General features: G+C 35.8%; 13 protein-coding genes and 1 pseudogene across 28 annotated transcripts; 6 read left to right on the forward strand and 8 right to left on the reverse strand.

The window, feature by feature from the left end:
* Positions 1 to 11,395: 11,395 nt before the first annotated feature.
* LOC122278141 (mitochondrial acidic protein mam33) lies at positions 11,396 to 14,372 on the forward strand. The gene is made up of 3 exons (XM_043088242.1): positions 11,396 to 11,576; positions 12,177 to 12,508; positions 13,980 to 14,372. The coding sequence occupies exons 1-3, from the start codon at positions 11,463 to 11,465 to the stop codon at positions 14,143 to 14,145; spliced, it is 612 nt and encodes a 203-aa protein (XP_042944176.1). The 5' UTR covers positions 11,396 to 11,462; the 3' UTR covers positions 14,146 to 14,372.
* A 5,149-nt stretch (positions 14,373 to 19,521) lies between these two features.
* LOC122279524 lies at positions 19,522 to 21,584 on the forward strand (annotated as a pseudogene).
* Positions 21,585 to 21,872: 288 nt separating this feature from the next.
* On the reverse strand, positions 21,873 to 25,890 carry LOC122279739 (UDP-URONIC ACID TRANSPORTER 1). The gene is made up of 4 exons (XM_043090539.1): positions 25,236 to 25,890; positions 24,236 to 24,339; positions 22,762 to 22,990; positions 21,873 to 22,173 (listed from the first exon to the last, which is right to left on the reverse strand). Exons 1-4 carry the CDS (start codon positions 25,677 to 25,679, stop codon positions 22,027 to 22,029), a joined length of 924 nt encoding a protein of 307 aa, XP_042946473.1. The 5' UTR covers positions 25,680 to 25,890; the 3' UTR covers positions 21,873 to 22,026.
* A 2,988-nt stretch (positions 25,891 to 28,878) lies between these two features.
* Positions 28,879 to 31,021, reverse strand: LOC122278996. 2 transcript variants are annotated; one of them, XM_043089234.1, is made up of 6 exons: positions 30,928 to 31,021; positions 30,680 to 30,833; positions 30,073 to 30,115; positions 29,882 to 29,973; positions 29,701 to 29,801; positions 28,879 to 29,253 (listed from the first exon to the last, which is right to left on the reverse strand). In XM_043089234.1, the coding sequence occupies exons 2-6, from the start codon at positions 30,752 to 30,754 to the stop codon at positions 29,229 to 29,231; spliced, it is 336 nt and encodes a 111-aa protein (XP_042945168.1). In that variant the 5' UTR covers positions 30,755 to 30,833; positions 30,928 to 31,021; the 3' UTR covers positions 28,879 to 29,228. The 2 variants fall into 2 exon arrangements, with proteins under 2 accessions (XP_042945168.1, XP_042945169.1); XM_043089235.1 differs by lacking the exon at positions 30,928 to 31,021 and having other exon boundaries at positions 28,879 to 29,235; positions 30,680 to 30,906.
* Positions 31,022 to 31,960: 939 nt separating this feature from the next.
* Positions 31,961 to 37,160, reverse strand: LOC122278992 (glycerol-3-phosphate dehydrogenase [NAD(+)] GPDHC1, cytosolic). 2 transcript variants are annotated; one of them, XM_043089230.1, is made up of 5 exons: positions 35,464 to 37,157; positions 34,573 to 34,794; positions 34,200 to 34,447; positions 32,531 to 32,670; positions 31,961 to 32,220 (listed from the first exon to the last, which is right to left on the reverse strand). In XM_043089230.1, exons 1-5 carry the CDS (start codon positions 36,116 to 36,118, stop codon positions 32,097 to 32,099), a joined length of 1,389 nt encoding a protein of 462 aa, XP_042945164.1. In that variant the 5' UTR covers positions 36,119 to 37,157; the 3' UTR covers positions 31,961 to 32,096. The 2 variants fall into 2 exon arrangements, with proteins under 2 accessions (XP_042945164.1, XP_042945165.1); XM_043089231.1 differs by lacking the exon at positions 31,961 to 32,220 and having other exon boundaries at positions 32,602 to 33,909; positions 35,464 to 37,160.
* Positions 37,161 to 38,219: 1,059 nt separating this feature from the next.
* On the reverse strand, positions 38,220 to 51,128 carry LOC122278991 (chromatin-remodeling ATPase INO80). 2 transcript variants are annotated; one of them, XM_043089228.1, is made up of 23 exons: positions 50,704 to 51,128; positions 50,371 to 50,458; positions 49,833 to 50,226; positions 49,280 to 49,715; positions 48,939 to 49,139; positions 48,672 to 48,782; positions 47,902 to 48,329; positions 47,695 to 47,803; positions 47,454 to 47,534; positions 47,209 to 47,381; positions 46,423 to 46,548; positions 46,016 to 46,177; positions 45,857 to 45,914; positions 45,433 to 45,663; positions 45,115 to 45,261; positions 42,474 to 43,031; positions 42,106 to 42,366; positions 41,913 to 42,020; positions 40,999 to 41,093; positions 40,705 to 40,861; positions 40,257 to 40,454; positions 39,891 to 40,046; positions 38,220 to 38,831 (listed from the first exon to the last, which is right to left on the reverse strand). In XM_043089228.1, exons 1-23 carry the CDS (start codon positions 50,761 to 50,763, stop codon positions 38,598 to 38,600), a joined length of 4,572 nt encoding a protein of 1,523 aa, XP_042945162.1. In that variant the 5' UTR covers positions 50,764 to 51,128; the 3' UTR covers positions 38,220 to 38,597. The 2 variants fall into 2 exon arrangements, with proteins under 2 accessions (XP_042945162.1, XP_042945163.1); XM_043089229.1 differs by having other exon boundaries at positions 49,280 to 49,712; positions 50,704 to 51,126.
* A 2,498-nt stretch (positions 51,129 to 53,626) lies between these two features.
* Positions 53,627 to 56,841, forward strand: LOC122278993 (calcium-binding protein CBP-like). The gene is made up of 5 exons (XM_043089232.1): positions 53,627 to 54,268; positions 55,534 to 55,580; positions 55,680 to 55,855; positions 56,023 to 56,041; positions 56,535 to 56,841. Exons 1-5 carry the CDS (start codon positions 53,734 to 53,736, stop codon positions 56,637 to 56,639), a joined length of 882 nt encoding a protein of 293 aa, XP_042945166.1. The 5' UTR covers positions 53,627 to 53,733; the 3' UTR covers positions 56,640 to 56,841.
* On the reverse strand, positions 56,842 to 60,283 carry LOC122278994 (alpha carbonic anhydrase 4-like). Its single transcript, XM_043089233.1, has 7 exons — positions 60,063 to 60,283; positions 58,597 to 58,814; positions 58,206 to 58,312; positions 57,952 to 58,054; positions 57,389 to 57,547; positions 57,249 to 57,302; positions 56,842 to 57,149 (listed from the first exon to the last, which is right to left on the reverse strand). The coding sequence occupies exons 1-7, from the start codon at positions 60,160 to 60,162 to the stop codon at positions 57,060 to 57,062; spliced, it is 831 nt and encodes a 276-aa protein (XP_042945167.1). The 5' UTR covers positions 60,163 to 60,283; the 3' UTR covers positions 56,842 to 57,059.
* Positions 60,284 to 65,745: 5,462 nt separating this feature from the next.
* LOC122278907 (eukaryotic translation initiation factor 3 subunit E) lies at positions 65,746 to 69,736 on the forward strand. Its single transcript, XM_043089114.1, has 8 exons — positions 65,746 to 66,001; positions 66,103 to 66,257; positions 66,865 to 67,092; positions 67,181 to 67,302; positions 68,194 to 68,413; positions 68,684 to 68,826; positions 69,237 to 69,374; positions 69,462 to 69,736. Exons 1-8 carry the CDS (start codon positions 65,794 to 65,796, stop codon positions 69,559 to 69,561), a joined length of 1,314 nt encoding a protein of 437 aa, XP_042945048.1. The 5' UTR covers positions 65,746 to 65,793; the 3' UTR covers positions 69,562 to 69,736.
* A 97-nt stretch (positions 69,737 to 69,833) lies between these two features.
* LOC122278906 lies at positions 69,834 to 79,032 on the reverse strand. Its single transcript, XM_043089113.1, has 11 exons — positions 75,944 to 79,032; positions 75,601 to 75,840; positions 75,038 to 75,167; positions 74,133 to 74,285; positions 73,785 to 74,020; positions 73,603 to 73,672; positions 72,401 to 72,607; positions 71,951 to 72,186; positions 71,406 to 71,484; positions 71,148 to 71,288; positions 69,834 to 70,677 (listed from the first exon to the last, which is right to left on the reverse strand). The coding sequence occupies exons 1-11, from the start codon at positions 78,751 to 78,753 to the stop codon at positions 70,504 to 70,506; spliced, it is 4,476 nt and encodes a 1,491-aa protein (XP_042945047.1). The 5' UTR covers positions 78,754 to 79,032; the 3' UTR covers positions 69,834 to 70,503.
* Positions 79,033 to 79,750: 718 nt separating this feature from the next.
* Positions 79,751 to 86,620, forward strand: LOC122279127. Of its 10 annotated transcripts, XM_043089490.1 has the most exons (5): positions 79,751 to 79,936; positions 83,893 to 83,947; positions 84,144 to 84,276; positions 84,529 to 84,650; positions 85,961 to 86,620. In XM_043089490.1, exons 4-5 carry the CDS (start codon positions 84,620 to 84,622, stop codon positions 86,353 to 86,355), a joined length of 426 nt encoding a protein of 141 aa, XP_042945424.1. In that variant the 5' UTR covers positions 79,751 to 79,936; positions 83,893 to 83,947; positions 84,144 to 84,276; positions 84,529 to 84,619; the 3' UTR covers positions 86,356 to 86,620. The 10 variants fall into 10 exon arrangements, with proteins under 10 accessions (XP_042945424.1, XP_042945428.1, XP_042945425.1 ...); XM_043089494.1 differs by lacking the exon at positions 84,144 to 84,276; XM_043089491.1 differs by lacking the exon at positions 83,893 to 83,947.
* Positions 86,621 to 86,686: 66 nt separating this feature from the next.
* Positions 86,687 to 89,710, reverse strand: LOC122279126 (cytokinin dehydrogenase 1-like). The gene is made up of 5 exons (XM_043089484.1): positions 88,367 to 89,710; positions 87,921 to 88,048; positions 87,574 to 87,834; positions 87,230 to 87,492; positions 86,687 to 87,141 (listed from the first exon to the last, which is right to left on the reverse strand). Exons 1-5 carry the CDS (start codon positions 89,028 to 89,030, stop codon positions 86,820 to 86,822), a joined length of 1,638 nt encoding a protein of 545 aa, XP_042945418.1. The 5' UTR covers positions 89,031 to 89,710; the 3' UTR covers positions 86,687 to 86,819.
* Positions 89,711 to 92,646: 2,936 nt separating this feature from the next.
* Positions 92,647 to 96,846, reverse strand: LOC122279869 (protein FATTY ACID EXPORT 1, chloroplastic). 4 transcript variants are annotated; one of them, XM_043090753.1, is made up of 8 exons: positions 96,677 to 96,846; positions 96,411 to 96,510; positions 96,072 to 96,166; positions 95,041 to 95,281; positions 93,439 to 93,606; positions 93,254 to 93,300; positions 93,126 to 93,166; positions 92,647 to 93,009 (listed from the first exon to the last, which is right to left on the reverse strand). In XM_043090753.1, exons 1-8 carry the CDS (start codon positions 96,830 to 96,832, stop codon positions 92,916 to 92,918), a joined length of 942 nt encoding a protein of 313 aa, XP_042946687.1. In that variant the 5' UTR covers positions 96,833 to 96,846; the 3' UTR covers positions 92,647 to 92,915. The 4 variants fall into 4 exon arrangements, with proteins under 4 accessions (XP_042946687.1, XP_042946686.1, XP_042946689.1 ...); XM_043090752.1 differs by having other exon boundaries at positions 96,668 to 96,846; XM_043090755.1 differs by having other exon boundaries at positions 96,673 to 96,815.
* Positions 96,847 to 99,890: 3,044 nt separating this feature from the next.
* Positions 99,891 to 101,430, forward strand: LOC122279954 (glucan endo-1,3-beta-glucosidase). Its single transcript, XM_043090869.1, has 2 exons — positions 99,891 to 100,068; positions 100,471 to 101,430. The coding sequence occupies exons 1-2, from the start codon at positions 99,972 to 99,974 to the stop codon at positions 101,412 to 101,414; spliced, it is 1,041 nt and encodes a 346-aa protein (XP_042946803.1). The 5' UTR covers positions 99,891 to 99,971; the 3' UTR covers positions 101,415 to 101,430.
* The last annotated feature ends 11,898 nt before the right edge of the window (positions 101,431 to 113,328 follow it).

Genomic DNA, 113,328 nt, shown 5'->3' on the forward strand with positions numbered 1-113,328 from the left:
AAAAAAACAAAACAGCAAACACATGAAATATAAGAAGAATACATAGAAGAAAAAGCGTCTATTGTCGTCGTCGTTGGTAGGACCGAATTTGCACTAGTGGTTGTCGTCATGGGTAGCAAATATGTGTTTGTGGTTGTCATCATGAGTAGGACCGGAGCTGCATCTATGTTTGTCGTCGTGGGTTAAATCTGCGTCATCATTGTCGTGAGTAGGAAATTGAGCAGGAAAAAAATAGAGAGATTTTTTAAGAGCTTTCTTGGCTTTGTGGTCATAGACTGCACTTTGTATGAAGTTTCTGACTTAGGGTGGAGGGTTTCGGATGTGGGATTTTTTTTATTTATGGGTGTTTCTCACAGTTTGTCCATTTTTTAGGGTTTTTTTTCTTTTTCTTTTTTAATGTTCAGTTTGGATTTAAAGGTTTTGCAACTTGGTTTTCATGGAAAGGGTCTAGTGCAATTTTTGTGTAACTGTAGAGGGAAATCGAGTGGTCTAAGAGATGGGTTTTGTTTGAAAAATAGTTTTACTGACGGCATCATATAGGGAGCGAGATAAAGAGAGAGAGGAGGGATGTGCTTCACTTCATAGTATTTTCTGCATTTTTTCCTCCTCTTTTTCTAGCGTTTACCATTTTTTCAAAATTTTTTGATGAAAAACCTCTACTTCTGCTTCTACGATATCTAAAGACTAAATCCATCTATACTCAAAACCCAAGTTTTTGCTTCTATTTCTCATTTGATGGAACTCTTTGTTTAGAGAAAGAGAGAGAGTTTTTAGGCCTTGAAAATGGCACAGTTTTGACTCTGTAGTTTCAAGCATTCTTTGTTTGGAAGACAATAGCTTTTTATCATGCTATTGATAGATATTGTGTCTTTGATATTTCCTTATTCACTTCAAGACATTTCCTTTCTCCGTGGTATCTGTTTTGGACTAAAGTATGAAACGGTGGCGTTTCATTTATGCCATGAGGGCGGCGATTACACCACGGTTCCCTCAATCGGTTATGTTTAGCTTTCTTCAACTAAGTGATGTTGAGAATTAAAAAAAAAAAAAATGGTTTAAAAATATAAAAAATGAATGAAAAAATAAAAATAAAAAAATAATTTTTTTTTTTTTTTGGTTCTTCTAGGAACCATCTCGTGCTACATCCTCGATGGATGCATGTAGCACCGTTCATCTATTAATGCACAGTCGATCTAAATTTTGTGACCAAATTGATCGAAACGCAAGGAGTCAAATTCAATTTCTAACTGATTCAAGCTAAATATTCTTCCAAATCAAACCATTGTTTTCAAACCATTGTTCACAACTGAGCATTAATACTCAATTGATCTTCACGATTCATATATAAGAGTTTGAAAGTTATTACGAAACTATGCCTTTTGTTTATTAAAATTATTTTAAGTATTATATAAGAGACATATTTTAGCACAAAGATATTATATAAAAATAAATTTATAAAATAACATAATTTAATGTGATACGTTAGATTATAAAATTAATTTTATCGTGAAGTAAATCTAAGTACTGATCATATAGATAAGTAGCGTCAATTTATGAATTTATTTTCATATAATTCATTTATATATGTAATACTTCTATTTCTTTTTTCTTTTTTCTTTTTTTTCCCTTCTAATCAAGCATGTTATATATATATATATATATATATATATATATATATATATATATATAATGAAACTACAAACTACAAATACACTCAGATCAAGTTCAAGGTGGATCAAAAAGAAAGAAATTAAAAGAACTATCAAGGGGTATGCTATCAAAAAATAGATTGGTAGTTGCCCATTGCATTATAAAGTGTGCACATCAATTTGCAGATGGATGAATTTTGACAAGTTTCCAAAACCTATGAGTTGCAAATAGATGTTAAATGTCCTTGATGATAGGGGAGATAATCCAGTTTTGTGCATAGGATTGAATTGATATTGCTGATATATGTAATACTTCTCACTACATAATCATGTGTTAGACATATTATATATAGATATATATATATATATTTATAAAAGTTTGTGTTGTAAAATAACATTGTTGTAAAATAAATTGTATGACCACCTTGAGCTAGCCGTCAAATGCATAGTGCATAGTGCTAGCATAGTACTAGCATAGTGAGTTGGCCGACATATGCATAGTGCATAGTGCTAGCATAGTACGTACTAGCATAGTGAGTTGGCCGACATATGCATAGTGCATAGTGCTAGTATAGTGCAGCATAGTAAGCTAGCATAGTTCCCTTTGTACGCCTATATATATCGTCGAATTCTTTAATAAATTCATAAGTTTCATAACTTCTCTGAACTCTATCTCTCTCTCTCTCCTTTCAATAGTTTTATAATACGTTATCAGCACGAAAGTTCTGACGATCTTGAAGCTAATAGTCCTCTACTTCAAGTAAGTTTTTCAATATATTTTTGTAGTTTTCAAAATAAATATGAAATGTTAAACATACTTATATTCCTGATTTATATATGTAGAAAATGTCAAATCTTACAAAATTAGAATTCGTTGCTCTTGACATTTCTGGGAAAAATTATTTATCTTGGATCCTTGATTGAGATCCATCTGGATGCAATGAACCTGAGAGATACAATTAAAGAAGGAAATCAAAGGTCCCTGCAGGATCGTGCTAAGGCAATGATTTTTTTTCGGCACCATCTTCATAAAGAATTAAAAACTGAGTATCTAACGGTGAAAGATCCACTTATTTTGTGGAATGATTTAAGGGAAAGATATGAACACCAGAAAACTGTAATCCTCCCAAAAGCTCGTCATGATTGGATGCACCTGAGGTTGCAAGACTTCAAGAGTGTTAGTGAGTATAACTCTGCACTCTTTAAAATTAGCTCGCTATTGAAATTATGTGGTGAAAAAGTCACTGATGATGACTTGTTAGAGAAGACATATACTACTTTTCATGCCTCGAATGTGCTCCTGCAGCAGCAGTATCGAGAGCGAAAGTTCAAGAAATATTCTGAACTTATATCTTGTCTTCTATTAGCTGAGCAAAATAATGAGCTTTTATTAAGGAATCACCAGTCACGTCCTACTGGTTCTATATCATTCACTGAAATGAATGGTACTAGATTTACATCATTCTCAGAAGCGAATGGTGCATCTTTTCAAAGAAAAATGGGGCGTGGACGTGGTAAGAAAAACTATAGAAGTGGAGGTGTAACAGCCCGCTAGAAATTCAATTGTGAAATTTCTATTAACTTTAGGAACCTCGTGAAAACCTCATAAGTTTTCACGAATCCATTAATCGTATAGGTTTTTGTCTAACTATATAGTTAGTGTTATTATTTACTATGGTATCATAAGTGTATTTTTTATTATTGGAGATAGTTAGAAGTGTCAAAATGTATTATGGTTTGTGCCATTAGACTCGGAGGATTATTTAAAGTCTTATGGCGCAATAACATTTTTTCATATTTTCAGACAAAACGTCTGTTCAAAACTGTAGATATTATTGGATAAAAAGAAATATCTTGAGGTAAATTTCGTGAATATTATTGGGTAAAAATATTTTGAGTTGATAGATATTATTAGATAAAAATATCTTAAGTTGATTTTTTTTTTTAGATATTATTGGATAGAATATTATAAGATAATCATTTATAGATTTTTTTTGGGTAGGAGAAAACTACACTCAACTCTCAAGTCCAGCCTCATCTCTTCCATATCTCATCCATAAGTATCTCCAGCCACCTCTCCCCACGAAATTATCTTCATTTACACTTTCCATTAAAAGAATATCAAACCCTCTCTCTCGGATAGCTTTTAGGAGGTCTTTTGTACACCCATTTCGAAGCTTTTGTAAGTGTTTTATCATAAAGTCTCCTTCATATAAGTTGTTCCTTTTTTAGTCTAGTTTACATAGATATCTTATTTGCCCCATTTGAAGATCATTTGGTCAGTCAAATATTGTGTAAACTATAAAAAGGTCATTCTGGGAGATGAACTGGAGAATATGTTATAGTTTGGAGTTTTTGACCAAGCTAATGGATAGATATTGGTCCGAAATTTTTATGGAGTATTGTTAACATGTATATATGACTATTGGTTGAGGATTTTTGCATGATTAAAGGTTTTGATGAAAGATTTTCTTAGATTTAAAAACTTATAAACTGGAAGAGGAAAAACAGTTTCTGTTTTGAGAAAGTTTAACTCTTTGGTGGTCTAAACCTATTCTAATGACTTTGATAATTTTATTGGAGGATCCTAAACATCTTATATAAATGCTATATTATTATTTTGAAGATATTTGATGTTAGTTTCAAAGATATGAAATTTTATGCAAAGAGATATTCAGATAAGCCAAAGTGTGGATATTCTTGGCTAAATTTATGTTTTGGTTAATTTCTAACCATGTGATCTTGAATTAGAAGCTTGTATATGTTTTAGGATATCTTTTTAAACCATGTAATGGTTTGGTTTGAAGATCATATATTTATAAGTCATAGATCAAGAGATTTATCAAAACTAGTTGAGGAAAAAGTTTCTGTTTTTGGACTAAGTGTAAAACCAAAAACTCCAAATCTTATTTTGTGATTTTGGTGACTTTAGTTTGATGATTTAAAGCATGGTTGATGTTAGGATGATATTATGAATATATTAGAAGTAAGATTTGATTTTTGAAATTCTTGGAGATGTTTTGATTTAAGGTCAAAACTTGTGATTCAAGTGCTTGGATCTTTTTACAAAAAAGTTTGGTGTTGATTATTAGTTTTTTCTAAATGGATGTTTTAAGTATGGTTTTGAACTTAGGATTGGAAGATGTTTGTTACAAAATTTTGGTTTAAGCATGAGTTTTGAAGTTGGAAGGAATTGCAACAAAAATAAAGGGAAATGGCCTATGGATGTTTCGACCATAGTGTGTTCTTCATAGTTGTGTTTTGTTTTAAATTTTTCTGAGTTGATATTTAAATTTAGGACAAAATTTACATGAGAAATGTAAATTTTGGAAACTTTTGGAGTTAGTATGCAAAATCCTTAAGTTATGGGTAAAACGGTCATTTTCCCACATGTAGAGAGTAAAATAAAAATTTTACTCTTTAAGTTAGTATTTTTCATATTTCAAATTTTTAGTAATTTAGTTCTAACTTTTAGAATCACTAATTACAGTTCCTCGTGATCGCACTTGAAGTTTTATAAGAAACGCGGAGATCGAGGTAAGTTAGCTTTTAACTTACTAGCAGTCTACTGTGTATGTGTGCTAAGTAAAGGAACTACAGTGTATGTATGTATGTTATCATATATGTCATGTCATGTCAAGTTATCACGTAATTGTCTATTATACAGAATTTATTCTGTCATAAATTTTTATCTGTTACATAATATATTCTGTTATGTATTAATGTACCTTACAAGTACGTCATGCTAAGTATGCCATCTATTACATGTATGTCAAGTCATGTAATATTCACTGTTACAAGTATGTCATGTTAAATATGTTGTCTATTATATGTTATGCAATGTTACGAAATATTTCTATCTCAAGTTGGTCATGTATTTCAAGTTATGTTCAAATCACGTTATGTTACGTCAGGGCTCCAGTCCTTTCGTATTCCAGTCACGTTTCATCTTGATTACTTATGTATGGGGTCACAACAATTGTGACGCATACACTACGTGAGACACAGCAATTGTGTCACGTAGAATACATGGGGCCACAACAACTGTGGAGTATGTATTTAAGCAGTTAAAGAATAAGTTTGTGTAGAATACATGGGGCCACAACAACTGTGGAGTATGTATTTATACGTATAATACATGGGGCCACAACAACTGTGGAGTATGTATTTTTCATGTTAAGTCAAGTTTGCGTAGAATACATGGGCCACAACAACTGTGGAGTATGTATTTACACGTAGAATACATGGGGCCACAACAACTGTGGAGTATGTATTTTTCATGTTAAGTCAAGTTTGTGTAGAATACATGGGGCCACAACAACTGTGGAGTATGTATTTATACGTATAATACATGGGGCCACAACAACTGTGGAGTATGTATTTTTCATGTTAAGTCAAGTTTGCGTAGAATACATGGGGCCACAACAATTGTGGAATATGTATTTACACGTAAAATACATGGGGCCACAACAACTGTGGAGTATGTATTTTTCATGTTAATTCAAGTTTCAAAGCAAGTTCATGCTAAGTCAAGTTTCAGATCAAGTTCATGTCAAGTCAAGTTCAGTTCATGTTTCAATTTAAGTTATGTCAATTATGCTATGTTGTACTCCAAATTATGCTTTAATTACTTATGAATTTGATTATGCATTTATGCTTTTACTGTCATCCATGCATCATTTGCTTGTGTGAAAGTTTTTTGTTAACTTACTGAGCTTTGTAATCAAATCTCACTTTGGTAGTCCCAACTACCATTCCTCCCGAATGGTAGATCTTGTTACAGGACCTGAAGGAGAATCAGGAGCTGATCAACTAGACACAGTTGACTAAGTGACGGTGCGACATAAATGTTGATATAGTAATTAACGTAAATTACTATTTGTACGATTGAGTTGCATCTCTACTACTTTTTGGATCATAACCATTTTGGACTAGTGTTGTGATCTTAGTTGTTCAATGGATTTTTATGTATGAAGTATGTTTTAAGCATTTGGGATATTTTCAATTTGGTACATAGTATTGCTAAAGAAAAAATTTATCCGCTGCGAATATTGCATATTGTTAGATGCATGTTAGGAATATTGCATCTTATATGTCATGAACGGGGGCAGGTAACCTTGTGTTGCATGTCTCGACGCTTCAAATGTCCGTCCGATCCCAAACGGAATTTAGGGGCGTCACAGGAGGTCCCAGAAGTGACCACAAAAAAGGAAAAATAATAGATATACACTGTACCACCAGAAATGGTTCAACTTAGAGAATGACAAAGGTCCTCAAAATAAATTTGTAAAGAAATATGAAGATGGATGCCATAGATGTGGTATGACTGGACATTGGTCTCATACCTGTCGTACAGCTAAGCACTTGGTTGACTTATACCAATCTTCTATAAAAGAAAAAACAAAGAAATTTGAAACAAACTTTGCTGAACCATCATATGCTTTAGATTCTATAGATGGAGAAGATATTACAAGCCTTGATGTTTCTGATTTCTTTGAGGATTCTAGTGGTAAAGTTAATTATGGAAGTGTTTCTTTTTAATTAATGTATTTCCTTCATATTATTGTAAAATATTTTTATTCTACAATGTTTTGTAGTAATGAAAGTTTTATATATTTTGTAGAATCATGAGTCTTATTGATGAACTTTCTATCTCCGAGATGAATAATAAAGATGTATGTCTGGCTGACAGTGCTACAACTCACATAATTCTTAAGGATAAAAAATATTTTCAAAATCTAACATTGAGTAAAGCCTATGTTCATACCATTTCCGGTTCATCGAATCTAATTGAAGGCTCCAGAAGAGCTTATATGGTGTTGCCTAATGGCACCAAATTTTGTATTGATGATGCTCTATTTTCTTCACAATCCAGAAGAAATTTATTGAGTTTTAAAGATATACGTCGTAATGGTTGTCATATTGAAACCATTAACGAAGACAAGAAAGAGCATCTTCTCATTACTAAAATAATTTCGAACCAGAAGCTCGTATTAGAAAAACTGTCTGCCCTCTCATCTGGATTGTATCATACAGAAATGAGAACAATTGAATCACATGTTGTAATGCACCAGAAGTGCATTGATCCCAAAATATTTATGATTTGGCATGATCGCCTTGGACATCCGGGATCAATAATGATGAGACGAATAATTGATAATTCGTATGGGCATCCCCTAAAGAATCAGAAGATTATCTTACCCAATGAATATCCATGCTCTACATGTTCTCAAGGTAAATTAATTATCAAACCATCTATCTCAAAGGTTGTTTTTTAATCTCCATCTTTTTTATAAAGGATTCATGGAGATATATATGGGCCTATTCAACCATCAAGTGGACCGTTCAGATATTTTATGGTTTTAATTGATGCATCAAGTCGATGGTCACATATTTGTCTACTTTCCACTAGAAATGCTGCATTTACTAAACTTCTTGCACAAATAATTAAGCTACGAGCACAATTCCCTGACTATCCAATTAAAACTATTCGATTGGATAATGTAGGAGAATTTACATCTCAAGCTTTTGATAATTATTGCATGTCAATAGGAATAGATGTTGAACATCAAGTTGCCCACATACACACTCAAAATGGTTTAGCTGAATCAATGATTAAAAGGCTTCAGCTAATCGCTAGACCTTTACTCATGAAATCAAATCTTCATATTTCTGCTTGGGGACATGCTATAATTCATGCAGCATCATTAATTCGAGTTAGACCATCAGCATATCACAAATATTCACCATTACAGCTTGCATTTGGTCAGCAACCAAATATTTCTCATCTTCGTATTTTTAGATGTACTGTATATGTTCCAATTGCACCTCCACAACGTACAAAGATGGGCCCTCAACGTAGACTTGGGATATATGTTGGGTTTGATTCTGCATCTATCAGATACCTTGAGCCTCTTACAGGGGATATGTTTAAGGCACGTTTTGAGGATTGTCATTTTGACGAATCCATTTTTCCAATATTGGGTAATAAGAAGTCGGTACCTGAAGCACGACAGGAAATTACTTGGAAAAATAAAGCTCTTTTCCAATTTGATCCTCGTACAAAAGAATGTAATCTAGAGGTTCAAAAGATTATTCATTTGTAAAATGTTGCAAACCAATTACCGGATGTATTTACTGACACTAAAGGTGTGGTAAAATCATATATTCCTGCTGTTAATGTTCCAGCAAGGACTGCAGTCCCTAAGGACAAGTTGCCAAAATAGCAATAGGCGAGTCTAAGATACCCCTGAAGCGTAGACGGCCTATTGGTGCTAAGGACAAAATTCCTCGGAAGAGGAAAATACAAAATGAATTTGGTACTCCTAAAGAGTCCATACCAACACAGGCCATAAGAGTAATTGATGCTCATGAAGAGAGTAAATCTCCTGAGAAAGAACCTCCTGAAGAAGTATTTCATGAAATGTCTTCCCTTCAAGAGGGACAAGTACCTGAAAATAACGAGATCTCGATACATTTCATGAGTACAGGAGAAATTTTGAATAGAAATAAAACTGTTGTCGACAACATATTTTCATATAAAATGGCTCTTGACATTACAAGAAGTAATGAAGAAATTGAGCCAAGAACTGTCGAAAAATGTCGACGTAGAGATGACTGGCCAAAATGGAAATCAGCTATTGAAGCTGAATTAAACTCGCTAGCAAAGCGAGAGGTCTTTGGACCAATTATACAAATACCAAAGGGTGTAATGCCCGTTGGATATAAATGGGTATTTATACGTAAGCGTAATGAAAGCAATGAAATTGTGCGATATAAAGCACGACTTGTTGCACAAGATTTCCTGCAAAAACCGGGGATTGATTATGAGGAAACATACTCTCCTGTTATGGATGCAATCACATTCAGATATTTGATCAGTTTGGCAGTTATAAAAAAATTGAATATGCAATTGATGGATGTGGTCACTGCATATTTATATGGATCATTAGATCATGACATATATATGAAAATCCCTGAAGGATATAAAATGTCTGAAGCTTCTAATCTGAATACATCCAGAAGTATGTATTCTATTAAGCTTTAAAGATCTTTATATGGGTTAAAGCAATCCGGACGCATGTGGTATAAACGCCTTAGCGAATATCTATTGAAAGAAAGATTTAAGAATAATCCAATATGTCCATGTGTTTTTATTAAGAAATCAGACTCCGGATTTGTTATTATTGCGGTTTATGTTGATGATCTAAATCTTGTTGGAACTTCTGAAGAGATCAGAAGAACCGCTACATATTTAAAGAATGAATTTGAAATGAAGGATCTTGGCAAAACAAAATTTTGTCTCGGCCTGCAGCTCGAGCATTTGCCAAATGGAATTCTCATTCATCAGTCAAATTATACAGAAAAAGTCTTGAAACACTTTTACATGGACAAAGCTCATCCCTTGAGTACTCCAATGGTTGTTCGATCACTTGATGTGCAGAAGGATCCATTTCGTTTTTGTGAAGACAATGAAGAAATTCTTGGTTCTGAAATACCTTATCTCAGTGCAATTGGAGCCCTGATGTATCTTGCAAATTGCACTCGGCCTGATATTGCATTTTCAGTTAATTTACTTGCAAGATATAGTTCCACACCAACTCGAAGACATTGGAATGACATTAAACATATCCTTCGATACCTTCGAGGTACGGTTGATATAAGATTATTTTATCAACATGGTTCGAGTCCACAATTAGTTGGATATGCAGATGCAGGTTATCTTTCAGATCCACATAGAGGTAGATCTCAAATTGGATATGTATTTACTTATGGAAATTCTGCTATATCATGGAGATCTGTCAAACAAATACTATATGCTACATCTTCAAATCACTCAAAGATCATTGCAATTCATGAAGCAAGTCGAGAATGTATTTGGCTAATATCAATGATCCAACATATTCAAGAAAAGTGTGGTCTTCCAGTGATTAATGATAGTCCAACAATTTTATACGAAGATAATGCTGCTTGTATTACTCAAATTAGAGGAGGATATATCAAAGGTGATAGAACCAAACATATTTCACCTAAATTCTTTTATACTCATGAATTTCAAGAGAAATGTGAAATTAAAATCAAGCAGATACGATCAAGTGATAATCTGGCAGATTTATTCACAAAAGCATTACCAACTGCAACATTTAAGAAGATTGTGCAGAATATTGGAATGCGGAGACTTGAAGACCTTTTATCATGCACTTTTCAGGGGGAGTAATGTCTTGAAGATTTATACTGATTGTACTCTTTTTCCTTCGCTAAGGTTTTTTTCTACTGGGTTTTCCTTTGCAAGGTTTTAATGAGGCAATCTTAAAGCATTTTACGGTACACATGAATATTGTACTCTTTTTCCTTCGCTATTAGTTTTTTCCCACAGGGTTTTTTCTTGGCAATGTTTTAACGAGACATATTCATTATATGTGGTCATCCAAAGGGGGAGTGTTGTAAAATAACATTGTTGTAAAATAAATTATATGACTACCTTGAGTTAGTCGTCAAATGCATAATACATAGTGCTAGCATAGTACTAGCATAGTGAATTGGCCGACATATGCATAGTGAATAGTGTTAGCATAGTGCAGCATAGTAAGCTAGCATAATTCCCTTTGTACGCCTATATATATCGTCGAATTTTTTAAGAAATTCATAAATTTCATAACTTTTCTGAACTCTATCTCTCTCTCCTTTCGATAGTTTTATAACAGTTTGTAAATTATTATAAAATTTCATAATAATTAGAATAGCTTTTCGACCCCGAGTCTCCGGACACATCCATTTGTATTTTCCTTATCTCGTAGAAAGTCGAAGCGTAGGATGGCGAGGCTGACTCCTATCTTGCGAAAGGGTCGGAAAGCTCTTCCAGATTTGGACTTGCTCAAGGTCTTGCAGTCTGAGATCGCACACGAGCACTCCTTCAATCGCTTTCAGGTTCTATATCTCCTTCTACCCTCCCCGCTTTTCCTGTTAAGATTTTCGATTATTTCTTTTGCTTCGATTGTATCGTTATTGAAATGAATCTCGCGCTATTCATAGCTCAGCCTTCACTATCCATTTATTGAAATGAGTATCGCGCTATTCGAGCATTAGATGTGTGAAAGGTAAATGGGATTTATTAGAGATGCAAAAACGTCTTGTGCATGTGAAAAAAAGGTTCTTGAAACTTCCAGCCTCTTGAATGTCTGAATTTAAGAGATCTGAAATTTATTTGTTTGTTTTGGTGGTGGTGGTTGAGGGAGTGGGTGCATGAACTTTTCTTGTGAAGAAAATGACTCTCTATGTGAGCTCAAGTCAACAAACCTCTGTGCCTATTATTATAGGAAGGATAGGGCATCCTGTCCTGGCGTCCCACTCCGTTCCTAGATAGGGAACGAAGCTGATAAAAACAGAAAGCTGTTTTTCTCCATCGCAATATGTTTCTTATCTTGCAATTTAAAAATATTTGGGAATGTATTGACTTGTGTGCCTAGCCTTGTAAAATTAAGAGGATTCGACCCATCTTAACTTGTATGTGTGTTGATATGTAAACAGAATAACCAAAGTGGTTCCTTAGGGAATTTTTTGGTGGAATGGGATTCGCCCCAATCCCAAGATGTGGTTTTGCGGAAAACATGCGAGTCAGGGGAAGAGGTTGCTGTATCAGCTGTGCTTGGTCCAGCGACATATGGAAAAGAGAGTGCGTTCCCAAGGGAAGTTTTGATGAAAGTATGTTTAAAAAAGCCTGGCTTGAGCTCAATGTTGCAGTTTGATTGTGGAGTTTCTTACAGAGGCAATGATGTATCTGAGTTTGACATCCATAATGCCAACTATATCCCATCATCAATTCGTGTCAACTCTTCCCTCTACAGAGGCCCATTATTCAGGTGAAGTTTTGTAGTCATATGTGTGTACTAGTTATCAACCTTTACATATCCTTGGGGTAAAAGACTTTGCTTGCTTGACGATGGTATTGCTTGTAATCCTTCAAATCCACATAATCATGTGAGGCATGGTCTTTGGTCTAAATAGATAACATAAACAGCAACCACCAGATATAGTTGATTTGATGTGTCCAATTATCGTTTGAAGAGGAGAGAGTCCTGTTAAGAGAGTTGCATTACAGGTTTTGCTCTGAGCTGGTTTCTCTTAAGCAGACTACTAACTAAGATAGTGATGTGTTTTCACTTAGTAACCAAGATCCACCTGTAAGATTGATTGGTACTGTTGATTGGACTCTTTTAAATAGAATACCACTCGTGTCTACTTGGATTATGCCCGTCTTAATATCAATAAAATATCTTCTTACTCGTAATAAAAAATAAAAAATAGAATACCATGCATGTTTCCAGGAGGAAGCCTTGAGGTTAAACTCACTAATGATCCATCTGTTTCACAAAAAAGTAGATAAATAATAATAATTTTTTCTTTTATATTTTTGTCTGCATTTTCCTCACCCCTTACTTCATAGATGTGAGTTCCTCACCCTGAGTGTTAGCCAATAGCCATAGTGGAGCTGTATCATGGTTATACTGATCTAGATTAGCTCACATAGGTGTTAATTTGGTCCTTTATTAGGGATTCTGCTTGGTGTTAACTTCTTTTTATATTTCATGGATGGATCTCTATTTTTAGGAGCTGGGTTTTGGGATTATTGTAACCCCATGCCCCCTTTGTATATGTTAGTTATTCGCCATAAGGGAGAGTTAACAATAAAATAAAATTGGGGTACCGTCCTCTTCCTGAAAAAAAAAAAAAAAAAAAAAAAAAAAAAAGGATCTCTATTTTTAGATCATAGCCTACCTCATGGTTTTTCTCACAAAAGGTGCCACCCAAGTATAGTGGATGCATACAAGAGAGTCGCCAATTTAGAAGGAGAAATAGACTCCTCATAGTGAGAGTGCTATTTTGCACTTTGTTTCCTGGTTTCCTGAGCGCTCATGTTGGTTTTCTTGGTACTCATCTGAAGATTTTGTGATCCATACATTTCCAGCATAGTGCTGCACATTGACAAGATATAAGAATAATGGAAAGGGATGGTAAGGACAACCTAAAAACTCATATTTTGCTCAATTTTTAGTAAAGTTTGGAACATGAATGATGAAGACTGCTGTTATATCTCTTCTAGTTTAACCTTATAAGTGAGGATTCTCTATCTCAAGGAAATTCTGATTTTATTTTTTCTATTCAAATCCTACTTATTTTTGTTTTCAAATGCCTAAGCGCACATGCTATTTGTTCACATCAAATCCACCATGTTAATTTTTTAGTTTTTTTTTTTTTTTTTACCTCTTTGTTCTGGATTCTTTGTATTGTTTTCATCTATGTTATCATTCTTTCTTTTATGTCTATTTGCAGTTCTTTGGACCCTCAATTACAAGATGCTCTCAAGGAGTACTTAGTATCTAGGGGAATTGGAGAAAACCTAACCAACTTTCTCTTGCTTCACCTACATAAAAAGGAGCAAGTCCAATATGTGAACTGGTTACACAAACTCGAATCATCGGTAGCAAAAACCAAGTGACAACCAGTGGCAGATTTAACTCATACATACTTAATTCTTTCTCATCAATACCAAATCCATCATGTTGTATGCAAAATTGTCATTTAATATTGCATGCAGTTTGGACTCAACCGCAATAATCAGCGGGGATATTATTGTAGTTTTTCTCCTAGTTACAGTCTGGGTTCTCATTTTGATAACCTGGATGCGATCAATTGGAATAATTTCAAGATTGAAGGTGATGGCAATTAGTTTGTAGCTATCGGAATTGTTATGGTTTTTGCTGTTTTTACAGCTTGAGCACAAGTGAATTGACTTGGATAAACTGATAAAATTGGCTGCATAGCTGCAACTTTTTAGGGGCAATCCTTTCATGAAATATAAATATTCCACTGGTTCCAAACTCTGCTCCAGTAGGGGTTGGAGGTGCAGCATAATGCAAGAAAAAAACGAATGCATCAATGCAATGACAAAGGTTTTGACTGGGTCCATCGAACAAGTAAATCATTTGAAGGCATTGAAATATAACTACACATTTCAACTCTCACTAGAAGGCCTGTAACTGTAATAGAGACTGGGATTTGGGGTTTGGTTCTCCGGTGGCCTTTTCCTTGGGTTACCCGATAAAAGACATTGAATTGAGATCCCAATATGAGGGAGGCTCTCTTCTCGCTTTCAAATCCAAATGGGTGCACATTTTCGACCTTTGTGCAGCCGAACCTTGCAATTTCTCTCTCTTCAGCCTCATCCAAATGCTCCTCAAGCCGCTTACGGTTTAATCGTAAAGATTGAAGAACCATAGTCGTCCTATAGATATCTCGTGAAATCATATAATATCTATCTATTGCGTCATGTTAGGGAGCATCCATTTGACAACCATCAATAAAAATAAAAATGAACAAAACTTGTTTTTTTTTAAATTTTTTTTTTTTTTAATTTCTTATGTGAAAAAGACTTTTTCATTGAATTTTCACATTAAAAAAATCAGGAATTTGAAAAAGAAAAAGGAAAAAAAGGTTTTTTCATCAATGTTTGTCTAATAAGGTGCTAAGTAACACTTTTTCTATTCATTGTGACTTGTGAGAATTTGAGCTCCCCGGTCCTCAACTTTCTAGACTCGCAAAAGTTCTTAATTTTCTGGAATTTCTGGTTGGAAAGTTAATCTATAATTCAATGATTTGGATAGGGAGAAGAAAAAGATTTTTATCCAGGTAACTAGAGATGGGAGAAGAAAAAAGATTTCTACATATGACTTGGTTGTTGGAGGTATCGCACACTTGTCAATTGGGGATCAAGTTCCAGCAGATGGGATTTAGATATCAGGATACAGCTTGTTGACTGATGAACTAAGTTTGTTAGGTAAGAGGGAGCCAATGAATGTATATGAGGAGAAACCTTTTACACTGACAATTCTAAACTTCTTTGTCACTGCAGTGTATTGAAGCTATTGAAGTAATTGACTCTACTAAAGTATCTGATTCTACTCTACAAGCTATTAAAATAGCTGACTCTACACATCTTAGCCTTCTATTGTTGATTATGTGACTTTAATTGTAATTGTGTCAAATCTCACTAATTATAATATACTTATATGTAAATGTATACACAACCTTATAAATAAGATAAGAGACTAACTCTCACAGAGAGTGAAAGTGATTCACAAGAAACCTGTGTAAAGCTATCATTTTTCTATTTGGTATCAGAGCCACTGTGAAAAGTGAGCTCTCTTTTGTTTACTCTCTCATGGCTTCTGCTTCCTTGAATGTTGAGAATTTTTGTTACATTAAAACTCAAGCCTGATAACTATCCATTGTAGATAGAGCAAGTTCTTGGCTTGGCAGAAAGTCAAGACCTTGTTGGATATCTAACAGGGGAACTTTCAGTTCCTTCTCTTTTATTACCGGTTCCAAAAGGCTCCAGTGATGGTAAACATGACAAAACTTCTGAATATCAAAAATGAAAGAAAGCTGATCGACTTCTTCGTGGATGGATCATAGGGACTCTATCCGAAGAGGTGCTTGGATTAGTGATTAACTTACATGCGTAAGGATGCTTCCACATCTCTCAATGATTATCTCAAACAATCTAAAAATGTTTGTGATAGCCTAGCTGCCATTGGAAGTCCGGTAAGTGACAAGACTAAAGTTTTTTCTCTATTGAATAGTCTTGGTGGAAAATATGAACCCTTCACCACTTCTATGTTAAAACCTCCAATGCCCTCATATGGAGAGATCATACATTTTATTACAAAGTTGTGAGACTCGCATTACTCTACATGCCCATAACTCTAATAATTATATTGCATTTTTTTTTTGTCATAATAATCTCAAAAATCCATCCTCTCACAGTCTTAAAAATGGGCGTAACAATAATGGCTAGTTTACCTGTAAAGGCAAAGGTTTCCCCCAAACACCTCATACATCTTTTGCCTCTGGTCAAACTTTCTACTCTAATAGTTCTAAAGAACGAAATAAAGATGTTTACTGTCAAATCTGCAGCAAACGTGGCCATGATGCCCTCCATTGTTGAAATCGCTTCAATCATTATTATCAAGCCAATGATCTTCCTAGAGCTCTTGTTGCCATGACTATAGAAAATGGTGTTTCTAATGCAGAATGGACAACAAATTCAGGTGCTAGTGCTCATATGACATCTGATGTAGGTATTCTTACTAACTTGCATCCATATATTGGTGAGGATCATGTTCTTGTTGGTAATGGAGATATTTTGCCTATTACTCACATGGGTGATACGTCTATACAACTCAATTCCTCCAAAATACATTTAGATAATATTCTGCTTGTTCCTGAATTAGAACGCAATTTATTATCTGTTGGCCAACTCACATCTACTCACCCTATAAATTGTGAATTTGATCATACTGGTTTCAATATTCTCAACAAGAAGACAAGGCAAGTATGGATGCAAGGGAGAAAACGGAGTAATTTGTACGTGTTACCAACTGCTCCTACAGCACATTTCTCAGTTCGGCATAAGGTTGTTCCTTTTATCATTTGGCACCAAAGACTTGGACACCCATAGGAGGCCACTGTTTCTCAATAAAAATCCAAGAATTGATACAAGTCCTTAATAAAAGTAAAGATTATTCTCTGTGTGAGAGTTGTCAACTTGGGAAACAAAGTCGTCTTCCATTTTGTTCTTCTTCTAATAGATCATATAATCTTTTTTATAAGATACACTGTGATTTGTGGGGTCCAGCTCCCACCATTTCAGTTGATAAGTTTAAATATTATGCATGTCTCGTTGATGATTGTAGTCGCTTTATGTGGCCTATTCCACTAAGAAATAAATCAGATTTCTTCTCTCATTTTATTCGTTTTGAGAAATATATCAACAGGCAATTTGGAAAGAAAATTAAAATATTCCAATCGGATGGAGGAGGTGAATTTACTAGTGCCGAATTTAAACAACATCTTCAGCAAACTAGTATTATACACCAACTCAATTGTCCTCGCACTCCTCAGCAAAATGGAGTTGTAGACCATAGACATCGAACCATAAGCGAGTTAAGACTTACCATGATATACCACAATGGAGTTCGGTTCATGATTTTGATACAACAACTTTTCTAATTAATAGATTGCCTTCGATCTCCTTGGATAATGCATCCCCATACTTTAAGCTCTATGGTCGACAACCTGATTATTCATCTTTTAAAGTGTTTGGTTCAAAATATTTTCCTTACATTTGGGATGCCAAGAAAAAAAAAATTTGATCCAAAATCTATCTCATGTGTTTTTATGGGATACAGTGAGCATCATAAGGGCTATTGTTGTCTCCATCCTCCCACTCACAAGTTTTACATCTCAAGGCATGTAATCTTTTATGAGCATATTTTTGCCTTCAAAAATCCTACCAATCTCTACTCACTATCTTCTACTGCTGATGTATCCACTTTTCATGAATGGGTCAATCTCTAGCCACTCTCCACAGTTGCTGATCAATTTATTGAAGCTGGTACATCTGCTACGTCTCAGCCACTATCTATGCCTCCCACAAAACTGCATGAACTCCAAGCTGCCTTGATTGAACTTTCAATGCCTTCATCTTCCATCACAACAACAAATATCTTGGATTCTGAGGCAGATTTGTTGACTTCTTCACTGGTTTGTGAACCATCTTCCTCAACTGACTTAATTTGTGATCCTACCACGCCATCACCAGTGTTGCCTCCACTTGAAGATGTCACTTCCCCATCAACACTTGCTGTAGAGGACTCCACTTCTCCTACTATTGGCTCTTCACATCCTATGATTACTCGGGCATGTACTGGCATTCATAAACCCAATCCCTGCTATGCCAATCTTTACAGTTTTATTACCCCTCTTTCGGAACTAAAGACAATACGTTCAACTCTCAAACATGAAGGTTGGCGCCAGGCCATGTTTGACAAATTAGAAGCTATTAATGCTAACCATACTTGGGACTTAGTGCCTCACACCAATAATATGCATGTTATTAGATCGAAGTGGGTGTTTAAAACCAAGCTTAAAGCTGATGGCACAGTAGAAAGATTGAAGGTCAGGCTTGTTGCAAAAGGATATCACCAAGTGCATGGATTTGATTTCTCTGAAATTTTCTCACCATTGATTAAATTAGGGACCATTCGACTTGTGTTATCTCTCGCACTTGTCCAACATTGGTCTATTAAGCAATTGGATGTTAAGAATGCATTCTTGCATTATATCTGAAACTGTCTTTATGGATTAGCCTCCTGGGTTCTCTCATGATTTATTCCTGAATCATGTTTGCAAGTTGAACAAAGCATTGTATGGACTTAAACAAGCCCAAAGGGCTTGGTTTGATCGATTTAGCTCATTCCTTCTTATTTATGGTTTTAGTTGTAACTTGGCCGACCCTTCTTTGTTCACCTATCATCATGCTCATGGCATACTTGTTCTTCATCTATATGTTGATGACATAAATCTCACAGGATCAAGTGATGCTCTCCTCACTTAGTTTGTCGCCGTATTACATTCTAAATTTTCAATTAAAGACTTAGGTCCTCTTCATTTTTTCTTGGGCATTGAGGTCACTTATACAGTTGATGGTCTTATCCTTTCTCAGTCTAAATATGCCTTGGAAATTCTTGACCATGCTAATATGACGGAATGCAAACCCATTGCCACTCCATTATCCACCAAAGTCAAAGCTGTTCACTCTGCTACTCCATATTCAGACCCAGCTCAATTTCGAAACTTAGTGGGTGCTCTCTAATACCTTACCATCACTCGTCCAGATCTTACCTTTAGTGTCAACCATGTCTCTCAGTTTATGCAATCACCCACTGAAGGGCACTTCCAAATGGTTAAGAGGATACTTCGGTACATGCATGGCACTCTTAATTTTGGTATTCATCTCCACTCAACCAGTAGTATGGATCTTTATGCATTCTCAGATGCTGATTGGGCTAGCTGCTCTACTACTTGTCGTTCCATGACTGGATACTACACTTTCCTGGGAAGCACCCTTGTTTCGTGGTGTGCCAAGAAACAACTCATAGTTTCCAGGTCTAGCACTAAGGCTGAGTACCAGGCTATGGCTCACACAGCTGCTGAATTAACTTGGTTAAGTTTTCTTCTTTGTGATCTTCAGGTTATTGTTTCTTCTCCTCCACTTTTGTTTTGTGACAACTTAAGTGCTCTCTACATGACCATTAATCCTATTTTTCATGCTCAAAGTAAGCATATTGAACTTGATTATCATTACGTTCATGAGCGAGTTGCCCTTGGACTTTTAGAAACTCAGCATGTCTCCTCTTCCTCTCAACTTGCTGATATATTTACTAAGCCTTTGAGTAAGCCTTCATTGCTTCATCTGCGTGCCAAACTTAGTCTCGTGTCTCTGCTCAGTTTGAGGGGGCCTACTGAAGTTATTGAAGCAGCTGACTCTACTCTACAAGCTATTGAAATAGCTGACTTTACACATCTTAACCCTCCATTGTTGACTATGTGATTTTAATTGTAATTGTGTCAAATCCCACTAATTGTGATGTACTTATATGTAAGTGTATACACAACCTTATAAATAAGACAAGAAACTAACTCTCACGGAGAGTGAAAGTGATTCACAAGAAACCTGTGCAAAGCTATCATTTTTCTATTCAGTGGCCGTTATCATTGTTGCAGTCCCTGAAGGATTGCCATTAGTAGTGACTTTGAGCCTTGCTTTTGCAACGAAGAAATTAATGGATGAAAGGGTGCTTGTGAGGCATCTCTCTGCATGCGAGACAACGGGTTCCGCTAGTTGCATTTGCACTGATAAGACGGGGACATTGACCACAAATCATATGGCAGTTGATTAATTATGGATATCTGAAAATTCTGTAGAGGTAAAAGGTAGTGGGAATGAATGTGTTCTAAAATCAGTTATATCAGGAAGAGTTTTAGGCATCCTATTTCAAGCTATATTTCAAAATACTGGCTCTGAAGTGGATAAGGATGAAAGTGGAAAGAATATCATTTTGGGAACACCAACAGAATCAGCAATCTTAGAATTTGGCTTTCTTCTGGGTGGTGATTTTAATGCACAGCGCACAGAGTTTAAGATACTTAAGGTTCAGCCTTTCAATTCAGTTACAAAGAAGATGTCTGTGCTTGTAGCTCTTCCAGGTGGAGGGGTACGTGCATTTTTCAAAGGTGCATCTGAAATTATACTAGGAATGTGTGAAAATTTTGTTGATTGCAATGGAGAACCTGCTCATCTCCTGAAGAAGAGGTAAATAATATCACAAGTACCATAAATGGCTCTGCATCGGAATCTCTGAGAACTCTCTGCTTGGCCTTTAAAGATTTACAAGACACTTCCAATGAGAGCAGCATTCCCGATAATGGCTATACATTGATAGCAGCGGTTGGAATTAAGGATCCTGTAAGCCCTGGGGTCAAGGATGCAGTTCGAACTTGTTTAGCTGCTGGAATTACTGTCCGTATGGTTACTGGGGACAATATAAACACACAGCTAAGGCCATTGCTAGAGAGTGTGGAGGATTGAGTGGCAATAGAAGGACCAGAATTTCGTCGCATGTCTTTTGAACAGATGAAGGACACTATACCAAGGATTCAGGTTCTTAAAAGCTCGCTTTCATAAGTTTTGACTTCGAACTATTTCTCCCCTAAGATGATTGCAGATTCTTAATTGCTTAACTGTGGACAAAGGTTATGGCTCGATCTTTGCTATTGGACAAGCACACCTCGGTGTCCCATTTGAGAAGTTTGTTTGGTGAAGTTGTTTCTGTTACAGGTGATGGGACCAATGATGCTCCAGCTTTGCACGAAACAGACACTGGGACTTGCTATGGGCATAGCAGGAACAGAGGTTTTTGTCACTGCTTTTTCCGTTTTCTTTTTCCCTCCCCTTATCCGTGTAATATTGATGATTTCGAATGGTTAAGCCAGGCGGACTTGATATCGTTCTAATTCATAAGTCTCAGTTTTCTGTTTCCCATCATGGGTTCTCATTTTGAATGAAGGAATATGAAGATCCAACTCTTTTAGATCTTCATCTCTGGGCCTTTGCAAGGCCATTGGAAGACTAAATCATGCTCCTTCCTTTCTCTTTTCCATGGGTTGAGCACACTTGAAATCATATGGTACTTTTACCACTGAATCCAAAGACAACATTACCCTCTTCGTGTGTGTGTTTTTTAGCACACATGTGATACAAGATATTTAAGATCTCTCATCCATCATTATAAAAGAAAATATTTGAATAAAAAAGGATAAAAATGGCACAAACAAGAACGAGATGTCACTCACCAATAAATCAGAATAGGATGATTCGAAGAATATGTTAGTCTACACAATAATCAATAAATGAAAACAATATTCTACAAGAATCTACGCCCATGTAATTCCACTGCTCCGTTTAAAACTATTCCATTCATCTAAACCTCCGCTTTGCTTCTCCATAGGCAATCACCCCAAGCACAGTGATTGTGTACCCGCCAATGCCCAGAGCAGTAACCGGATTTCTGAACAAGAGTATTGAGATAACAACCGCAACGGCACCTTTAGCATTTCCTAATACCTGATCACAGCATAATTCCAAGGAGCCACAAAGAAAAGTTGAAAGATTTGAGGAATGGAAAGCAACCAACATAACACATAAGTATTAGGCTTAAATTTCTTGGCATCAAGGCAGGGGGTTTTGCTAATGCTAGATGATGAGAGTATTACATTCAAGGGTTGAAACCATATGATATGGTATAAATTTGGGAGAAACAGCCAGAAAACAATGAATTACATTAAAACTCAGAAAAAATAAAAAATAAAATAAAAATAAAAATAAAAAAAATTCTGCCTATTGCCTGAAGAATGTGGCTTCAACTTGGAGGGAACCAAAACTGTTCCATGAAAAGGAACACCCATAGCCATTCTTTCCATTTCATTCTAACGCAGTTTTGATATGAAGATAGAGAATATACATCATATAATTATCGTGATCAACAGAAAGTAGATGGGCTATGCCAGTAAACTGAGGGACTTCATTCGTGTATGACTTTAGTGAGATTCATGATGTTTGATAAACAGTCATATCTATATGCTGCAAATAAAAAAATTTAGTGGCTATATTTCCCCCCAAAAAAAGGATAATGAAGAATAAACTAGGTCAAACCTGAAGTGTCAATGCACTTGTATGTTTTGTCACCAAGAAGTTCGACAAGTTAGCAGAATAGGCCAATACTGAATTAATTAAAAGCAGCAGCCACATATATTTATGCTCTTTTCCAAGCGACACAGTAACTTCTAAGACATTGGGCTCCATTATAAGCGTTGCAGGCAATAAAACTAGAACTGCAATTGGTGACATGTATAGCAGCAAATTCATTGAGTTCAGCTTTTCCCTGTTAAGTACAAAACATAACAAGACTTTCTCAACAGAACAAAAAAGATTAATCATCGAATTCCAATATGAGCTCAAAAGACAGAAAAACTGACATCATTTATAAAATGCAATCATGACAATACAAATGAAATAATAACAGCCATTCTTCACACTACAATGAGTGTTCCTGACATTTGTTTACACTCTTAGCTCTTAGCTCTTATGGACTATTCATAATATCTTTCATAGTGGAAATGAAAAGCTTCAGGGTTTGCTTTTCGTCCTCCTTCAATACCATATGTTGCAGGCTATGAACAGGAATAGGCCAGTTAAAAGTAAGGGTTTGTAAAACCACGAGTATTAAAGTTGGAGTTCAAACACATCATTCAAGATTTCAAGCAATATAAACATGGTAATTCCCATCCTGATATGATGCAACATATCATGCCATGAAGAATAAGTATATCCTAACATAAAAACAAAGATGGTAAAAAGAAACCTGATGTTACATATATGTTACATCAATTAGAAGAGCAGAACCAAAATATGGCATTCCCACGCACAAAATAGATTACTTGAGTCATTGCAAGAAATGCTGCAACCTTTATTAACTTGTTCCAGATTACCTCAACATGAGTGGAGCAGTCTATCCAATTAACTAAATCCATCACCTCCTTACGACAGATCTACAGGACTGCTTGGAGTATCAATGATTAATTGGATTCCAAAAGAGTATGGTATTCGGTATAGTTGAATATCTTAGGTAGACTGATTCTAGACTCATATGAAATAACATGAATGGGAAAAAGAAAAAAAGAAAAAGATCGATACGTGCACCAAGCTAAATAAACATATTTGAAGAACAAACACATATGATGATTGCATGTACTTCTAGATACCAAAGAAAGCAAAATTATGAGGACTTGATCTTAGTTACATTATTTTGCTAAATTAGGCATAAGAGTTCCTTATCTATCTCGCTAACACTGCAGATCAGATTTTACTAGTCCTTTCATTCAGAACGGTTATGAATGTTGTGTTCTTCCATATTAGCACATGATATCCATAAAAGGAGATAAACTGGCATGCATTAGAATCTTAACACTACACACATTGACAACAAGACAAGGGAAAGCAGAAAAAAGGGAAAACGAGTCCATCCTTATGGAAGTGAAATAGTCGATGATAGTTATGAGATAAATTGTGGAAGAGAATCTACACCGAAAGATGAAATAATGATCAGATGATAGATCAAAACATTTACCCTTCGGAAGAAAGTAGGATACCCTGAAGAACAGACTTAAAGGCCCTTGCAGCAGTTGCACTTATGCACATAATGAATCCAAACAAATGGAAACCTGGCTCACCCTGCCACAAACCAAGAATTCTAATAACTTCACCAAAACAAGATGAAAATACAGTGGGAAAAAAATAGAAGGGACAAGGAGCTTCATTCTTTTGCAGTCAATTACAGGAATAACTGGAAAAGGAGAAATAGATGATGAAGAAGCAGTGTCCATTTCAAAATTGCGATCTAGTACATATCTCTTGAATGATTGCTAAAAGTTACACCGTATAGCTCAACAGTCACCAGTTCTTCACGTACTATTTTTTTTCTAATAAGTAGTTCTTCACGTGCTAATCCAGTCTGATCTTTCTGATATAAAATCTCCGCAGTCAATAAGAAACTCTGTTCGATATCAACTACAACACACTAAGATATATGTTAGTATACCCCTACTAAAACCCTTTTTTTTTTTTTCCATGTCAGAAATCGAATAAGTACATCATACACAAGCTTTGGAGCCGATAAACTTGCCATCCTTGGTGGCATCCCCACATCACTTACCCATTGCAACGTCATTACCCACATTCCAAAATCAGTTATTCTATTGCTTAATCAATAATATTTCTTTTTATCCGGAATCCTATCTATCAAAACTTCTCTCGTAAATGCTGAGATCTTCACCTCCATGTGCCGTATTACACTATGTAGGTCACAGAAAACGTCTTTAATCTTTAAGTAATTACAGATCCAGATCTGGATTGGCATTTATGGCATAATTGAGACCTTAAATTTTAAACTGCATTAATTAATAAAACAACCACAAAGTTAATACATTGACTTTTTAGTTTCAAAAACAATTACAAAATTTGTACACGGAACGAATTAAGATCATCTAGCCCAACAAATATTTAGCTAATAGTAATGAAATCAAACGAATCGCGAATAACAAAAAAGATCGAACAAACAAAAAACATACCCCACTAGCAATCACAACTCCAGCAACAACTGGAACAAGAGCAGCGTACGTGACCCAAGCCTCCCTCTTAAGGGTAACCATAAACGCAAACAGCGCCGTGAAAAACGGCGTCGTGGCTCCGACAGCCTGGTTAAATGACACCGCGAGGTACCTGAGGGAGATGTTCCCACCCACAACAGACCCACAAAACACAACGCTCAAAGTCGCAATCTTGAGGAACTGGGAGCGAGATTTAATGGCCTGGATGGGCACAAGCTTGAGGAAAACGATGGAAAAGTAGCTGAGTATGGCACAGGCCGACATGTGGCACATTGTGAGGAAAATTGGGAACCTGAAGCCATAATTTGAGAGCAAGAACTTGTTCAGGAGGAGGACACCGATGTTGGAGGAGTACCAGAGGATTACGAGGGAGGATATGAAAAGTGCTTGCTTTTTGGAAGACATTTTTACAGGTTTTGCCTCAAATGGTGCCTGGATTCGACGGGGAAACTCGCATTAGAGCTTCAATGGGATCCCATATGTTCTTAAAAATTTAAAAACAAAAAGACAACTAGCGTTGAGTTTGATTTTGAGAGGGGTGTTTTGGCTGTGAGGGGGAGAGGATTATAGCTGGGATGTATGATGTGTGCTCAGTATGAGGGAATAGAGGAAACGTCTGATTGCTGTCACTTTCGGATCCTCTTTTTACTGTAATAACTTTTCCTGCTCTTTTGAGTTTTGATTTTTACTTTTTATCAGGTGAATTTCTTATTAAATATATTTTTAATATAAATAAATTAAATATATCTTATTAAATATACCAATTATGATCGGTATATAAATGGCTCTCGTCTGTTTATTTCCTCAGCCAAAAATCTGTCATTAAAATGAATAACAGTCACCATTTTTCGTAGTAAATCAATCGTATTTTTTAATTTTAAACTGAAAATATATTTTAATCAATCAATGCGTGTGGTGTTACTTTTACTTTACTAAAGAAGAGAGCGAGCGAGGAATACGCTTTTTTATGGAGTCCCGGATTCGTAGGATCTATGAAACAGGGGTCAAAACTCAATCGTCGACTCCCGGAGCCAACCAAACGACACTCTTACTCGTGTCGGTGGCAATTCTACTTTTACCTCCTCGTACGTGAAAATAACTTCATTTCTTTATTCAATTACTTTACCGCTAACAAATCAATGTCAAGTTTCGACACGTGGACACTTCGTGTTCCAGATCTCAACACGTGTTTCGTTTTGTCGGATACTTAATTTGAAAAAACAATAAATAATGTTTGTAGTCATTGAATTTTACATTTTTTATTAAAATGAGTAAATATATAATTTATATAAAATAATTAATTTTTTAATAATAAATTCTATTTTTTTTTTAAAATGTCTGATACTTACATAACTAATGATTATATGTAACATTACTTGCTTCGTATTTTTTCTTAAATCAGTATGTGATCTATATAAAAAAATTAATTTTTAAAAATATAAGATACAATCACAAAATATATAAGAAGTACGCACTCCTATTAAAAAATTGAATAAATATGTAATACACGTAAAAAATAATCTTTTTTAATAATAAATTTTACTTTTTTCAAATAAAATATATAACATTTATACATTTTATAAATATATCTAATATTACTCATTGATTTTTTTATAATAAACTTTATTCATTTGGGCCCCTTAGAGTACTAGTAGTTGCTTAGTTAAAATTTGACTAGAATATTTATTTTTATAAATTTAGTTAGCTACTTTTCAATATCAAATAACAAATTCTCTAAATCTATCACTATTCTATAAAAATATTAATTATCTAATCCATTTTTATTATATATGATCTTCAAAACCCTAAAGTTTTAACTAAAGAAATCTTAATACAGAGACAAAATGAAAAGTGGAAGACAATAGAGAAAAAGAAAATCTACAAAACCTGCTTTGTTTAATTTCACAATTCAGAAAAATTAGAAAATGCTCATTAATTTATTGAAATGTTAAAAAAAAATCATGCAACTGGAAGAATTTGCCATGGCAATGAAAATCAAGTAATAGAAGCTTATCGAAAAAAAGAACACGGGTCCTTGAAAAGGAACCGAAAAAGTTTTGGGAGATTGCAACAATAATGATCGATATTTTATTTCTCTAAGTGTAGCGATTGATAAAGATATTAGCCAGAAAATTATTTTATGGCCAAAATATTATTTGGCAACAATTTGGGTTGGTTATATTTAGCTAGTAAAAATGGAATGGTGAAAACTAAAATAGATTTATTGAGTTTGGTGTAGAAAATTTTTAAACATCTTAATTATAATAAATTTAACCCACTACTAATTCTAAGAAAAATCTGATTATAAGCGATTTTGCGTATCAATAAATATACTCATCTAATGTGTTTGATCAGAAAATTAAACTTTAATAAGAATAGTGTCAATTTGAATATGAAATCAGCAATATTGATACGCAGATTGGTACGCAAATTCGTTTGTACATAACAAAATTCTTCTCTAAGATAAAAAAAAATTCTCTCTTATCATCTATGTTTTCTCAAACTTCAAGCTCGCAAAACCCTAGAAATTCATTTTTTTTTTTCTTGTACTCCAATTAGACAGCCGTTCAGACTTTAGCTCGATGTTCTCTGCATTCCCAGTGCCTCGGCTTTGTTTGTTTACCAAATCTAAACTATCTCATATTATCATTATAATTTTTTCAAATCTCTATATAAAATATAAAAAATAATTTTATTTTTTTAAATTTCAAAACAAAACTAATATTAAAAAATTATATTACAATAATATTGTATTCAACTTTTAACAAAATATCACATCTCTTCTCATTTGAATTGTATAACCAAACGAGCCTTAGGATTCCATCAGGGTCTTGGTAGTCATTTGGTTATAATAATACTGAGATAGTTTATTAATAATAGTAAAATAGTTTAAATTAAAATATTTTATGAGATTTAAAAAAAAATAATTAAAAAAATTATAATAATTACATGAAATTGCTTTTTGTGTTTTCTTTAAAAATTTAAGAAAGTATAATGATTAAATAAAAAAATTTAAAATTAAAAAATAAAAAAATATTTGTATTTGAATAGTGTTTAAATATTGAAATAAGATGAGATAAACTAAAACCATCTATGAAAATCAAACGGGTTGTTAGGATTTTTATGCATGTACATGTCTGTCTAACTCTGCCTTTGTCTCGCTCCTTCTCACACTCATCATGTTTTCTAAGAAGCCACAGCCTGTGATTTGTTTGTTCCCCGAGGATAAAAAACACATTTTTCAGTGGATTTTCTTGGTCCTTTTCAAGGGTTTCTACAACAAATTGTAGTTCTTTCTTTTTCCTTGGTTTACATGTTACAGAACGGCAAAAAGAAAAGCTACCTTTAGTTGAAGGTCGATACTTTGTAGAGGGCTCTGGTCATGTTGGAGATACACTCTGAACTGTTAATGTTTTTTTTAACCAGCTTTTGTGAATGTGCTTTCTTGCCAGTGTTAAATGATCGTAATAGGGAGTACAATTATCATGTTGATGCACATATAATAGCGTCCTAAACATATAATAATACCAGAGGATTAAATTCCCGGGGCCCGAGTGCCCGAGTGTCACACAAAAACAAGCACTTTATTGGTTAGCCATGTCAATTGAAAGAAATGCTAGAATGCTTCGATTTGGATTGAGATCAAGGACCATCCTTTAGATCAACAAATCTATGCAAGTGTTTGATCACAAGGACCATGTTCTATAAAAAGGCAATCCCCATGTGAACATGCATGACAGACAGCTTAACAAAAATATGACAGGGACAATCGGCATTGGCATTCTAAATTATGTATTTGGGTTCGGTGTTATGTTTCTTTTACCGATCAAAAAAAAATTATGTATTTGGGTTTCCTAGAGTTATTGACCTAGAGTAAGAGAAGTACCACAAATTGCTTTTCTCAGCTCAAGTGCCAGGATCCTTGGATTTCAAGGCATCCAGTCGCTTCCCCCATCAACGCCTAACAAAAGAAAAGTACCTACACTAAATCAATTTCGCAACATCTAATATCACATGTGAAGACAAACCAACAAAGAGTTTACAATAGGCTAAATTTTGTGCTATATCTGTATTTCTGTGTATTGTAGGCTGACAATAAATATGGAAAAAACCAAAATCAACAAAAATCATGCACTTGAAAGTTGAGAATAGTTTCCAAAAGTTTTACACTTCAAGCTCAACAACAATGGGCATCCCAATATCTTCTCTTATAAAGAAATTATCAATCTTTCTACTCCATATAAATTATCCAAATCCACTAAATGTATATATAAGACTGTCCCAAGCAATCCAGTTTTTTTGGGCGCACCAATACCAAAAGTACCTCATTATTTTCCAATAATGAGACACCAATATACAATCTATGGCTTTCAATAATTATCCCATTCAACATGTGAAAGGAGGTTAAGAAATCACTGCAACTCACTTCTCTATTTGCTCCAACTTGAGATCCGCCCCCTTTGCTGCCCTGACAAGATGAATTATACGATACTCAAGTTTTGCATTTTCCACAGCAAGCTTCTGTGCCTGTATGTCACAAGCACAAATACTTAGCTCTTCTCAATAATATCCAAATGTAAAGAGAACCAGATATAAACCGGGAGAACCTTCGTTCGTTCTGCAACCAGCTCTGCACCTGCCTCTTCTAGCCGTGACTGAAGTTCACTAATCAACTTTAAATGGTCTTCATGTTCAGAATCTGAACAAGTTTACATATGAAGTATAAATGTAAGAAAGTCGGGGCACAATTAGCTTGATAATACTGTTGGTTCAGTAGAGTGAGTGCCTTAGGACCTACCTTTCTTGGTTGCAAGGGCAGCTTCAAGTCTGGATAAGCGTTCCTATTACATAAACATCCATTGTTAGTATTTATACTTTATACTAATTAAATAAAAATCTTGCCCATTTCTAATTAGTATTCCAGGTTATTCGCATGAGAAACTTCCTTTTTTTCTTCTTTTGATAAGTAATACGAAACTTTATTTTTTTCCTAATAAGCAACTAAGAGATGACGCCCCAAAAAAAGTACAATAAAATCACGTTGTCCTTAATTGAATAAATTAGGATTTGATCTCGAAAACCAATGGGATTTCATCTTACAAGCAATCGAGAATGAAAAGGAAGAAACTTTGAATGAAAATGATTTCCATTCCAAAAATAAAAACCCACAGTATTCATAACCACTCCGCAACTGGCCAATCTCACTAATAGAAGACAACCCTCATCTTCACCAGCAGGCAGACATAAATCAATAGACATATATGAAAGCGGGTAATAAATTAACCCTAATCACGAAAGGTTACGGAGCCCTAGAAAAAAGTCACGTAATGAAAAAGCCGGAACCAAGAATATTTCAGGGAAATCAAGTAGGTGAAAAAAAGGAATGGGAAACAATAAAAAGAAACCTCGGCTTCAGAAGCACGTTGGTAGAATGGCTTCAGGGTTTCTTCCAGGTCGCTCCGTTTCTCAGATTCCCCCATTTTCTTTCTCACTCTTTCCTTCCTGTTTGCGAACGCACGAGCTATGCTCAGAACGACGACTCCCAACTGTCAACTGCGTCTGCGCACTGCTTCGGTTATGTATAATATATACGCGAATAATTCTAAAGCTCTACACAGTATACACACAAGGGATTAGAAGGAACAGTACTTACAATGCACGGACACAACTTCTGTCCAATCCGCATAAGGATGGATAATGGTCCAAACGGCCAAAAAGTTTAAGGAAAATGCTAAATTTATTTTTTATTTACAATTGGTATACAACTACGTAGAAAAATAATATTATTTTAAATTTTATTTTGATTTTATTAATGATTTGATGTGTTTAAATATAATATAAAATTATTATTATATTTAAAATTATTTATAAATTATAAATAAATTAGTGATGTATCATTACCCTTCTCGAAAGATTGTCTAATATTTATTATGTATAATTAGTATTGGTTGCACTTAAAAAGGTTGTTTAGATATCCTACTAGGCTAGGCCTAACTTGCCTTAGGATGCCCAACAATCAAAGCGTAGTCAACCCATGAGTCAAGGCAATTTAGAATGATCGGATGTCAACATTTTTTATATGACCTTGCACACACATGTAGTGTCAAGGCCACATTCTTGATAGAATGCATGGCAAGATGGCCGCACTCACCAACCTGCCATGAGAGACACAATCTGGGAGAGCTATGCCACATTTAAGGTAACAATGTGGTACCCTGTATGTCCACCTCTGATACATATACAAAAAGTTTGGGGTATAAAAGTCAAATTTCATGTTAGAATAGCTCTCATTTACGTTCTTTTACATACAGAATTTCTTCTAAGGATCCGAAAACTGACTTGGGCATTGGAGGTGTTTCATCAACATCGAGCCTTCATCTTCCTTGTGTGGTTGGTAGGTGATCAAACCTGATGACCGGTGTGCAAAACACGACATTAACAGCACCCTTTCTATATGGCATGTTTGTTTATGAATTATGCCTAAACTCACCAGATGGTTGACACAGTTATACAGGTCAGCCAAAAAAGAAACGATAAGAGCAGAGCTGGAATGTATTGCGGGCTGATATCCTTTGAAGTCTGAACCTTTTTCAAATGATTACAGTGACATTACGCTCTTTGAAACCATACCATTTTGTTTAGTGTTCTCATCACTCAGTACTTTCACCCTTTTCACTTTTGGAACATGCAGATAAATCCAATTACTTAGATAAAATAGGTATTAAATCAATCTATTACAATAGACAAAATATATATGTTTCTGTTCATCACGTCTTTTTATATATAACACATGCTTCTTTCACTATGGGAGACCTGTAATATTCAAGGTTGTCCAAGAAGTGAAGGCTTGTAGAAAGCATGGGTCTGCGCAATCTCAATGCGTTCCCGGGGATCGTTCAAGTTTTCGTCCCTCAGTGCTTTCAGAATAGCTTGTGATGACTGTTCCCTGAAGATCCAACAAAAAACACAAATAATGAATTGAATTGAATTCGCAATTTCCAACAAAGTCTAGGCCTACTTCACATGTGAGCCAACATAATAATATGGTTAGTGTGGCTCTTATTCATGGTAGAAATTTTATTTGAAGTGTTCAGTTTAGTGTAAAGTGAACAGAAGAAACAGGACCCTGTTTTGTTATTGCTCATGCCTAGTTTGCTTTCATGTGCCATCTGCGACAACTCGGGTTCAATGATTAGTAACATGCCAATTGAAGGTTAAGATCACGAACGAGATTTTAAGAGTTGCAGGAAATTTACCTTGAGATCAGTATTTTATAGAGTGTCTTTAAGATGGGGCAAAGCTCTACAGGAGCTACAGGCTTGTTTTCTTCAGGATGCAGCACATTTAGGCTAGACTGACTCAGAAGCTCATAAAAGGCTTCCACCGCAGAGACACCCTGGAACATAATAGGGCAGATTGGGAATTATTGTGTCTTAAGATGCAAGAAAAACAAAAAATAAAAAGGAAAGGAAAATGTTAATAATTATGAATTTGAAAAGGGAAAAAAGTTTTTTCTAGTCAAAATCCAGAACCATTGTCCAACTGATGCAGCCGAGGCCAACAGAATCTATGGCATAGGTCTTAAAAAAACTCATAATATTTTGCTTTAATTTGCTATAATCGATACATCTCAATAATAATAAACAATGTCTCTTCTGCAATTTCATACTCCCATCTGTTTCTGAGAGTTTATGTTTTACCAAGTAGAAAGCAAGCCACCAGTCTCTGATCATAGGTGGTATTTCTTGCACTTCACCTAGCTAGAATGGATGATGATACAGATGAATGTAATAAAGAAATTTCTTTGCTTTATGATTTCCATTGTGGATGCATATAGTGGGAAATGTCCTACATTTGTGGAGAAGCAAGGTCCTTCAAAAGGTCCAGAATGTTAATAATTTGCCTTGGCATGACAATGTAGAAATAATGCAAGAACATTGTTATAAAGTTATATCAATGGTTCCTTCAAAAGAAACTTTAAGGACACGTCAGTTTCATTGCCTCGCTACAAAAAATGGAGTGAGACATACCAGGGTTGCTGTTTTGGTGACTGTACAGGGGGAAAAAAAAAAAAATTCTGGTGGGCATGGTAGATAACCAGCCCGTGGGGAGAGTACACATTGACATTTTTTTTTTTTTCTCAAAAAGGAGGACAGCACCTCCATTTATTAATAAAAAAACCCTCACTCCAGTGGAGGAACAAACATAATTACATCAAAAAATCCCCATCAAAGCCCCAACATAACTTAATGTCTAACATAAGGAATACCCAACCTATCCGTTCAACAAGTCCCCTAAGTTGCCCCAACCCGCACTCCTCACCCAAGAAATCCCAATTCCTTCCATTTGCACCATATTTTGCCAAAAAATCTGCCACCATATTTGCTTCCCTAAAGACGTGCAAACTGAATGTTAAGAGTAGAAATAATAGACTGAGCTTCCTCCCAAAAATCCCATAAATACCAATTATTACAAAACCCTGAAATAAACCAACCAATCACAACACTAGAATCCGACTCAACCACTAAATCCCTCAACCCCAGCTGCTGACAAAGACATAAACCATTTGGAAGGCACGACACTCAGCAATGGTGTTGGTAGCATGACCATAGCAATGGGCAAATCCCCCAAGTACCTGACATGACTTTCATGTTAGTACCTGACATCAAAATTTCTGTTCATTTTGATGGTTTTGCTTTAAGTATATCCTGTTGGGGTGTGGGGAGTCTGCATTAACATTACTTTTTTAAAATTATGTCTTGCTTCTTGTAAGATCATACATTCATTAAACCTGGAAAACAATTAGTCATGCCTCAGGTTACTCCCAAACTCACACTAAAGTGTGCGACATACTAAATGGTCTAGAGTTTGTAGTGAAAGGATCTTATATGGGTTCAGAAGAAAGTAATAAATCATAACCCATACCTGAATCATTCCTTTGCCACTGATGCTATCACCCATATCCAGGCTAAGCTCACCCTTGGCTAACATTTGGCCATACCATGCGTTGCGACCTTTTAACAAGGTTACATAAGTATCAGCCAGCAAAGGCCCTGCAAGCTTCTCTGGTTCTTCAGCCAACAAATGGGTAATGAATATCATCTCCGATGTACAATGTGCAAAATATACAGATTTGCTAGTAGCACTCTCATTGGTAAGCGCTGCTACCATCCCTAAAGAAACAAAGACGGATCACTTAAAGTTCCCAGAAAAGGGGGAAAAATCAGGCGTTTGCAATAATTCAAAAAGGAATGGGCATGCAAATTCTAGTTTAGCCCAACAAGAAACTGAAACTTACCAGCTCCAATAGCATAGACATTCTTCAGGCCACCCATGACTTCATGTGTGACAAGGTCACTGTTGTCCCAGACAATAAAATGAGGTTGTCTCAAAAATTTTGCAAGAGGTTTCCTCCATTTCTCAGCTCCACAAATTCGAGCATTAGCATATTCCTTGTTGTAAATTTCTGATGCAATATTTGGTCCGCCAAGATAAAGTATTTTCTCCATAGGTACTCCAGCTGTCATGCACACATACTGAATTTAGAGAATGAGGGAAAACATTTGCTAACAGAGTCAAATGAAAAGAAGTAAAGATAACCAGCAAAGTAGAGAAAGAACAAAAACAAGATTCAAAAGGGAAAGAAAGGTCAGTGGTAAGAGAGAATTAGCATCATGACCAATTATAAAACAATTTAAATTAGAACCATCCTATAACAGTACACCCACCATCGCCTATGTCTACCCCACCCAAAAAACAAGAAAAATAGTAAAATACCAGAGCAAGAGGCTAAAATTGTGCGGTTATTAAGCAGAAAGTGAATTCTATGAGTTTTTGCACGAGTTTGTTCCACCAAAGTCTTCATATTTTCAACATGGGAATTACACTGCTCTACATGCACTAGAGTTCTCACTGCTTTTTCATTGCGTCTATGTAGTCTCTCTGGAACTAACTTCCTGCCAAAACTAAGAGATCCTGATTCCACTCCCAAAATGACCACCAAACCTACAATAACTGAAGCTCCCATCACCGCTAAACAGTGCCGAAGCCCCTATCATAAGCTATAATTGATTCTATCATTTTCTTTGCTTTAACCAAAAAAGTATGTTCATCTTTACCTGTAGTAAGCAAATAAAGGCAAGAAGTATTTGAACAAGTGGCTTGCAAAGCAAAAGAAAGGAACTCTTACTTGCTCGGTTAATCATTTGTGTGGGAGTTATTATATGGGGAACAGGATCCAATGCAGCCTCAATGCCCTTTGCCAAAGAGATGATGATAGGAACTGTGATTCTCTCTTTCCAATAATGACTGATCTCTTCAAACACCTCACGAGTTTCTGTGGAAGGCAAGCCATTGACCACAATATCGGCATCCCAAACAGCCTCCTGCAAATTAGTCACAACCTTCAAAGGACAAAGGGGTGTATTAATCATGTTCAAGCAAAAGCCATCTTTCAGAATCTCATCTGCATATAGAGTCCGGTCACCTAGTCTGGCCTCAACATACTTCAAGTACGCACAGCGCCGAATTAACCTCCTCAACACATCCTCCCTCGAATTGATAACTTCAAAAAGATGTTCAGCCGTGGTTCTATCGACAGCTCTTCCGGGCCTTCTCCATATTCTGATTTGGACCTTCTCTCTATATTGTCCGTAATTATCTTGCAGCAAAGCTGCAAAAACGCTTCCCCAAGCACCTGCCCCAACACCAACAATCCTCAGAGGATCACCATCAGCCTTGCCAAGAAGGCAACGGAACTCGTCAAGCTTCTCTTCCAAACCATTACAGTTCTGAATAGACCCATTTGAGTAATTACGACCCATTTCCTCAATGCTACCAACCATTTTCTTTCACAGTAAACTCAACAGTACTAGTAGATCAGTAATCAACACCAGTAAAGAAGACTAAAGTCTTCAACTTAGCAATCGAGTGGGCCTTTTTCGTTGATTTGAAGGTATGAGTTTCAATCGATGTTAAAACTTTCTGCTCTGTACCAGAATTCAAAGGACAACCCAACGCAAATTTTGATATGGTTTTGCCGTGCCAACTGCCAACCCCACACTATTCAAATCCCTGCCTGAAACGACAAATCCCACTTCTCAAGCTGCAGGATGCATTGAAAGAACTAAATCTTATTGGCTGATTTCTTTCACCAATACCAAAACTACTCTTTGATGATTCCGCTCAGATGTTCAGACCTACCAATCGTGATATTTTCTTCTAACCCAGAATGCAACAGAAATAGAATAACACAAGATGGGATCTCATTCATACGAGTCTATTTATTTCCTCAGAATTCCTAAGCAGCACATATATACTTGAAAAGAAAGGACACAAATAGTATTCAAATGCAACATTGTTTTCTCCGTCCGAATTTGTTCATCTACCAAAACTAAAAGCCAAGAAGGAAAGGAAAAAAAAGAAAAAAGAAAAGAAGGAAGGCTTTTAAAGTCCGAAGTCAAGAAGGAACAGCCCTGTGGGTAACTACAAAGCTTTGGCTTCAACTTGACCGGGTCACTGGAGTGGAATTCTCTCAGTCTAGACCCACCGCAGACTCCAAGACTGTTTTAACTCATAAATCAGCCGGCATTGTTGGAGGAAAAGCTTAGAAAACCAAAACAAAACCAAAGATTAATGCATGAAAAGGGCATGGGATGGAAACGCGGAAACGGTGAATTACACCAGCTAGCTGTCTGTGTTCACATTTGACTGTGCTTGATAAAGAGTACGAGAGAGAGATGTATTGATTGATGAACAGTTAGAGATCGAGTTGGTGTCGTACGCATTAATAGTTTTTGGGTGTTGCCAACCTCCCCAACGGTCCCTAAGGATAATATCGGACGACTTTCTTTAGGGCCCCCTCCCCCCGTGGTGAGCCATCTCTCTCTCTCTCTCTCTCTCTCTCTCTCTCTCTCTCTGTGTTACACGCCCCTTAACATATAGCTATGTAATATATTTAAAATTAACCTGCTGTTTAATGTGATTTGAAAAACAATAAATACCTGTGATTTTTTTTAGGTGACAACATAAATGCATGTATCAAAGATTAAGCAATGTGGTTTAACTCGATTGAGGAGTTTTTTTTTTTTTTTTTAATTCTATGTTAATCTTGAGTTTCATAATCTACATATATAATGCTCTAATATGAATCAATAAGTATTCACCTCTCAAAAAATAAACAAAAAAAAAAGACAATCTTTATAATTTTTCTTTCGAAATTGAGCTTATTGCAGTAATCATCTCCTTCCGCAGGGCATCCATCTCCATTTCTCTCAACTTGTAACAGAAACACAGCTCCAAAGCTTTGTACTTCACATACTTACACGGTGGATCTACATCCTCCTCACCACCTTTCTTGGACGTAAGCTATAGTTGGATCAAGATTATTTTCCCTTTATTTTCTTGTGTTTATTTATTATTACTCAGCTCCTTCATCTCTACTGGTTTTTAGGCTATATCCGAACACCATTGATTGCTAGATCCAATAATCTAAAATCAACAATTGAGATGGGAATCAAGGACATGAAGATTAACAATTTAACATTTCATGTGGTAGTAATCAATAATAATATTAAATTTTCATCAAACGGTATGGCAATTGAGGACAACGTAGGGTTTTCTGATTATTGCCCAACAATTAAGTAGCCTTTTAGCTTCCAACAGAATGTCTAAGAGGTTGGTCGACTGACTGCGATCATCGATCATCATCTCTGTTCCATCCGTGAGATTTCTCCCCAGCAGAACGCAACTTCAACTGTTGGCTGTATAGTCGTGCAGTCTTGAAACATGATAAGCCAGATCACAATTGAGATCAATTGGCTTGGAATTATAACACTCGAGTCCTGAAGCAATTACATACTTGGGAACACGGAGAGAGAGAGAGAGAGAGAGAGAGAGAGAGAGAGAGAGAGAGAGAGAGAGAGAGAGTTGTCATTAGACTATCGCTTTTAATCTACAAAATCAAGAATATATAGCTTGTGCAGCCAAAATAATAGTGGGGGAGAGAGCAGAGAACGCATCTGTACAAAGTCGAAAAGGACCCTCTTGTGCACGGCATGGTCTCGTGGAACCTAACTCCGCACATTATATACAAACTATCAGACGGCTCCACTCACTTTTCTGTTGCTTCTATTATCTAGCACCCATAACAGGGCTAGGAAAAAATATATAATACTGCATTTAAAGAAAAATAGAAGAATCCCGCATCCCTGGTTATCCAAGGACCCCTAGCAAGATCTTTTATACTAATTTCCAACTATCATGTAAGCGAGTTGCCATGCTTGAGATATCTTGCGTTGCTTCTGCTCTGAAAACACCAGAATCTCACTCACTCACTGATGGATAATGATTCTGCCCTGCTACGGTCATCACGGTGCCAGTAAATGCCGGTTCAAGATTTTCATTTACGCTCTTTGTTGGCCTCTTCGCCCTCTTTGGCCTCTGTGCTTGCAGATCAGGATTTAGAAGGGAATCATCCAACTCGTAGTCCATTGGTGAATTTGACTTTTGAGGATTCCTTTGCTTTGTCGGAGCTTGTTTGTCCGAAGCAGCTTTTCTCTGCACATAGATGTTATCATAAACAGAACTGACAGTGCCAATTTAGAGAAGCTTGTTATAACAATTTTGATGCCTAGTGCGGAGCTTGTTACTTCCTACCTAGAATTTTCTGAGTAACCCTAATGACTCTTGTTTCAACTCCACAAAAGTCAATTTAATTTAATTTAAGCCCACGACGATGACAAAAGTGAATGGTGGCAGTAGTAGTAAGAGTACCCAGAGGCCTAGGCTTGCTTAAGGTGGTATAGGGGTAGGGTTGTTTAAGGTTGGTGCTACATTTATGACTTGCCAAGGATGAGGGAGGGAGAAAAATAAGAACAGGGTACCGGTACTTCTACCTTGTACGACTCTACTAAAAAAACAAAAACAGTACAACTCTACAGAGGTGGTATGAGGATTATTGTTAACGGACCTCATCCTCATTCTCTCCTATCCTCTCTTCTCCTAGAGATTTGTTTAGCCCAACAAATGACCCAAAAAAAAGGGACTACTCCAATTTTCCACAGTTCTGAAAGAACAAAATATATACTTTTTAGTTCATAAAACGTTGAATCATGAAAACAAGACTCGCTATTAGACTGAATCACTCAATATATGTGGGGTAAATGCGATTGACATGCCTGAAGATGACCATTTAGGTTAAGAGATGCATGGCATTTTCAGCATGAACAGCTAATGATAAAGACACAGAAATAGCTTGAGTATGCTCAAGGCAAACATGTCAAAATATGAAGGATATAAGCGACACCTAATAGGGCAAGTAATCAATGGTGCTGTCATGTCTCTTTCACCCAAAAAAAAAAAACCTAACTCGAATGGTTGACAATTATTCAAGGGTATGGCAATAAACATCCAGAATACAGTAAAGACAAGTCCACAAGTGTTATCCTTGACTGGTATAATGAGGGACCCACATCTTATATGGGATCCTTCTAATAACAGAATTTATGGATCCATAACAATTGCAAACTGCTTCCCCATAAGGCTTGTTATCACAAAACTAGTTAAGACTTCACAATCCTATTTTCAGCAATGATAGTTTTGAAAGTAATCCTTTACCTTTTTGTTACTAGATTTTGCTCTCTCAGGATCAGGAGAGGGCTCATATCCTGTATCCTGAGATCCAGCGTTTGTTAGATCTTCCAATGATGCATCACCTTCTGCATCTACCCGTATACCTTTCGCCGAATGTTTTTTCTTTTGCCTATCCTTAACCTGGCAGGACAAATGATAATTAGAAAATTGGATTTTCTAGATATGGAAAGATTTAAAAGAAAAAAAAAAAAACTACTATGGACAGAATTTATTCTTGTGTGACAGAAGAGGGAAAGTTCTTGTAATAAAAAAAGGCAAGAATGAGATTAATCTCTTGGAGAATGTACTAAGTTTGGAACAATTGATAGATAGAACCAGATTTGACCCCACCTGCACTGGAACTTCTCTCAGTTTTTGCTCCAACTGGACATCATCCAGAAGTAGTGATACAACATCCTCAGGAGCCAAAAGATCCCCCTGAACATGACCACCCATCATAACAAGCTGCTGCACAGTATTTTTCTGACTCGCTCTTTGAAGAATCTTCTCTTCAACTGTCTCTTTACAAATAAGTCGGTAGACAGTAACCTACATCATGGAAACACTATCATTTCATAAATCAAAGAACCCAGAACAAAATTGAAAACCTTATGTTTTCTAATGAGCGTGGACATGTGTCTGCAGCCGGTGGGCGTGAGAGAGAAATGCCATACAAAGAAGCAAAATATATCCAAAGAGCCAAGCAAAGAGATGGCATTGCTTGGAGATTCAAACCATCCAAATGCCTGTGGCAGGCTAAAAGGGAAGAACCAAACTGAAGTTCGAAAAAGAAACTTACATCTTTTGTCTGTCCCAACCGGTGAGCTCTATCCATTGCTTGCAAATCCAAAGTTGGATTCCAATCACTTTCATAAAATATGACTGTGTCAGCAGCAGTCAAGTTAATGCCGAGTCCACCAGCTCTTGTACTCAACAAGAACACAAAAATATCACTTCTGCAACAAAACAAATGCAAATCTTCATAACCAACTCACATGTTTGCCATATATGTGGTGAGAACAAGCAACCAAAAAATAAGACTATCCTTCAACTGCAAAACCCATTCAAAGTCACTACACATATGAACTCATACCGATGCTGGAAGTCTCTGACCATATCTCGCCGATCAGTTATAGTTGAGGATCCATCGAGTCTAAGATATCTATATTTCCTATAGTTCATATAGTCCTGCAAGTACATAAAAGAGTAGAGAACACCAAAACAGAGTAAGATTCCAATCCGCCAAGTGGCTTGCAAATCAACTCATTGAATGAAATTTGAAATGTGTTTCTCAACACAGCCTCTGTAAAGTTTATATCTCAACCAACCAATGGTGAATTTAGGGAACTCAATTCCAGGCTCCCACAAGCTTGTGTCATAATTGAAACTCTTAACTTTTTTTATAAGTAAAAATGTATTAATATCAATAGGCGTAACCAAGTACACTGGGAGTACACAAGAGAAAACACCTAGCCCATAATAAAGGGGTTTTGCTACTCATCATCACCACACACCACACTTTTTTTAATTTTTTTTTTAAATTTTATTGGTTTTATTATTTCTAAACTAATTGAATTCTTCTACTCATTATCCATATACTACACATTTGGTAAGAGAAAAAAATTAAAAATTAAAAATTTAAAAATTATGTATGGTGTGTGGGGATGATGAGTAGAATTTTTCATAATAAAGAGCCCCAAATGAACATCACCCAAGAAGGAGAAATTAGAAACCTATCCAATATACTCCAAGCCTAATTGGGATGAAACACGCCCCCCAAAGCAAAGCAAGTCACTGTAACTACCCCAACCCCTTGTCTCTAACTAACTATATGCATCAAAAGACATGCAAAAACTTCTTCCACATCACCAACACCAATCTGTATCAGAGCTCCACAATACCGTGATTGTAAGAAAATCTAGAACTCATGGTGTTACAATTGATGCCGAATTTTTGACAGCTCCATATTGACTGCACAAGAAGGTTAGAAAAAAGAACTAAGAATACCTCAAGAATATTCAGCATCTTCGTCATTTGAGCAAACAAGAGAACTCGGTGATTTTCTGCCCGCAGACGTTTCAATAGTATATCAAGTGTTTGAAGCTTCCCAGAGTCCTATTCGACATAACACTTCAGCTTAACGGAAAGAAAACAACATGATCACTAAACAATAAAAAGGGCACAGGAAAGAAAAACTCACAGTGAGCAACTTTGCTGGGTCAAAGCTTCGTACTGGTGGAGAAGACCCAAAAATCTTGTATGTCAGCTGAAGAGCAGGTTGTGAAACTGGTAATTTGGAATCAATCTCTTGAATTAAATGATGAGAAGGACCATCTGGCTTTCTGGGTCCATTGAATTCAGATGTCCGTGCAAACCCAGTAAATAATCTTTTTACCCAGGGATCATGCAGTTCTTCAGTCATTTTGTAAGCAAAGTTTCTATCTGAGCAGTGGGCACCAATCTATAGAGAACATGTAAATTGTACATGAAGAAGCTTTTGCAAAAGCAGTAACAATTTATTAGAAAAATAGTCAAAGAAGAATGTAAATCAATAAATGAAAAACATACCGGAGGAGCTCTAATTCGTGGAATAAATGTGTATGCTGAGTGAAGAAGCCTACTATTGGATAGAAACCTATCCTGATGAGGGATAACTAAAGCCTCAAATGGAGCATCTCCAGGACCTGTTGCATATTTACTTCGGAGTGAGTTAGTCTCAGATCTAGATGGCATCAGTAACATCCGTGTCACAGCTCTAACTTTCCCCCTCTCGAGGTAACATTCAGGGTCATCATCCATAGCTTCCATGAGTGAATCTATGATCCCATCCAGGAATTGTCGGTCCCATCTCATCATAGAAAACAAAAGTTTCTCCATAAAAGAACCACTAGTTAGAAATGTGGCTTCTGATGGAGACAGATCCATCAAACGGGTAAAACCAAAAGTTCCACTTCTAACAGATAATCTATTTGAATTATCCTCCTGCAGGAATATAGATCGATAAACATTTTGTGGGGAGACCATATTAAAGTGTTTCCGATAGTATTCTCTGAAGACACCCTGCCCAACTGCCAAGCAAGGAGTTGCAGAACTACAAGCAATTTCTTGATGAACTAGTTTCGGTATCTGGGTAGCAAAAGGAAAATTAGATCCAAAACAAAATGAGCTAAAGTCATGCAATTACTGGGGAAAAAACAAAGAGAAATGGGGAGACAGAGCATGCATGCATACACACACAAACACAACTTCCCCCAACAAAAAACCAGATTTATTAAAATCCAAGTCAAGACTACAAACACAATGCACGTGCTTTGCGCATTATCAATAAGTTAGATAACAACCCATATTATATTCACAGCTAAACCACTTATCAAACATGTTTGAAAGATGAGCTCTTATTGAGAGGCGTCCAATGTGTATGCCTTAGTTATGCAAAGGCACATAAACAAAAGAATAAGTGCTCCTGAATGATTGTATTATTATTTTTTTTTTTATCGGTAAACAAAATTTTATTGATCATAAAAATAGACAAAGGCCCAAGTATATTATTATTATTATTATTATGGAGTAGATTGTTTTATAACCAATATTTGTATATATAGCTAAAAAGCTACATGCTTTAGGATGCTAAAAAAATTAGATAAACCTTCGACATTTCGTCATAAAAAAATTGATATTATTGTACCATCTTTTTCTGATAAGTTAATTTTTATTTGAAAAAGATCCCAGAGGGTCATTATCCAAATACACAGGAAGTATACAAAAGAAGCACCTTACTAGGCAGGTGAAGAAAATAAGACATAAAATCCAAGTAGTAATAAAAACATCTAGAGCATTATAAGCCAACATCCAGAGCAATTCAACTGAGACCGAAAATCAGACTCATCCCTACCAACTCCACTCAGTTTCCCCCATCTGCACTAAACCGCCAATAACAAACATAACAACCAGAGCACAGCCAGCTAATGCCTGTTTTTGGTAAGTAACTCTAAAGATTTCAGTACAGGCTACAAAGGCTTTGGCTGGTTAACTCATTTAAAAATCAAAAGTAGCATATAGACTAAGGGGTTGCTTGGGGAATGAGATGAGATGAGAAATCTGTTAATAGTAGTTGCTAATGCCAAAAATCACAAAAATCGCACAGGCCTGGAATATTTAGCACCAACAGCAGTGAAATAGTTTGTGAATAGTAGTAAAATGGTTTGAGTTATAATTTATGGGATTTTGGGAAATGAGAGAGAAAAAGTTGAATAAATATATTATAAAGTTAAAATATTATTAGAATATAATTTTTAATATTATCTTTGTTTTGGGATTTGAAAGAGTTGAATTGTTTTTTGTGATTTGTTTGGAAGTTTAGGAAAGTTGTAATGATTAGATGAAAAAGTTGAAGATATGAAATTGAAAAGTGCTTGTATATGAATGATGTTTGGAAAGGAAAAGAAATGAGATGAGATGGGATGGGATGGGATGGGATGGGATGAAACCATCCCATCCTCCGAACAATCCCTAAATATTCTAGGTTTCAGTGATCGGGACAACCAAACACAGTAGGCAATATGAGCACAAAAGCTGATAAGGCATACAACTTGGTGAGACATAAACCTCTGTGGTATGCTATTATGGTTCTTTGTGATATTAAACCAGCCACTAGCCCACTAGTAGTACCACCAAAACAATGCAAGCATAATCCACAAACTAGATTTGTAAAACCCTAGTCTAGTTTTTATTGACATTGGGTGTCTAAGAACAAAGCCCTGACTAATCCCGGGGGTGCACAGGCCCTAGATAAGGAGTTTCCTGCAAGTACACACCGAGTAATTCAAAGGGAAGTTCACCTAGTCTGATGACCCCTAGAAATTGTTTGCACTCAAGAAGATTCGAATTTTAGACCTAGAGGGAGCTTACCACAAAGACCAAGGCCTTTACCACTTGAGCCAACCCCTAGGGGTTGTATTTCCACTATTCATAAAGAAACATACTCAATAAAATTCAAGCATCTGTGCATATGTGCGCGCACACAGAAACTGTAGAGTTAGGGTAAAGATGGGCACTCAAAAATGGAGACTTTCCAATTAAAAACCACTAGAGACCCTAAACAATTTATTATCTAGGGAGGCATTAATCGTGACACGAGCTTATATTTTCAATAATACGCATACAAAGAAAATTTCAAATTAAGGGGAGAGAAAAAGTTTTAAGAAAATACCCTATAGGTTATAGGATTGTGACTTCCTGCATAATGTATGTCCTCCAACTCCCCAAAGGGAGGGGGCAGAAGAGAATTTGGGATCTCCCCAAAGTGGAGGTATGTGCTTCCCTCATTCCTCTCAAACAACTCTGGATGATTACACACCTGACATTCCACAAATTAATCAGATGTTATGGACAACAAGAAAAAATATGAGACATTCAAAATTGACAAAGTCACAAAGATCCACGTTTCTTGGCACACTAAATATCAAAATTATACTTTTAAAATGAAGAAATAGAACAAAAAGAAAGACTAATAGAGTTGATAAAATACCTTTCTCAGCTGAATAACAATATTCATTAGATTGAGAATTTTCTTCTCATTAAGATGCCCACGATTGCTGTCAAACAACTCAGCAAGAGATATCTTGTTCTTAATAGCCTGATAAAAAGCTTGCTGTCGAGAACTCAACTTGCAATGCACTGTAACCTCAGTTTTCCTGGTCAGCTCAGAAATCACATCTGTTTTAACTCGTCGTAGCATAAATGGCTTTAGAATCGAATGCTGTCAGCAGAAAATTAAACCAAACATTATTCAGAAAGATCATATTAAGATCGTTAAAAAAAATTATTTTCATATTAAGGGTCAAAAGATAAGGCAGCAGAGATCAGGATTAAAAAAGGTCTATCGCAATAGGAAGATAGAAAAATTTATTGATTTTTTCTCCCATGAAAATTACTGAAAAATGCAAACTCACCAATCTGTTAAGCTGGTGCTCATTTAAAGTACCCCCATGCTCAGCATGACTCTCAATTCTGATAATTGTAACAAGAAATCATTACTAAGAAAATATTCAAAGTCCGCAGTTTGCAGGATAAATTTAAAATGATGAACAGCCTGAATAAAAAGTACTTACCCTTTTGAAAACCACTCATTGAATTGCTCATGACTGTCAAATAAGGTTGGCATAATGAAATGTAAAAGGGCCCACAACTCTGCCATATTGTTCTGGATAGGAGTACCTGTCAGCAGCAAGCGGTTCCGACAATTGAAACTGAGCAGTGTCTTCCATCTTATACTGCCAAATCAAATATATAGTCAGTAATGATGAGATTATAATTCATTCTGTTGAATCTTACTTACAAGCAATTCTATGAATCATAATGAGAAGAACAACAATAACAATGATCACGATCATGGTGATAATGACACTAGTACTAATACCCCCGCCAAAAAGAGCAAACAAGCAAACTAAGCTAGCAAAAAGCTAATAAAAACATCTCATAAACTCAAGCCACTGTGACAAGAAAGATTAGTTACAACCTGTTCGAACTTTTGATTGCCTGGGCTTCATCTAACACCATGTATTGCCATTTCACACGCCGAAAGTACTTCTCATCAGACACTAGAAGCTGGTAGCTGGTGATGAGGATGTGAAATCCAGCTTCCCTGGCAAGAAAAAGAAGCTCACATTAAAAAATACAATAAGGCACTTTATTGACCAATTGCTCAGGTTAATCAATGACTTTTCCAAAAATAGAGAAGGCAGGATATGTCTGTGAATGCTTGGATCTTCATATGAGGAGCATTAAAAGCTGACTGAATACAAAAAGAAGAGTTTAAATACCCTCTTTTTTTATCATGCTACTATTATCCGTCCGTCTCTAACACAATAGTGCTACTTTTGGAGATGGCAGGATGTATACTCAAAATATGAGCAGCAGTTAGCTGTTTAATAATGTGCTCAAATACTTTCTTCATCAGTTGTCCACAATCCAACTGAAACAGTTTAAAAGGCAGATACTTTAGAAGGAAGACCCTTAGTTTCAGAATCTTGAATTTTTCAAATATATCAGACATAGCAACTCATAGGAATATGGACAACGTTTCAGGTATCAATGCCCAGGTAGCAGCAAATTAGCAAATTTCTTTACAAGCTTACTCATGTCAGCAACAAAGAAACCAGTGTCTTTGTCTCCAAGATCATTTTTAACAAGTCTCTCCACGCAAGTATGGAAATTAATAAAATTACGATGCATCCAAAAAACAGTACATCATCGATATTTGTTCTAGCGAAAGTCAAAGAGCAGATCTGGAAAAGAAAGCTACCTGCGGTACAGATCCTTGGGTTTGATTTTTTTCCTAAGTATGGTTCGATCTTGAAGTCCACCCCAATATGGAAGAGTTTTCAAGTCAGGGCAGAAACGATTAACTTCGTCATTCCAGTTGTTCAATACAGAAGCAGGTGCAACAACCAAAAAAGGCCCCCATATATTTTTCTCCTGAATGGTAAAAGTAACCAAAGTTACTCTAGAGAGAATCTATAACCATAAAATACCAAGCTGAATACTTACCTCAGCCAAATGACCCAAAAATGCCATGGCCTGAATGGTCTTTCCAAGTCCCATCTCATCAGCAAGTATGCCATTTAAACCCTGAAAGAAGAGAGGGCAAAAGAAATGCACTCTTGTTTACAACCAGATAATCATAATTAACAATTTTTCCAAGTGACAAGATACTGCATACATAAACAACCAAGCATCAAACTTAGAGAGACAGAGAATTAAATTTTTAATCTAGGGATTGTCTCACAACCTGCTCATAACAATTAACCAGCCACTGAAGACCTTTTAGCTGATATCCTTTAAGGAAGCCTTTAAACATCCGGGGTGTCTGAACTGTTGATGTTACAGGCATGGTGGAACTGCATGTATAAATCATAGAAATTTTGTTTATTGCAAAAAATGGTTTGTCCCTAAATGACTAATAAGATGGGGAAGAGGATAGAAAGGAAGAACATACGGGTTATGTAGATCTATGTTACTAGCTCCTGTGACCTCAGGTGGATGGGCCTCAGATTCAGCAGCATGTCGCAGCATCAAACATTCACTATCAAATGCACTCGTTAACTTTTTCTGCTTCGAAACTGCATCTTGAGCAGCTCTCAGAGCCTCCTTCTTCAACTCAACCTCCTCAGGATCTTCTTCCTCCTCATCAGGCTCAGCATCCGAAGTGCTTGGAAGCACTTCTTGGTCATTTAGTGTTTCATCACCCAAAGGCAAAGCTTCAGAGGGCTGTGAATTTGACTTATTTTGCATAAAATGACTGTAAAGCTCAGTTTGCTGAATAAGAAAATTGAGCCTTTGCTGTTGTCTCTTTGCTTCTCGAAGCTCCTGCTCACGCCTCAAAGCTTCAGCAGCTTCTCTCTCCTCTCTTTTCCTAACTTCTGCCTGCTCACAATGTTAGTGAATATGAGAAGCTATTTAAGCTCTTAAAATCACATGAATTCAAAAAAAACTTATGAAAAGAACTTGAGCCCCTCAGATGAACAAGCATGCAATTGTAGGTTAATGCATGGATAAAAGTTATAACAGTCAACATAATTATACATGGAACTAAGGAAGTGGAGGTAAAAGAAGGGAGAGAATGTGTGTGTGCACGCACACACGTGGATGCATGGTAATGCTACATTCTGCCTCACATAAATAGCAGATAAAATTACTCCTCTGACAGGTTGTATCTTGTATAGTCCAGCTACTTGAATAAAAATTCATAGAGGAAAGGAAATATACCATCTCTTTATCTACTCGCTTCCAATACAGCAGCATATCTCTAGCTAATTTCCTTGTGCGAATTGCAGCACCTCTCATCAATTTAAGTGATCTACTCACCTTCATTTTCACCTGGTAAAAGAAACAGCTCGCACAACGGCTTCAGGATATAAAACAACAAAGGATGAAATCAACCAATCCTAAAGTTTGCAGAACAGATAACCACATCCTACATGCTAATCGAAAATAAATCTTGGAAAGAAATGCACCAAATAGCATAACACTTGCCTCTCTTTGACAGTTTTCCGAGAACCTCTTGGCATCAATTAGTTGCTTTCGGTGAAAAGCTGAAAAAATCCTATGATGTTTTGGTATGTCTCTTCTTACAATATTTACCCAAACTTTTCCAATCTTCTCCTTTTCTTCCTCCTCAATCACAGAGGGGTCTTTCTTTACCTTTGGCTTCTTAGGTAGAGACCGTTCAATTATCTGCAGCACAAAAGAACCAAAGCTGAATGAAAAAAACCCATCCCTGGCCCCACGTAGAAAATATGAGAACGACACTACCCCCTCCTCAGAATTTAAAAAAAAAAAAAACATTTCATAAAAATAGAAAGTACTATACAAACCTCATATGTGTCTCCTTTCTCCAAAACCTTCACGTAGTAAACCTGCAAAACACCACCCTCAGACAAAATGGATCGCTTTATGTTTCCAGCTGCCCCCTCTGGGATGGAGGAATGCAACCCGATATCAGACACTTTGAGACTGAACTTCTGGGATGATTTAGAAGCTGAGAGAGCCTTCAATCTCGCATGAAGTGATTCGTACTGGGGCTGCAGCTCCCCCATTCCCACCCGGTTTCTAGGCCCAAGCCTTTTATTATTGGCCATCATTTCAGCTAAGGACCCCAAGTCCAATGTACCCTTTAAGTAAAACTCATCCACCTGAATATCTGAGAAGCTTGGCAAGTTCAGAGATGGTGCTGACTTATCATAAGTTGGAGGAATCTTATAGGTGATACCATCCCCAATGTCTAAAAATGCCGGTTCATATGCTGTTCTGCTAAGGGTACATAAATGAAAATATATCATTCAAAGTAAAAGGTAAAGGATGTTTCCAAAAAGAAAACAAAAGATAGGGAACACAAAACTCATAAAAAAACCAGAGGAGATGATTAACCTTTCGGTGCCACTGAGTGGTGCAAAATTTGCTTCACGATTGTTCCCTTGCTTTTGACGGTTAATATCATTGAGCCAGTCTGACATGGTTTCCACTTCATTGAATCCTCCTCGCTGCTCATTCTCCAGTTTCCTAGTTTTTAAACCCATATTACTCCTTGGAACCGGGGTTCCCACCCTGGTTGGTGCTGGACTTGCTGAAGAATCCTTCAACCTCCTCTTATACTTTTGAATATGTTCTCCGAGCATTGATCGATACCTATCCTCTGTAATTTTGGTCCCGTAATAACTGTCATCGTCCTCATCTTCACTATTTTCCAAATGCTTCCTTTTCTTTAACAAACCCTGTTCCCTTTCACGCAAAGTCCCATTCCCGCGTTTCATAATCATTCCACCTGTTTGTATAACAAACCAAAAAGTACAATGCATTCATGAATACATAAGTTCACATCTTCCCATCCCAAATGACTTCTACCAATTACGCATAAATCCAGATGATCATTGTGATTTCAAGTCAAAGAATTAAGAACGAAGCCTACCTTGGCTACCTCTGCTCTCATCCTGACTACTATTCCCATAATAATCAAAATCATCATCTTCTTGTGGAAGTTGAAAGTTCGTCAAGGACTACAATACCACCCAACAATAAAATTTAAAAAGAAAAACCATGGGAAAAAAAAAACTATAAACTTACATATCCAAATAACAATTTTAGCAACGACACACAACATAAAATCTCTAAATAATGAAAAATTGAATTAAAAAAAAGAACCTAAATTCTCTACAAATAACCAAGTTAAACAAGAACAGAAGAGGCAGTAACTTCAGAAAAACCGAACCCATTTGCGAATAGCAAAACCAATACGACAAACCTCAAGATTGAAGAGATTGGAGTACGATAGAGAGTCCCTGGATTGCCTCCTGTGGTCCATATGCTTTGGCGCGAAAAGTCTCCGAAGCTAACCCAGGGAGACGAAGCCCTAGCTCGCCGAAAAGCATGGAGAATTGGGTCGCTAAAGAGAGGGGAAGAATAATAAGCCCTAACCCTAGAGCAGTCCTGAAAGGGAAAGGGACGAAATGGGGGGTGCGTAGGATAAGGTGAGGAAGAGAGAGAAAGAGTGAGTGATCGTAGTCAGTCTCACGGAGCGTGTAGGAATCATAGGGAACTGCTAACGTACACCTATTCGGCGACATTTGTTAACATGCGCTCCTTCGAGGCTTCTTTTTATTTATATATATATATATAAATAAATAACTTTTTAACACATTTCGTTGGCCACAGAGAAGAGAGCGCGATAAGAGGGAGGGAGAGAGAGAGAGAGAGAGAGAGAGAGAGAGAGGGGCCGAGGAAGGAGTTTTTTGGTGGTGTCTGGAGACTGGAAGTAACGGTAATTGAGATGAGCCCAGAGCCCCTACATCCTGATGCTGGTTCGGATGGAGCCCTTCAGAGTTTGGACTCTTTTTTTTTTTCTTTTTTTTCTTTTTTTGAAGGAATATTTTTTTTTTAAATTATACACATCATCTCTATACTATTTATTTATTTTATTTTTTATAAAATAAATAATCTCATCTTATCTCATCTCATCTAATTATTACAATTTTTTTAAATTTTCATATAAAATATAATAAATAATTTAAATTTTTTAAATCTCAATATAAAATTAATATTAAAAAATTATATTATAATAATATTTTATTCATTACTATTCAAAACATCTCATCTTATTTCAAACTGTATAACCAAACAGTAAAATAACTCATTTTTTTCCTCTTAACAACGTAATAATAACTCTACTAAATAATAAAAAGGAAGAGAAGAATTTCAACATTTTGACAAGATAAATAATTTATACAAATCTTAAATAGACAAGACATACACAAACTTTTATAAAAATGTAAACTCCACGTTTAAAAAGTATAAAAAAAATCTTATTTTTTAATTGGACTCCTTTTTTTTTAAAAAGAAAATCTATGCAGAATTTATCTATCCAGAAGTTGCATTCCGCATTACTCTTTTGACAAACGCAATACAAAAAAAGGGAAAGCAAAAGCCATAATCTTGGTTGGATCCAAATTTTTTAGGCCTAGTGGTTAGGAGGAGAGCCACGAAAGAGATGGGTTGTGTGTGATGGGTTGAAGCTGTGTGTTTTAGCAAGGAGATGTAGGAGTAGTGCTAGCATTCTACCAAATCTAGCATGTTCAATTTATAATTGTAGATTACACCCCCAACAAATGACAACAAATTGTTACCTTTTTAATTATATTTTCAAACCATTTTTAGAATAAAGAGATTAAATAAGAATAATTTAATTTAATCATAGCTTTAAAATAGTGAGAGATATAGTGTTAAATAAATCTTATTTTTTAAAAAATTATATTTACAATCTTAAAATACATAAATCTCACGTACCTGATTTGAAAAAATAAATAAATTTAAAATTCACACGAAAAAGTATTATTTTTAAATAACTGATTCTTTTTTTTTTTTTTTTTTAAAAAGAACACGTGAGACTTACACATATATAATATTACTCATTTTTATCTTATATTTTGTGATTAACATTCGTATAAGTTAATGTATTTAGAAAAATATTTGATATATTCTATTCTAAATCATTTTTTGCTCGATACGAGATGCATATAAAACTCACCCATGCATCGTTCTAAAGGTAAATGATGTTGAGTTCTCTTCTAAACTGTCTCGCCAACTCAGCACTTCGAGTGATATAAAACGGCTAGTTTATTATTTGCCAACTCGGACAAAGCCAACACTTGAGCTTATGCTGTTATTTTAGAGGAATGTTACACAACCTCTTAATACTTCACATTCCATCTTTTTTCAAATTTTTAATTTTTTTTTTGAATTTATACTTTTTAAATTAATTTAATTCTTTTATTCATTATTTATATATTAAATATTTGATAAAATATAAAATAATAAAAATTAAAAAAAAATGTGGAGTGTGGAGTGTTGGGAGGTTGTAATGATTTTTTCTATTTTAAAGGAGTAATGACAAATAGAAATACAATTACCAATATTAATTGACTTTTCTTATATATCCATTTATTTTTCCCACATCGATGAAGTGAGGATTTTGTAATATGCACTTGGGATTATGTATATAATTTACTTACTTCATAGGTTTTTAGAGACATTTGCTAAAATTGTTGAGATACTCTTGTGTTTACAAAAATATAGAAAATATGTGAACTTTTTAGCAAAAACAAAATTAAGTCGCGATGAGTTTTTCGGAAAATAAATATAAAAACATTATTATGCCACGCTCATATGGAGAACTTCATTAGAATTGAAAAAGAAAATTACTATAGTTATAAAGAGATTTTATTAAAATAAATCTACAAATTATATTAGATTAATTTTTATAAAATATTTTTATATTAAAATATTTTATTTTTTAAAATCCCTCGTAAAATGGAGTTTCTACTAGATGTTTTTATTAATCTTGGGACCAAAAAAAGTAAAATAAAATGCTTGGGCATTCGTAATATGATATTTGAGCTTTGGCGGGTAGAATAATTTAATTAGTTTAAAAAAAATAAATTAAAAAAAGAAAAAATTTAATTGTAAGCATATTTGTACATTAATATGTATATTAATTTATTATGATTAGTTAAAAAGTAGATTTTATTAAAAACATTGCTAGTTTAACTTTTAAGTATGAAAGAATTAATATTAATATGCAGATTAATACGCGACTTTGTTTGTATTTAACAAAACTCTTAAAAAAAAATGATATATGGCGTGTCGATTCGCAAAATAGGACCAAGTAAAAACAAAAGATGGCAACGCACATCGGATGAGAACACGGACGATAAAACGGTGGACTGCGTCAGATTCAATACTCACCTAGCTCAACTCCCCCTAAGCTCTCTACAGAAAAATGTCAGGACACCCAAACCATCCTCCCGGCTACGGCTACGGCTACGGCGCGCCGCCTGGAAGCCAACCCTATGGCTCCTCACCCTACGGGGCACCCCCACCACAGGGCCAAGCCACCCCCTATGGCGCGCCACCTCCACCGCAACACCAACCACAGCCACACGGCCAGTCCCCCTACGTCCCCGTGGCCCAACCCTACGGCGCAGCCCCCCCGGCCCAACCCTACGGCGCCGCCCCCCAGGCCTCGCCCTACGACTACAAGCCCCCCAAGGAACAAGCTTCCTCCGCCGCCTCTGGATATCACCCATCGGCGCCGAACTATTCCAGCCCGTTCGCTGCACTGGTGCCCTCCACCTTTCCTCCCGGCACCGATCCCAACGTAGTCGCTTGCTTCCAGATTGCTGACCAAGATGGCAGCGGGATTATCGACGATAAGGAGTTGCAGAGGGCGCTGTCTTCTTACAATCAGAGCTTCAGCTTGAGGACCGTCCATCTTCTCATGTACCTCTTCACCAATTCCAACGCCAGGAAAATCGGTCAGATTTTCTGTCTCTCATGCATAATAGTGTAAAGTTAGCAATCTAAGGGATCGAGAACTCTGGTTTTACTCTCTCGGTGAAGTAAGTCCTGCTCGGTACAGAAACATCTGAATGTTCCGAATTGCGTCGAGAAATGGGAAATCCCGGCGTGCTGTGAAAAATTGCGCCGGGTGATTTGGGCGTCCTCCGATTTACGGGAACGACTGCCGTTCTGGTTGACCAGAGTGCTTGGTGTTTTGACTCGTGGTATGTACAGAGGATTGCGTTGCAGATACGAAAAGAACGCAACGAAATGCCCATAATACCCTCACTTCGTTTCGATTTTTCTCAAAAAATTATCCATACGTAAACAAACCGCGTGGAATAAATGCAACGCTTTTTGCATCAGAGTTTCCAATCTGTCCTCTGATATTTTGTGACCTTGGTTGGAGTGGTTTATTGGGATGGGCCAATTACTGTGTGATAGCTGCAGGTGTCTTTACTGGGATGGGCCCAATTAAATTCGTGGGCCCAGTGGTTGATTGCATGCTTTTTTTTTTTTAGCTGCTTATTTATTTTTGATAAAATTTCAATAAAATTAGTTAGCGAGAAATTTTCGTAAACAATGTAATAAACAATAGAAAAGCTTTAAATAATATTTTTTTTAATTATTATTATTATTATTTTTACTCAAGTATTATATTAGCCCTTATGGCAGACCGTTTGCGACCTGTAGGACCAAAATGGACTCCTGTGTAGGCTCTTGAATTTCTTACTAAATATAAGTTACATGTCTCATAAAATAAGGCCAAGGCCAACCATGGTAGTGACGGTAAAAATTTGTACAAACTACAAAATAGTAAAACACATCCAAGAACTGTATAGGATTACACTGAACAGGGCTACCGCCTGAAGATAAATATGTTATGATTGAAGTTATATTTTGGGAGTGGAAGAGTATTAAAAAAAGAATTCTTTTGTACTTTTTTGGCAAAAGTTATAATTTGCAGTTTCTAGCTTATTCATTTTAGTTTGTAACTGCTGGAGATATAACCCATATAAGGCCAACTTCTTTTGTTCAAGAGTTGTAGTAATTGATTTACATATATGGATATTTTGATCACTTGAAAACTGATACATACATATAAGGTCACTTTTGCATTGAAATGACCAACTTACTCAAGCCTGGGCTTAGTTTATGTTTGAATCTAGTGGTTCTACTCCTTCCAAGGTTTATTGACTTTAACTTTTTTTTTTTTTTCCTAAAACTGACTTTACTGTAGGACCTAAGGAGTTCACTGCAGTGTTTTACAGTCTTCAGAGTTGGAGGGTAAGTAGGAAAGTTTTAAATTATAATTGACAGACAATACATCTTTCTCCGCGAATCTATATTTGATTAATCATCTTCTACTCTATTCAAATGCTTCAGGACATTTTTGAGAGATTTGATAGGGACAGGAGTGGCAAGATTGATACTTCTGAGTTGCGAGAGGCACTTCAGAGTCTGGGATTTGCTGTCTCACCGCTGATTTTGGATCTTCTTGTCTCTAAGTTTGATAAAACTGGAGGCACAAGCAAGGCCATTGAATATGATCATTTCATCGAGTATGTTTTGTTTACTGTTTCGATCTTTTGTTGGTTGATTGGAGTATCTGATACTCTTTTACTTACTCATACATATATATATGTATGTATGTAAGTTGCAAATTTGAATATTCTTTCTTTATTATCAACTGAATTTTCTTCCCCTTTTTTCTGAATTTGCAATGCAGGTGCTGTCTAACAGTTAAGGTGAGCTCATGTCTTGTAATTAATATAATCACTACCATGATTGAAATGTTGTCTCCACCCTTGCATTCCCAATGCACTAATTACATTGGGTCTAGCAGGGCCCCATTGAACTGGTTTTAACACTAGCTGGAGAAGGCATTTTCTTTTTTCAACACCACTGCCCTTTTTGAGTTGTGTGTTAAGTGTTGAGAATCACACCCAATTGCAGAATTATAGCAACTTTCCTTCGCAGTATGATTTCACAACCAAACGAAAGAAGAAATCTTTTCATTTTTTTTAATATTGTTGCAAAACTGTCATGTTTGAAATATGCGTTTCTTGAATTTTTGAATCCAAGATTCCTAGCAGTCGAAGAAATTGAACTGTTTTCATAGTTTATTGAATGTGGAATGGCAAATGGTTGACCAAGAGATGTTTCCTTTCTGGTCATGAACCCGGACATCTTACTTTTTCAACATTTGGTTTTTAAGGCTGTTAATCATGCATCTTGTAGGGACTAACTGAGAAATTCAAGGAGAAAGACAAAGCATACTCTGGTTCAGCAAGTTTCACTTATGAGTCCTTCATGCTGACTGTTCTGCCCTTCCTGATTGCATAGGATGTTGATGGTTTTTGGATTGGTTTGATGTAATAACCAGTGTCTTTAGTGTGTTTCACTGCAACTGATATTTGCTTTAAATTTCCAGCTTTAGTAAAAGCTCTATATCTTTCTGTACATTGGTAAAAGTCTTGTATTAGAGTTGTTGTGACTGCAATTTGCTGACAGATTTCTCAATGCATAGCTCTTTCCCATTTTGCTATTTGACAACGACCGATGCTATCGGTCTTTAGTTAAGTCAATGTTTATTGATCTGTTTTTGCTTCCCTTTTGGTAACTCAAGACTGTTCTGGGATACATGGGAAGACTCTAGTAATGACATTAATCGCTAAAACACAAAGATCGATAGCTGATCAAAACATGAAAATTATACAACTCTTCTGCTCCAGTACATGTTGACATCCATCGGATTACTGGCAGCTAAGTAGAACCTCCATTCTCCCTTGGAGTGTAAAACTCAACTGCTATTGAATCTGATTGTTGAGTCGGTCTTGCATTTGCCTCAAAACCCTGTGAAAGGAACAAACCATCAGTCAATTTTCAGCATCAGGGAAATTGTGTAATGACAATGTTTATTTTTCAGAGGCGCTAGTATATTTATAAACTTACATCATGAACAGCTTCCCTTAAAGCAGCCACTTGCTCCCTTGAAACAGTCCTCACCTATACAAAAGAAGTCACATGTTGGTAAAAGTGCATGGCATTGTGAAGTGTAATATTTCAATAACCAATTGAGTTTGGCAAAGGACCTTCTTGACCATTGTCCATATGACGCCCTCAGTGCATGGAGGAACTGTAAGAGAACCAATGTATCTGTAATACTTTCTACTCCCAAATTTAATTAGTCCTGGGTTAACAATCCCCAAATCTTTATCTTCTTCCCCTACTGATTTTATGTGGTGGAATAGCTGTCAAAAAGAAAGGGGCTGGGATGAGGAAACAGTTAAAAAATAATCACGTGTTATTACCTGTACATTCCAAATCATTTCGATTGCATGCATAAAGAGATATTTGTGGTGAAATACCCCAAAATTTACAAGCATACGGCTTCAAATTATGTCAGTTTAGATTGAAGATTTCCATGTCTATATGGCTGGATCCTTCCTTTAATAGATATTTGCATTTTTTTTTTTTTTTTAATCCTGAGAAGGAGAGATAAAAGGGAGAGGGATGGAGGATGATTGCCACTGGAATGCTTCCGGCGCCGTACCTGGAGGCAGCCCATTTTGGCGATATTATGTGCAATATTACGTACATACACACTCCATTATGGATGTGTGCAAGCAAATTGAAGATAAATCCCCCTAGTTACCTCTGAAAGGAAGGGATCAGGGTGGCCATATTTATAAACAATTCCGACAACAGCTATCTCTCCATTGGAGCTTAAATGAATTATGTGGAGCTCCAATTCATACCTGAAAATGGAATTTGCAGAAAATATTTGTAAACAGACATTACATTTTTGTAGGAAAAAAAAAAAAAGTGTTGTGGGTTTGTTCATAAATTAATTAGTACGGTAGATGTACAGACGGAAAACTGTAAAAAAGAAAAGGCAGACAAAAAGACCTTGATCCATTGAATGTATGCTCAGAGGGTGCATGCCAATGACACTGTTGCAGCTTGTACTTAGTCCCATTTATGTTAATTTCTCCTGCATCCCCTTTCCATACCACCTGGCGAAACATTTATTTTGAATTATAAATCAAACCAATTGATGTCACCATATGGATGTACATGTCACCAACAGATATATAGTGAGGAGTCATAGCTTAGACGGATCATGTACAGGACCTAGTGATGCATGTTTCTATAACCTGGTATGGGTTGATATCGATAATCAAATAACTAAACTTCTCTGGATGGTGGCCAGGGATTGAAGTTTCTAATATTAACTGAATTGATATTGAAACATGGCTATGGAAAAGGATAACAAAGCATAGAGTCAATGGCATCTCACTGTAATGTCGTGTCCCCTGTTCCTCGCAACAGCAGGAGCCGCTTTGTAATCCCTTTTTAATTTTCCCAGAGCAGGAAAAACCTGCACCCTTCTGTCTAAAAGATCAATAGGAGACTGCATTTTCCCATGACCACAAGCTTTCCAATGTGGATCGATTTGGCTCCAATTGTTTGGCCCTTTACCAGTTCCCTCGGTGTAAGTAAATAGACTCTCATCATCTGCAAAGTGCAAAATCAGATTTGCAATACACTACTCTTTCCAATATCATGCGTTTCGCTTAGAGATGAGATATAGATGAAAAGCAATGCCATTTTCACATCCTAAGCATCATTAGCAAGAATGCGCAAGTCGCTAACAGATAATTTGCAAGGGTATTAGAAGTATGGTGGATTCATAATCATTACTAATATACTGGGTGAGACACAATGACATAATGTGACATTACTTTTCCATGTGATCCCATCATCATCCCAAGTCAAAATTCACCAATTCAATCAAGAGAGAGAGAGCGTTATCAAGACAAAATTCTTGCCAAGAAATACTTATAACAAAAATCTAGCAAAGAAATTGAAATAAAAAGGTTTGAGTGAGAGAGAGAGAAGTCAAAAGATGACCATACGATCCTACAAAAGGACAAGTGAAAAACATAGATATTGACGAAAAGTTCGACTCTTTTCAAACCCAAGTGCTGACATTAACCGCGACGACGGCTTTTTATTTATTTTTTTGGTAGCCTAATATGAGACAAAAGGACAGCTATAACTATAATCACTACATAAACAAATCGAACTTTTATATTGATATATTAATTTACATCTGATATGAATGGCTTAACGAGTTCTACAAGAAATTGTTTGTTTTTTTTTCTGGGCGACAGCATGTGGATTTAGTAGCTGCTCTTCAGAGATAAGCGTTAAGTTTGTATTAATTAAATAAATAACAGCTGGGCATTGGTTTTAAAAACATAATTAAAGGAATCTTCAAAACGAGATCTCGGCATTCATATGAATAAACATAACTAATTTGATTTTTAGGAAGGAACGATTTCGAATGAAAAGAAAAAATCTAAGTTACAGTTACTGAAGAACAGAGAGAGAGGGAAGGGGGAGTATGAAGTTGTCTTGCACGCGTTAATGTGTTTATTAGAGTGCATTATCATTTACAGAATGACACTTCTCTAAAATGTGATTCGATCAAACAACATACATATTATAAAACAAAGGTTTGTGTTTTTGTCCCTGATGTTATGAGTTGATGCAAATCATTGAAGGAATGGTTTCCTTCAAATCTCAGAAAAATGCAAAAGAAAACGACCAAATAGCGACCTTTAAGATAAACTAAAACAACAATGGTATGATTTACTCAGACTTAAAAACCAAACAAAAAAAAAAAAAAAAAAGAACAAAGAAAAAAACAGAGAGAGAGAGAGAGAGAGAGAGAGAGAGAGAGAGAGAGAGAGAGCATACCCACTTCAGACTCAAGAGCTATGGAGATCAAGTGGTTGGATGAGAGGATGAGAGAAGCGAGAAAGAGAAAGATGGTCGTGAGGGTGGCGTGCAAGAACATTGCTTGGCGTTTGCTGCTCTTTTTTGCTCAATGGATCTTCCGCAGGTGGTGAAATACTGCCGTTGGTATTCGAAACTCCTGATGAAGCCGCTGCTTTATGTGTTGTGTTTGTCTGTTTGTCTCCCTACTCTTATTATTGATGAATGCTAACTATGGAGTGTAAGCGTAAAGTTTATTATTTTTAAAAAGAGTGAAGTTTATTAATAAAAAATTAAAATTTTCATTAGGATTGGTTTTATTTAATTTTTTTATAGTAATTATATAATGTTTGTATATTCTATAACTATAAATATTATTTTTTATTCTAATATTATTATGAGCTTCACTACTTATATCTCCACACTAGAAGTGCTACCCACCCCATCCATGCGGGGATGGGGATTTTTCCCTGCAATCCACCCCCATCCATGTGGGGGTGGGGTACTCCATCTACGGTACGGGGTGTGGGGGTGGACATCCATCCGTCCACCCGCCCCACCCCTTCCCCCACTTACTCTGCCCTTTGTGGAGCTTGCAGCTGCGGACATGTTTACTTGAGTGGAAGAAACAATCCCACGAGTCATAACTTACAAGCAAAATAAAAAAGGTTGAAGAATATAAAGCCGATAAGGGGAAAGTGGAACGAACCTAGTTGTTAGTTGTTATTTGTATCAAGTGAAAGTGATGGAAAGTGATTGAACGGTGTGTAGCACCTCAACACAAAACGGTGTGCAGCACCCAGGTACACACACACTTCGACAAATCTTGCAGAGTCTAGAAGCCTCTTCTCAGTTCCCAAGTCCTTGTCTTTCTTGTTCATCCCTTCTGTTGGAACCTTAACAAATCATAAAAAGAGATTGGGAGAGAAGAAGGGCAAAGGCTACAACATAGTGGAGAAGGCACGAACGAAGTTCTCTGGGAGAGAGATCAAGAGGGAAGAGCTATAGAGGGACAGAGGCTCGAAACATCGAAGGTTTGGGAAATGAAAATGGAGGGAGAGGGGGAAGGGGGTTTTCCCCTTTACATCTACGATGCGGGGTGATGGTTACCCTCATCCCGCCCCCACCCCTACCCCCATTGGGGGAGATAGATGTGGGCGAGGCCACTCGCCTCCCAGATTTGGCAGACTGGGGATCCACCTTGTTCACACAAGGATGAAGTTTCGCTGCCCACCCCTACCCTACACATCACACGTTGTATTTTTTAAAAAAATTTTAAATTTTATTCTTCTTAAATTAATTGATCTATTCTATTCATTATTTATATACAAAACATTTAATAAGAGAAAAAATAGAAAAATAATTGAAAAATTACGTGGTATGTAGTGTGAATATAATATGTAGAAATCTTCTATTACTATTATGTACAAAAATTATTCATTATCTCTTTTTTTAATTTTTATTTATTATTGTGATATTAAATAATAAATTTATAAAAAAATATAATAAATAAGAGAACGATATTTAGCATTACTTTATTACGTAAAAACAAACGTGGTCTAGGACTCTGTGTTGAACTTATTTTCTACTAAGAAAAACTCTACATTCAATCACCTCAGGCAAACGTGGACTGACATGGCAAAAAAAAATTCAAAATGCACCGTTTTGTGGATTGGCATGGCAAAGAAAAAAAATCAAAATGCACCGTTGTCCACCTCTCTCTCTCTCTCTCTCTCTCTCTCTCTTTCTCTCTCCCTCCCTCCCTTCCTCCATTTCCAACTCCATCTCTACATTTTCACTTTCTATTCCTCCCCTTCCTAGAAGCTGAAGATGACTTGAAGCAGCGTCTCCCTCCCTCGTAGCCTCCCTTCCTTCGTCAGCCTCCCTTGGTTCCCCACGAAATCGATGACCCTTACAACTTTGCCTCCCCCTCTCCCCCTCTTCTTCCCCACATGACAACCTGTACGTCTCACCTCTCTCAACCAGAGAAAGAACAGATTCCACATCCAACCAAGAAACCCAAAACAGATGTTCTACTCCAACAAACAAAAATCGATCAAACAGATGAAAAAAAAAATTCCCTTCACACAATCGTCATCTTCCTTGCATGTGGAAAAAAACCCAAAACAGAGGACTGAAGATATTATAATCTTCTTCAACCTATATCCACATTAACAGCTCCAATAACAAAAATCATAGATTTTTACCAAATTGAAGAACAAGACAACTCAAATATCCACATCTACATCCAACACTTTTCGATGAGGTCTACAAATTTCACATCCAGCCGAGAAATCCAACAACAAAAAAGCGATTCCAACGAAGACAAATCCAGAAACAAATCTAAATCCAGGAAAAAAAAAACTAGCTTTGTGAACATCTTCACCAAATGGAACAACAACAAAGATTGAACACCCAGATCTATATCTAAGAAATAAAAAATAAATAGAAATAAAAAAAAAGATTTCCAAATAGCCGTCATCTTCATTTAGGTGATGCTTCTCATCTTCGTTTATCCTTCTTATTGTCGTTGGTGTTTGCCACGCTGAGAGGAGGGGCACAATGAGGATATTAGGCCGAGGGGAAGAGAAAAAAAAAAAAAAAAGAAAGAGAAACAAATAGAGGAGACGGAGAAATCTAGATGGGGAGAGAAAGAGACCAAAGAAAGAGAAAAAGAAATGAAGAAGACAGTGCAATGATAGAGAAGTAGACTGGTTCGGTAATGGAAAGATAAAAAAAAAAGGAGAAAAAGGGAGAGAGAAAGTTGGCGCAATGGAAAAGAAAAAGAAACGGGAAGACAAAAGAAACGATAAGATTGAGCTGACGTGACATAATATATTAAAGACTCCCCCGCGACTGCATCTCCCGACTGTCTGTAAAAGAATTGTTCTACTAATCCCGCTACATGCAGCACGTAATAGCGCAGGCCGCTGACATGCAGCGCTTTTTTTAAAAATTAAAAAAGATTAGAAGAAGAAATACATGACGAAGAAGACAACAGAATTCCATTCGACTTCTCCATTCTTAAATCTGATTTTCACACCCCTACGTACCTGCAAGACTCCCAATTACCTACAATAAAAAAAATAAAAAATAAAAGGAAAATGATAATTTTATAATTCTCCTATTATCTATTTATTATTTTTTATAATTAATTTTTTATAATTTTTAATTTTATTTAATGATTAAGATAGTGACTATTAATAAAATTATATATATATATTTTTTAATGATTAAAGATGTTAAAAAAGTATTTTTTAAAAAATGATAAAAAAAAATAAAAAACTTCAAATCCATCATAAAAAGTAACAGCACAGTAGTTACCACCTAAAATGAAATACACGTTTATGGCACCGAGTCCTGAAGAATAACGGAAAAGAAGTACATATCCTATAGAAAAAGCAATATTTGCATCTATAACTTTCAAAGAAACTGATCCCAGCATTTTTGCACAACAGGCTCTGAAATAAATCAATCATCATGAAACTTTGCATCTTTACATGATGCAAGGAAATGCATTGTCAAGAAGCTGGGTACAAGCAGCGCACTTATATCTCAGCCTCTTATTTAGAATTTTCTTGTCGTGATTCGGCTTCTATTACATGTACACAATCTACCTCTCAAGCCTGAGATCACTCCACATACCATATTAAGCATTAACGGCCACAACACCTCAACTACAGCTCATGATAGCATGATTTTCTCCTAGATTATTGTGATTAGTTTTTCATGTTTTTCTTGTAGATATTTACACCAATGTACAGATCATATTGTGAGAAATGATTTCATTTTCAATAATCAATTCAATATTCATCATGTTATCAGAGAATTCCCTTGTGTTCTTTCTCTATTTCTACTCTTGAAAAACAGAGCATCATTTTGCTACCTTTCAACATCCAGATTCGGTAGATTGTGTATCTGTAATAGCTTCAGGCAAGCTATTTTAACCCATATGGCATACATTAAGAAAAACTGAAGTTACACATTGGCTGTACAGGAGCATAGAAAGCTGAGTTCAAGGCCATGTAAAGCATCAAATAGCAATCTTCTCCATGTGCAGGGACATCCTCTGTAACATCTATAGAGGCATGAGATCACTGTACCCCCTGGGGGAGAGAAATACTTCATTCGATGATTTCAATGACGAAATTTCTCCTCTCCCGCCCCTCCATTTCTCCCGCCTATATTAGGGATGACAATATATTACACGACTCGTTAACTTAATACGGACATGACATGATAATAGCGGGTTAGAGTTATGTCTTAATGGGTGGATCCGTTAAGATGTGATTAATAATGGGTTGATAATGGGTCAACCTGTTATGACACATTAAGAAAGTTAAAATTATAATTATACCCTTATACTTCAATATTTTTATTGTTTGGATTGTAAATTTAGACTTGTAAGTTAGTTTTATAATTTTTATAAATATTTTGATTTTAATATTTAGATAAAATTATACTAAATTTAATCAGGTCAAATAGATTAATTTCAGACTTATTCAACCCATTTACATAAACATTTTGAAACAGGTCATATTGTGTCATGTTAATCTATTTTATAATATTCACTAATAGATCAAAATGGATTGACACGACATGACTCGTTATATTAATGGGTCGTGTTAGGATTAGAGATTTTGACACGATAAGCTTAATGGGTCGGGTTAAGGTTGGCCTATATAGTATAATATAAATGATTTGACACGACACAAATACGACCTGTTAACACAATTTGACCCCTCTAGCCCATACGCATCCCATTTTTTAAGCTCCCCAAAACGCCCTGTATCATTTTCCAGCTATCCACACCAAGTTTTCTTCGTGCACTAGTGTGCGCAAACTCGCTTGTACACAAAAGTACGTAGACATTTTTACACTCAATTCCCACGCACTCGTAAGGAGCATGTCACGCCGTTCTATAACAGTTACAATTTAGTAAGGTGCAAAAAAAAAAAAAAAAAAACCAGTGAATTAGTAAACTGGATTGGACTGGACTAAACTGGTAGGATCGGTTCGGTTAAAAGTTTGGTTCAGTCTGATACCAATTTTATTTTTCTTAAAACTTATTAAAATCAATCCAATTTCAATTTTTCTTTTTTTAAAATCGGACTGGACCAAACTAGTTCATCTATATTCTATTGTATATAATTTTTATATATAATATATAATTATATATAAAATAATTTTATATTATATGATAAATTACTAATTAATATAATATTAAATTTTAAAATCTTATATTATTTTATTTATTATATTAATAATTATACTAATACTATATCATTATATATTATAATATAGTATAATATATTACTATATTATATACTATAATATATTATCACTATAATATTATATACTATATTATATATATATTATATAAAATATAATAAAATACATTAAAATAAAAAAACTGGACCGAATTGAATCGAAAATTAATAAAATCAGGAGCCCAGTTTAAAAAAATAACTAATATATAATTAATTTTAAAAAATACAAAATCAATACGTAACAGTCCAATTATAAATTTAGTCTGAAATCGGATTAACATGATCGGCTACGCACCTAAAACTTACAAAAAGGTGAGGGCAATCGTGATATTTAGAAATCTCCAGGGGCACTTTTGATATTTAACCCAAAATTGGGAACTTTTGTTGTGTTCAGGGCTAAAGCTTAGGAGCAGACTACAGAGTGGGGAAGAGAGTGCGCAGCCATGGCGAGCTACGACCTGACCCCGCGGATTGCGCCGAACCTGGACCGTCACTTGGTCTTCCCACTCCTGGAGTTTCTGCAGGAGCGTCATCTCTACGAGGATGAGCAGATCCTGAAATCGAAGATAGAGCTCCTCAACAGGACCAACATGGTCGACTACGCCATGGATATCCACAAGAGCCTCTACCACACCGAAGACGTTCCCCAAGGTCTTGCTTCCCCCCCGCGTTTTGTTTTGGTACTTAATTGTATCTATATATTTGCCGTCTGATTTTTGGGGCTTTGATGTGTGTTTGATTGTAATTTGTAGATATGGTGGAGAGAAGGGTGGAGGTGGTGGCTAGGCTCAAGGCTCTGGAGGAGGCGGCAGCGCCTCTTGTGGCGTTTTTGCAGAACCCGAGTGCCGTGCAGGAGCTCAGGGCTGACAAGCTGTACAATCTTCAAATGCTCAACGAACGATACCAGGTTTAATTAAATTATAAACTTTGATTTTTTAAAGATACTTGTGCCGCGTTAGTGTTTATTGTATTTGTGCGTATTCTTTTAAAAATAAATCTCTAAGATTTGATTATGGGTTTCTGGAATTAATCAATCGAGTGATGTCGTATTAGCATTGGCTTTGATGGAGTATTTGGTTATATGTGGTAGGGTATTAGTATTTTTTTTTCTTTTAAAATTCTTAGTCTCATATGCAAAATGCAATTAAATGTGTTTCGAATTCTTGTGAAAATGACCACAGATCATGTTTCACATATACGTGTGGTTCAGGTGAATATTTTTTGGTAGTTCTTGTACATCTTCTATTGTACTTAAAAAAATATGAGCTTTGTTAGCAGAAGATTTTCCAGTTGTGTAATCTGTAATCTAATCTATCGTTTTTTATCCAAACATTAATAGCACATAATTCCCTAGGAATTGTGAACTGTTCTCGATTTTATCATTTCAGTAGGAAAATCTTGTTGATCTTTTAGATGTGTTGCTGTTGCCACTTATGTTAAGTTCGGAGCCTAAAATTGAGAATTTTCTCTTCTTCTTGAATTTGAAATCATAAATGATGATCCTGTTTTACCAGATAGGAACAGAACAGATAGAAGCGCTATATCAGTATGCCAAATTTCAGTTTGAATGTGGAAACTACTCTGGGGCTGCTGACTATCTTTATCAGTATAGGGCCCTATGCACAAATAACGAAAGGAGTCTGAGTGCATTGTGGGGAAAGCTTGCAGCTGAGATTCTGATGCAAAATTGGGACATTGCTCTTGAAGAGCTCAATCGGTTGAAAGAAATTATTGACTCAAAGGTTATTTCTTTTTTTCTTTTTCATGTGTCACTTTTTCCTGGTATGCACTTGAAACAAGTTAAGTTTAGCATTGGTGACTTTGTTGCAGAGTTTTTCTTCACCAATGAATCAGGTGCAAAGTAGAATATGGTTAATGCACTGGAGCCTCTTCATCTTTTTCAATCATGACAATGGACGGACACAGATAATTGACTTGTTTAACCAGGATAAGTATGCCTTCTGAATCTTCTATTTCTGTTTTATTTACTTAAGACTTTCTGAAAAGTCACAAGCTCTATGTACCTCAGTCTGATTTTGTTAAATACATAGCTCTCTTAATCCTCCACAATTTTTAACTCTGAGGATTGTTTATAAACTCATCTTCAATAGCAATTTAATTTATTTCAATCATAGCTTTAACTGTGTAATTGCTATTATTTAACTTATAAAAAAAAAACTCTGTAATTGCTATTATTTTCTTGTTACTTCCATTTTTTTGTAATTTGCTATTGGTAAAGCAAGATTTTGTCATTTTCTGTTTGTCTTATTTTTCTCCAGTCTTTCATCTAGTTTTGTTGGTTCTTACTTATCAGCTAACTTGACACAATGGTGAAAAAAAATATAGTAGCTTTGTGTGCGCGCGCGCACACACACATTGCACTTTTATTTCGCCTTTTGATGATGAAATTGTGATATTTGATATTGTAAATCCTCGTAGTACATAAATAGTGCAAATTAAGCATAAGAGTATGGTTATTGTGCTTTTAATAAAATTGAAAAAAAGAATAATAATAGCTTCTGAACGGTATGGAATTTGAGTCCTTAGACCTCTATAAGTACTTTGCTCCTCGTATTATAATGTGGCTTGGCACTCTCGTGTAGAGAACCAGCAGCAATGATATATCACCTATGATGTTACATGGTGGGTCAAGGATAATAATGCTTAATTGGTGTGGCAATTATGCCACATATACAATTTCCATGCTTAAAAACACTTGTTTTCATTTGAAGCTCAGATGCTGTTCTGTACATTGTATATTTGGCAAGTGTTTAAGTTGTATATCTGCAAAATTTAGTTTCTATGATCAATCCCAATCTAAAAATATGAAATGTTTGTGTCAGGTATCTTAATGCAATTCAAACAAGTGCTCCCCATCTTTTACGTTACTTGGCCACTGCATTTATTGTGAACAAAAGGAGACGACCTCAATTCAAAGATTTTATAAAGGTTATTCAGCAAGAGCAGCACTCTTACAAAGATCCTATTACAGAGTTTTTAGCATGTGTGTATGTCAACTATGACTTTGACGGTGCAAAAAAGAAGATGAATGAGTGTGAAGAAGTAAGTTTCACACACACACACATATTTATATTTCATAGACCAACACTTTTTCTATACCTATGGTGGTTGTTCACCCCAATACTCTTTTTCTACAAAAGGTGAGAGGCACCTGATAAAACGTTTGTGAACAAAACATTTGCAAGAACAGCATTACTCTATTAGTAATAACAAGAATAACATCACACTTTCCTTTCATTGAATGGCATCACTTGGTTGGATGTTAGTTATAGCTTCGGTCTTAAAATATGCAAACTTATTATGGCAATGTAGGTAATATTGAATGATCCCTTCCTTGGCAAACGAGTTGAAGAAGGCAACTTTTCTACTGTACCACTGAGAGATGAGTTTCTTGAAAATGCCCGCCTATTTATCTTTGAGACCTATTGCCGTATACATCAGCGCATTGACATGGGGTATGTATCTGCTTTTTGATAGTGTATTTTGTAGCTTTATACGTGGAAATATGAGTTTTTAACATATTAAAAACTTGTTAGTTGCTTTTTGGGGAAGGATTTGAAATAGATTCCATTTTTATTTCATAGCATTGCATATTCTTTCAATCTTGCTTCTCTTTCTTTTTTATTAGAATTTAGAGCCTTATTATTTCTTCCTTTTTTGGGATAGATTATGCTATCATATTGTATCGGAAGGAAAGTAGGTTCTAATTATTTAAAACGAGCTTCTGGCCCCCTTCCTCCCTAGAAGAGAGCACTGGCTTACTTTATAAAGATGCTTGTGATTCTCACTTTTCTGTCATTTTGTGGGATTACTTAATTTGTTATTAGAGAGTTTTAAATTGGATATGAGTTGCGCTTTTTGGCAGAGTGCTTGCGGAGAAATTGAATTTGAATTATGAGGAGGCTGAGAGATGGATTGTGAATCTTATCCGGAGCTCAAAACTTGATGCTAAGATTGACTCTCAGTCAGGAACTGTAATCATGGAACCCAATCTTCCCAACGTGTAAGTGAAGATATCTTGAATACCCTTTGTGTCCTTTACCCTCATCACTATTTTCCTAACCTGCTTCCTAAAATGTTCACTTTCCAGGTACGAGCAATTAATAGACCACACCAAGGCACTCTCAGGACGTACTTACAAGTTGGTCAGTCAACTTCTGGAACAAACACAGGCACAGGTTGCGCGTTAAGTTTTGTGGTGAAGTTCTTAGGAAGTTATTCATTCACATTTCCATATTATTCGAAATTTTGTTTCTTTTGGGCTGAGTGAAAGATTCAAATTTGTGCAATTCCAGTGATTAATTTCAATTCCCAGAATTAGAGACTAGAAATGATGCAATTATGGCAAGAAATATTAGATCGAAAGAGCTCTCTCTCTAGTCTTAACATATATGCCTGTTGATCGTCTCGACTATTTTCTACCAAACGTCAATTCCCCAAATCTGAGGCAAAAGGGTATGCATTACAGAAAGCCAAAGCTTAGATCACCAATGTTGATACTTGGTGCTCATTTTCATTGATGTCATCTTTTCCCAATATGGATGGGAGAAATGAGAGATCCACAAAACTTAACAAAACCAACTCAAATTATTACAAGACAAGCAACAGATGCACTGCTGTAAGGTAATAACAATTAGCATGCATCTTCTATAAATAGCTGTAAAAAGCCATTTGTAAGAACAATACAAAAATTACAATTCAATATGGACTCCATTGTTTCTATCAAAATCGAGGTATGCTAAATAACTTCATCTCTCCTTCATAATTAGCATTCGTTGAAGGGCTGAGATGCTGTGTCAGAGAATTGTCTTTACAAGTGGCAAATTGTATGCATGAACATTTCCTGCGTATCAGGATCAAAACTCTCCCCGCTTCCCTGTTGAACCTTCCCACTCTTTATGTATGGAATCTTCGTAATCAAAATGCAATATGCACATACACTACCATTCTTAAGCCAATGGTCGGTCACTTCCAACAAAATGTATTACTTGGCTGCTAAATACCTAAAGCTGGGACTAGGTGGGTACCCAGTAATGTCCATAGATCCTTTGTGGAACTAGGACTGCTATAATCAGCCATGCTCTTGTACCATGACCCAGTCACTGAAAAAATATGACCCTTCCAGTGTGTTCTTACCATTGAGAATGTGAGTTTCCATGCGTCTTCCAATTCTCCCACCAGTTTCCTCTGTTAGTACTACTTCCAAATGGAGAGCTGTAAACATTTGAAGTTCTTCTATAACCCTCACTTCTGTGGCTTTCTTTTCGGGCTTTCCTCCTATCCTCTTCAAGATCATATTCTGAGCGCTGTTCACAGAATTGTCAAAGTAAAGAAGTTGCTGAAATATAAAAATAAAAATAAGATAATAATATGCAAAGACAAGTGACGCTATATCTCGTCTATAATGCCTTGATGCACTGAAAATTCCTTGTCATCACCATAGGCCTAATAAATTTACCAACGTCCACAAAGTAAGTTAAAAAACAACATAGATTTTGTTGTCATAATCGCATTGATCAAATAATTTTGCTCCTTCGGACTAGAAAGCTTTCCCCATCCCTATGCTACAAAATTTATTGCGCTCAAGCCCCAAGGTAGCTTCTATTGAGTTATAATCAGTCAGATTAATGTATTTCCTTAATGTGAGCACTTGCGCGCGTGCACACAAGCCAAGGAAAACAAGGTTGGAATCACTAGTGCCAAACAGAAACAATGCTGGAAATGCAATCAACCACAAAAAAGTTCTTAAGATTTGGTTATTATGTGGGCAGCAAACCTTGGTGGCATCTGAAAGTACTGCATATGCCTCTCCAATCATTTTAAAAAGCCTATCAGCATCCTTGTGAACCTCCTGGGAGATTTCCTTCCAGAGTCGCCCTTCATCTCCACTTTCACTTCTTGCCAGGAACTGGCCAGCCTAAAACCCACCAAAAATATTAAACGAAAGATTAAAAGAAAATTCCTAAGATGAGTGAAAACCCTGTATGTCACATAATGATTAAACTAATATTTAAGGATAAAGAAAGCTTTAAACCTTGTCTGGGTGATGTCTGAGAGCTGCCTTACGATATGCCTTCTTGATATCAGATGCTGGGTCAGATGGTTTGATTCCCCTGTAATTTAGGGTTTTACATAGTAAATAACAAAAACTTGAAATAGACAGTAACACAAGCCACAGAAGAAGAGCTTCACAACACCAAAATATCAATACTTCATATATTATTAAATACATCTAGCAATTGTGGTCTGAGCTAATTCCACTAAAGAAGTAAACACAAGATAACCAAAAAATTGGGTAAAATGAGGGATTGTTGTCACATGATTATAATTTATCACTCATCAGTATCTTGCCAAAGATGACCCCCCCCCCCCCCCCCCTCCAACCAAAAAAGAAAAAGAAGAAATCGAAGAAGAGGCAAAAGAAAAGAAATGCCCATTTGCTCTTCAATCTAATGCACAGCATCATTTGGAATTTCGGCTTTATTGTATAACAACCATCATATGCTTCAACACTAAATAGATTAGGCAGAACTGAAAATACCAAGTTCTGAACGCTTCAATCAAAGTGAAAAAACTTACAAAATCAGGTAGAAATCCAAGGGAATTCCCTCTTTAGCCTTTTCTTCCATCAAAGGCAGATGCTTTTGAGCTTGCCTTAATTCTTTCACACTGCTAGTGGATCTATCTGGTGTGCCAGATTGTTTGGCTTTCTTATCAAAACAATTTTCAAGAATTGATACAAGTCTCTGAAGGTCACTAGCTGCTTGTTTGTAATCTCTGATCATCTCATGCAGCGTGGCTCTTCTACGAACAGCCTGCATCACAACAGGAGCTCAGGAACAAAGCTTGGTATGCTATTTACAATTAGAGAAAAAAGGATTATTTTTCACAAGTTCTTTCAATCTTTACCGGCCAATAAAATAAAAAACAAGCAGTCGTACTGTTTTCACATCATTAGAGAAAGTATTCAAAACAAAAATAAGTTGTACATGTGCATAGAATCCACTACATATTAGCTCAAAGGCACACCTTAGCATAATTTCCATCGAGGGCAACAGCAAGACTACAATCTGCGATAGCATCAGCAGTTTGGCCCAAAGCTTGGTATGCTGCAGCACGATTACAAAGACAGATTGCTGCAAAAGGACGTGATTTGACATTGCTAGATAAAGCAATCGTGTAGTGCTCTATTGCCTCAGTATACTTTCTGGTTTGAAATGCTTCATTCCCTGCTCTCTGTTCATTACGAGAATTGTGAAAAAATGAATGGATAAATTCAATAACAACAATGCAAATTCAATTTAAAAATTCATTAACATGTTCGCAAGATACATCTACCAACAAAAAGTGCTGGGTATATCAAGAGTCTCATCAAACAAAAAGTAAGATACTGATCCTTTAAATCCCACATATCCATATAATACATAAAAGCATGAACTGCATAATGCAAAAGTTGATTGAACAAAAGATCCTTAATGATGCTAAGCCTAATATTTAAATGAGAGCATCATTGGTTTTTTTTTATTTTTATTTTTTATTTTTTATTTTTTTATAAGGAGTAATATTTCACTAAAAATCGCAATCAAAGCACATGAGATGGGAATAATACAATTAAGTACATGATTGCTAAGGAAGTGCAATCAAAGTACATGAGATGTGGAACCTATTGTTATAGGAACTTAAACATGAAGGTCACTCTAGCCAATTCATATATTTTTTTAAATGAAATATATTAACGACATCAAATTACTAGGCTAGATTGACCCACTTTATCCCCTAAACAAAAGAAGTTAGTAACCTATGATGGGGATCATACACTTAAAAAGGAAAAGCAATAATTGGAAGCACAAGATTAATTAATTTGGCCCACTCTATTGCCTTATTCTGAATAACGCAAAATAAGGTGAATTTTCTACTAATAATATTAAAACTAAAATATGTAAGTTTTCCCCTAAATGCAAAACCGAACAAAACCAGACCAAATCTGACGGACTAACTTAGCAGGAAAGCAGAAAACTCAGCAAATTTTCTGAACAGCAATTATTATTTTAGTGTATGGGTTAGAGTTTTCTAGAAAGAGAATTCTTGGAGTTCTGGTGGAAAAAATACGCATCACAACCAGGGAGAAGAGGCATCCATGTATGATTCCCCACAAACCAATAAATAATGTGGGCTTCAACATATGCTTAGTAAACCCTATGGAGAAAAGACAAGGGGTCAGTGAGGCATACCTTGTGGCGTAAAAGTTCATGTATGGTTACAGCTAATGATGTGGACAATTCCAAATTCTTCTTTATGTACCTACATAGTTAAATATGCATCAGAAACCTCAAAGCCAGTAGGAGAAAGAAATATACTGATTAAACTTGAAAAATGGAAAAATAATCTCTGCTTCATAAAGATTGTGTATTACCCGTCTCTAATAGATTCCGCTTGTTCCAGCTTCTGAATTAGCTCAAGGGCTGCCTCAAGCCTTCCCAAATGAAAGTAGCACTTGGGTATCAAGCACCACCTCCACAGCCTAATAGTTGAGTAAACTTCACACCCATAACCCTCCACATTTGCTACAGTACTCAGAGAGGCACAATTCTTTTCAGCAAAAGAAAGACTCTGCTCACAAAGCTGAATTGCCTCTTCATACTTGTGCAACTGCAACATGCCACAAAATAACGACCATGACCTGAGGCTTCTACATAATACACATACACAACGTTCTACTTGAAGTAATGAATTAACATGAGAGTAGAGAGTCATCACAGACCATATACAGAGCCTCTGCTTTCATTTCAAGTAGTTTTTCCGAGTATAAACTAATAGACAAGGCCTCGGCGATTATTTCCAAAGCAATAAGAGTAGCATCAGAGGTTTTCTGTTCCAAAAGCTTGGCAGCACGATTTGTATTCTCAGCCACTTTCTGGTACAAACAAAAGCCACATAATTAGTCAGCACAAGATTATTATCCACAGAATTTTTTTTAAAAAAAAGATCCTTGCCCAAGAGAAACATATGTCAGGGAAAAAAAGACTACCATAGGATTAGCAGTGTCTGAGAGGAAGCATCATAGCATAATAATGTAATCAAATAACCATAAAGACCCTCCCCTCATGTATTTCTGCCCTCCAACCCCATAAGACCCTCCTACTTCTTGAGAGCACCATTTGCCCCACTTACTATCATACTTGACTTTCACTTGAGTGCCATATGCCTCTTTTCCACGGCAAACTACTGACAAACTTAAGAAGTGAAACCAAAGCACATCTTGTAAAAACATTGCTACAGGTTGATCTGAAGAAAATTGTAAAGTGCTGGATTCGACAAATATCCACGTTCTATTTCCATCCCAATGATTTCATTCAATTAAAAATGTTATGCGATAATAAAATACCAGATATTATAAAATTGTGGGGGTTGGGAGGATTTCTCTAAACTACATTTATCAAACTATGTTTTATAAAAAGGTTAGTTATTCAGACACTCAATAGATCTTAAGCCCACGAGCTTACCCTCCACCTTGTTCTTGTGAGGGTAGGAAATTCCATTTGAGCTTGAGTTTATTGGTACTGAATATATATATATATATATATATAATTATATAAACTTAACAAAACCAGTATTACAGGAACATGACATCAGCGCTATCAATATAACATAAAATAAATGCAGTACCTGAGCCTTTTGAAGGCCATCAGCAGCCTCTAGTATGACTTTCCGATCCAAGCAAACACCACCCCCTGATTCTAAGCACTTATTAAAACACCGCAGAGCATCATCCACTTCCCCAAGGACAAGGTGGCAACTATGGAGAAAAAAAAAAAACAAATGTTACAGATATATACAATGCTTTCTTATAAAATTAATAAGGCAGTAAGCTTTACAAAAATTCATCCCTTACTTCTGTCCCTCTAAAGTTTCCAAATTTCTATTTTGTCATATGTAGCTAGTTTCATTAGTGGTGGCAAAAGAGTCATCCACGGTTCAAACAAGATCCAAATTTTGACTCATTATAACCAAAATTATTAACTTAACCACCTAAAACTTCTGTATAACCATGGCTAAAAACTCACCAAATTTAGTCTTGTTAATTTGCCCTACAGAAAATTTTGGTATGGCATATCATTCAGTTCAAGTAAGTGCTTTTGCTTATAATAATGTATTCTGTTGCACGAATCAAGGGCTAGTTGAAATCATATTGTACACATAATTTGAAATCATATAAACAGAAGTCTTACTTTGCAGCTCTCATTTGAGCTTTGAGAAAGTTGGGATCTAGAGTGATAGCCATCACACAGTCCCCCAAAGCTTCCCTTATTCTTCCAAGAAACATCCTTGTAGCCGCACGGTTGCTATAGCACAGCAAGAGAGGCCTAAGACAACATCCCAATCTTTCACTAGAAGGGACAGAAACTATCCCTTGGGTGTATAAATCCTCAGCTTTAGACAGCTCCTGATCTTTATAAGCTTGGTTTCCCCTATGCAAAAGTAATACTTTTGACACTTGAATAACAATGTATATTCTACAGACTAAGTTATTATGGTACAAAGGCTGGTTAGTTATTACGATAAAAGAAGAACCTGATTCGCAGCTGATCACAGGTTTCTTGAATGGCAGCAGAGAAAGATACATCCGCTTGCAGCTGTTCATGTGCTTCAGATTTATCCACTGCATCCAAATGCGAAGAACTTGCAGATGAATCATGACCAACTTTCCCCCTACTTTTCTTTCTTTGCTGACGCCTTGTTGCAGATAAACTACCTTGTGCATAGGATGACGCAGAAAATGTAAAAAACCTCTCCTGCTCTTCCAAGCGTGATGCAGAATAGAACTGCGTTCTGCAATTGTTTTCTTGCCTCTCTGTGTTTGAGCTCATACCAGTTCTACCTTCATTGTGACCACAAAATTTCTCCTCATGCTGCTCTCTATATTTCAGCTCACTCGTCTTATTGATATCTGATCCTTCTGCAGTAGCCAAATCTTCATCTTTCGAGTCGTTAGGAACTGTTGAACGCAGGCCAGAGGACGCCAAATCATTATCTACACAGGAGAACTCTGGTGAAGTAACAGAAGCTTCTCTTAAATATGGGTCAGCTATACTAGTTTCTTGGAAGGTAGAGAAACCCATGGGGGAGTAACAACCAGGTGAGTTATGGTTTTTGGAACTGATTTCATGTGGCACGTGATCTTGCGCGGGTTTTTGTTTATATGAGGAAGATGGCTTTACGTTTCCCCCCGTTTTGTTTGATCTTTTGTCCTTCATAGACCTTCTCTTCACTAAGGATTCCATTTTCTTGTTTATTTCAGGAAATAGATTTCCTTCAAAGCAGGAAGGATTCCATTTTGGTTCGTTGAAGGTTGTAAAGGACACCCTTGAGCCATCTGGAATGCTTGTAAAACAATTTCCATCCTTAGTTCCAAGTCCACCAATGAAATGTATTTCAGAAGCACTACCAATTGGTTGAGAGTCATGACCATCCGATGAGAATGAAGATGGTGCAGCAAATGCAACCCGTTGTATATCATCATTTGCTTGACCTTGATGAAATTGGCCCGCATCCAAATCCTTACCGAGACCTACCGACCTTGTGTCAAAAGAACCATAAGCCTTTTCACTTCTTCCAAACATGAAAGACGCCCCAGAATTGGTGCACGAGTTCTTATTCACATCTCCAATCTTTTCAGTACCGTCAACATCCTCAGAATCATCAATTTTCATTTTAATCAATATATCCGGAAGGTTAAGTAAGGTACTTGTACTGGAAGCATTTGCCACATTACTACTACCTCCAGAGATAAATTTCCCCTTCCCTTGGCCATCAGAACTCAAACCACTGATCCGAGCCTTAACGCTATCGCAATTGTCAAAATGTTCATTATTCAGCTGCATCTCACCTGGGCACTTTGAGGCTCTGCATTCATTGAAACTATAATCTTTCTTACTGCCACTTCCAAATACAAAAACTCGAGGATCAAATTTTTCATTCGAGCTCCCGTTTACATCAGTATCGAAATGTTTAGCAGTAGCTTTCGTTTTATGGGACTCTGCTCCACTCTCCATTTTCACCTTCCCCCTCTCCTTGGTCCTCAATTTCCCAAACGTTTCACCTGACTCTCTCTTTTCCGAGTTCTTTGACACCGAATTAAACCAACTACTGCCAAACACGAAATCCAGATCATCACACTTTCGAAACTCAACTTCATTCCTATATTTCAAAATCCCATTATTTTCAGAATCCAATATACTCACTTTTTTACTACATTCTCTCTTTTCCGAGGTTGAAATTGACGGAGTAGCACGCTGACCAGCAAATTTACTAGTCACTTTTTCAGTCTCCCTGTTCATTTTATCCCCGTCGGAATCCACCTTCTCCAAATTCCCACCGGACTCTCCCTTCTCCGGATTCAACTTTGATGGCGTATCACTCTGACTATTACCAAATGCAAAACCAACATTATCATGCTTTCCACCCTCAGTTTCAGTCTGTAACTTCGTTTTTCCAATAATTTCAGAACCCAATTTATTTACACATTCCCCACATTCTCTCTTTTCCGCGTCCGAATCATAAGTCACATTAATCCAATCAGCCTCAAACAATAAACAAACATCGTGATGCTTCCGACGCTCTAATTCAGGCTCTGCTTCTACATTCCCCTTATCTCCAACCATTGATTTTCTAGCACTTTCACCGGACAGTTTCTTTCTGTCGTATGAGTTCGATTTAAAACCACTCTGTTTAGCGCCAAACGCAAAACCTACATTCTCAATCTTCCCAAGTTGCATTCCATTCAGAACTTTCACCTTCCTCCCGTCCTCACCACCCAAATTTCCCACACTTTCACTGATCCCTCTCACGTCGGACCCCAATTCTGAATTGAGAACACTTGGATGAGCACCAAACACAAAATCCACGCTCTCAGGTTTCACAGACTTAACATCACCATTCGAAAAGCTAAAACCCTGACAGGCACCAGTATCATTAATGACCCAGTTGGAACTCTTCGATATCCCGTTCAATGTGCCAGCCCCATTGCCCACTCGACCGAAATCAAACCCAAACGAATTATAAATCGAACCGCCCTCGTTCGACACCGCCCTCGACCTTGATTGCTGATTTCCCAGCTGCTTCCTCACCTTCACGAGCCTTGGTCGTGCTCGCGAGCCTGCCCGCGTAATATTTAAAGCAAAAGGAGCACCGTGATCGCACTCGGCTGCAGCCCTGAAACTCGATGAGATCGAATCCTGCCGATTGTCCGAGTAATCGCCCGAGTAATTTGAATCGAAATTGAAAGAATGATTGGAATCGGGATTTTGGGAAGCGGAGGAGGAGTGTGTGGACTGTGCTGCGAAGGAAATCGGAGGCCGGACATCCACTGCCGCATGAGACATTGTCCGGCGACGATAGAGCGGTGAAATTATGGTTTTAGACTTCAGGAAATATATGTTTATTTGGAGGTACAGAGGAAACAGGAAAGCAAAAAAATGGATGGAATGGAGAGTTTAATTGGATTGGAAGCAACGGAGAGGTAGAGAGAGAAGAAAAGAGAATGTGAGGGTTGGGAGGTGGGGGAGTGAAGAGGTTGGGTCAGAGTCAGTGGGGGCCGGGAGCGGGTGTAGTTTTACGTCGGTTCGTTTCCTCCATCGTTTCCCTCGTGCACCTGCGCTTTACCCCACAGGAAATAAACCACTGAATTTGAATCTGCTGATGTGGCGGTATTTTGCATCTAAAGATTTTTTGTTAAGTTATTACGGATAGGATAATGCTTTGTCGACAGAGGTGGCCACCGATATAATTTTTTTAATCTATTTAATGATTAAAAGATATTTTTAAAAGATATTTTTAAATGATATTATAAATATATTACAAATATTTTTAAAAAAATATTTCAAAATATATAAAAATTTCATTTTGCATGTTTGGTAACCTTTTTTTGTAAGTGTAACCGGCTCCTTATGGATAATATATCGCATCTCATAGCTAAAAAAATTAAAAATAATAAAAATTAAATTAAATTGATAAATACAAGTTGAAGAAAGGCAAGGAAGCTTGTTACACGAAAAAATGGAATACAAAAATATTATTAAATCTTAAAAATAAATTTATAAAAAAAATATGTTTTATTAAAAAAATAATAACCTTTTTTATACATTTTACTATTAAAATTCAATTTGTTACACTTATATATAAATTATAATTATAATTGTAAATGTACAAGTACTATATAATTATTTTTAAAAAATAAATAAATATAAAATTTAATTAAAAAAATTAATTTTTAAATAAAAATTTTATTCTTCAAAATAATTATTTAACCTTTACGTACTCTTTTATTGTACTAAAATTACTTTTTCTTCCACTTGTCTATTTAATATTTATTCAGAAGTTGTAGGATCCTTTTTCCAAAGCAACTCAGGTCCAACCTTTGCGTGGAACAAGTGTCCCACGAAGCTTTGAACGCGTTGAGCACCGGTCCCACTCCCCAGGGCCCACGCAGATTAGAACCCCGGCCGATAGATGGATACAGAGCTAAGGAAGCAACTCTACTTCGCTTTTCTCTGCACTCCTCTGAAGGTACAACGGGCACATATTTAATTTCTTCTCTCTGTTTGGTTACGTGAAATCCAAGTAAAATACGAGGAAAAGTAAATGAAAGAGACAAACAAAACTGTGGTTTTTGTTTGAAATATTATGTGGTAACTCACCTCCGCGGTGACACTAGGTTCAGGTGCAATGTTATGTGTGGGAGTTGAGTTGCGGTTTCTTTCGTTTTTCTTTCGGTTTATCAGCAACCCAACAGAGCAGGAAATGCGTATTGCTTCATTTGGATGATTTACAGTTATACAGACTTGTTTTTGTTGCATTGATTTATGATATGTTTTGGAGGAGGATTCTATATGTTTGTGATTTTGGAATCTAGGTTTTTATACAAACAATCTCTTGACGTCTAGAAGAAATTTGGGAATTTTGTAATCTTATCTTGATAGATCAAGAAATAATGCTATTGCTAATATTTTAATGTCTAATTCCAGTTGGTGAGCTATTTGTAGTTATCGTGAAATGATTCAAGCACAATTTCTTTCCTTGGAAATTGTGCTTAAACTGCCAAATCCACTTAACTGCTTAAACTGCTTGGAACCTTATGTATCAAAAAACAATTGCTTGGGTTTGGTAGTGTATAACCGAGCTATCACTAATTTCCTGAGGATTGACTACTCAAAAACCAACTGGATAGCGTCTGAGTATGAGTACAGACCGAATCGAAGCAGAAGAATCTATTAAAAAAAAAAAAAAAAATTCTTGGATGCTTTACTGTTGAAAGATATACGCTTGTTTGTCAACCATTGACTTCATAAAAAGGGCTTATTTTCCCTCTTGGAACCCAATTCAATTTTTCTTACTAATGAACCAGCCGCCTTGTGTGATAACCCTACCAAAAGGTCTGTCATTGCTCTTTCTTTCTCCAAATTGTAGCATATTGTTGTAGCCTTAGTTAGCTAAGTTACATATGCATAGAATTAATCCTCGTTTGTGAACTAGCCAACTTGATCAAGCATCCCATTCCTTAATTTTCCTTGTTTTCAGTTGTCTTGTTAGCACTGATATCCCTGACAAACATATTGGAAACAAGGGCTCTGAGTCTCCATGGTTTTCATCACTAGAATATGGTTCGTCTAAAATCTTTCTGTATTTCAGTAGCATTTCTATAGTTAAAAAGCTGCTCTCAAATTGCCATCCTAAAATTGAGTCCATGCCTCAGGATACCTTTCAAGGCCAAAGCCAAACAAGTCATAGATTGTAACATATGGGTCCTAAATTAGGGCTTAGAATTATTACTTTGATAATCACTATTATCATCATCGTCGTCATTATTATTATTGTAATTACTAGTATTTTTATTATATGCTTTGAGATAGTAATTTGATTTGAATAGAATTCATCCACTCGGTAGACTGTATGCCCCTTTTATCTCTCTGTTTGATTTCCTAATTGAATAGTTTCCTAATTGGAAACCAACTCTCACCTCAAAAACCTTCCCATAAATCCTCTCTTTTTCCTGAAGCTTTTTCCTCCATCAAAGTAGCAGCTCCCTTGCGGCCAAAACCTTCCCATTAGCCACTGCCCATACTCACAGCCAAACCCATTCTCACAGCAAGCCCCACGTCAAAAACAAAAGCCACCGGAGCACTTTCTCTCCATACCAGACCGCCACCTCGCCGGAAATTACCACAGAAGATGCTGCCAGTAAGTCTTCCCTCCACTCACCACGTGCGTCGACCCCTTAAACCCCCTTGTTGTTCACCCTCTCCACTGTAAATAATAAAAAGGCCCTATGTTTTGCCCTGCCACCGTCAACCACAAAGGACGTTGGAGCAACACCCACACTGCCCAGAAATTGCCAACCCAGCCACCTGAATTCAGTCACGCATCCATCCTCCCTCGGTAAGCCATGTCGACCCCTCCCTCCCTTGCGTCTTACCATCACGTTCAAAGAGACCTCCCATCGTGCCGCCGTGACTTCCAGCCACCCGGAGCCGCTGCCGCATTAGCCTCCTCTCTTGGTGAGTCCCAGTTCCCTCTCTGTTGCGCGACGTGCTGCCTTACTTGTAAGCCTATGTGTTTTCTTTTATTTCCTTTATCTTCAACCTTCCCAAAATGCCCATGCCCATTTATGTTGTTTTCCCAAAATGCCTTTTTATTAAGCTAAGCCTTGTTGGGCGTGTTTTATGTTTTATAGTGGGTTGGGCTGGTTGTATTTTTCATAAAAACAGCCTTGTATGTTGTTTTACATGGGCTTAGCTTTTAATTGAATAAATATATTAGTCATAGACATATTTTTACCAGAAATATTTAAGGAATTTAAAGTATATTTTAAAGCATACTATTGAGCTTATTATTTTAGTTAATATTCCAATTGTCTATTTAATTGTATTTTTAATAAAATTATTATGTTATAAATAGAAAATCAAGGAATATATTATGAGTTTTAAATAATATTACTACCTATTAATCTTAGTATAACTGAATATTTATTAAATTATCTCTATGATATGATTCCAAGTAATTAGAATGCCACGACATGTTTTTCTAAGAAACGTTGGTGACGATTAGTGCCCCGTATAGGTCACAAGGTACGATGTGAGATTGTGGAAGCAACGCTAAGAGGTAAGTAGCATGATCATAATTATATGTGTGCTGTAATTATTCTGATTGTGCATGAAAAATGTGATGTTTACCTACACTACGCTATGAACCAAGTCAAGGTTAGGCCCCTTTTCACGAATCTCGATGAATTACGATGATATGCTTGTGATGCTATGTTGGCATGGATTGTTAGAGGGATGAGATGTTATGAAAATCATATGTATGCCATGTGATGTTCATGTAATATTTAGATCATGCATGCCATACAATGTTCATGTAATGTTTAGATCATGTTATGCCATGCCTATGTTATGCTATGTGGTGTAAGACTCATATTAATATGCCATGTATAACGTTATGCCATGCACAAGAGTATGCCATGCCAAGTAAATTCATGAAGTCAAATATGTTCTCATGCATTATGAAAGTTAGTAAGGAAACACATGAATGATGAGTGAACTTTAAAATTGGTCTTATGTGGTGGGTGGATGTGCAAGCCACAGACTCAAGCGTGGTCCACCACATGAAATATATGATGTTTTGAGGTGAAACAGACCCAAGCATGCTTCACCACAGGTTATGTTATGTGGTGCCATGGATTCAGGTGTGGTTCACCATAAGATATGTGATAACATGGAACCCTATAATATGTGATAACACAGACTCAAGCATGTTTCACTATATGTTATGATACATTATGGGGTGCCACGACTCAAGCGTAGTTCACCACCATATGATATGTGATAGCACGGACTCAAGCATATTTCACTACATGTTATGATACGTTATGCGGTGCCACAGACTCAAGTGTAGTTCACCAAATGCTGAGTGATAACACGGACCTAAGCGTGTTTCACTACATGTTATGATATGTCATATACGGTCAATGACAATTGGACCGATGTACACATGTAATGATGGCCAGTAAATAATTGAAAGACAAGATGAACAGGTCATGTATGATTCTTAGGAAATGTATGGAGTGAGCCATTCATGCATCCACGTTACATGTATTGTCATGATTATGTATGATTCCGCTCATGTTACTAATGAATGATATATATGTTATGTGAATGTGTGATGATATATATAAGGAGTTTTGCTATATACAAGTACAGTCGTGCACTAATCTGTGTATCAATATTGATTTATTCATATTTAAAATTTAAATTAACACTGTTTTCAATAAAATCTACTTTTTGACCAATCACATCACATTAGTACACAGATTAGTGCACAATTGTGCTTGCAACTATATTTTTCCATATATAAGTTCTCAAAATTAAGCCTAATGTTAAACTAAGTTAAGTTTACAGTATGATGTGCTATTACTGAGTCTTCGACTCATTTGGTTGTTTCTCTGTTTTCATGTTTTAATGTCCCAGATGATGATTTCGTTGATCCAAAGCGAGAGTGCCAGGAGTAGAATAAAGACTTAGTGTATGATTTAGACATTAAGCAGTGTTGGTTTCACATAGAACTAACTTATGTCATTTCTTTTATTTCTCAGCTTTTATGTTATGAAAGACTGTCATACTATATGAGTTTTATGATCAAATAGATGAGATATTTTATGAGACTGAATCTCTTTATTGGGCATTATGTTATGAATATACGTAACATTCTTGACGTACAGGAAGGGGTGTTAAGGCTTTTTGGTTCTTATATCATCTCAAGTATCCCCTGATTTTGAACTTGTCAGAGGTGAAACTTTTGCTAGTTTCAGTTGAGAAGGAATTGCATGCTTGAGCTCTTTGACGTCCTCCTTGGTAATAACGGTTGACTTAAAGATAATAAACTTTATCTTGATAAACTCTCTAGCAATTTGTTATCATGGAATGTATTTTATTTATCTAGCAATTCTTTTCTTCCATGCATGTTCTTGATTGAATGTGACAGCAATGCTTATTTTCTGGATCAATTTTATGACATTAAATTATGATGGACATTTGCACATTTTTGCTCCTTATGGAGGTAATCATATGTGGGTAATTACATTGTTTTACACTATATTGTCTCAGAAGGGTTTTTGAAGGATCATATTTCCAAGGAAAATAGAAGAATCTTACGGGAACTACTCTGCTGTTCTGTTTTTGCAAGTTTTGATCTTTCATGGAGCACAAATCAGATGAAACTTCACATGGTAATAACTTACATGTCAATATTTTTGGAAGTCCTGGAAAAGCTTTAGGTTATAATTCTGAATGTTAGAATCAGTTTAGTTGAGCACTCCTGGACTTTATTTTACATATTGATGAAACATCTTATATTGATTTAAATATTGATCAGAATTGGAAACAAGGTGACTAAATCTATTTATAGTTTATGTTTAGATTTTATTTTATAACTGATGCCCAGATAATTTATTGCATCAGTAAAAGATGGTGTGCTTGGCAAGTCCACTATTCTGTTTTTCAAGCATATGATTATGTAAGGTCTTATGGAACATCCTTGTGCCTTGAATCTTGTGATTGGCTTTCATAGACACTTGAGCTAAAAGTGTTTCCCCCTTTTAATGTCTAAATTGTAGTTTTTGCTCTTCATAATTGTCATGTCAATCAGTCTAAAGCCACATGTTGAATGTATGTGAAAGAAGGGTAACCAAGCTCTTATGTGGCATATTTACCAGTAGCTTGCTATTTGACATTAACTCATTTTGGGGTCTCGATGTTGTAAAGATGACAAAAAGATTACATGATAAGTGAAGTGGATCTGCGTTCTGTTTAATTCAAAAGATAGACCAAAAATTGACTTCTACATTTTGAATATTTGGCGTATCACTCCTAATAATTAGGCATAACCCAAGCACACAGGTGGTATACAAGAGGGAAAATGAGATAGAAATAGACTATTTTAAAAATATAAGTGATATTCCCTTGGTATATAGTGGAGAAACAAAAGAGAATCGGTTATGAATTTTAACAGAGTGAGTGTGAAAATGACGACTACAAGAAAGGTGAGGAAATTTATGAAAATTGGTTACACCAGTATCAGAGATCCGTTGAAAGTGAAAAGAACCAAAATTAGGATTTATAGGATTTCACTTTGAGTACATTTTTCGATTAGGTGTTATGCCACATTGCTTGTTATTTCTCTGTTATCATAGTTGTACTAGAATATTTAGAACTAATTTTACACACGACCTTTTTTTTTTCTCCGGATCTATAAGCATCTAATTTTTCCAGTCATTCTTCTCTACCTAAAACTTTTTCCATAAAGATGTTAAGTCCACTTTTTTGTTTAGAAACCAGCTACCATTACTTATAGTGGAATTAAAGTTAAAGTGTGACCCTATCATATGTTTTGGTTTAATATCTGTTTGGTTCTTCCAGGTTGGAATCAAGCATGTTAGGTGTTTTCCATCTCATTTCGTTGTGAATAGAATTGCTTTCATGAACATGCTGGTGTTTTTTCTTGTCAAGTTGAAGTTGCCTGTGCTTTGAATGCCACCAGATAAGAATGAAAACTTAATGGGGAGTGAAGTATTGAACTCCAATCAGCCCGAGATGGATGGAAAAGATGTTCTGAGTCCGGTTTTAAGTCCTCCTGGACATCATGTACAAGTTAACATGGCTGATCAGAAAGTTGAAGAAAATGTACCTAAAGATCCACTTTCTGAAGATATGTGGGCTTATGGGGAAGTTAACATGGAAGCCTCCATTACAACCGATGATGTTATACGGGCTGGTGGCTTTGGAGCTAGAGATGATATAAGTAGCTTTCTTCCTGTTGCTAGTGATTCTACCGACTTTGAAGCTACTATCCGTGATGCTCGAGACTATGAAGAACCGCAGGGGGAGATATGCAGACCAGGTCTTGGCTGGACAGAAACTACAGAAGCAGAATAGTTTAGCTGTTACTAGAACGTGAAAGTTGTTGCACTTAAAGTTTCTCATAGTACCAGCTTGTATGAATTCAAGGTATGCTCACATGTTAGTTCATGACCTAGGTTTATTTTATGGATCAAATACATCTTTTTGTCAGCTTAAACTGTTATTTTCATGGGAGAGATGTCATCAGATCTTGTATGTGGAACCAATTGAACGTTGTTTTACATATCGTTCTGTTTAATATGCTTAAAGTCTTCCTTTGCAGGCTGCTGCCTTGCACCTATTTGATATTGCGATGTTCTCTTTGCATTTCTGAATTTTCTACCAAAGTACCGACAAAGGTTTCAAATGGTCCACAACCTTCTTGTTTTGCTTACAATTGTTATTGAAAGGCAAAGATGTTTACAATATTCTGTCCTAATTTACTATTTTATGGTCATTTCTATACTATGTGGCTCATATGTGTGGCCAGCACTAATGCATCATGAGGTGCGTGTTGCTTTCTGGAAGATTCTTTGTCCAGGAGCAAGAATTGCCCAAGGGTCATAGGCTGATTTCCTCTGTAAAAATACTTCCCAAAGGGAGCCGAAGTGAGTTTGCCACTCTTCTCGTGTATTGTAGTGGGGCAGGTATTGCTTCATTCCAAGTTGGGCTGTGGCACAAAAGTTTAGAATCCTTTTGTTTTTGGTTAAAATGTGCTCTAAGCCATCTGTTCCTGTAGAATAAGGCACTGCGGAGGATAAGAATGCCACTAGGTAGAAAACATCTTCATCTGGGGTAACTAAAGATGTTTTATTGTTCCACCTATAACACAGAAATAGGGGAAAATGAGGTTGAGATTATGATTTCCAAGAGAATATCTACAAAATAATTGGAGCTATTGGATAAGTACTTGGATTGGTTGACTGGGTAGATAAGGATAGGGCCATTGCTTGTCTCCGTAACAATGTTGCCAAAGACCTCCTTGGCAAAGTCAGAAATTCTGCTCTTAGGGATGAGAAGATTCAGCCATGGGTGAGGAACTTCCCATAAACCTTTTGCTTGTAGTTTTTTCTCAGACACATGCACTCTATCCAGAAACCTCGCATAAGAAACTTCTGAGTGGAAGAGTGTGGATGGAATATAACTCAGCTTTGACAATAAGTTCTCAGTAATCTGCATTTCAAATGTTTTTGTATAAGAATTGTGTACATATTTATTGAAAGTACAATGTGATAGTTTCTATTCAAGTCTCACCTGATTCATAGTTTTAGTCTCGTCCGGATTGAAGTATTTGACCATTTCAAGACAGTACAGAGTTCTTCCATCTGACTTGAATTCACGGGCTTGAAGTGGATCCTTGGGACTGAAAGAAGATACCCAGTTATTAAGAAGTCCTGTTCTATTTATAATCACAAATCCTTCGATGTAGTCGAATGTATTCTCGGATGATATCAAGTGCTCTTGATCCTTGGAAAATATGGAGAATTCTGAGTAGAGCACTCTAATCCATTTCACCTGTCCAAAGTAAATGGTTTTTTTATGGAGGGAGGAGCTTTTATATAGCCTTGGATATGCATCAAAGAATATAAATGTACCCTTACCATCTTTGGTGCTAATTCAAGAGAAATTCTAGCTCGAGTGATTATGCCAAACTGTCCAAGGCCACCAAGAACAGCATGGAAGAGGTCGTTGTTTTGCTTCTCTGAACAGGTAACCACTTCTCCCTTTCCTGCACTCAAAATATTTATCTATATTAGTTGTGACCCATGGTTTGGAAGTGGAGCTTGTGGTAACTTTTAGTTCTGTATTGCATCTTTGCTTAATTTTTCTTCCAATAACTGGTTAGAAGTTCACTATCCGAACATCTCATTACTGTGTATGGAGAGGTGTTATTGTAATTTCAGAAGGATCAAAATATTGAACATACTGGAATACTTATGGCTTTTAGTGAAATGATAGTGTTATGCACTTATTAGTGATCTGTGATTGAGCCACATTGTACCATAAACGTGTTTTTTGGGAGGGATTCAATGGATTGACAGAATACCTGTGACAACCTCCAGCTGGTAGATGTTATCGATCTGGGGTCCATGCCTGAATGCCTGCCCGCTTATTCCTGCATTTGATAGAGTACCCCCAACGGTGAGATGAAGGTAATCTGTCCAAGATTTAGGTGCCAGCCCATGTTTAAGAGTCTCATGTAGAATATTTATCCACAACTCGCCACCTGAAACTTCCACATAAGGCATCTCCCCAGTGTGAACTTGCATTTCTAGTGCCTGAAGTGATTCCATGCTGATAACTATGCCTTGATGGGCTTGAGCTTGACCCTGGAGAGAGTGAGCACGGCCTCTAGCAGCAACTGTTAGCTCCGAAGCAGAACCCATCTGGAAAATATGCCTTATCGTGGTGGAAATATCAAGCACTGATTTTGGATGCAGGACTACTGAAGGGAGGAAATGATACATGTTGCCGAAGTCCCTGGCTGCATGGTGATTGTTTTCAAAACTGAAGTAACCATCTAGAGGAAGTGTTTCCAGTGATGAAAGAATATTGGTCGAATTTGAACGAGGTGGAACCTTTAGGGTGCCAAAAGAGTCGCTAGAACATATATTGGTTTCATCAAGTATACAGCTTATGAATAAAATCATGAAAATTTTTAGTTCTGTAATGGTGATCTGCTTGAGGAAGCACAAAGGTGGTGACCCCATCTTTTGTTGGGATATGTTGAGAGAGACACAGAAAGGGTGAGAGGGAGAAAGATCTTTCGCTTTGCTCTCTTTTGTGAGGCAAAGTAGAAGGAGAGGTGTGGAAGAGCCCAAGGAATTGAAAGGCAGAGAGGAGAATTTAAAGGGATTTGGTCGGCACAGTCAATCACGTCCAGTGACGACTCTGTATATACACCCATCTTCAATCTTGTGGGATTTTCTTTTTACCTCTTTGTGCTTCGAAGTTGAGGATATAACAGTCACTAAAAAAGCGAAGATTTGGTTCTTCCCCCCACAGTAATAACCACAATTTCTTCCTTTTACCTCGCCATTTATGGCGACGAGAGAGCATTGTCTTGCCATATACCTATTAAGTAACGATGGTACCTTGTAGTGTACGAGTCACAGTCAGGATCATATGACAACTTTTGAAAATGAATGTACTGCACGAGTGCTCTGTTGTCAGATGTTTGTGCATTGGTATTGGTATTTAACTTTCCGATCATTTGAGTGATCGGCAGAACGGCCCCTACTGAGTTGCATGCTTTCACCGCCAAGTGTGTGAGGGTGTCGGCTCATTGGGTCCTCCTCCTGCCAGTGGAGTTCTGCCCTCTCTCTCTTCTGGGGCGGGCTAACTTCAATAATTTCGAGTGAGAGTACTAAGAAAGAAAAAAGAAAGCATATTAAGGCACTTGCTATTATTGTATGCATGGTTATCATTCTGTTCCAGTCACCAACTTTGATTTTTGATGGTAGTCGGTCTATTGTCTCTATCGAGTAATTTAGTAATGCTTTCATTATGCAAAACTCTGACCTCCTTGACTTCTTTCTGTAATTGATTTCTAAACGGCTAGCTGATCTATTTAAGGAAGTTCTTGTTCGTATACTGGCCAGGATGTTACAAAAATTTGAAAGACTGGAAGCTTTAGGAGGGTTTGTGAATCCCACTGGGGTGATTAGATTAGATTGAAATAATTTCAGGATCTGGTGTTATCTTTTCAGTAATTGTTCACGTGTTGACAAGAACTTCGAATATCCTTTCAATTCAAAAAAGAGAAAAAAAAAACAGATGAGTTTGTGAGGGCCTCAAACACCACGTGATCTACACGTGATTCCCACGGTTTTCTGTTGGTGGGGAATAGGATTAGTACATTCTGAAAAGGACCAACACTGCATGTAGAAAAGGACCAGTGCAGTAAAGGATTTCCCCATCCAGAATCTGGATGCCAGCACTGCAGTAAATAACTAGCTAGTGGGAACTTGTGCATTCTGAAGTGGACCTCAGGGCTCAGAGGCCGAAACAAAAAACTGGCAAATCCAGCAAACCGATGCAATTAACTTTTTATATTATATATATGTATGTATTATACATATTATGAACTTAATATAATATAAAATTTTAATCTAATTGCTTATAGATATAAACTTATTCTAAAATATGAATATAAATATTAAGTTATCAACATATTATTTATCCTTACACATTAAGTTACATACTTACATATATAATATAGTATAAGCATAACATATATATATTGACAAGTACATATTAAGTTACATGTGCATAGTGTTTTGAGCTGAAAATAATGTTTTAAGCTCTAAATCTTATATTTGGACTAATATAATTATTTATTTGGGTCAGCAAAACCAACTAGCCCAAAATTAAATCATAGTTTTAAAACCAAAATAAAAAACTGAAAAATTCTAAAGTTTAGATTTATTGGATGAACCAATCGTTCCGGTTCTTAGAATTCAAAAATCGAATTAGATCAATTCAATTTAACACGATGTCCAAAATTGAATTGAACCAACGGTTTCAGAAGACAGTTGATACACACACATATATCTAGTGTTGTGGAGAAATTTCCTTATAATAATCAAGTACTTGGTCGCATATTTTGATCATAAGTATATATCATGTTTGCCAAAAATAGTTTCGGGCCGAGTCTTGTGTCTACGGTCGAGGACTTCACCTTTGGTAGGGGTCCATTTTTTACCGGATCTTGTATCAACTCTTACCCAATACTCATCAATTTTTTTTTTAATTTATTAAAAGAGGACCTTTGCCAATGTGGATTGCCGCCTCTGTTTTGTACTAAAATTGCTATACATTAGTAAGAGAAGGGAGAAAATGTATTGGTAATGGCTCACTCACGCTACTTGGAGTTTTTGGGTGGCGGGTGAGTGGGTGATGAGAGAGAGAGAGATGAGAAGAGGTGGTGATTATCATGCATATACAGCAGCAGTAGTAGTACGGACGTGGGGTAGAAAACAGGATGCTCATAATTGAGTCTGGAGTCGATGTAAAGAGACTTTTGAAAAACACGCATGCTAGTTTTAGATAATAGATTTATATAATTCTGTTATTTCTTTTTGGCGTGACTACTTACTTTTTTGGATCTCTAAAATATGTGCATGTTTGGTGTTGATTTGTCACTGTCTTTCCACATCATTTTGACATGCATTAGGATATCATCCATGCATCACGTGCTGCCTAGACCCACGCAGGGACTAATGTTTGTCAATTTCTCATGCCTTGAAAACTAAAGAGAAATATAATAGGGATTCACCCTTTCACATGACATGAGGAGATCGAACTCTAGAAACCTCGAACACAAATGGGCCCTCGGATTCAAAGCAAAAGGAATATGCCGCATAAGTGTGTGTATATGCACAGAGAGAGAGAGAGAGAGTCATGGAGAGGCTATATATATATATATATATATATGTAAAAACATGCTTATTGACACATAAGAAAGGTGCCTTTAGTGTTGTAAAACAGGAGCACTGCCACCAATGGTCCTAATTCTTTCGAAAAACGCATATCAATCTTAGCCACATCTTTTCTTTTTTGTTTTGTGCTATGTCTGTTTCTTAGGGTTGTCACATTCATAACATGGGTGCCTTTAGTAATTAAGTTGGTTTGACCAACTTTTATTTTTGGCCCAATCTTACAAATGATGAGTAGGTAACATCAAGGTTTTAGGACACAGATAATTCAAGTGTCCATATCATTTATGAATATAATCTTTATTTCTTCAACTTAACAAAGTAGTTAAGTTTTCTAAATATTACAAATAAAGATGCACATTGGTAAATGTACAGCTCATCACTCCCATTATTAAGTACCTCGACTGATCTCCTGAGTGGAGAACCACATGATGACGAGACTTCCCAATAATGAAAAGAGATAGGGTTAAGAGGAATTTGATTGGTTTCCAACCAAACAGCGATGAGAAGTAACGTACACCCAAGTACTGCATTATAATTAGTAGGGACTTCTAAGAGGAAGAAGACTTATTTTTTGGCTAGGAGAATTTTGGACCTGCCTTGGCACTTCGCCATGTAGAAAAATGGTGACTTCTTGCAACTTGCTTTAGGTTACGATTGGATAGTAAGTTAATCTCAGAAGATTTGTAAATAGTAGTAAAAAAAAAAGTAATTAAAAAGTAACGATAAAATATTAAATAATAGTGGAGTGATCTCAGCCTAAACACAAAACAAAAACCAAGACTTAAGTGGTAACTCAATTCTATATTTTTTTTGTCTTTGATAGGTAACTTAGTTCCAACTTCCGAACCCAGCAAGAAAATATTGCCAAAATTCTCAAAGCAAGAAATTAAGACTGAATTGATTTTCTTTATTCATTTGTATTTATTGCTGTTTTGATGCAAAAGGCACATTCACCATTTACAGGCCATATATTGAACCGGCTGTTTTCACTGGTGGCATAATAAACTATGACATCATAATTCTGCCACTTGTTTACATAAAGAAACAGTTCTACAAGACAAGATGAAATACACACTAGCTGATCAACTCATACTTACTTTCCCAAGCCTATTTTGTTCATGTCAACATAAGCAACATAAGCCTATTTTGTTCGTGTCAAGATGCAACACCAGAAGATGACTTCAGCTTCTTTGGTGGTGGGTTTCCTCCCGAGATCAGCACATACGAATAGAAGCACAGCATTGCAGCACTTTGAAGGACAAAAAACAGAACACTTTAGAGAAGTCGAACCAGAATCTAGAAGCTCAACTCCTTTACCAAAAAGAGGGTAGTCATAATAATAAAAGCATTTTCAATCGGATATACCTAATAGCAACATAAAACCCTGGTGGAAATATCTTCTTTGTCTGCACCCATAGTACCAATACAAAAAAGTTAGAAACAACAAATCAACTGGCCAGTGAATAAAAAGAAGTTTTGGTTTGCTGCACTACCAGTGAATAGGTTTGGTAGTTCTTCCAGAGGAGGACTATTGATAGTGCTGCAAATTTTGCAGGTATACACGTACTTAAATCAAATGATCTCAAAACAGGAGAAGTGAACATGTAGTTTAAACATAGACAACAACAAAACTATTGGACAACTCAGAATTTCTCCAAGTCGCAGATAAAATCAGAACCTGCTTGTCCTAGAATGAATGGTGTACAGGATTTCCCTTGCCTCCAGATCTTTAAGCTAAAGGTGCTGAGAGCTAGCAAAGCACCTCCGAAGAGCACACCGGTGCTCAGAGTCGCTAGATTTCTTGAGAAAACAAAGCCAAGAAGCCCACCGCTCAAAACAAGTCCACCTGTGACAAGATATAATTTCAAACTTTACACCAGTCAGTCAAGTTACAGAGACAATGACTAATAGAAAAATTAAACAGACAAAATGGTAGTATATATTCAGCTTATGACTAAAAACTATATAATAAAACGATCTTGTAGCAAATGCCTAGTGGGTCAACCTCCTGTAAGTCATGATCCAAAAGATGAAGAGCATAACCTGTAACTTGAGAGTTTGCCTTATGGGGACTTGTATATATTCGGCTGTAACTTGAGAGTTTGCCTTATGGTAGTATATATTCAGCTTATGACTAAAAACTATACAATAAAACGATCTTGTAGCAAATGCCTAGTGGGGCAGCCTCCTGTAAGTCATGAACCAAAAGATGAAGAGCATAACCTGTAACTTGAGAGTTTACCGTATGGGGGATTTGCATCTGGACAACTATCTTCGATCATTACATTCCAATGTCACATTTGAGACTAAAAATACATCACAAAACAACTTCTCAAAACTTCTTTGGCCAATAACAACCAACCCAGGTACCTTTTCTTTTTTTAAACCAACTCAGGTACGTTATAATTTCAATCTTTTCAAGAGAATAGCCAGGTTACCATGTCCACATGGATCATGGCCCACAAAAGTTGACCTTGCAAAACAAATAAAATGAAAACCCTCTTTGACAATAAGTTGATGGGTTCAGATTTCCTTATTCTGGTGAATTTGAGTTTTTTTGTGACACTATCCCAGTAGCCCTCTGCAATACCAAGGGTTGCTTAAAGATAGTTAAGCAAACCCCTATCTGCTTTGACTCTAATTCTCCTCTAACAGGCTTCCATGGACTTCTCTCCAACATTTTATCTAATCAATGACTTGCTTTATTAGTCATAGCTAACAGTTATCTACATTTGCTTGCACAACGTGTTTAATTTTGTTTTAAGGTTTGAGTTGTGCAGCCAAAAACACTTGAGTTTTGAAGTAAATTTACAAATCAAGTCAAAAAATCACAAATGACACAGAAGAGAGGGAAAAAGGGGGGGGGGGGGGGGGGGGGGGGAAGAGAGAGAGAGAGAGAGAGAGAGAGAGAGACGGGACTTCAGTGCCAATATCTGGAACTTCAATATAAATATAAACCTGTACATAGAGGAATAAACAAATACAGATGGATCCATACATATGACATTTTTGTCCAACCTATATGTATAGATAGCCAGATCAATCTATCTAATTCATTCCCTAAAAAGTAATTGAATTTAATATGACTATGGAAACCATTTCCAATAAACATTTGCATATGTTATTGTACATTACTCACAAAAAAGACATTTCGTGTATATCAAATAAAAAATAAAAAATAAAAAGATAGTATGATGTAAAAAGTGAGAGCTATCTGCCAAGTCTTTTTAATGCAGCAAATGGGACAATGGACGTGTTTATAGAATCGATACAAACTCACCAAAGGGAATGCCAAAACAAAAATCATGGATTTTTGCAGCCCTTTGTTGTTCAATGACACCATTTTCCTGCACTGGCTCACCCGTTCCTGACTTTACAGAAACATCTTGAAAATCCGGATATGAATTTGCTATTCCTTCACCTTGTGAATTAGATGCACCAGCTGTATAGCTTACACTAGTCTTAATCTCAGAACTGGAAGCATATGTCCGACGCCCTTCAAGGCTCATCAAAACTGTGAACTAGATGGAAAATTATAGATCTTATCACCACGCATAATCTTCCCCGAGACAGTTTCATGATAATAACATGAAAATTTTGCCTACTTTTGCCATTAAGAATAAAATCTCTTACAAAAAAAATTTCCAAGAGATGTTTTCATATAACTATTAAATTACGCCATACATGGCGCACACGATTGCGTTATCAGACCAGTAGCATATTGATGTGGTATGACTGCGAGGGAATTCCAATACAAATAGTTAAAGAAAAGCACAAATGACACGCAAATGAACCATAGCAAACACTCCCAGCTAAAAAAACATATTCCGAATGTGCTTGATAAACCAAATTACAAGCTTTCTCAAAAACAGAACGCTGGACTTGGATCAAAATCGCACATAAAGTCTCGATAAGACAAACTAGCCTTCTAGTTATAGCCAACCCAAGAATTTAACTACAATTAATATATCTTAATTACATTGTGTGGAGAGAAGTCCACAAAGATTATACACGAATAGAAAGACTAACATTCTGCTCGCTTCTATGATTAATCTAGAATTATACATGGCCCGTAATTACTAAATTTCAGGAAAGGAGACATTTTTACCATCCGAAAACGAGCAAAAATACTATTATAACGCCAAGGAAGCCGTGTAGATCAGAATTTGGCTGAATCAAGGTTGTATTCTACGGCTTTAAAAAAACCACGGCAGCATAAAAAATTAAGGAAAAAAAATGAAATCTCGAATAGTTTGTTATTTGGATCAAATTTCTTGGCGAGGTGTTCGAATGGGGGGCTAAGAGAAGTACCTTTGGTGATGGGCTTAGATATGATAACCTCTGCAACTTCAGACTGCGGTTGACTGCAGAGAAGCAGGAGAGCTGAGAGATCGTCGCCGCCATGTCTGAAATGGAATGGAGAGAGACAGAGAGAGCGCTGAATGTGAATTGTATATTAACGACTGATACAGAGGAAAAGGAGAATGCTACTCGACCGCCAAGCGCTTACCGCTGGGCTGACCGCTACTTGTTTTTCTTTATTTTGTTTTAACATTTTTTAAAAATTTTAAAAAGAAAAAAGAAAAAAAAAAAAGACTTCTTTAAACATTTAAAAAATAAATATTAATAATAATAATAAAATACACTAACGGTAGGCCAATTCCAGGATCCCCTTTTGGTGCCTCTCCGTTTGCCCCCCGAGGTGCACGCCTTCACATGGCAAGCTGGCACGTCCGCCAACAGAGATGATCTGAGATAAGAGGGGCAAGTTAATGTCAGAAAAATCTGGAAAAAAAAAAAAAGAAAAGCAGAATTTCCGTCCCTTTCTAAATTAAAATCAGCAATAATAGAACTAGTGCAGATATTCAAGCAGGAAAATGAAAAACACGAGAGAAGACGATGTACACATCACCGACAGAGACAGAATCGCCGATCTTGAACAAAATGGAGACAGATTGTGAATCGTAGACACCAAATGCTCGAGTCAAAATCCGAGAAAATGTTACCAACAGAAAATGGGGTGCAGATTTTAGGAAGGAAAACGACAACTTCTTTATGGAGGAATGCTGCATCAGCTGTGTTTGGTTAGTACGACATTTCTAAACATATTCTATTAATTATTACTTTATTATTAATTTTACTTATTTTTTATTATTATTTTTTATTTTTTATATTTTATTATTATTTTTTATCTATTTTTTTACTACAAAACTTCTCACTGCCCAAATCCTGCGGTGTGAAAACGATGTTCCGAAGCCCAAGGGATGAAACCTGACTTTAAAGAGCTAGCAATAGCATATATGGGCCTATGATGCTTGGGCCTCTCGGTCGAGTCCATTAACATTCAAATCAGACCATTTTCCCAAATAGTGCACATAATGTGAGGGATCCTTTTTCTTCCTCTTTTCGGCCCGTTTACTTATTAATTTTCTTTTTCCAAAAAATGACATCTTTATCAGAACAATTTTCCAGCAAGCAGCGCTATCTTTTTTATTGTTGAAATATAATTTAAAATTATTTTTGATTTACTCCAAATGCGCATGCATGCATGTTCTGATCATGACTGCCACTTTATAACCAAGTTTATACAGATCGATGTGCCTGATGTTTTAGTGTTATGTGAATATTTTTACCATCAGCTGTAGTATTTGCAATTTGAGGCATTGATATAAGGAAAGGATTGTGATGCACCTGTGACATTATATGTGGTCAAAACCGTAATGAGTTATAGAAACATCTTTGATGAAAAAAAAGGGTATGATCTCCATCTTCGCACGACAAGGAATATGAATTTTTTCAACGATTTTTATTTTGTTGCAAATAAAAATGACGCAATAAGTAACTTTTAGCAATGATTTTATTTTTGACTCATCATATAAGTCCCAAATTTTTCAAGAAAGTCGGGAGTAGTCATATGCTACGAAAAACTAGAAGTGAACAAATAAATGCGTTGAATGTGGGGAGATCTTGAAATCGTCGAGAATAGTCATATACGGCGAATTTGAACACTTAATGTGATAATTTTGATCATAAAAAAAAATCCACTTTCCTTATAGTGTCAAGTCCCTTATAAAAATATATAAAATATTTTCTCCCGGTTAATACTAATGGTGAGAATATGTGGGAAAAGGGTAAAAACCAAGTCTATTTTCTACTATTAAAGCTTCTAGTTCTAAATGGAAACATTTTTTCTGTTAAAAATATATATTTATTTTCAAAACCAAAAAAAGACATCGAGTGGTATTAGTGACGAGAGTAAGGGTGATTTGTTGCGGCTTGGGTCCATAAAAAATAATTCAAATCATAAGAAAATGGGCATTACCGAGAACCAACTTTTGCGGCAAACAATAACACTGAAATATCTTCCCACCATATATACATGTTGGTGAGAAAAATTGAGGTTTCCAGGAATGGCACGCTGAAACAAAAATCTCTAGCAAAAAGTTTGTTCCCACCATACATATTGGTGGGCAAAAGTGACTGAAGAAAATGTTATTTTAATTTTTACTACAAATGGCTTGTTCCCACCATACGACTTGGCGATTAAAAAAAAAGAAGCCACCTACGATTACATCTCGTTCGAAACACACACATATTTTCCCACCGTATCAATTTGTGAGAAAAAATCCACGACGATTACGGCTCGTTGCAAATACTCATCATTTGTCACGATCACGAAGGAAATTGAGCCGGTATTTTCCACGGAAAAATACTATTTCCCGCGAATCATACCCTCTAAACAAAAAAATAAAAAAAATATATTCATAATTATTTTTCTCATCAATATTCCATGATTTAGCATTAAATCATGATAGATTTACAAGTAAAATATAATAAATAATATTCAATTATCTAATATTATATCATGAGATTATGAGAAAATAATAAAAAAATAAATGATGAATAGCATTATCCTTGAAAAAAATGATATTTTCCCATAAAAGGTCTCGTGGGTAGCAATTCATTTTCTCACAAATTCTTTCCCACGATCTACCATGGGTTTATTGGTGGGAAAAACGTTTTTCCCACAAATAATGGGCATTTTCCCACGTAAGCGTTCAACGGGAAAAAACAATATCTATTATAACACCATGTGCTTTAGAAGCTAGAAATGTTTTAATCATAAAAAAATTTCATAAAAATAAATCTACAAATTAACGTATGTAACTTAATATTGTATATTAAATTATAAAACTATTTTTATTATAAAATAGATCTAATATATCATATAAAACCATATCAATTTGTGGATTACTTTTTTAGAATCTTTTTGTGGCTACAACACTTCTCATATAGAACTACCCGGTGGCTAAATTAATCTTTTTGTGGCTAAATAATGTTTTTTCCGATTCTCTAATAATTTCTAATTCCAAATCTAACGATATCATGCATGTTAATTAATGAGTGGTCATGTTACTATATATCTAGCTAGCTGTTGAAAAATTGGAGAATTCTTTACTAAAAGGGGAACAAGAGAGGATCGGAATTAGAGGGATCATAACCACCTTAACACTGTAGAGAATGTATTTAATATATATAATAGGCAACAAAGGATCCTTTTAGATCTTCCACTATTAATTCATGCATGCAAGTATCCCCTAAATTAATGCATACATGAATCTTGTTATTTAATTACCTACGTGAAAATGATTGATTTCAATATTTATATTTGTTCATAAAGGTAAAAAAATCTTAAAGAATAGATACGAATTAATATAATTAGATAGCTTGTTGTGACAACTACAAGAAAATTGTTTATCTGTGATCAATTAAACATGAGTTTGCTATGCACCTTCACATGAAAGTACGATGCTATATAGAGGCAAACAATAAGAAATTGATTAAAAAAATAAAAGCAATAAAATTGATTATATTTGAATAAAAATAAGTCCTAATTTTCTCGTAACTGTGAAAAAATGAATTAAGAAATAAGAATATTAAAATTAGTAAGGGATCATAAAGTTTCTAAAAAATGTCGAGCAGTCGGACATGGCCGCTTGAACGGCGCATGCAATTCTCAGTAATTGAGTGGGGAACTTAATTGTGAGGGAGTGTGGAATACAATCATAAGTCACGAAATGTCTGAAATTCAAGCATCTATATATTGATCCTTCTCTATAAAAGGGCACCTAAGTATGATGTTAAATCCATAGATTTTTCTCACCCATCTTTGCTATAATTCTCCCTTTTCTTCTTTATTTTTTCTCCCCAATGGCATCCAAGTTTGATTCTATTGGCACAAGCCCTTATTCCCTGATTTCCACAATGCTAGTGCTTGGGCTGCTAATGGCTTCCCTAGGCACAACAGGTCTCTCTCTCTCTCTCTCTCTCTCTCTCTCTCTCTCTCTCTCTCTCTCACACACACACACACACACACAGAGTACTACACAGTTGCTCCTCCTTTTACAGCATACCTAATGACCAAATACCATTGCTAACTTGTCATCAGTAACAAGAGAATATAGATATATTGTTTTCATATTGATCTTTTTAGAGGGATTTTGTATGTCCTGTTGTGGGATACTGGAAAGTAACGAATATATAGATTTTGATTATAAATATACCATAGTACTATGTAGGTTTTATAGGAACAACTAGCTAGCTAGCATAAGCCACAAAGTTAATTTGATCTAAAAAGCTGGATTAATGCATGGGATTGAGGTACACGTATATAAAGCCATTGTCTTCTTTCTTGTTAACTCTGATGTAGGTGCGCAAAGTGGTGTTTGTTATGGAAGGCTTGGAGATAACCTACCGCAGCCAGCGGAAGTTATAGCTCTCCTTAACCAAAACAACATCCGAAGAACGAGAATCTATGATCCAGACCCCTCTTTTCTCGCAGCCCTTGGAGGCTCCAATATTGAGCTCATTCTAGGTGTTCCAAATGAGGATCTCGAAAGCATTGCTTCAAGTCAAGCCAATGCAAACACTTGGGTCCAAAACAATGTGCTAAACTTCGGTAATGTCAGATTCAGGTACGTTGCAGTTGGAAACGAAATAAAACCAACAGATACATCTGCACAATTCCTTGTCCCTGCCATGCAAAACATTCAAAACGCAATTTCTGCGGCCGGCCTCGGGAACCAGATCAAAGTTTCCACTGCCATTATGACTGGAGTCCTTGAAGAATCCTACCCTCCGTCAATGGGCTCCTTCAGGGCCGATTACCGGCCACTTCTTGATCCCCTCATTAGCTTCTTGGTCAACAACCAATCTCCATTACTCGTTAACCTGTACACATATTTCAGTTACATTGAAAACATGAAAGATATTACTCTTGACTATGCTCTTTTCACGTCTCCTTCATCTGTAGTGAGCGATCCTCCGCTCAGTTATCAGAATCTCTTTGATGCCACTTTAGATGCAATTTTCTGGGCATTGGAAAAGGCCGGCGGGGGGTCTTTGGACATTGTTGTATCGGAGACTGGCTGGCCTTCAGCTGGAGGGACAGCTACATCAATTGAAAACGAAAGAACTTATGTCACAAATTTGATTCAGCATGTGCAGGGAGGGACTCCGAAGAGGCCTGGAAAGCCTATAGAAACTTACGTGTTTGCCATGTTTGACGAGAACCAGAAATCTCCCGAGTATGAGAAATTTTGGGGCCTCTTTCTCCCAAGTGGACAGCCCAAGTTTCAAGTTAATTTCAATTAAGACTAGTACTTTATTTTGGTGCATCATGTAATAAATTAAACTTTAATACACCTTAGAAATATTGGGTTGTTATATATCATAATAAATCAGAGTTCTTCAATGTTTTAGTTCTTGGTTTTTATTTTTTTAAAATTTATTTTATACGTAGATATAATTAATAAATGATTGGATAATTTTTTATTTTATTTTTTAAAGAAAAATGGGTTTTTTTTCTTTAGATTTCGAGATAATGTTAATATATTTGCATGTCAAAGTGAAGAAGATTAACGAACACTTGAAAATATTAATAAATGGTATATCGTTTATTTCACGTGTCTTTTTTTTCTAGAACTTTAAATTGAGAAAAAAAAATCTTGGGACAGATTTCTTGCTGAATTTTCCTTATCAAATACCTCGTTCGAGTAGTGGATTAACTGTAACCAAACACTAGAGCTTCCTAGCTAGAGAGCTCAATGATGGGCTTTCCTAATTTGGGCTCTAACTACAAAACCAAACCTAGTAAGACCAACTGGACCAATCATCCCGGCCCAGTGATTAATTTTGTTCTATTGCAGCAGCACACCTCGTTGTCCTAAGCCACGTCAAATAGTCTCAAGTCCTTCGTTATTACTCCAGTCTGTCTAGAGCACGTCATTCTTATTATTTAAAAATTAAAATTAAAATTTTAAAATTATTTTAAATTAAATTATGTCATGGATTTTATTATTTTTAGTCAAAACAATTGATCACGTATACATGTTTCTTGCAAATTAATTATTATTTTTTATCGCAAGTATATATATATTTGTGGATACAAAACAAACATTATTTTATTGACCCAGGCCATTATTTTATTTTATCGCAATTAAATGAGGCTGTGTGAGTACTGGGACCAAGGAAGGATCGAGCTGGTGGAGGGAATCAGCGTGCACTCTTAGCCCTAGCAACTCGATTAGCAATCGATTTAGATGTTCATTTTAATCTACATAACGTTAACTATATAAATATATAATATGTATAATTACGAATACGAGTTACGTACGGCAAGGATTTGTACCTGGCCCCAAATGCGCGTGCATGCACGTACGTTTTCTAGCACCATGTGATTTGGAAGCTAGCATATATATAGAATAAGAGTGATTTAATAGATTTTATAAAAAGTAAATTTATAAACTAACGTAACTTAATATAGTACATTAAAATATTATAAAAGTACTATTATTATAAATGAAATAGATGTAACATATCATATAAAATTATATCAATTTATAAATTTATTCTTATGGAATCCTTTTGTAGTTAAAACACTTGTTATATAGAATTGGCAATATTATTCTTTCATAATTAACATGCATGGAGATCATGAAGATTGTCTCAAGTGTTTGTTCAGATTTAAAGATTGTCTAAGTTATTAAAAAAAAAACTTCCTATTGTTTTCGAAGCATATATATGCGGCTAAAAGCCTAAGGCCTAGTTTGAATAGTGAGATAAAATGAGGTGATTTGTAAAATACTAATAAAATAATTTGTGAATAATAGTGAAATATTTGAGTTGAGATATGTTATGGAGTTTTGAGAAAAGAAGGGAAAAAATTGAAGAAAAATATTATAAAATTAAAAAATTGTTAGAATATAATTTTTTTAATATTAGTTTTGTTTTCAAATTTGAAAAAATTGAAATGTCTGGGCTTAGACCTACACACTTGAAGAAAACACACAAAGAGTCGAGGGCATGGGTGCAGGCTAGGGAGTATTTGATGTTTAAGTTAGTATCGTTTTAGTAGTTTGTGCGAGAGAATAAATGGATCAGATAGTGTTTTTCCTACCTAGGGGATTGATTTTTATACTAGGTTTCTGGGGGTGGGCCGTCCATACCCTGTGTTAGGGGGATATGTCCTCTCAACAATTCATTTAGTCAAATTCTTTTAATGCAACATGGCTTCAAGGATAGTGCAATTAATGCTGCATAGCTTCCTGTCCCATCTGTCCTACTGGTGCGCTCTGTCAGACTCCTTGCATTTATAGCTTGCCTGCCTACACAAGTTTTCTGAGGCTATGTGTCTTAGGGGGAAGCTAGGTGACGTGTCCCCTCATTCCTTACATTTTGGAACTTCCTCCGAGACTACGACCATAGGCCAACCTCAGCTACAACTTTGTAGTTGAGGGGCCATCTGGCTAGCCTGTGCTCCCTATATCGGGGCCTATCTTTTGGGCCTTCAACCCGAGGGAAAAATCCCCTTACACTCTTATTATTTTTCCTTTTTTTTTCTCTAATGAAATAGTATTTCTCTTCAATTTTATTTTATTTATTTATTTATTCTTTCGGCCTACCAATGCGAGAAAAGAAATAAAAGGAACCCTTCTTCTGTTAAGAAATAAAAGAAGAATACAAAAAGACTGTAAGTTCATAAAACTATAGACAGAATTATTAAGTTGATGAAAAAGGGCAATGTCCTAATTGCTTCTCTTTTTCTGTTGAACCCAAAATTTCAAGTTTTATGTAATTATATATTTACACATAGATTTTGATGATAACAAATGAATTCAAAGAATAAAGAAGTCTCAAGCTCAAGTTGTCTACACAATGGAGTCAAGCACATCAAGGAAACAAGCATGAGCAAGAAGGGAACAAGTTCACATTAAAATTATAGAGTAATGTTGTAAATCTCTTCAAAATTCGAAATTAGGATTAATGCTCAAAATTAATATTTTATCATAAAGCATTAAAATACATTTTCCACATGTGCATGAATATTTTTGAAAATTAAATTTGAAAATTTTGAAAGATAATTGATTGTCTTCTTTTGCATGTGCATGCCTTGATTAAAGGGTTGAACTTTGAAAATATTAAAGATGATTGATTGTCATCTTTCACATGTGCATGTTTTATTTGAATATTTTCAAAAGTGATTGATGCTTTTTTAGACTTATACAAAAAGTAAAAGATTAGGTTTGAATTTTTTGAAAATGAAAATGTGCCCATTTTGTCATATGCCAAAAGTAAAAGATTAGGTTTGATTTTTTTGAAAAAGTGAATGATGTTGTCTTTGACAATTGAAAAAGAAGAACCTTTTATTTGAATTCTTTGAAAAAGTGAATGATGTTGTCTTTGACAATTGAAAAAGAAGAACCTTTTATTTGAATTTTTTGAAAAAGTGAATGATGTTGTCTTTAACATGTGAATCTTTTTAAATTTGAATATGAAGTCTCATATGCCTATAAATAGATCATTTGAGAGCTTCACATTCACAACACCAAGAGTATACAACATTCATTCAAAGCTTTCATTCTCTCTTCTCTAAGCATTGAGCCTTAATCCTTGTTCATTTTAAGAGATATAGTTTGCGTTGTATTGTTCTTATTTCACTCATTGAGGAGTGTTTTCTAATAACCTACCCACTATCAGCTCTTGTATCAGAAAAAGGGTGTGTATAACCCTTGTGTGTGTAGAAAGTATTCTACACGGGGAATAGTTGAATCACCACGTGTAAGGTGATTGCAAGTGTAGAGGGTGTTCTACACGGATCCTTTGTAGCGGTGTTGTTCAAATGTGTAATAGGTTTCTATCTCCACCTGAAGGAGGTTGAATAGTGAATTTGGGAATCCTCAAGGGGTAGCTTGAGGCGAGGATGTAGGCAGTGGGGCCGAACCTCGTTAACATACTGAGTTTGCTTCTCTCTTACTCTTACTCTTTATATTTATTGTTATTTCATATTTTATTTATTTTTTATATTATATATTTGATTTATAATTGTTATTTTTTTTTATACAACTCAATTCACCCCCCCCTCTTGTGTTAGTTATCTGGGTAACAATTGGTATCAGAGCTAAGAGCTCTATTATAAGATTAACTATCTTTTGAGTTAAGATCTTATGGCTAACATTTCAGTTTCGTTTGGTGAAGGTCAATCTAGCAGTCGGCCTCTACTCTTTTGTGGAGATAATTACTCATTCTGGAAAGTTAGAATGAGAATATTCCTTCAAGCTCAAGGTCGAGAAATCTGGAAATGTATTGTAAATGGACCTTATATTCCAACAAAAGTGGTTGATGGAGTAAAGGTCAAAAAGGAAGAAAAAGAGTTTGATCGTGAAAACGATAGACTTTATACTTTGAATTTAACTGCTATGAATTTATTATTTAATGCTCTCAATGGAAATGACTTTAATAGAATAATGACTTGTGCTACGGCAAAAGAAATTTGGGATAACTTGGAAGTTACTTATGAAGGAACTTCGCAAGTCAATGAATCAAAAATTTATATTCTTACTCATGAATATGAAATGTTTAACATGAATGACGATGAATCTATTTCTAGTATGCATACTCGTTTTACTAACATCATAAACAGCTTGACAGCTCTTGGCAAAGTTTATTCCAAGGTGGAGATAGTAAGAAAAATTCTCAACTCTCTACCAAAACGCTGGGAATCAAAAGTGACAGTGATTCTTGAAGCTAGAGACCTCAAGAAGCTCGAAGTCAATGAACTCATCGGGTCACTTATCACCCATGAGTACACATTGAAAAGAGGAGAAGAAGAAGGAAAGCCAAAGAAGAGCTTAACACTTAAAACTGTTTCTCATGAAAGTGAAAGTGATGAAGATGAGGAAAATGAAGATAAAGATGAAGAAGTTGCGATGATAACAAGAAGAATTCAGAGCTTCTTGAAGAAAAATAGATATCCTCCGAGGAAATCCTTCAAAAAGTTTTCTAAGAAAGATTCAGGTAAAAATGACACTTTAATTTGTTATAAATGCAATAAACCTGGTCATATCAAGTCAGATTGTCCTCTGCTAAAGAAAGATCGAAACAAGGGCAAGAAAGCAATGAAAGCTACATGGGATGATGATTCAAGTAGCTCAGATAGTGAAGCAAGCAATGAAGAATCAGCAAATTTTTGTCTTATGGCTAAAGATGATATTGAGGTAACAAATCTTGATAATATTGAAAATCCTTCATATGAAGAATTGCAAAATGTTTTAGAAGAGGTATATGAGGAATTTGAAAAATTGGGTATCAAGTATACTGCTTTGAAAAAGAAAAATTCTTCTTTAACAAACGAAATTGAAATTTTAAGAAAAGAAAGTATCATTTTGAAAGATGAAAATCTTGAATTGAATAAGAAGAAAACCGATTTAGAAAATATTGTTGAAAACTTTACGAATGGAAAAAGAAATTTTGAAAAACTTCTTGGTAGTCAAAGGTATGTTTTTGACAAGGCAGGTATGGGATATATGCCAAAACAAAAATACAAACCTTATAAAAATTTCTTTGATAATCATTCTACATCAAAGACTAATATTCAAAATTCTTTTCATAAAAATAATTTTGTCAAAAAATGATATTATTATAATCATTCAAGTTTTTCATATATGTCACATGCTATTTGCAATTTTTGTAATAGAAATGGTCATAATTATCATACTTGTCCTATTAGAAGAAATCATACAATGACTATTAGGGCCATATGGGTACCTAAAAATCTTGTTTCTTCTAATACTAATAAATAAAGGACCCAAAGAACTTAGGTACCAAGAAAAATCATTTTAATTATTTTTATAGGTATGCATGAAGTCTTCCACAAACAAAAACAAATGGTTTTTAGATAGTGGATGTTCAAGACATATGACGGGAGACAAGACTAAGTTCTTTGATCTTAGATCTAAAGAAGAAGGATACGTGACATTTGGAGACAACTTGAAAGGGAAGATCGTGGGAATAGGTAAAATTGGTAATGAATCTTCTCTCATAATTGAAGATGTTCTACGTGTTGAAGGTCTAAAACATAATCTTTTGAGCATAAGTCAATTATGTGATAAAAGATTTACAGTTACTTTCAAAATGGATAAATGCATTATTTTGAATGATCATGATTGTAATATTTGTTTTATTGCTTTTAGAAACAATAATGTTTATACAATCGATTTTGAAGAAATTACCTCACAAGATGCTATTTGCTTTTCAGCTCAAAATGAAACTAGTTGGCTATGGCATAGAAGATTAGGTCATGCCAATATGGAACTTATTTCCAAACTTTCAAAAAAATGATCATGTGAGAGGTTTACCAAAAACAAATTTTCTTAAAGACAAAATTTGTGATGCATGTCAATTTGGTAAACAAACAAAAACTTCTTTTAAAACTAAAAAACATATTTCCACTACTAGACCATTGCAACTGATACACATGGATCTTTTTGGACCAAATAGAGTTGCAAGTCTAGAAGGAAAATATTATGCATTTGTTATTGTTGATGATTTCTCTAGATATACTTGGGTCATCTTTCTTGCTCATAAAGATGAGGCACATAATGTCTTTACCAAGTTATGCAAGAGAATTCAAAATGAAAAGGGCTATACTATTTCAAGTATCCGAAGTGATAGGGAAAAAGAGTTTGTTAATAAAAATATTGAAACATTTTGTGATGAAAATGGTTTTGTGCATAATTTTTCTGCTCCTCGAACTCCTCAACAAAATGGGGTAGTAGAGAGGAAAAATAGATCTCTTCAAGAGATGGCAAGAACAATGCTCAATGAGAACAACTTGCCTAGTTATTTTTGGGCTGAAGCGGTAAGTACTGTACGTTATGTTATAAATAGAGTTATGCTAAGGTCTAAGTTAGATAAAACCCCCTATGAGCTTTGGAATGAGAAAAAACCCAACATTGGTTACTTTCATGTATTTGGATGCAAATGTTTTATTTTGAATGACAGAGATAATTTAGGCAAGTTTGATGCAAAATCTGATGAAAGTATCTTTCTCGGGTATTCTACTAATAGTAAAGCTTATAGAGTATTCAATAAAAAGACTTTGACTGTACAAGAATCTATGCATGTAGTATTTGATGAATCTAATTCTTCACTCTCCAAGAAATCTATTGATGAAGAAACAGGAGGTATAAATAACACAGAAAGTCTCAATCTCAACAAAGAGAAAACAATAGAGGAAGTTCAACATGGAGCCATCAGGAAAGATCATCAAAATTTAATACAAGATACAACCAAACAGTGGAAATTTGTGAAAGATCATCCAGTGGAACAAATTTTGGGAGAACTTTCACAAGGTGTAAGTACTCGATCATCTCTTAGAAATATTTGCAATCATATTGCTTTTCTATCTCAAATTGAACCCAAAAATATTAATGACGCACTTCTCGATGAATCTTGGATTCTAGATATGCAAGAAGAGTTGAATCAATTTGAAAGAAATGATGTTTGGACACTTGTTCCTAGACCCAAAAATCATACTATTATTGGAACAAAATGGGTTTTTAGAAACAAGAAAGATGAGTCCGGAATCATTACTAGAAATAAGACTCGACTTGTAGCCCAAGGTTTTAATCAAGAAGAAGGAATCGATTATGATGAGACATATGCACATGTCGCAAGATTAGAAGCTATTCGAATGCTACTTACATATGCTTGTTATAAAGATTTCAAACTTTTTCAAATGGATGTTAAAAGTGTTTTCTTAAATGGTTTTATAAATGAAGAGGTATATGTTGAGCAACCTCCAGGTTTTGAAAATCATATTTCCCCAAATCATGTTTTCAAACTCACAAAAGCACTATATGGACTTAAACAAGCTCCTAGAGCTTGGTAGGAAAGACTTAGTGGTTTCTTGATTGAAAAAGATTTTTCAAGAGGAAAAATCGACACAACTCTTTTCATTAAATATGAAAATGATGATATTCTTTTGATTCAGATTTATGTTGATGATATAATATTCGGTGCTACTAATGAAAATATGTGTCAAGTTTTTGCTAAGACTATGCAGGAAGAATTTGAGATGAGCATGATGGGAGAACTTACATTCTTTCTCGGATTGCAAATTAAGCAAGCAAAAAGCGGGACATTCATCAATCAATCAAAATATATTAAGGAATTACTGAAGAAGTTTGGGATGGAAAATGCTAAGGAAATTGGAACACCAATGAGCCCATCAACTAAACTTGATAAAGATGAATCCGGTAAGTCAGTTGACTCGAAGATATATCGAGGTATGATTGGTAGCTTATTATATTTAACAGCCAGTAGACCAGATATTATGTTTAGTGTGTGCTTATGTGCACGCTTTCAATCATCTCCAAAAGAATCACATTTAATTGCAGTTAAGTGCATTCTTAGATATCTTAGTGGTACAATTAATCTAGGGTTATGGTATCCTAAGCACACATCTTTCGATCTAATCAGCTACACAGATGCAGATTATGCTGGCTGTAAAATAGATCGAAAAAGCACTAGTGGAGCATGCCATTTCTTAGGTCATGCATTAGTTTCTTGGTTTAATAAAAAACAAAATTCTGTTGCACTATCTACTGCTGAGGCAGAATATGTTGCTGCGGGTAGTTGTTGTGCTCAAGTTCTCTACATGAAGCAACAACTTGAAAATTTTAAATTCAAGTATAATCACATTCCAATCAAATGTGATAATACAAGTGCTATAAATCTTTCAAAGAACCCAATACAACATTCTAGAACTAAGCATATTGAAATAAGGTATCATTTTCTTCGAGATCATGTGCAAAAAGGGGATATAATATTAGAGTTCACAAACACACACGATCAGTTAGCAGATATTTTCACAAAACCTTTACCAGAAGATAGATTATGTATGATCAGAAGAGAAATAGGTATGATGCATGCTATGAATATCTCTTAAAAGATAGACCAGAGTCAATAAAAATAGAGATAGATTTTTTAAATACTTTTACATAAACTTGAGATTCTTAGCCTCATGTTTGAGACGCTCATTCTCTTCATACAATATCATGTCATTCTTATTCATGGGAACCGGCAAGCAAAATGAAGAATCTAATAAAGATTTCAACTGTTTATTCTTCTGCCGAATGATTCCTTCCCTTGTATGAGACTCTTGAACAATTCGTTGAAGTACAACAATTTGTTCTTTGAACCTTTCAACTTCATGATTTTTGGCTTGTAGCCGCTGAGAAAAAGCAACAATAGAGGAAGAGTAGCGAGTCCCAAGACTCACCAAGTCATAAATAGCATCAGAATCTGACTTATTAGTCAGATTATTATTTTCTTGCTGCAACATGGCACCAATGGCAGCTGCAGAAAGGACAGGAGGTTGAGATGCAGAATGCCTCATGGATGGATCTAGAGAAATGTTAGAAGAATGAGCCATTGAGAAAAGAGTAGAAGGCTTAAAACGAGAATGCTGAAGGAATGCAGATGAGTTATAGAGATGAGATGAAAACTTGATGCGGATTGGATGAATTTCAGGACTGATTTTATAGAGATAGCATAAAGAATAAGACAAACTATTTTCTCTTCAAATCTTATTTAGTCAAAAGAAATACAAGATATGCTGGACACACATTGTCAAAAGTTTTCTTACTAAGCCAGCGAGATTAACAGTAGATTGTCCCTATTTTTCTAGTAAACGATGAACCTCTGCTGTTATCTGCCGATATTGACCTTGTATCTGAACCCTTTCTCATTCCAGCTCCTCTATTCGTGGTTGCAGATCATGAGCATACCAATCTGTAAATTTTTTCAACTCTTGGTTTTCTTGCTTTAGCCTTTTATTCTCACTATCCTTATTAGCAAGCTTCTGTCGTAACTCAAATATTTGTATGTTAAGATGATCAATCTCACTCACCCTCGCCATTAACCTCCGAGACATGATCGTAACAGAGGCAGCATATTGACTACTGAGCATTCTTGATTCTGCAATAATCTCAGAATCAGCCTTACTAGAAAAACGGTTTACTGCTCCTATCATGGTATTGACGGCCTCAGGAGAGAAGATTGATGATTGATGCGTCAAGGGTTCCTGATTCAAGTCTGGAACATTAGTGGAAGAGAATTGCTCAGCCATTCTATCGTTGTGGAAAAACAGAACTCAGGTCAAGAAGCGATTATTTTTTTGGCATCCGATAGATGAAAATGATCATTTTTTTATAGAAACTTGGAGCCTTCAATCCCGTTTGTCAACAACATCAGGCGATTGTTTAAATCTTCAGCCGTATTAAATTCATAGAGTTAGGTCTCGAGGCTTTGCAACACTTGTCGGGTCACGGACGGCTCCATTTTTCAACTATCTATAGTGTCTACTAACGCACCGTTTTCTTCAGTCTATTTACTTGTTGCGGATCCTTTTTAATGATGCCAAAATGGGGAGAAGTGTTAGACTAGAACATTAATACTGTTTAAATTGCTAAACTTGTTATATATGCTTGGAATTATATTTATACTTTTGCTTGAAAAACTAACGCACATTCTCAGGGGGAGCTTAAATATTAATACAGGTTTCAGGTTCTATCAAGTATTTGTCATCATCAAAAAGGGGGAGATTGTTGAACCCAAAATTTCAAGTTTTGTGTAATTATATATTTACATATGGATTTTGATGATAACAAATGAATTCAAAGAATAAAGAAGTCTCAAGCTTAAGTTGTCTACACAATGGAGTCAAGCACATCAAGGAAACAAGCATGAGCAAGAAGGGAACAAGTTCACATTAAAATTATAGAGTAATGTTGTAAATCTCTTCAAAATTCGAAATTAGGATTAATGCTCAAAATTAATATTTTATCATAAAGCATTAAAATACATTTTCCACATGTGCATGAATATTTTTGAAAATTAAATTTGAAAATTTTGAAAGATGATTGATTGTCATCTTTTGCATGTGCATGCCTTGATTAAAGGGTTGAACTTTGAAAATATTAAAGATGATTGATTGTCATCTTTCACATGTGCATGTTTTATTTGAATATTTTCAAAAGTGATTGATGCTTTTTTAGACTTATACAAAAAGTAAAAGATTAGGTTTGAATTTTTTGAAAATGAAAGTGTGCTCATTTTGTCATATGCCAAAAGTAAAAGATTAGGTTTGATTTTTTTGAAAAAATGAATGATGTTGTCTTTGACAATTGAAAAAGAAGAACCTTTTATTTGAATTCTTTGAAAAAGTGAATGATGTTGTCTTTGACAATTGAAAAAGAAGAACCTTTTATTTGAATTTTTTGAAAAAGTGAATGATGTTGTCTTTAACATGTGAATCTTTTTAAATTTGAATATGAAGTCTCATATGCCTATAAATAGATCATTTGAGAGCTTCACATTCACAACACCAAGAGCATACAACATTCATTCAAAGCTTTCATTCTCTCTTCTCTAAGCATTGAGCCTTAATCCTTGTTAATTTTAAGAGATATAGTTTGCGTTGTATTGTTCTTATTTCACTCATTGAGGAGTGTTTTCTGATAACCTACCCACTATCAGCTCTTGTATCAGAAAAGGGGTGTGTATAACCCTTGTGTGTGTAGAAAGTATTCTACACGGGAAATAGTTGAATCACCACGTGTAAGGTGATTGCAAGTGTAGAGGGTGTTCTACACGGATCCTTTGTAGCGGTGTTGTTCAAATGTGTAATAGGTTTCTATCTCCACTTGAAGGAGGTTGAATAGTGAATTTGGGAATCCTCAAGGGGTAGCTTGAGGCGAGGACGTAGGCAGTGGGGCCGAACCTCGTTAACATATTGAGTTTGCTTCTCTCTTACCCTTACTCTTTATATTTATTGTTATTTCATATTTTATTTATTTTTTATATTATATATTTGATTTATAATTATTATTATTTTTTTATAATTTAATTCACCCCTCCTCTTGTGTTAATCATCTGGACAACATTTTCCTATTGCTTTATCTTTGTTAAGCATCATCCATTTTGTCACTTTTTATTCTTTGTCAAAAGTGAAAGGGAATGTTAATGATAGCAAGAGTCCTAGATCGTAAATAAAAAATAAATAAATGAATAAATATAATATTTATTGCAAATTAGTGAAAACTTTGAATATTAATATTTGGATCATCATTAGGTTCTTAACAGCTAAATGGCCAAGATCCTACAAATCCCATCAAATGATTCCAACTACGACGTAATTAGGGGTGAAAAAAAGAATCCGTGATCC

This window comes from Carya illinoinensis, chromosome 10, assembly GCF_018687715.1.
Source record: "Carya illinoinensis cultivar Pawnee chromosome 10, C.illinoinensisPawnee_v1, whole genome shotgun sequence".
Taxonomy (NCBI): domain Eukaryota; kingdom Viridiplantae; phylum Streptophyta; class Magnoliopsida; order Fagales; family Juglandaceae; genus Carya; species Carya illinoinensis.

What these genes read in the sequence shown, in the direction of transcription:
- LOC122278141 (XM_043088242.1), top strand. Translation starts at nt 11,463, where the DNA reads ATGGCGAGGCTGACTCCTATCTTGCGAAAGGGTCGGAAAGCTCTTCCA. An exon ending in ACTCCTTCAATCGCTTTCAG is followed by an intron (nt 11,577 to 12,176) that starts GTTCTATATCTC and finishes ATATGTAAACAG; the next exon opens with AATAACCAAAGTGGTTCCTT. An exon ending in TACAGAGGCCCATTATTCAG is followed by an intron (nt 12,509 to 13,979) that starts GTGAAGTTTTGT and finishes GTCTATTTGCAG; the next exon opens with TTCTTTGGACCCTCAATTAC.
- LOC122279739 (XM_043090539.1), bottom strand. Translation starts at nt 25,679, where the DNA reads ATGTCTTCCAAAAAGCAAGCACTTTTCATATCCTCCCTCGTAATCCTC. An exon ending in GAGTTGTGATTGCTAGTGGG is followed by an intron (nt 24,340 to 25,235) that starts GTATGTTTTTTG and finishes GGTTTGTGGCAG; the next exon opens with GGTGAGCCAGGTTTCCATTT. An exon ending in CAAGTGCATTGACACTTCAG is followed by an intron (nt 22,174 to 22,761) that starts GTTTGACCTAGT and finishes TGCTGTGATCAG; the next exon opens with GTATTAGGAAATGCTAAAGG.
- LOC122278996 (XM_043089234.1), bottom strand. Translation starts at nt 30,754, where the DNA reads ATGGGGGAATCTGAGAAACGGAGCGACCTGGAAGAAACCCTGAAGCCA. An exon ending in TGCCCTTGCAACCAAGAAAG is followed by an intron (nt 29,974 to 30,072) that starts GTAGGTCCTAAG and finishes AAACTTGTTCAG; the next exon opens with ATTCTGAACATGAAGACCAT. An exon ending in AAGTTGGAGCAAATAGAGAA is followed by an intron (nt 29,254 to 29,700) that starts GTGAGTTGCAGT and finishes GATTTAGTGTAG; the next exon opens with GTACTTTTCTTTTGTTAGGC.
- LOC122278992 (XM_043089230.1), bottom strand. Translation starts at nt 36,118, where the DNA reads ATGGTTGGTAGCATTGAGGAAATGGGTCGTAATTACTCAAATGGGTCT. An exon ending in GTGGCAAAGGAATGATTCAG is followed by an intron (nt 32,671 to 34,199) that starts GTATGGGTTATG and finishes ATTATGTTCCAG; the next exon opens with GGTGTCTCTGCGGTGGAAGC. An exon ending in TATAAAATACTGATCTCAAG is followed by an intron (nt 32,221 to 32,530) that starts GTAAATTTCCTG and finishes TTGGATCTTCAG; the next exon opens with GGAACAGTCATCACAAGCTA.
- LOC122278991 (XM_043089228.1), bottom strand. Translation starts at nt 50,763, where the DNA reads ATGGACCACAGGAGGCAATCCAGGGACTCTCTATCGTACTCCAATCTC. An exon ending in AGCGAGTAGATAAAGAGATG is followed by an intron (nt 48,330 to 48,671) that starts GTATATTTCCTT and finishes CATTGTGAGCAG; the next exon opens with GCAGAAGTTAGGAAAAGAGA. An exon ending in CACGAATTAGAGCTCCTCCG is followed by an intron (nt 42,367 to 42,473) that starts GTATGTTTTTCA and finishes TGTTCTCTATAG; the next exon opens with ATTGGTGCCCACTGCTCAGA.
- LOC122278993 (XM_043089232.1), top strand. Translation starts at nt 53,734, where the DNA reads ATGTCAGGACACCCAAACCATCCTCCCGGCTACGGCTACGGCTACGGC. An exon ending in TTCCAACGCCAGGAAAATCG is followed by an intron (nt 54,269 to 55,533) that starts GTCAGATTTTCT and finishes ACTTTACTGTAG; the next exon opens with GACCTAAGGAGTTCACTGCA. An exon ending in ACAGTCTTCAGAGTTGGAGG is followed by an intron (nt 55,581 to 55,679) that starts GTAAGTAGGAAA and finishes CAAATGCTTCAG; the next exon opens with GACATTTTTGAGAGATTTGA.
- LOC122278994 (XM_043089233.1), bottom strand. Translation starts at nt 60,162, where the DNA reads ATGTTCTTGCACGCCACCCTCACGACCATCTTTCTCTTTCTCGCTTCT. An exon ending in AGCTCTTGAGTCTGAAGTGG is followed by an intron (nt 58,815 to 60,062) that starts GTATGCTCTCTC and finishes TGCACTTTGCAG; the next exon opens with ATGATGAGAGTCTATTTACT. An exon ending in ACAGGGGACACGACATTACA is followed by an intron (nt 58,313 to 58,596) that starts GTGAGATGCCAT and finishes ATGTTTCGCCAG; the next exon opens with GTGGTATGGAAAGGGGATGC.
- LOC122278907 (XM_043089114.1), top strand. Translation starts at nt 65,794, where the DNA reads ATGGCGAGCTACGACCTGACCCCGCGGATTGCGCCGAACCTGGACCGT. An exon ending in TGCTCAACGAACGATACCAG is followed by an intron (nt 66,258 to 66,864) that starts GTTTAATTAAAT and finishes CTGTTTTACCAG; the next exon opens with ATAGGAACAGAACAGATAGA. An exon ending in GAACCCAATCTTCCCAACGT is followed by an intron (nt 69,375 to 69,461) that starts GTAAGTGAAGAT and finishes TTCACTTTCCAG; the next exon opens with GTACGAGCAATTAATAGACC.
- LOC122278906 (XM_043089113.1), bottom strand. Translation starts at nt 78,753, where the DNA reads ATGTCTCATGCGGCAGTGGATGTCCGGCCTCCGATTTCCTTCGCAGCA. An exon ending in TGTGATCAGCTGCGAATCAG is followed by an intron (nt 75,841 to 75,943) that starts GTTCTTCTTTTA and finishes ACTTTTGCATAG; the next exon opens with GGGAAACCAAGCTTATAAAG. An exon ending in ATGGCCTTCAAAAGGCTCAG is followed by an intron (nt 74,286 to 75,037) that starts GTACTGCATTTA and finishes TGTTTGTACCAG; the next exon opens with AAAGTGGCTGAGAATACAAA.
- LOC122279127 (XM_043089490.1), top strand. Translation starts at nt 84,620, where the DNA reads ATGGAGCACAAATCAGATGAAACTTCACATG. An exon ending in ATCAGATGAAACTTCACATG is followed by an intron (nt 84,651 to 85,960) that starts GTAATAACTTAC and finishes GAATGCCACCAG; the next exon opens with ATAAGAATGAAAACTTAATG.
- LOC122279126 (XM_043089484.1), bottom strand. Translation starts at nt 89,030, where the DNA reads ATGGGGTCACCACCTTTGTGCTTCCTCAAGCAGATCACCATTACAGAA. An exon ending in CCAGCTGGAGGTTGTCACAG is followed by an intron (nt 88,049 to 88,366) that starts GTATTCTGTCAA and finishes TTTTGAGTGCAG; the next exon opens with GAAAGGGAGAAGTGGTTACC. An exon ending in TACCCAGTCAACCAATCCAA is followed by an intron (nt 87,142 to 87,229) that starts GTACTTATCCAA and finishes TCTGTGTTATAG; the next exon opens with GTGGAACAATAAAACATCTT.
- LOC122279869 (XM_043090752.1), bottom strand. Translation starts at nt 96,832, where the DNA reads ATGCAGCATTCCTCCATAAAGAAGTTGTCGTTTTCCTTCCTAAAATCT. An exon ending in ACTACCAAACCTATTCACTG is followed by an intron (nt 93,167 to 93,253) that starts GTAGTGCAGCAA and finishes CTATGGGTGCAG; the next exon opens with ACAAAGAAGATATTTCCACC. An exon ending in GGGTTTTATGTTGCTATTAG is followed by an intron (nt 93,010 to 93,125) that starts GTATATCCGATT and finishes TGTCCTTCAAAG; the next exon opens with TGCTGCAATGCTGTGCTTCT.
- LOC122279954 (XM_043090869.1), top strand. Translation starts at nt 99,972, where the DNA reads ATGGCATCCAAGTTTGATTCTATTGGCACAAGCCCTTATTCCCTGATT. An exon ending in GGCTTCCCTAGGCACAACAG is followed by an intron (nt 100,069 to 100,470) that starts GTCTCTCTCTCT and finishes ACTCTGATGTAG; the next exon opens with GTGCGCAAAGTGGTGTTTGT.